Source organism: Oratosquilla oratoria, chromosome 29 (genome assembly GCF_046742065.1).
Source record: "Oratosquilla oratoria isolate Oo_2021 chromosome 29, ASM4674206v1, whole genome shotgun sequence".
In the NCBI taxonomy this organism is placed as follows: Eukaryota; Metazoa; Arthropoda; class Malacostraca; order Stomatopoda; family Squillidae; genus Oratosquilla; species Oratosquilla oratoria.
The window spans coordinates 23,090,205-23,227,704 of NC_134805.1; the positions used below are offsets into that span (position 1 = coordinate 23,090,205).

The 137,500-nt window shown below is 42.5% G+C and overlaps 4 protein-coding genes across 7 annotated transcripts; 2 read left to right on the forward strand and 2 right to left on the reverse strand.

Moving 5' to 3' along the window:
* Nucleotides 1-1,971: 1,971 nt before the first annotated feature.
* Nucleotides 1,972-20,325, forward strand: por (Protein-serine O-palmitoleoyltransferase por). Its single transcript, XM_076211883.1, has 9 exons — nucleotides 1,972-2,071; nucleotides 6,862-6,954; nucleotides 7,517-7,694; nucleotides 12,086-12,287; nucleotides 13,923-14,148; nucleotides 15,069-15,175; nucleotides 16,174-16,370; nucleotides 17,921-18,148; nucleotides 19,699-20,325. Exons 2-9 carry the CDS (start codon nucleotides 6,886-6,888, stop codon nucleotides 19,905-19,907), a joined length of 1,416 nt encoding a protein of 471 aa, XP_076067998.1. The 5' UTR covers nucleotides 1,972-2,071; nucleotides 6,862-6,885; the 3' UTR covers nucleotides 19,908-20,325.
* A 16,092-nt stretch (nucleotides 20,326-36,417) lies between these two features.
* LOC143040658 (peptidyl-tRNA hydrolase 2, mitochondrial-like) lies at nucleotides 36,418-54,386 on the reverse strand. Of its 3 annotated transcripts, none has more exons than XM_076211886.1 (5): nucleotides 54,214-54,386; nucleotides 49,678-49,734; nucleotides 41,679-41,771; nucleotides 40,057-40,146; nucleotides 36,418-37,210 (listed from the first exon to the last, which is right to left on the reverse strand). In XM_076211886.1, exons 1-5 carry the CDS (start codon nucleotides 54,238-54,240, stop codon nucleotides 37,016-37,018), a joined length of 462 nt encoding a protein of 153 aa, XP_076068001.1. In that variant the 5' UTR covers nucleotides 54,241-54,386; the 3' UTR covers nucleotides 36,418-37,015. The 3 variants fall into 3 exon arrangements, with proteins under 3 accessions (XP_076068001.1, XP_076067999.1, XP_076068000.1); XM_076211884.1 differs by lacking the exon at nucleotides 54,214-54,386 and adding an exon at nucleotides 53,570-53,936; XM_076211885.1 differs by lacking the exons at nucleotides 49,678-49,734; nucleotides 54,214-54,386 and adding an exon at nucleotides 53,570-53,920.
* A 1,376-nt stretch (nucleotides 54,387-55,762) lies between these two features.
* On the reverse strand, nucleotides 55,763-93,122 carry LOC143040659 (solute carrier family 49 member 4 homolog). Of its 2 annotated transcripts, none has more exons than XM_076211889.1 (10): nucleotides 92,928-93,122; nucleotides 73,261-73,589; nucleotides 71,511-71,755; nucleotides 68,673-68,785; nucleotides 68,211-68,339; nucleotides 63,947-64,076; nucleotides 61,715-61,823; nucleotides 59,506-59,692; nucleotides 59,217-59,399; nucleotides 55,763-58,845 (listed from the first exon to the last, which is right to left on the reverse strand). In XM_076211889.1, the coding sequence occupies exons 1-10, from the start codon at nucleotides 92,935-92,937 to the stop codon at nucleotides 58,691-58,693; spliced, it is 1,590 nt and encodes a 529-aa protein (XP_076068004.1). In that variant the 5' UTR covers nucleotides 92,938-93,122; the 3' UTR covers nucleotides 55,763-58,690. The 2 variants fall into 2 exon arrangements, with proteins under 2 accessions (XP_076068004.1, XP_076068002.1); XM_076211887.1 differs by lacking the exon at nucleotides 92,928-93,122 and adding an exon at nucleotides 74,514-74,645.
* A 202-nt stretch (nucleotides 93,123-93,324) lies between these two features.
* On the forward strand, nucleotides 93,325-101,007 carry Kua (Plasmanylethanolamine desaturase Kua). Its single transcript, XM_076212343.1, has 2 exons — nucleotides 93,325-93,508; nucleotides 100,723-101,007. The coding sequence occupies exons 1-2, from the start codon at nucleotides 93,337-93,339 to the stop codon at nucleotides 100,758-100,760; spliced, it is 210 nt and encodes a 69-aa protein (XP_076068458.1). The 5' UTR covers nucleotides 93,325-93,336; the 3' UTR covers nucleotides 100,761-101,007.
* The last annotated feature ends 36,493 nt before the right edge of the window (nucleotides 101,008-137,500 follow it).

The following is a 137,500-nucleotide window of genomic DNA, read 5'->3' on the forward strand; positions in this document are numbered from 1 at the left end:
CTTCTAGCCGTCCCATCGAGCCTCGCCGTCATCATCTGCTACCGCCTCGCTGACGTTAGGCTCCACGTCCAACTACAACCATAAGCTCCACTAAGCTGTGGCCTTAGTCCGAGCTTCACCTACATTTTTCATTGTGACCCTTCTAGTGTCGCACCTTGTGGCTAATTACCAAAAGAGATTAGATATTTTGTTTTTCATTTGTCCTGCCGTTGTTCCGGACTAAGACTACTACAAAGTCTTCTCTTTGCGTTCCTTAACAGACATTTATTTCTCATGACACCTCATACTCTTACTTGGTAATCCTCCTCCTCGGCAATTTGCAATTATTATTTCGAACTATGTGTTCTTGTCATTATCTGCACTTCATGTATATTGATTCTTTGCCAAATAAATTTATTATTATTATTGTTATTATTATTATTACTATTATTATTATTATTATTATTAATAATATCACTATTATTATCATTATTATTATTATTATCATTGCTTCATTCCCTATTGAACTTGTGACCCAAAAAGCTCACCCAAGGCCTCTCCCCCTTGAAAATCGCCTTCAACCTATCACCCTTTGTGCATCTCACTATTTTGCCCACTTCTTCAGTTCCAGTTATTTCCTCTTGCGTACCCTTCTCCCAGACTCTGCCAGCAACTGTTCCAGTCCATCTTTCAACTCACCTTTATGCGCAGTGTCATCTGCAAACAACAACTGGCTCATCTCACACTTCCTTCCACTCACACAAGCTGACTTCAACCCCCCTGCCTCCCGCCTTCACGTTTGCCTCCATTACCGCTCCGTCCATACGCACGCAGAACAACCATGGCGGCACTACAGAGCCCTGATCATCGCAGCAATTTCAACCAAGACCCTCACATGGGGGGTAATATTCCCGGGGGCGGCAATTCTAGTCTAGACTTGCTGCCCGTAAGGCTGACAAAATAAAAACAATAAAAAAGAGGTCAAACAAGCCTTAAATATCTTATTTCTACGTTAGAATAAACAAAACATTAAATATTTCCCCTTATCACAACCACATTGCAGTCTGAGGAATGCTTTTTCTATTAGTTATGAAAAGAATACTCTTTAATTTCCACATAATTATACGGCATAAACAATATATGCATATCTTATCATATACACCAGTATCCTATAATTACTTTGCACAAATTAGGGTCATAGGCGGTAAGAGATGATGGAGGTGGGATGCGGTGATGGGGTGTGGGGACTGAAAAATTTGACTCGGGGTTGGCACTTGGGTATGTAAAGACTGGTCTTACCTTTTCCTCAAATCGATCTCTCCATTCTTTATCCTCACACAATTTGTACTACTCACGTTGAAATTTTTGACTGCCTTCAATCAATGATAAATACACATTTCAAACACTTAAACAAATACATAGAGACTAACGGTATATAACCATGCTACTAACAACCTTGATCACTAATCTGTTAAATTCCTATTTGAAGAAAATAAAAGTAAAACAAAATAATAATCAAGACTAGTACGATGAAGAGTTTGTGAAGTGAACAAGTCATGTGGCCATAATGTGAATATAAACTCAAAGTTCTGAACTTTTGGCGGAAACACCTGATGATTCTTGTTTGTGCTTACAGAATATTTTATTGTTCAGAGGTATTTGTCACTTTAGTAAGATTTTTCTTAGTGTCTTACAATGATTAGTATTTTTCATAGCCTTGTCCTTATATCATATTTTTGCCAATTGACATAAGATAAGCTGTGTCAACATTAAACCCGGCGTTTGTATCATCGATGAAAGGCGGTTGCCTTTTGCTGTACAATAGTTGTCAAGTCAATTACAGAAAAGGACTGTTGTAATATGTGTATTAGAACGTGGATGATATTTTTAAAATAGATCTAGAGTGAAATATGCATAATAAAACATATATGTGCATTAGTTATTATAGAATAAGTTTATTCATATTGCCATTAGTGCCAAATTTCATTTAGTGATTTCTACTTGTACGAAAACAGTGGACGCCACTCGGAACGAGCATACAATAAACATTGTCGCAGAGATATAGCGACTAGTGGGAGCACAATTGACCGCTGTAAATATATTTGATTAAATGTCTGTTAGTTATATATCGTAACTCGAGTGTAATATTTAATAGCCAGTGGTAGTTCAACATAACAAATTAAAATAAGTCCTGAAATACAAGTTACACTGATGTTTTGCAATCGTGGCAAAATAGGAACACGTCACCCGCACAAGTGTGATAGGATGTGAAATTCTTAGTATTTGTGCGACAGCATCGACCTGTTTAATTTGGTATTGGATAAAGATTTCTACACATTCAACTGTTGTTACATTTTCACCTAATAAGAGACAGGAGGAATTTGATATATGGTGCTAACTGGTAGTTTAGATTAGTGGTTGTAATTTTGTATGTTCGGTCCTAGTCCTAGAAGTGAAGTTCAATTCCACCGAGCTAGGATTAACCACTTATTGATTAGTCAGTGTCATGTATCTGGTTTACTTTGAATGGATTTTACCTTGAGTACAGAGTATATTTATGCACTGCTACCCCTTCCATAAAGGGGTTACTTATCCCATTTCCTGTATCCTATCAGACTGCAAAGCCAAAGATGAAAGAAGGTTGAATCCTGTTAGCTAGTCCCTTCCAAAGCAGAGGGATGCTTGTTGTAGGTGGCACTATTTTTACTGTATAATAATTATCATTGTAGCTGGCCCATTGTCACAGATTAACACTGCATGCAGCCAACACCCTATAAGAAATCAGGCTGCCACACTGGAGTCACAGCCACAGGCCTCATAAGGCCTCTTCCAGTAAACATCAACTGTAATTGTTCTCACCAGATAGTGGTAATGACCTGTCAGATGATCTTGGTAACATTATGTAGATACGGGCGCATCCACTTGTGGTGCCACTATCGCACGTGTACTGTTTACAATGCAATCTTTTGCGGGCCGTTTAAATAAGTATGTCTCAGTTTGAATGCTTGTATCATTCAGCGCATGCACAGGATATTCAAATTATTTTGTGCAAGTGTATGCCCAATTCTTGAAGTACAAACAAATTTTCACCGATTTAAACGGAAGTTTGGTTATCAACCTCGTCAAAATAGTTTTTCGAGTAAAAATATTAAGGTAAAGCCTCAATAACAAATATTGTAAATTAAAGAACCATGTTTTTTAACCTATTTCCTCTCGGAAATGAGAAGCTTAAGATCGTTGGTTAATCGACATTTGAGATATATTGCAACACATGTAGGCATATAGTCACGCGTGAAACCATGCGCAGCGCCGCTATCACCATCTTTTGCGCCCCGTTGGATTTTTATTTTTCTATGGCTTAGTTTGAATGCTTGGAGCGTTTAGCACATTCGCAGGGTATTAAAATTATCTTATTGTTAAACAAGTGTATGCCCAGTTCTTCAAAACTTTACTAATTCTTACCGATTTCAATGCAATTTTTGATATTAGCCTTGGCAAATTAGTTTTCCGAGTAAAAATGTAAAGGCAAGAAACTAAATTATATAATATTTAATGTAATAATGTTGTTTATTAGCCTCTATTCTACCGGATATGAGCAACTTTGAAATCGTTGGTAATAGTGCAGCTGTGCAATCTAAGAATCTTGAAGCTTAGATGCCTATTCAACATATCGTTGCCATGGCAACGTAATAGGTGTTGGTAAGAACAGTGTAAGAGGAAAGTCCTGCATTGTTTTTGACATGCTCAGGAGATTTGTTGACCCATAAAACCTTCACATATGATAGATGTTTGTAAGAACAGTATAAAAGGAAGGTCCTGCATTGACCATTGTTTTTTATATGCTCAGGTGATCTGTTGACCCATAAAACCTTCACATGCCAAGTTGCATGTCAGTTGTGCCAGGGGTTTGGATTTTATTGATTATTTCTAAATTGACAACAGTTGCCATGGGAACATGATAGATGTTAGTACGAACAGTATAAAAGGAAGGTCCTGCATTGTTTTTGACATGCTCAGGAGATTTGTTGACCCATAAAACCTTCACATGTCAAGTTGCATGTCAGTTGTGCTAGTGGTTTGTATTTTATTGATTATTTCTAAATTGACAACAGTTGCTATGGGAACATGATAGATGTTAGTAAGAATGGTATAAAAAGAAAGTTCTGCAATGTTAATGACATGCTTAGGTGATTTGATGACCCATAAAACCTTCACATGTCAAGTTGCATGTCAGTTGGGCCAGTGGTTTGTATTTTATTGATTATTTCTAAATTGACAACAGTTGCCATGGGAACATGATAGGTGTTAGTAAGAATGGTATAAGAAGAAGGTCCTGCAATGTTAATGACATGCTCAGGAGATTTGTTGACCCATAAAACCTTCACATGCCAAGTTGCATGTCAATTGGGCCAGTGGTTTGGATTTTATTGATTATTTCTAAATTGACAACAGTTGCCATGGGAACATGATAGATGTTAGTAAGAATGGTATAAGAAGAAGGTCCTGCAATGTTAATACAGTCGTACCTCGGTACTCGACCGCCTCTATACTCGACCAAATCGGTGCTCGACCAAAAAATTCGAGTAGAAAATGCATCGGACCTCGAACAGATTTTCGGTACTCGACTAGCTCGAACAGCGGGTAAGCGTCAGTTCGACTCAGACCGCCAGCGGAGTAAGACGTACGCAGTTTGTTCGAGTATTTCTTCCCAGATTTAAACTTTTTCGTGTTGCTCTAGCCCTTAATAATGGGTCCAAAGAAAGACAGTGATAAGGGGAAAATTGGTTTCGGTGTTCGAACAAATCGGTGCTCGACCACCACCTCAGAACGGATTATGGTCGAGTACCGAGGTACGACTGTAACATGCTCAGGAGATTTGTTGACCCATAAAACCTTCACATGCCAAGTTGCATGTCAATTGGGCCAGTGGTTTGGATTTTATTGATTATTTCTAAATTGACAACAGTTGCCAAGGGAACATGATAGATGTTAGTAAGAATGGTATAAGAAGAAGGTCCTGCAATGTTAATAACATGCTCAGGAGATTTGTTGACCCATAAAACCTTCACATGCCAAGTTGCATGTCAATTGGGCCAGTGGTTTGGATTTTATTGATGATAATCTGAAAATTGAAAACTTAATAGTTGCCATGAAAAGGCAAATACGGTATGATGGAGATGTCACACATTGTTTTTAACATGCTCATGTGATTTGTTGATCCATAAAACACTAGTATTCAAAATTTCAATAAAATTGGACCAGTGGTTTGGAGTTTGTGTGTATTTCTTTACCAAAAATCTTTACAAATTACCACCCTTAATTCTAACATTTTGTTATGGTAAGTCTAGCCAAAAATGAGGAATTAAAAAATAATTTAAAAAATCATATCTCCTTTATTTTTGAAGCCATTTCAAAAATTTAAAAAGCATTTTGTTTCTAATAAAATTGCCTTTCATATGCAACAATAATGTCAGGATTAAAAAAGAAATTGAATATTTTGTGCCCGTATCTACATTATGTTACCTAAGATCATCTGACAGGTCATTTCCACTATCTGGAAAACATTCTCTCAGTTTTAATTTATTGGGCAGTAGCTTTTTCTTTTTCATGAAGTGTTTTTATGGGTATGATTCTTTATAGTAACAAGTTACTAGTACTTGGCTCAACAAGGCATAGGGTAAAAGCAATGACTTCACTTGCATCTACATACCTCCTGGTGTAGTTTCCTTACTTTCACTTTCTTCTGGCTAAAACCTTAATCATTCAGATTAAAGTTTCAGCCAGAAGAAAGTGAAAGTAAGGAAATTACACTAGGAGGTATGTAGACGCAACTGAAGTTATTGCTCTTACCCTATGCCTTGTTGAGGCAAGTACTAGTAACTTGTTACTGTAAAGAATCAGAGAGGAATAGGATTTGAATTTGCATAAGAGAATGTAAGGCCTGTCTCCAGTACACATGACAGCCAGAACTCGATAATGATAGTACCATCGCTGGTGGTTTGTGGTGAGAAATAAGGAAGATTTAGAAACTGTATTCCATAATTTTTCCTTCAAAGTGATAGCCTAATGCCAATGCTATTAGTATCAGTGCTTGTAAAAAATGCAAGAATTTTGGAAATCCCAGCCATTATTTGGCAGAACCTATTCTAACCAAACTTTACCGAACCCAGATTTGAACAAAATGAAATACTTCCCAGCCTCTTTTCTGGCAAAAATATAGCCATTTAGTGAAAATAGGATATCACTGTAGTCACTGTACAGTAAAAAATAGTATTGTATATTGGAAATAGGTGAATCTTTCATTCATGAGAAATAAGTATTTCTGTGGTAGTTCTCGTTGTCGTTGTTACCAAGACTGTGGCTGAGGAGTCCCATTTCCCTGAGGAATGCCATGGCTGGAACAGGGTTTTGTATCAAATCCCTTATAGAGTGTATATTGTATTGTTGGCGTGCATGACTGAGGTCCTTGTTTGACGGTATCTATGTTGTGGGACCATTTCCCAGCTGCCAGCATATAGCATGGGACCAGACCACCACAATGGAAATAAGCGTACATGCTTTTTTGTGTTATCCTTGGCAATTTGCAATTATTATTTCGAACTATGTGTTCTTGTCATTATCTGCACTTCATGTATATTGATTCTTTGCCAAATAAATTTATTATTATTTATTATTATTATTATGTGATTGGCACAGATCCGTAGTAGTGATACACTTTAGTATCTGCCATACTGTATCACATGAACACAGCCCAATAGTCCCCCCACCCCCAAGGTTTCCTACCTAGGTGCGGACTATGCAGTGTGATGGGCAGCAATAAATAAAGTACCAAGTATGAGCAAAATGTAGTTGTGATTGATATATATTGATATGTTCTTTCAGGATCTTCGTCTTGTAAGATCAGAGATGGAGTATACCTTATACGGTGATTATGACTATGAACCAGAAGGAGAATATGCAGACTATTATGATGATGTAAGTGATCTAGTGTTATAGGACCATCATATTTACAAAGCATATAAACAAAATGCACAGTTGTGAATATTATGAAGGTTTGTTGGTATATATGTGAGTCACCTTAAGGGCATAGGAACTGGATGGTAAATGAAAAGTATGAGTGACCCAGTTTGGTAGATGTTAGTGTAGAAGGGCTGGTAATGCATGTTTTCTTTTTTTGGGTGCATTAAATTGTTAGATGATAAAACAGGGTTATGTTCTTCAATGCTCCAAAATATTAGAATTGTCCCATCTCCTCATTTAAAGATTTTAATTTTATTTTATTTAATCTAATTTTATTTTGATTTAATAGAATTGATTACTAATCTACTTGGTAATCATGTTACTATAAAGTTTCAATCATTTCATCAATGTTGTACTCTTACACAGAGAAATCTTGGGATCATATGAGGCCAGGTACTAAATGAGTAGGCCTACTTAAAGGAATTGTGTAAACAAACATAGAAATCATCTAGAATTGTCTGATTCATTGATTATTATTATTATTTTTTAATTTGATCATTATATTATGCTTTTACAGGAATACTATGAAATACCGGAAAATGGCAGAGAAGAGGATATTGAGGAAGCTCCACCTGTGGTGTTCACCTTGAAGGAGATTTTGGAATATTGTGTTGCACCCACACTGGCAGACTCCTCCACTCATTTGACCAGTGTTTTAGTGTGGTCAGCAGTATTTACCCTGACATCACGAATTGGTAAGTTTAGAGAGTGAGGTGGACAAGGAGTGGATATTAAAACAGACTTGAGGATCTGTGTAATGTATATATATATACAGGTAGTCGTCGACTTACGACCGAGTTCGGTTCCGACAGACAGGTCGTAAGTCGATCTGGACGCAAGTCGGATTTTATATATATACAGTATATATTACCCTTTATATATTATTTTTGTTACTGTATATATGTTTTGTATATTATATTTAGCATACTAAAATAATCTTAGCATCTTTGAACTATGTTGTATAGCATTTTTAACCTTTTTATAATTTTTATCTGATTTTCTTTGGGAAACGTAGCTTAGGCGTAAGCATACTGAATAAAAACCTATCATCTTTGACCTATGATATTAGATACTGTATTTTTCAACATTTTTTTTACAAAGGATTACAAAGGCGGAGCATGCCGACAGGAGACCTTTTGATTCATATCTAGGTCGGATGCAAAAAAAAAAAAAAAAAAGCTATAATAATGTAAATAACAAATAAAATACATAAATAAATGCATAGGTATAGTTGAATAACAAACAAACAGGTAAATACTAAATGATGATAAATTAACATATAACTAATAATAAATGAAAATCACAGACAAATTATAACAAAACAAAAACAAATAATATAACATAAATTATAATCATTACAGCATCTTACTTAGGTATTTATCTAAATGATTCTTAAAGCTTCGAACTGAACTACATTGCACTACCTGTGCAGGAAGTTTATTCCATTCATTAACTACACGGTTGGCAAAGTTGTTTCTACCTACTTCCAAATTGAATCTATTTCCGGACAGTTTGAGACCATTGTTTCTTGTCTGATTCTCATTCAATGTGAAAATGTTGTCACTTTTGATGTTGTCAATTCCCTTTAAAATCTTAAAGACCTGTATCAAGTCACCTCTGAGTCTACGCTTTTTTAGGGAAAACAGATTCATGTGCTTAAGTCGATTTTCTTTAGGAAACGTATGCATACTGAATAAAATCGTATTATCTTTGAGCTACGTTCTTTAATATTCATTAACTTTTTATAATTTTCGTTAGGAAACACAGCCGAGGCCTACGCATATTGAATGAAGTCCTGTCATCTTTGACCTACAAATACTTTTTTGTTTGTTAAATTAAAATCATTGCAAGGCACAATTAGGAAAATTTCTATTTCAAAACACATTCTTTTCGTTTACGTACTATACCGAAAATATCGACAACAGAGCATAAACAAAGTTTACTGTTACATTTTATAATCGCAAAACATAAAAATACAAAATGCTGTACCGAACATATTGTTATCGACAACAGACTAAGCATAAAAAAGTTTTACTGTTACATTTTATTAATTGCAAAACATATAAAAATACAAAATGTAAGGTAACATTTTATTTCAAAACACATTCTTTTCCTTTACATACTGTACCGAACATATTGTTATCGACAACAAACTAACCTAGGCATAAAAAGAAATTTTACTGTTACATTTTATTAATTACAAAATATATAAAAATACAAAATGCAATGCAAAATTAGGAAACATTTTACTTCAAACAAACAAAATGAAAGAATATTTAGCTGGCTGAAATGCTGACGCTGCCCGCAGCCTGCTAAAATTGTCGTACTTGCGTCTCGTGGCGTGCAAAGTAATTGTACTGCACTGCCAGGCATAACATTGCAATTCTATTACTCTATTAAATGTTAAATATTATTGCACTATCTTGTGGTCGTAAAGTCGATCAGTCGTAAGTCGCATAGGTCGTAAGTCGACGACTACCTGTATATAGAACAGCCCGAAGGGACTTCTTCCTGTCTTCAATGTTTCTGCATGATGAAACAGAGGGGGGTGGGGAGTCACCAATTAAATCCAGCAGCCTTGCTGTGGATGTGCTGTGTCTTACTGCATTGCTTCTGACTCAGGACAATGGCAGGATGCAGGGATGACCCATCATCCAGGAGGAGTCAAGGTGAGAGGGAGGGAGGGAGGTGGTGGTGGATGGGAGTGGAATGGGTGAAGATAAAATGGGCTGAAGTGGAGTTATGGTATATATAATATATATGTACATATATATATATATATATATATATATAATTTATTTTTTCTCACTCCTTTCTTGTTCTATTTCTTTAATGGAACAAAGTTGAATGCCATGAAACCATTTAATGGACCTAAGAATATATTTAAATATTGGTGATTGAGCATTTTTTCATGTCTGGCTTGATTTTCAGTTTTGATAGATTATTATGATTTTTTTAAATAGAGGAGACTGTAATTGAGGGAACACTGTATTTAGGATTGAAGCATCACTATTTGAGTGGTGGTTAGGAATTTAGGCAGTTTGAGTTTTGCCTGGTGGGCAAGCAACTTTTGCAGGAAGGGCAAGCATACTGCTCTAGATTACCTTCCTCAAAAAGTCTGCCATAAGGAAGCATCCTCCTCATCCTCTCTGGGAGGGAAGTGCTTAATGTTAGACCAAATAGGGCTGATCAGAAAATGCTGGGATGGTGTGGGCATGTGGAAAGAATGAGTGAAGATGAAGAAAGACTAGCAAAGACTATGGAAAGTGGAAGTGGATGGAGGGAATTTAAGGGGAAGACGAGGAATGAGGTGGATGGATCAGATGAAGGGAATATTGAGGAATGTGCGTTGAAGAGGGAAAGGAAAGGGTAAGAGGTAGTCGTGAATGGACGAGGAAACGAGAGACCGAGGGGCTCTCTTCTTGCTTGCTTTGTGTCTATTTCTTGAGTGAATGGGGAGAGGGGTAGCTATGCAACAGAGTGGTAGTGCTGTGTCTCCCTGCATTTTCTCTGACTGGAGCAAGTGTAGTGAAAGAGAAGAATGAAAGTTTGTCAATGAAGTGCTAAGATGGGAGGGGAAGTGAATGGATTATTTGGGTGGGTGAGGGGTAGGTGTAGGATGGGTGTATGGTTTGCCATGGTCACCCATATCACACAACAAACTCGTCCAACTCAACATGCCAACCCCTTCCCTGCGACATCAGTCCAGCAAAAATCCCTTTCAGGGGAAGTTAAAATGATTAGTGAAGAAAGATTAGGAAAAGAGTTGTGGAAGGCAGAGGTGGAGGAAGTGAACATAAGGGGGTGACCCAGGATGAGATAGATGGATGGGGTAAAAGGGGCTTTGGGAAAGAGGGGAATGTCTGTTCAGGGAGAAGATAAGATAGGGATGAGTGGAGGATGGTTGTGTATGGATGATGCTGTGATGCATGGAAGAGAGTGGGTGGAGGATGTGGGGGTGAGGGAGTATGTGTGAATGACATTTTGATATAGTCCGAAGGGATTTCTCCCAATCTTCTTTTTTCTGCATGAGGGGATGGAGAGTAGGAGTCATCAATTACATAAAGCGGCCTCGCTGTGGATGTGCTGTGTCTTGCTACATTGCTTCTGACCCAGGGCAGTGGGCAAGACGAAGGGATGACCCGTCATCCAGGAGGAGCCAAGATAAGAGGGATGAATGGGAGTGGAGTATGTGGGGGGGAAAAGCCTTTGGTATATGTATGTATAATGATTGAAGATAATGAGACAGGACCCCATGAGTGTAGCTCCCTTCTTGTACTGTACAATTATATAAGTACTACTTGGTATCATCAGTGAATATTTACTGTGAATAAAAGTGACCCTAGAAGAACGAGGAACTATGCTTGTAAAATTTTTCCAGATAGAATTTTTACCATTCAACACAATGAGCTGTCTATAATTGTTCAGCCAGTCTCTAATTAAGTTTAGCAAAGTAAGTTTAGTGATAATAGGATATGGCAGACTTACCTTCTCCCTGCTCTTTTCCCATCAAAATATCTAGCGGATACTGTATCTGTGAATTTTTCTTACCGTAAATAGAATCGAGGGTAGTAATTAACAGATACCGTAACTGTGAATTTACCGGATAAAGAATTACCGCATAAGGAGGACTCACTGTAGCAGTCCATGCAGCAGTTGCAATAATCTTGTGTGCGGTTTGCTTACGTGTTGCCTTCCGCACAAGAACATTAAGTCCAAGTACAATAATCATGTCAGATCCTTGGGGAAGTGTGACTTGAATGTAACAGTTATTAATCCTGCTCAGTTGGGTAGCTGGTATTCATTATAGATGCTGTCATTCCCTACGTTTTGGGTCACCAGTACACTTGGGTTGCTTTGGTAAATGACATGAATTTGTAATCTTGCTATATTTTAGATGTGATTTCATTTTATGTTTAGTTAGTATTTTTTTAACACTTGATTTGGTAAGTTTTATGAAAAAGATAAGATGTTGTTGGTCATTGTAACATATGGAAAAGATATGTAGATAAATAGGAATACAACCGCAAAGCTGTTTATATCATCTTTTCTGTTTTAATCAGTTTTCTTTTGTATTTTCTTGCAGTAAAACTACCATCACTGTTCATTCACTTAGCATCAGTGGGATGTGGTGCCGCAGTGACGTGGTTCATGTTCAATGACAGAAGCAGTTTCATGATAGCTCATGCTGGAATTGGTCTTATCATCTTGATCTTTACACACTATGTGCTTGGAAGATTGCGGGGACCCGTCTCCTGTTTTGTGTGTGTAGCATTTTTAATTGTCTGGTGAGTGAGTTGTTTCAGGGTAGATATTTACTCTGTAATTTATGTCTGTTGCTATGAGAGTAGGGTCTGATGCTTAGGATTCTGTAATAGGGCTTTGGAATTCCAATTGAGTTGTCAGAACTGCTCATCCATTTTTCACTGTTCATATACATGGAGAATGATAATTATTGCCTCAAGTTTCACTGGGTAGAAACCCGTAGCTACACAATGGCTGGCAATAGTCCTCAGCTCCTTCCATAGATCCCTCTGAGAAGAAACTTTAGACAGTTGTCTGTGTTGTATTAGTATGAGGTTTCTATGTCACATGTTTATTATAGGAGAGGAGATGAGGGTAAGAGGAGAAGAACAGCCTCCAATTGTCAGCTCTCTATACATGAAATAGTGGAGGAAATACAGTTGAAGATGAAAGAAATCTTAGGACTGGTCCAGAGACCATGGGTCAGCCAGGATCAAAGGACTCGTTTACGAAAAATAATGGTAAAGATGAGTTTCACTGATTGGAAACTCGCAGCCCTTCAGTGGTCAAGCCCTCCCATAAATCTCCCCAAGACTGTTTTCTGTTTTGTTTTAGTGTAGATCTGCTTGTGTGAGGAATAGGAGGGGAGCAGCTGTCAGTTCTCTACTTTCCTTTTGTGAAGGAAAGCTTTTCAAAGTCTATAATGTGAAAGAGTATTGGAGAGTCTTAAGCTGATAGAGATCCTGAGTCCAGTCCAGGGACTATGTACCAACCCCTTGAGGTAGAGGTAACAGTACTAATTGGATACGAAAATGAACAGCAAAGAAATTATTCTCCCAGACATTTTTCTTGCAGGACCATCTTGTGTAGGCTCTTGTTATTGGTCCCTCATGGAGAATAGCATTGTGAGAACGTGGAAAGGGATTGGGAGAGGCAGAAGCACAAAGGATGTGATTTCTTAAATGTGGATGTAAATAACATAGCTGGAAGAGGATAAGGAGGATCAAAAGATGTGTAAAAGAAATTGTGTAAGACATACATGGAAATAAGTAGATAAATGAAAGTATGTAGAGGAAAGAGTGGGGGATGTGAAGAGTGATAAAGTAGACAAGAAAAGCAATAAGTGTAATTTGAAGAAAAGAGAGTAAAGGAAATGAGTAACATGATGTCTGGAGAGGTATAAAAGTAGTACTGCTTTGTTTCTGTATAATAATGATAATAATTACTACCCATAATTTCAATGACTGGAAACCCACAGTAGCTGACAACAGTTCCTGACCCCTCCCATAGATCTCTCTGGAAAGAAACTTTGGAATGTTGTCTTTTGTGTTGTATTCAAGTGGTATTGTTTCCATGTCACCAGAGAAAGAGTAGTTGTCACTTGTTAGTTCTTGTGTGGGAAGGGGAAGGAAATGCAGTTAAGTTGATGGAGATTGATCTCAGGCCTGGTCTGGGAGTATTGACAATCTTGGAGATGAGCAGCAGGGAGATGGTTCTATCTGATGTCCATCATACAGGACCACCATTTGCAGATGTTCGTCATTGGTCCCTGCTTCTACATGTAAAGTATTATGTATGTATCAATACAAAATCATTTTTAGTGGTATTTTTTATTTATTTTATATTTATGTATTTGTTATTTTATTTTATTTATTTATTTTTATTTTTATTTTTTTCAGTGAATTACACCTCGCTAAAGCAGCAGACTGGCACAGTATACGTGGAGCACAAATGATTATTCTCATGAAGATTGTGTCCATCGGGTATGATGTGGATTCTGCCATCATACCATCCCTACCCAACCCCATTGAGTATGCTGGCTACATCTTCAACCCTGGGACTGTTATATTTGGACCATGGATATCAATTACAGCCTACAGACATGTGTGTGAACCCATGACATGGGTAAGCTATTAATACATATACCAAAGGCCTTTTCCCCCTTACAAGGGAGGTAGCCAAAAACATACATACATATACCAAGGCTTTTTCCCCCTTACAAGGGAGGTAGCCAAAAAGGAAAAGGCATTAAATCATTCCCATCCATTCCATCCCTGAATACACTCCACACCCCTCCACCCTCCCTCTTATCTTAGCACCTCCTGGATGACGGGTCATCCCTGCACCTTGTCCACTGCCCTGGGTCAGAAGCAGTGTCGCCAGACACAGCACATCCACAGCAAGGCCGCTTCATTAAATCGGCGACCCCCCCATCTCCGTCCCCCCATGCATAAAAGGAGAAGATGGGGAGAAATCCCTTCGGGCTGTGTCAAATTTTGCTCACACATACTACCTTACCCCCCATCCCCCCACCCATTCCACCTCATGCATCAAAAACACAGGCATAAAATCCACTCCCACCCATTCCATCCCCATATACTCCACTCCCATCCACCACCCCTCCCTCCCTCCCTCTTTTCTTTGCTTCTCCTGGATGATGGGTCATCCCTGCACCTCGCCTACTGCCCCGGGTCAGAAGCAATGCAGCAAGACTAAAATGACCTACAATGTAATTATAATGTCTTTGTTAATTATGTGAATGTATTTCATGTTTTTAGGTATCTAATCCGGGTCAGAAGCAATGCAGCAAGACTAAAATGACCTACAATGTAATAATGATGTCTTTGTTAATTATGTGAATTTATTTCATGTTTTTAGGGATCTAAGAATTTCAAGACGTCTGGTATATAATTTGAATTATTTTTAACCCACTGCTATTTGAATTGTAAGATTTGTACTGTATTTGTCTTCTGAGGTTGGTGTTTGTTATGATTGATTCCTCAACATATGGTGTCACTTTTTTCAGTAATATTGTTTCTTTTCAGAGTTTTATGTGGATTGGTCACATAGTAAGATCTCTGTTTTGGAGCCTCTTCTTCCTCTTGAACTCTACTTGCATGACCATGTGGCTGATTCCCGACACTGCTTTCAGGTTAGTCAAGACCAGAAGAAAATAATTCATTCCATCAGCCCAGAATTGGATGTTGTATCATTGAGTAATCTATTAGCACCAAGAAGGCCCCTCAAAATTAGCTTAAATTGTCTGATAGCTAAAACAAAATCTCTTAAAAGGGTACTAGGCTGTAATTGATTAACCTCTTCACTCCGGGGCACATCGGACGTCTGGCAGCATTAGCTGCCGGACGTGCGATGTTGCGTCATAATAATCGCATTATAAAAAATAAAGTCAGTGCTCAATCGTTCGTTCTCTTTCACCCGTGTATTTTGATAACCATAGAAAATTGATGAAGCCAGTTTAGAGAGAATGGAAATTATGTAGGTACGACTACAATAAATATAATCAAGATGGCGACGTCGGCATCATCGAGTACCCACTTGCTCCTCATGCCGCCTACGTAGGCGTCACCGTATGGAAGTGGTTAATCAGGCCACAGGTCTTCTGCAGAAAAGACCAGGGGCAATAGATTGATTGATTGCATTAATCAGTTAAGAGCTGTTCTTAACCCATTAGGATCCAAAGAGTCTCTAGTCTCGTTAGAATCATCAGACATGAGCTAGAACAAGATATCTGAAGAAAACCCTGGGATTTAATGGGTTAAGATTATGAGGTAAGCATTGTACAATGGGTTATCAGCTCAAAGTTTCTGTGTTGTGATTCATGCTCATTGGTGCTACATAGAAGCCCAGTAAATAAGTTATGGCTGATGATACTGTTGCACTGGTAGTCTGGCACAATTTAAGACCCAATTTAATGTGACAGGTAGCTAATAGGCAAATGTCAGGTCAGTTAGGCTTGATATAAATAGGAGTTAGTTCCATCAAGACTGCAAAGCAAACTAAGTATTTGTTGAAAATTCCAGTTTTAACTATTCAAGTGAGAATCGGTTCCTGACCACAATACCGTGTCAATCACTCAAGACCGTACTGGCCATAATAATGATAACAATTTCCGTTTTGATTTGTTGACAGATGGGCCAGGGCTTACCGTGATGCACTGTCCTATCGCAGCAGCCACTACTTCGTTTCTTACCTGAGTGAGGCCTCGGCTAACATAGGAGGTCTTCAATTGAATGGGGTCGCTCAGCCACAGCATGTCGAGGTTCCCCGATCATTGGTTGAAGTTGTGATATATTGGAATATGCCCATGCACCACTGGCTCAAAACATGTAAGCATACATACATACATATACCAAAGGCTTTTTCCCCCTTACAAGGGAGGTAGAAGAAAAAAAAAAAAAAAAAAGCATAAAAACCATTGCCACCCACTCCATCCCCAATACACTCCACTCCCCTCCACCTTCCTCATCCCCCCGGCACCTCCTAGATGACGGGTCATCCCTGCATCTTGTCCTCTGCCCTGGGTCAGAGGCAGTGTCGCAAGACACAGCACATCCACAGCAAAGCCACTTCATGTGGTGGGGGGAAAAGAATACTGCCACCAAGTATTTCCACTTGGATCGTAAGAGGTGAGAAAAACGGGACAGGGATTGGGACCAGGCATCCTTCTCCCTGTAGCCCCACAGGGGACATTCCTAAAAAAAGTAAAGGTAAGCATACATACATATACCAAGGCTTTTTCTGCCTTACAAGGGAGGTAGCCAAAAAGAAAAAGGCATAAAATCATTCCCACCCATTCCATCCCTAAATACACTCCTCTTCCCTCCACCCTCCCTCTTATCTTAGCACCTCCTGGATGACAGGTCATCCCTGCACCCTGTCCACTGCCCTGGGTCAGAGGCAGTGTCGCAAGGCACAGCACATCCACAGCAAGGCCGTTTCATACATACATACATATATACATACATACATACATACATATATATCAAAGGCCCATTCCCCCTTATTTGGGGGTGACCAAGTCAAAGCATGTAAGCAAATGAGAATAAACAAAGGGAGAAGAGTTCCTTCATTACAGTGATACACTGCTGTTGTAGCAGATATCAAGTACTTATCATAATTCTTTGGCTACTTAGGGGTTGCCACAGAAATGAATAATATAGCCCTGGGTATCTCTTGCAGAATACCCATGGCTCCCAGGTAACTGGCAGCGACCATTGGCCCATAAGTCACTCAAGAAAGAGTGTGTTGTTATCTGAATAAGGTCATAGTAGAGCAATGTCTCTCCATATGTATACCAAGGTGCTTCTTTCCCCCTTATAAGGGAGGTAGCCAAGTCAAAATCATGCGTACCCACTCTCACCCAATCCAGTGCCATCTGCCACCCTTTCCTCCCTCTCCTCTTAGCTCCTCGTGGATGAAGGATCATCCCTGTCTCCTGCCCACTGCCCGGGTCAGAAACAATGCAGCAAGACACAGTACATCCCCCTCTCTATCTCCTCATGCAGAAAATAGAGAAAATGGGGAGAAATCCCTTAGGATTTCATTCAGATATTAACCATACACTACCACCTTCACCCCGACCCCATCCCCTTCCCCCTACCTTCCTTGCTCAACATAAAAAAAGAGAGAGAATTAAGGCAACGTAGGTTGAAATATTGTGTATACTCTATGTGGTGACTACATCTGGGGAAATTTGATTCTGTGATCGGGCCTATTCTTTGTTGGTGACTTGAATAGTCTCATCATTATTTTATTTGTGTATTTTCTTCTTCCTCTTCTTCATTGATAAGATTTTTGTACAGAAAAATAGGCCATAATTGAAGGCAGTGCTGTGATGTATAACTAACAACTACGTGCAACACCCTTTCTTTTTCAGACGTCTTCCGCAAAGCCAAAGGACATCTGGGAGCATTCTGGGCAATCCTCTTAACCTACGCCATGTCAGCCCTCTTCCACGGTCTTAACTTCCAACTAGCAGCTGTTTTGCTGTCCCTTGGTTTCTACACTTTTGTGGAGTTCTCATTCCGTCAAAAGTTTGGAGACCTTCTCGATGCCTGTGTCCTTTCAAGACCATGTCAAGAAAACTGTGGACATAAATACAAAAGTAAGATGATTCAGGAGAATTGAAATTATTTTGATTGACAAGAATTTTTGTCTCTGTTTCACCAACTGGAAATGTGCACCTCTACCATGGCCAGCAGCAATCCTTGGACCCTACTATAGATCTTTCTAGAAACATTAGATTATCAATGTAGGACTTCCAATGTCACTGGCTTGTAGTAGTAGTAGGCAGGTAGTAGTCACCATTTGTCAGCTCTATGCATGTGAAAAGATACATACATATACCAAGGCCTTTTCCCCCTTTCAAGGGAGGTAGCCAAAAAGAAAAAGGCATAAAATCATTCCCACCCATCCCATCCCTAAATACACTCCACTCCCCTCCACACTCCCTCTTATCTTAGCACCTCCTGGATTACGGGTCATCCCTGCACCTTGTCCACTGCCCTGGGTCAGAGGCAGTGTCACAAGTCACAGCACATCCACAGCAAGACCGCTTCATTAAATCGGCAACCCCCCCTCTACATCCCCCCATGCAGAAAAGGAGAAGATGGGGAAAATCCCTTTTGGCTGCATCAAATTTTGCTCACACATACTACCTCACCCCCCATTCCACCTCATGCATCACATCATCATCCATATACAACCATTCTCCATTCATCCCTGTCTTCTGTTCTCTCCTGTCCTTCCTCAACAGACATTCCCCTCTTCCCCAAAGCCCCCTTCACCCCATCCATCCATCTCATCCTAGGATGTCCCCTCATGTTCACTCCCTCCACATCTGCCTTCCATACCTCTTTTACCAGTCTTTCTTCACTCATTCTTTCCATGTGTCCAAACCATCCCAATGCTCTTTCATCAACCCTATTTCCCAATGCCCTTTCCACCCACATTCTCCTCCTCACCTCTTCATTTCTCACTCTATCTAGCCTAGTAACCACTTCTCAGACACCTCATCTCAAACACATTCAAACTACTCTCTTCCTCTCTTATGTTCCATGTTTCTGCCCCATACAGTGCTGTTGGCACAATCACTCCTTCATACAATCTCCTCTTAGCATCCATTCCCATTCAGTCAGAGTTTATAGAGATCTTAGGCTTCTCCTCTAGATGGAGCCAAAGATGGGTTTTGAAGACAGGTGGCAAGGATATTATTCATGAGTGAAAAAAGACTGTGGAAAGAAGGAGATGGAGTGAACTGGAGAATAAGAACAAGATTGAGCTAGATGGGATAAGTAGGGTCTTAAATGCATGAAGAAATTGAATCAAGTAAGGAAGAGTGTGCAAAAAATTAGGGTTGCTTCTCACTGAGGCTGACGAGTTTAAAGATGAGCAGCAGGGAGGTGATTTTCTCACATCCATCTTCCAGGTACTGTATGCATCATTGGTCCTTATAGAAAGGGTTAATCAAATAAAGCAAAGTACTCATGAGTACATGCTAGAAATCTGGCAGTGTTTTTAAAACAACCTTGAAGAACTGTTAATTTAAGAAAATCTAGGTATTAAGGAAAAAATGGTCACATACAAATTCAATTTAACATAAACATGAATGGCTAAGTGTTTGATTTTGAACTTTTTTGTCTTTCTTCTTGACAGGTGGCAGGTGGTTCATAAGGCTGCTCAATATTGCCTTTGGTGCTTTGGCAGTAATGCATCTGGCATATCTTGGCGTCATGTTCGATTCATCACCACAGGAACAAGAGAAAGGTTACAGCATGGAACATACACTTCTGAAGTGGTCCACCCTCAATTTTGTCAGTCATTGGATTGTGTTGGCATTCTATATTGTCTATTCTGTTTTATAATGTGAAGCAGGAAACACAGGTCTACCTTTTTCTTCTCTATAAAACTTGTAAACACAAGAGTCCATTTTGTTTAAACTGTGTGGTTTCTATATTGCTAATTTAGAGGGAAAAAAGAGGTAAGGCAAAACAGTTTTACGATTATACACTGGAGTCTTGCAATTGACAGGGTTTGGGCGGTTTTCAAGGCGTTGAAACGCAGTTTGTTGAAACACGAATCATCTCCATCTTAGCAGACAAACTAAGAAATTTGTGCTTTTTTGTGTGGATTGAATGTCAAATTTGCGAGTTTAGGTGTTGGATTAAGGTTTAGGGGTATTGAGGTCAAATCTGTGAGTTTTCAAAACAAGGGCCATCAAATTGCGCAACCCCAGTGTATTGGAAATCTTGTAACTTGACCATTTGATTTTTTATATTATGATTGATTGAATTATTTTCCTCAACTGAATGAATTTATGAAGCAGCATTGCTGTGGATGTGCTGTGTCTTGCGACACTGCTTCTGACCCAGGGCAGTGGACAGGATGCGGGGATGACCTGTCATCCAGGAGGTGCCAAGATAAGAGCGAGGGAGGAGGGTGGAGGGGAGTGGGATATGTAGCGAATGGAATGGCTGGGAGTGGTTTCTATGCCTTTCTCCTTTTGACTACCCCCTGTGTAAGGGGTAAAAAGTCTTTGGTATATGTATGTATGTAACTGAATGAATTTGACAGTTGTTAAGAAAAATACATAGAGGATTTCTGGTACACATGGGTTAATCTAGGCATGTTTTGATGACCCTTACAAACTGGGTTTTCTCATAACTGATGATCTGGCAGGAACCAGAAAAGATAAAACCTAAAAATATTAATAACTAGCCTTAAGTGGAGGGAACAGAAACTGCAGTGATTTTAAGACAATAATACTTGTTTTTATTTTTCATAGTCAAAGAAAAATGTAAAGACATGTTTTATAGCTTCAGCTGGCAGATCAGAATGAGAATTTTTTCATTCTTTAACTTAATGTGAGTATTATGGCATCAGAAGTCTAATATCCTTATTAGATCTCTTAACTTGTTGATGTCAAAAGATTGTACATAAAAAAAATCCCTTGAAGATGATATTTTCATACAAAGCTGTTATTATTTATTTTGTGTAAAGTTTAATTACATTAATATACAAAATTATAGATTTTTTTTATATATATATATGAAGATAGTATCTGTGGTTAATTGTAATCTTCCACAGTGTATGTGGATGGTAGCCCTTAGCCGGGAACATTAGATTAGACCCAATGGCCATTGATGTGTTCTCTTCTGCCACACAGTATGGATAAACAGAAGGCTTTTAGTGTAAGGGTAGAATATGCATATAGTAAGAATTATTTGAAAATGCTTTATGTATGTATTGTCTGAACAAGGCATCTGGTAAACCTGACATGTTGCAAACATTTGTACATATGAAGCCTTACTATCAGCACTCATTTTTGTGTCCACCTGTGGATTGGAACTTGGGTCACTTGTGCAGGGAGCGAGTGTGTTACCATCAAACAATCCAGGTCTCCAGCATTGTAGGGTGTCTAGGAAACAGGTCATGATGACCCCCCCCCCCTCATTTTCATGATACCAATTTTTCTGTTTTGTTGTGTATGACAGTTGGAGTGTTTAATTGAATCTCATAACTTTGATGTATAATTGAAAACCATATTTTTATTGTAGTATGATGAATGTAATGATATAAGTAAATCATACATGAAAGTGTGACTGCATTATAAGAAACTGGACATACACATATGTGTATAAATGGAATTACCTGCTAGGCTGTTCATAGTAGGCGATTTCAATTGGAAGGAGGTTGATTGGGAGAGAATGGATGTAGGCACAAAATACTAGACAATCCTGTTATTTTCAGTTTCTCAAAGTCTTGCTTGTTGAGTCTTTTCACAAGTTCTCAAGATGAGGCAGATACATTCAACCCAACTATCTCCAGAAACAACCACTACCTTGCTATTATAGTTCAAAAGATTCCTCACGCACAACATTTATCTGTCTAAACTCGTATAGTATATTTTCCCCCAAGTATTTCATCCATCTTATCCTCACAATTTTACTGCACAGTTTATCAATCATGAAAAGATTTCCTATGGTTTGGATACTCCTTGTCTAAGGTATTCACATGGTAGAGACTGCCAGCCAATGTTACAGTAATCACAGAGTCAGGGCTTGACCAGTATATTGCTCTCCTTCCACATATGTAGTCGTAGTAAACCTTACACTTGTTATTTTCAGGTTCCCAAAGTCTTGCTTGTTGAGTCTTTTCACAAGTTTTCCTCAAGATGAGGCAAATACATTCAATCCAACTATCTCCTGAAACAACCACTACCTTGCTATTATAGTTCAAAAGATTCCTCACGCACAACATTTATCTGTCTAAACTCATATAGTATATTTTCCCCCAAGTATTTCATCCATCTTATCCTCACAATTTTACTGGACTGTTTATCAATCATGAAAAGACTTGTCTATGGTTTGGATACTCCATGTCTAAGGTATTCAGATGGTAGAGACTGCCAGCCAGTGTTACAGTAATCACAGAGTCAGGGCTTGACCAGTATATTGCTCTCCTTTCACATATGTGGTCATAGTAAACCTTACACATGCCAGGCTTTTATATAGGCTTTGCAAAGGTGAAAATACAAGTCCTTTCATCATACTTGACAAAGCACAGATCTCTGCTTGTAAACAAGACACATTTGTTGTTAATGGCCATGTTTTCACTGGTAATGCCTTATATAATTAATCATTTTGTAGGATGTATTTGTATAGGCTTGAGAAGCCATAATACCTCAGTTAATTAAGTTTTGCAGTTATTCTTCGTCCGTCACTAGTGTTAGAGCTTCTGTCACTTCTGTGCCATTCTCCTCATTGATTGTCTGACATTTCCAATTCCTCACTTCCCCAAAATCTTAACTTTTTTCAGTTCTTTCCTTCACCATTATTAGCATCACTATGTGTCTATCAACATAGAGGTATTGATCAGTGCATTGGAGAAAGATATACTTATTATATGTGTAGATGTACAGTTGGGAAAGCAAGTTCCTCAACACTTTCTGGGGTGCAGTGTTGGGGTAGGGTAGAAATTGTATATAACAATGGTCTTTTTCTTCTTGTAAGGGAGTAGCTGAGTCAACTTATGCATTGACCCTTCACGAGAGAAAAAATACAGAAAGGTGATATCCCAAGTCTCCTTATTCAGCCCAATTTAGTAAGAAGTAGAAAACTGTGTTCAGCAAAAATAGATGGAGTGAACTAGAGAAGAACATCAAGAATAAGAAGGAAGAATGGGTTAAAGGGGACCTTGCATGTGTGAGGAGTTTCTGGAACAGGGAGGAGTTTTTACTAGAGTAGTAGAGCCTGTCAGAATTAGAAATGGAGAGAACAAGTGGTTTGAGGTAAAGGTGGGACTTCACCAGGGATGTGTCATGTCACCATGGCTTTTCCATGTGTACATGGATGGGGCAGTGCAGGAGGTAAATGCAAGGGTAATGGGCTGGGGATTGGTGATGGTTAAAGGAAATGGAGAAAAATGGGAGATGAGCCAGTTGTTGTTTGCTGATGACACTGTGCTTGTAGCAGGATCAGAGGAGGGATTAAGGAAGTTAGTGATAGAGTTTGGGAAGGTGTGTGAAAGAAGTTGAAGATAAATGTGAGTAAGAGTATGTGATGAGATGCACAAGGGGAGAGGATGGCAGCAAATTGGAAGTGAGTATTAAAGGAAAGAGGCCAGAGGAAGTGGATGACTTTAGATACTTGGGTGCGCATGTGGCAGGAAAGGGAGGAATAGAGGTGGAGGTAGAATGTAGATTGGGAAAACCAAGTAAATGTCTTAGTAGATTAAAAAATGTAATGAGAAATATACCTTTAGGAATGGATGTTAAGAGAAGATTGTATGGCTGGATGATCGTGCCAACAGCAATATATGGGGCAGAAACATGGAACATAAGAAAGGAAGAGTTTAAAAGTATTTGAGATGAAATATCTGAAAAGAATGGTAGGGGTTACTAGGCTGGATAGAGTGAAAAATGAGGAAGAGAGCAGGGGTGGAAAAGGAGTTGGGAGATAGGGTTGACAAAAGAGTATTGTGATGGTTTTGACACATGGAAAGAATGAGCAAAGAAAGATTAGTTAAAGAATTGTGGAAGGCAGAGGTGGGGGGAGTGAACATGAGGGGGTGACCAAGGATGAGATAGATGGATGGAGTAAAAGGGACGTTGAGAAAGAGAGGAATATCTGTTGAGGAAGGGAAAAGGCAGGAGATAGGGGTGAATGGAGAATTTACCTAGTTGTATTTACCTAGTTGTATTTTGCGGGAAGGGGAGCTATGCTCGTGTTGTCCCGCCTTTGTATCTTGCAGTGTCTAGTTTGTTTTTAAACTCATGAATGGTTTTTGCGCATACTATTTCATTGTCCAGTTTGTTCCAAGTGTCCAAAACTCTATGAGGAAAACTGTTTTTCTTCAGTTCTCTTCTATAGCTATGTTTTTTTATTTTCTTTCCATGTCCTCTTGTGTTTCTTTTGTCCCAGTTAAGTAAGTTCTCACTATCGAGTACCTCTGTGCCTTTCATGATTCTGTAGATGGTCAATAGGTCACCTCTCTCTCTTCTTTGCTCCAGTGTCGGTAACTCCAGTTTAGCCAATCTCTCTTCGTATGATAGGTTTGCAAGTGCAGGTGCCATTTTTGTAGCTGCTCTTTGGATTCTTTCTATTTTCTTTATATTCTTTTTGGTACTGGGGGACCACAATGTCGCTGCATACTCTAATCTAGGCCTTATCAATGTAACCAATATTTTTTTCATCATGTCTTCGTCCAAGTATGTAAACGCCACTTTTATTGATCTTAGCAAATTGTAAGTCTCCCCGACAATTTTGTTAATCTGTATATCATAGGACAAGTCGTTCGTGATAATTACTCCCAAATCTTTTTCGGATCCTACTTTCTTTACTTCTTTGGTTCCAATTGTATATTTTCCTGATATTCTGTTTTTGCTTTTTCCAAACTCCATTATGCTACACTTCTTAGTATTAAAGTCCACTTCCCATTTCTGACTCCAGTTCCATACCCTATTTAGGTCTTCTTGCAGTGCTTCACAGTCCTCATCAGTTTCTATTTTCCTTAGCAGTTTGGCGTCATCGGCAAAGAAGCTCATGTAGCAGTTCACGTCCTCATCCATGTCATTCATATAGATAGCAAACATTATTGGTGCCAGCACAGATCCTTGCGGTACTCCACTGATCACCTCTTTCCAGTCTGAATATTTTTCTCTGAGCACTACTCTCATCTTTCTACCAGTCAGAAAGTCCTCTATCCATTTTAGTAGGTTTCCCTGTATTCCTCCTATGTGTTCCAGTTTTTTTAGTAGTTTTCTGTGTGGTACTTTGTCAAAGGCTTTTTGCAAGTCTAGGAATGCACAATCAGCCCATCCATTTCTTTCTTGCACTATGTCTATTAGTCTTGAGTAAAAGCATATTAAGTTTGTGGAGCATGATCTTCCTTGTCTGAATCCGAATTGTCTTGGGTTTAATATGTCATTGTCTTCCAGATGTTTTACCCATCTATTCTTGATTATTTTCTCACAAATTTTGGCAATGGTGCTTGTTAGTGATACTGGCCTATAGTTGGTGGGTTCTTCTTTGTTTCCTCCTTTGTGTATTGGTACAATGTTAGCGTTTTTCCAGTCCTCGGGTATCTTTCCTTCTTTGAGTGAGCTGTTTATTAAGATGTGTATTTTGTCTGTTAGTTCTTCTTTGCACTCCTTTAGAATCCAATTTGCAATACCGTCCGGGCCATGTGATTTTCTGACATCCAGCCTTGATAAATGTTCTGATATTTCCTTTAGTGATGCTGTAAACTCATTCATGAGGGGAGATTTCTTGTTTTTGTCTATGTCACAATTCGGTATTTTCTCTCTGGTGAAAACAGATTTAAAGTGATTGTTCATGACTTCGGCCATCTCTAAATCTTCTGTGTATTCTATGTTTCCTTGGCATAGTTTCACCAATTCCTGTTTGTTTTTAAGTTTACCATTCACATACCGATAGAATAGTTTGGGTTGCTCTTTGCATTTGTCTATAATATCCTTCTCATGGTTCCTTTTCTCCTCTCTTCTCACATTAACATACTCATTTCTATAGTTAACATAAATTTGCCATTTGCTTTGTTTTTTGTCTTTTCTCCACTTTTTCCAAGCTTTGTCCCTTCTGTCTTTTGCCTCACTGCATCTTTTGTTGAACCAACATTTAATGTACTCTCTCTCTCGCTTTTGTCTTGGTACATGCCTGTTTACCCCTTCATTGTAGTTTTCCATCAATATATTCCATTTCTCTTCCACTGCTGTTTCTTCCCTGTAAAATATTTCCCAGTTTGCATTCCAGAAGAATGTCTTTAGTTTTGTAAAGTCTGTTTTGTTGTACCTCAGTCTTCCTTTCCTATGCTTTTCGTTCCTCTCTATGTCTATTTCTTCCTTTAGTATAGTTTCGATGAGTACATGGTCACTCTTTCCAATTGGTGTCTCATACTGGACTTTATGCACTATTTCAGGCTCTGTTGTAAATATTAGATCTAGTTTCGATGGCTCTTCATTATTTCTGTACCTTGTGTTTTCATGGACCCATTGGGTCATTGTGTACTCCATGGTCATATCTAGCAGTACATTGCCCCACGAGTCATCTCCTCCTTGCACTGTCATGCTGTCCCAACAAATTTCTTTGCAATTGAAGTCCCCCATAACTACCAGATTACCCTTACCCATTAGTATCTCATTGAGTGATTTTCTTGTGTCATCTAGCATTTTTTTATGTTCAATTTCTTTCCAAGCGCTTGTTTTCGGAGGCACATAAGTCACCACAAACTTTCTACTTTTCATATTCTTGCCTTCGACTTTTATCATGATCAATTCAGCATTACCTTTGCCCTCTGCAATTTTTGTCACCTTTAGGTCTTTCTTGGCCAAGAACATGATTCCCCCTCCCTGTTTCTTGTCCCTGTTTTTTATCCAGTAGTTGTATAAACCTTGTCCGATAACAGTGGATGGTATTTCACCTCTTAGTTTAGTCTCTACAATTCCCATTATGTCTGGTTTTGCTTCTAACAGATAATCATTGAGTTCGTTCAGTCCCGAAATTAGTCCGTCAATGTTGGTATAGGCCACTTTTAATTTTCTTCCTTCTCCCTGGTTTCTTCTTTTGTTTTGTTCGTTTTGAAGCGCCATTGTCTTAATCTCAAGTCTATTACTCTCCACTGGAATTCTTTGCATTCTGTCTCCGATCTTTTCAAGTTTTTTTCCTTTGCTTCTTCTCTTAGCGCCCTTTCTTTTTCTAATTCCTCAGTACTCATTTCTCTTTTTATCCATATCTTATTGTATTTTTCACTCTTTGCCAAGTTACCTACTTTTTCAAATATGTCTTCTACTACCACTTGTGACCTTAGTTTTATCTTTAGAGGTCGATTCCTATCCTTAGTATAGCGACCAATTCTGTAAGTCTCTTCTAAGTCTGTGCCTGAATCACTATCTCCCCCCTGAATTTCATTAAGGATTTCTACTGCTGTCTCTTTTTCTTCTTTTTCTCTCATGTACCTCGCCAATCCTTGTTTTTCTTTAAGCCCATAAACCACAATACATTTCTTCCTATCTACTGTGTCCCTGACCCAATTTGCTTTTTCGTTAATCACTTGAATGATTGTGTCTTTTGCATTATCTTGCATTTGCTGCTTGACTATTTCTTTGAAAGCAATTTCTTTATTTTCAATATTTTCTTTCCACTTCTTAATTTCCTGGATACTGTCCCCACCTAAGTTTTCTTCGATCTTTTGTGTCAATTCTTGGAATTTGTTGTTCACTTCTTGCTTTAGATTTTCGCTATTATTATCATTAGTTTTCTTCTTTTCATTTTCATTCTTCAGTTCATTTATGTCTCTTTTCATTTCTTTAATTTCGTTTGTAAGATCCAAGTTAGCTTTTTTCAGGTCAGAAATTTCGTGGTTAGTCTTAGATAAACAATCAATTAAACCAATGACCTCTTTTCTTAAGTCCATGATTTCATTTTCCCACCGAGTCCTATTTTTGCTCATCTCTCTCTCTATCTCTAATAATCTAATGGTCGTATATGGATGACAACGTGATGCATGGGAGTGTATGGAGGATGGAGGGGAGGGTCATTAACTCCTCTTACATCCAATGCTCCCTTTACCTCATCCATCCATCTCAATCTTAGTCTTCCCCTCAAGTTTGCTCCAGCCGTTTCTGTTTTCCACACTCTTTTTATTAGTTTTTACTTATTCTTTCTACATGCTCAAAACATCTCTATATTCTTTGATCAACTGTATCTGCTCATTTCATTTCCATCCGTACTCTCCACCTCACCACTGCATTTCTCACTACCCATTCTTCTAACACCCGCCATATTTCTTAAACATCTCATCTCAAACATGGTAAGGCTCTACCTTGTCTCCTTCTGATTTTAAGTCTGCTTCATAGTGCTGTGGGCACATTCACTCCTTTGAATAATCTTCTCTCTGTGTTCATCTCCATACACCTACTTTTTAGAACACTATTCAGTCCACAAAGACATTTTCTTGCTTCCTTTACTCTATAATTTTCTTTATTTTTCTCCTGTGAAAAGTCAAGGCAAAAATACACGTAGCTCACATAAGTAGAGGATGTGAACATCTGGTTTCACTGACTACCTTTTACAATAGTAAAAGAAATTTACCTTGGAGCCAAGATAGGGAGGGAGGGGTGATGAATGGGAGTGGAATGCATGGGTATGAAATAGGTGGGAGTGGAATTGTCTTTTGATTTTGGCTACCTCCATTGTATGTACTTAGTGCTTTATGAGAACCCACTTGTAAAAAACATTTGGTAGGGTTGCAAATTTAATTACAATGCTTTTTTTAACATTCCTGTTGCTTGCTGGATTGGCAGCAAATAAATGGTGCTAGCATTTTTATGTACAAGATTGCTGTTGTGGTGATGCAGTTCTGTAGAAAAATTAAATCTTCAAAGGGGAAATCATAGTCAAAGGTAAAATACTAGCAATTTGTAGTTTGTATGCTCAGTAGTTTAATAGTAACTTGAAAGAATTGTGTGTTGCTGACATACAAGAGTAGCTCTGGTCTAAGTTTTCTAGGAACATAAAACAAAATGCACATGAACAGCTTTTTTCCTGTAATGTAATTTGTTTTTATCATGTATATTCAATCATTCAAGACAGTTATATGATGGTTTTAGATGCAAGGGAGAGGAAAATATTTGTGGTTAGATATACAGATGTTACAATGGCATGATCTATTTAGCTCTAGTATTGGGCAATTTTTATATATTCTGATCATACCAAAAATGAGTGAAGAAAGATTAGTAAAAGAGGTGTGGAAGGCAGAGGTGGAGAGTGAACATGAGTGGGCGACCAAGGATAAAATGGATAGATGGGGTAAAGGCGGCATTGGGAAAGAGGGAAATGTCTGTTGAGGAAGGAAAGGTGAAGACAGAAGATAGGGGTGAGTGGAAAATGGTTGTATAGGGATGATACTGTGGGAAGTGGGTGAGGGAGTATGTGTGAATGACATTTTAATGAAGCCCGAAGGAGCTTCTCCCTGTCTTCTCTTTTTCTGCATGAGGGGACAGAGAGGGGTGTCACTGATTAAATGAAGTGGTCTTGCTGTGGATGTGCTGTGTGTTGCTTCAGACCCAGGGCATTGGGCAAGATGCAGGGATGACCTGTCATCCAACAGGAGCCAAGAAAAGAGGGAGGGAGGGGTGGTGAATGGGAGTGGAGTATGTGGGGATGAAATGGGTGGGAGTGGAGTTATGCCTTTGACTTTGACTACCTCCCTTGTAAGGGGGAAAAAGCCCTTGGTATATGTATGTACCAAGATCAATAGATCTAGTGTAATGATCTTGATCATTATGTGTATAAGTATAAGAGAAGTATATTTTTTGCAGCTATTAAGTTTTCATTGTTCATGTGCTTGCACCTAATTTTTTCCTTCAAAAATTGATTAAAATTTTCCCAGAAAAATGGCAGGAAACTTGAAAAATAGAATTTGTAAGCCCACTGCATTTGATGTGATGTGATGTTGAAGGCTTGATTGATGGTTTTTGTTATTCCAATAAAAGAAGAATTTGGCATATTCAGTCAGATAATTTGAGATTGTTGTATAGATTCAGAACTTGTAGATCAGTTAAGTCAGTCAGGTCATCTATAACTGATTGACACCCCAAGGGTTGACTTGTGAACTGTTAACTATAAGTCATAGTCATTTTTAGAGTACAGTAATCCCCCCACATCTGAATTAACCACTTCGGTATGATGACGCCTATGTAGGTGTCATATGGCATGGGTGAGTACACAAGGATACCAGCATCAGCATCTTGATTATATATATTTTTCTGTGATTATAAATGAGTTACCCCCAGATTCTGTGGACTGGTTTGATCATGTTTTCTGTGTTTATTATTGCTCAGAGTAAAAGAGAACAATACAACAGTGACTATATTTTATAATGTGAGTAGTGTTATGCATCGTACATATGGCAGCCGATGCTGTGCACGAGAATTTGACCCGTACTGAAGTGGTGAATTGGCCCACTAAGGGTTTGTATTTGGAGAGTATTGGGATACATGAGGTAAAGTTATCCCCCATGCCCCACCCTGCTACTTTTGTGCTAAATCCCAATTCAGAAGGAATAATAGTAGCATATAATACACATAGATCATCTTCAGATAATGGTGGTTCAGATATGGGAGGTTTTACTGTGCACATTATTGAGTAATTTGGCTCAGTAATAGTTACCTTGCATGTGTAAGATCTCGAGTTTGCATCCAAGTTGCACCCATTTGTTAACTCATCTGCGATTGAGTACCAACGTCTGATGGGGCATAAAAGTGGGGCAGAAAGGAGCCGACCAAGTTATTGTATTATCCCAAGGCCAAGTATACACGTCTTTCTGCAAGACACGACTGTACCCTATCAAGCATGGATCTGACTCTGACTTAATGCATAAATGAAATGTGTTATTACTTATTCTGTAGTAAAATTAGAATTTGGATGCTCGCAGGCCAAGGAGTTTAGTGTTGCCACTTGGGTACAAGGTCTGGAATGGGTGCAGTTTGAAGTTGTCTAGATGCAAAGTAAATTTGTAGTAAAGGCATACTGCATTAAATTCCCTGCTTCAAAACGTCTTTCCTAAGGAAGCACCATCCTAACCCTCTCAAAAAGTAGGATTTTATGACTGAACTTAGTAGAAATTTTAGTATTTTGGAAAAGAGTGAAATTGTAGGGAAGTAGAAAATTAGTATTTTGGAAAAGGGTGAAATTGTAGGGAAGGTTAGTGAGACACAGTTGTAAATGAAGGTTGAAAGCCATTATATATTATGTTTTCATGAGGACTAATTCTCAAGATTTAGATTAAGAATGAAGGTAATGAGAGGATGATATACAGATATGTTTAATATGTTCAGAATGTTGATATAAAACTTTAAGAAATTCATTGTAAAGGTTCAGTAGTTCCAAGAGAAATTATATTTATGATTCCATTGTTAGTAAGAAAGTATTGTATGAAAAAAATCATATACTATTTTGTTAAAAAGAAAATGACATCATTATATATTTGAATTGTATGTGAGATTTTTTTTTTCTTCTTTTCTTTTTTCCTATACCTGTTGGAAAATAATCTGGTTATGATATGGTTGAGAGTTACATAGTTTTTAGGTATAGCAGTAATGTATGTTTTGATACTGACAAAAAAGACTACTTTTGCAGGTGTACTTACAAACCAATGTTTATATGATAATGTATTCATGACTTCCTGCCACAATGCATTTATTTTAAACAATATAAGTAAGATAGGCCAATGTATATATATATATACATATATATACATTTGTGTGTGTGTGTATACATATTTCACTTGTATGTTTTCAGGAGATGCAATATAGTATAGGAATACCCATTTCTATTTTCAGATTCAGATGTTTATGTAACTGATTTTTCCATCAGTTATTTATTTTTGGATTATGAAGGTCTGTATAAGAGAATTATGTTCTTGTGGTTTTATAATGATGATGTAAAGCACAATTTTGAGATTTCACTAGTGCATTGACTGCAGTCTAGTTTAATATGTATGTGGTCATAAAAATAATGAATATATATGACCAAGTATTGTATGTAGACACATTGTAATAGTCATAAATATATACATGTGTATGTATATATGATACCTATTGTGAAATCTTGTACTTTGGTTTTTAGAAAATAATAAAGAAAAAAAGATAAATTTCTGATCATTTCAACCTAAATCTAAAGATCATTCTTTACATTGTCATTGTTCACAAGTTGATGGTGTCCGTCAGTTTTTATTGTAGTAGTCATGCCTCAGTTTTCCTACATCCTATTTTTCTAACGATTCAGTTTTCTGTATATTTAAACTCCAATGACTATGTTGTCTTAGAAAACTCTCCCTTTGAGGGGGTACCTGGGGACTCTCCCCGTGGGGTATTATATCCCCATGGTGTAAATATCTCCTCACCACAATAAATCAAGAAAGCCTGAAAAGGCTTTACATTCCCTCCCACAGTTGCAGCCATTAACCAGTTACATGACTGGTGGCAGCGGCCCCTGTGCCACCCTGAAGTGTAGCCATTAACTGGTTACATGACTGGTGGCAGTCTGCTGTGCCTCCGAAGAGAGACCACCCATCCACAACTACCCACGCTCACCCGAGTAGCCATTGAATGGTTACATGACCAAAACCGCCAGTGTAGCCCCTACGTGGTAACACAACTGGCGGCAGGCGGTGGTGCTCGACACCTCCAAAGAGAGAACACCCATCCATGACTACCCGTGCCCACCTGTGTAGCCATCAAAAGCCTACACAGCCTCCAGAGGAAGCCGGTAGTACACGACTAGAATTGTCACCCCAGAGCAGTGATTCCCAGCAACGCAGTCTCAAGACCAAACTCAATGCATCACCACATAAAACTCCAATCAAGTCACCAGAACACCCAGTGCAACGCATTGGAGCCCAGTATCCTTTAAGCCCAGCACATCAGCTTCAAGACTTCAATCATGCCCTCGGAATCCAACCCAGACTCAGAAAAATCAAGGCAACTGCCTACAAGACCTCATTCAACCCTGCACACCTACTATGAGTTCAGCAATAATCACAACAAACAGACAACAAGCAAACTCACTCATACGTCATTTTGCACAGACAAGCCATCTCACTTCTCACCCTGACGACCGACGCACCATTCGACGTAAGAAAGACTTCCCCACAGACTCAGACTATACACCCTTCATAGACAGTCAGACAAAACTCATAATACATAATCTCAAGCACTCATCTGCCTGTGGCCCTGATAACATAAGCAACATCCACCTAAAACACATTGGACCACAAGGTATACACGCACTCACAAACATTGCAAACTACAGCTATTCACACAACACTATACCCGACATCTGGAAGCATGGTAAAATAATCACCATTCCAAAACCGAACAAAGACCCAACAATCCCAACATCACACCGCCCAATCACACTTCTCTGCACCCCCTCTAAAATCATTGAATGCCTAATACTTAAACTTGTCACACCACATATTCCCCTTGCAGACTCACAACACGGTTTTAGGCCACTACACTCCACAAGCACTCTTCTGATAAACCTCACACAAAGAATTTTAGATGGCATCAATTCAGATAGGCCCCACCACAGAACACTTCTCATAACATTAGACATTAGTAAAGCTTTTGATGCTATCCCCCGCCACAACCTAACAAATGAAATATATAACTCAGACATGCACAATAACACCAAAAGATGGCTGGCCAATTATCTGGCAGGTAGGAATGCTTACATGTCATATAATGGCCAATCATCGGACATCAGAAACTTTAAGAATGGAGTACCACAGGGCTCAGTTCTATCCCCCACACTATTTAATCTATACATGCATGACTTACCCACACCAGACACCTCAGAAATACAAATCTCTTCCTACGCAGACAACATAACAATCACATGCACACATCGTAACACAGACAAAGCTGCAGAAATAATCCAGCCATACCTTGATACACTCAACACATGGTTCATCACAAACAGACTCAAAATAGCTCCAACCAAATCTACAGCAACACTTCTCACCAACTGGACAATAGAACACAAATACATACCTCATCTCTACATCAACAACACTCTAATACCACACACAAACACACCGAAAATTCTTGGTGTAACATACGATACATCCATGTCTTTCAAACAACACATCACAAACATAAAAAACAAATGCACACCTAGACTTAACGCACTTAAGTCAATCACTGGAACGACATTTGGACAAAACAAAGAAACTAATATAACAATATACAAACAATGCATACGCTCAGTGATGAATTATGCGAGTCCTGCTTGGGCTCCTAATCTCAGTGAGACACACCACAACACCCTTCAAATCATACAAAACAAAGCCCTAAAAACAATTACAGGCTGCACAAATACAACACCTACAGACCATTTACACCATGAAACAAAAGTCCTCAAAGTCAAGGACCACCTCGACATGAGAGGCACACAAACACTTGCCGCAGCCACCACAAACACATTACACCCGCTACACTACATAGCAGAACACCCACACACACCAAGAAACATTAAAACAACACCCAAAGACCTTTATTACGCACAAATACTCTCTTCTCTTCCTCCACAACCACCAAATACCAGCCTCCGGAAACATATTCATAATCATATCACTCACCGCTCCATTAACACACTTTTAACACACTGAAAGACAACACACTGCTGCATGCCAGACCCCCTGATATCCACCCTTCTGAATCCTCTCTCCCACGAAAGGACAGAGTCCACTTGGCCAGACTGCGGTGCGGCCACCACCCAGCACTTCTAAGCTACCAGAAGAGGCTGGATGACCGCATTGTGAACAGCTGCCCAGGATGTAACACTTCACCCCATACCATACAACACATAATGGAAGACTGCATTATACACAATCATGCATGCAAACAACACAACATACACTCTATAAAGGATTTGTGGGAAAACCCAGTTTCGGCTGTGGCATTCCTTGGGGAGACGGGACTGCTCGGACAGACAGTCTAGGGAACGACAACAACAACAACAACAACTATGAGTTCACCAACCACCTTCCCATGAGCCCATGTAGCATTTGCTCAAGGCAGCCATCCTGCACACAACCTCAATAAATGCATCACAAGGCATTCTTTCGCACCCACTTTGTAATACTACTCAAAAGCTTGCTGGTTCCCCTCCTAGAACAAAGCCATGCAACTACAACAGGTCATGAGGGACCCAGCCCAGTGCACTGACTTCAGGGTCAGCAGCTCCAAGTAACTTCATTCAGCACACCTCTGAGCAAACAACACGTCCTACACTCTACACACCACCCCTCTGGAACTGTCCTCTCCAAGCAACGATTGCACCTCTACCCATTCCAGCGCTACTACACTTGACCTCGACAGCCAATGGAAGTACCAACTAACATACACCTACTAATTTCCTTTAATTTTTCTAGCTCTTCATGTACAGACCCTGATGAGAACTGACCCTCCACTGCTGTGACCCATGGCAAGGACCAGTAACTTAACATCGGTTGAGCATAGCCAACAGGAATGGCTGGCAGTAAGCCTCTACCCAACTCTGCACCTCCACCACCCCCCCCTTCCACTGTTGTGAACCACAGCAAGGACCAGGTACTTCATGTTGGTTGAACATGGCCACCAGGAAATTGCATTACTTCCATTAATGTCCGTTTACACCCTTCACCTTTTCCTCTACTTGATACACACTCCTTTCTCTCTTCATTTCCTCCCAAAACATCTTTTAATTTACTTTTTTCAAAATTCTGTCAGACTACCCTACTTCACGTCTACTCTTCTTTTTGCTTCTTTCTATATCTTTCACATGCTTCCCCAGTTCTACTTTGCAACTAAGCCTTATATGCTTGCTTCTCTTCCAACACCACCTTCACCTCTTTACTCCAGCTTTCATCGGCTATCCTTTGTTCTCTCCCATCCTCATTGTCCCACATACCATCTTATGCATTTTATCACTTCCTCTTTGAAACCTACCCATTCTTCTACAGTAAGTCCTCATTATACTGTACATTTGCATTTCTGAAAACCTTACAGCAAATTGAAATTACTGTATACCAAACCCATTATAACATGTGATAATGGGATATGGCAAATGTACCTTCTCCCTGCTCTTTCCTCATCAAAACATGAGCAGATACCGTATCTGTGAATTTTTCTTACCGTAAATAGAATCAAGGGTAGTAATTACCAAATACCATAACTGAATTTACCGTATAAGGAGGACTCACTGTTCTCCTGTTTCACCCCGTATCTCTCACCACCTCACACTGTTCTTTCAGCTTCCCCTGGTATTCTTTCTTTTTATCCTTTTCATTACTGGTGGGTAATAAAACAGCTCGTAAAATATCACATCTTTATTTACTAATTATGCTAATGCTACAAAGTCCTCTGTAAGGGGCACCGTCCTAGCCTCCTGATAAGGGGAGTTCATGACATAAAACTGAATCATCAACCCGAATTATTTTCACATTGCTTTCAGGGGTCCTACCCAAAGATACCCAAAATATGATAATTAGAATGAATTTTGGTTTACTGCCATTCTGATTACTGGAATTTCACTATAATACATGAATACTGAAGGCCTTCCCCAAATTGCCGAGGATAGGAGTACAAAAGCACAAGATGAATTATGTCCTACAAGTAGTACAGGAGATTTAGGAAGAGCAAAAGTTAAGAAATGATTCAGCATTATTCTGACTGGATACTTGTCTCCAAATAGACATAAAATAATGTTGTGCAACTCTGGTCCATAGGGGTGTCACCTAAGTCCATAAAGTATTGAATGCAGATAAGATGGGAAAAAAAAAAAATAATAATAATAATAAATAAATAAATAAATAATTATATATATATATATATATCCAGTCAATACCCCAGTATGGAGTTTGAAAAGAGGAAACATCTTTATAACAAATTAAATAAATAACAGTCTAGGGGTCAATACAGCTTCAGGTGGCCTGTGACTTGGTCTACAAGGTCTGAAGGGCCAGGTCCTACACCAAGGACAGTTCGAGATCCTGGGGCAATTTGGGTTCTTCCGGCATCTTGGATCAAACTTGTGGTTAGTCCTACAGTTCTAGCAGTTGCAGTGAGTTCTATTAGGTCTTCTTCATTATCTATTTTCACCACAACCTGTAAATTCAAGAAATACAATATTGAATAATGAAATTATAACTATTTGTATAACTCAGCACAGTTGCATCTTCATTACACATTACTACTATTTTCCTACACGAGAACCTGTGCAATGGACTAGTACTATTCTGCCCAGTAAGGATTCACTGTGTTCATAATGAATACTAGCCACCTCACAGCTGTAGATTCAAGTCAATTCCTCAGGGATTTAACATTTACAATTTTCCTGCAGAATGCTACAGAAAATTTAATTCTTCCCTCCGCTCTCATTGATCCTTTCAGGATTTGTGCATGTAAGGCGCGTCCTGGCCCGTCCCATGACATCGGACCTCCAAGGCCTCCCAAGGGAAGCTCATGGGGCCAGCCAGGTCGTCTGCTGACTGGCAGTTCGACTCCCTATACCCAGAGGACCACGACATAAATGCTAGTCTCTGCATCAGACCCTGTTGACACAGTTTTTGGACCTCCAAGGCCTACCAAGGGAAGCTCATGGGGCCAGCCAGGTCGTCTGCTGACTGGCAGTTCGACTCCCTATACCCAGAGGACCACGACATAAATGCTAGTCTCTGCATCAGACCCTGTTGACACAGTTTTTGCTACCACTGCCCTGGCATGGGAAGCCCCCAGGGAAGAAGGAGACTTGCGAGACTAAGAAATCCCTTCTCATCAAACCCAGACCTGGGAAGATTGCCACATCTTCCCAAAACTCTCTGCACATCAACAGTCTGTCCTTCAGGAGCTCCTGAAGGAGAATGCCAATATGTTCTCTGATTTACCTGGATGCACGCCCACCATCAAACATTGCGTGGAGCTACTCAACCCACAAGAGTTCAAACTCCACCACACCTACCCTCTTCCTTTAGCCCTAGAGCCACAGCTCCATAAGGACCTCCAACAACAGATCAAGATGGGAACTGTCGAGCCATCTTCCTCCCCTTACTGCTCACCTCTACTGGCTGTAAGAAAGAAGAATGGCATGCACCGCTTCTGCCTAGACTGCCGCCAGCTCAACATCCAGACCAAGTTTGATGCCAACTGGTAGGTGATGCATTAGCCATATTTTCTGGGCTCTTGGGAGCCTGTTACCTTTCCAAAATATCCAAAATAGATCTAACCATGAGTTATTGGTAGATACCTCTTGCTCTGGACACTAATCCCCTAACGGCTTTCAAGACTTGCTGCAGTTTGTTCCACTTTGCGGTCATGCCTTTTGGTATGGTCAACGCCCCAGGATGCTTCTCCCATCTGATGAGAACCGTTCTTTGAGATGTACTGCACACCTATGCCTACCTTGATGACTTGTTGGTGCCCACTCCGACATGGGAAGAACACTTGTAATCTCTAAGGGTCCTGTTAGCTTCTTTACAACACCAGAGACTCTGCCAAGGCTTCGAAATGTGAGTTTGGGTCCCCTGAGCTCCAATACCTAGGCCATACAGTAGGGAAGGGAAGGTTCTGCACAATGTCAGACTGGGTTGACTACCTTGCCCAAGGATAAGACACAACTCTGCTCTTTTATGGGCTCAATAAATTACTATTCCCACTTCATTCCTGCTTTTTCAGACCAAGCCAATACCCTCCATGGCCTCTTGAAGAAAAAATTCCCAGAGATCATCCCTTAGACAGATGCTACCATAGTTGTGTTCCACCACCTAAAGGATTCTCTGAAGTCTACCCCTGTTCTCCAACTCCCCCGACTCATCCATGCCTTTTGTTCTCAGAACCGATGCTAGCAGCACCAGACTGGTAGTGGTCCTCCTGCACCCAAATCTCCTGGACCCCAGATGTCTGATCCCAGTCACCTATGCCTCCCAGAGAGTGACTACTATGTGGTTGAACAAGAAGCATTATCCATCTACTGGGCCCTTCAGAAGTTCGAGATCTACCCGTACGTCCAAGAGTTCGAGCTACAGACAGACCACCATTCATTCCTGTACTTACAGTCTGCAGACTGATTTAACTGTGAATGTAGCGGGAAAGGGAGGAGTGGAGGTAGAATGTAGATGGAGAGGAACAAATAAATGCCTTGGGGGATTAAAGTGTAATGAGAATAGACAATTGGGAATGGATACTAAGAGGAGATTTTATGAAGGAGTGATTGTGCTGACAGCACTGTATGGGGCAGAAACATGGAGCATAAGAGAGGAGTTTAAATGTGTTGGAGATGAAATGCCTGAGAAGTATGGTACAGGTTACTAGGCTGGATAGAGTGAGATATGAGGTGAGGAGGAGAGCGGGGGTGGAAAAGGGGTTGGAGGATATGGTTGATGAGAGTACTGGGATGGTTTGGACACATGGAAAGGGTGAGTGAAGAAAGGCTAGTAAAAGAGATGTGGAAGGAGTGAACATGAGGGTGTGACCAAGGATGAGATGGATGGATCGGGTAAAAGGAGCATTTGGGAAAGAGGGGAATGTCTGTTGAGAAAGGAAAGGAGAAGGCATATAGGAGTGATTGGAGAATGTATGATGATGCTGTGATGCATGAAAAGGAGTGGGTGTGGGATGGGGGGGGTGAGAGAGTATGTCAATATTTTGACACAACCCAAAGGGATTTCTCCCCATCTTCTCTTTTTCTGCATGGGAGAACAGAGAGGGAGGTCACCAATTAAATGAAGTGGCCTTGCTGTGGTGTCCTGTGTCTTGCTACACTGCTTATAACCCTGGGCAGTGAGTGAGATGCAGGGATGACCTGTCATCAAGGAGCCAAGAAAAGAGAGTGGGAAGGGTGGTAAATGGGAGTGGAGTATGTGGGGATGAAATTGGTGGGAGTGGATTTATGCCTTTGACTGGCTACCTCTCTTATAAGGGGGAAAGTGCCATTGGTGTATGTATGTATATATTACCTTTGGTTGTCCGTTCATTTCCCATGTCCGAAGAATACCAGGCTGGTTCTGTTTAACTTGTTTGTATGCCTTCAAGGTTGCATGAGAACACTGTTAAGAACAAGAAACAAAGAAATAAGCCTTCGATAAAAAAAATATATAAATTTTATATTTACATATATATATATATATATATATATATACATATAATATATATATATATATATATATATATATATATACATATATATATATATATATATATATATACATATAATATATAAAATAAATAAAATTAATTTAGTCTGGTCATTGTAACCTACAGATGCAGCTACAGTAAAACCATTTGCCAAAGCAAGTCTAAATAAAATTCAATCAAAACAGCCCACCTATTCTACAAAAAATTATATGTAAAGTATAAATTTACTTTACTCTTAGTCAGGAACTGAATGCTCCACTTCTCAAACCTATTACTATTAAGAAATACGCTCAGACCACCACTGAACATATTTCAGAGACAACAGACAAAATCCAGTGACTCAATAAATTCCTGAATCTCCCCCAACTAGGATATCATGGCTAACTGAGAACCCATCCTTACAATCCTTAGAAAGTTTGACATAAAATCACACTAAATATGTTGAATTTATATCTATCAGATTGATGCCCCCCCCGCCATTTTTTCTGTTAAATTGAAGGATGTATATTCTTTTATACAAATAATATAATTCTGCCTGCATATGCATACAGTTACTGACTGTTGCCAGCTGCTACAGGGCTGTGGATTTCTAGTCTGTGACACTTGAGGCAACAATTATCACACACACACACATGCAGAGGAAAAAGTGACCTCATAACAATTTAATTTCAGCTGTAGGATGAGGAAATGGAGCCAAGGTATGAATCACACAGCCAAGGGACTCGATATTAGGGTAGCCAATTACTTAGGGTTGAAAAAAATTCTTTGAAGCATACTGGGAGGAATTCATTAATACCACAGGAATAAGTAGGAAATGGGAAATCTTTCCTGACATTTACAACTGGGGAGTGAACGAACATGTGCCAAAGACTAGTGGGAAGGGGAACCGGAGACAAGACTGGTTTAACAAAAAATGTGAAATGACAAAAAAGTCCACTACTCCAACTCTCATGGGAGGGGAGTTAGGTGTGAGTGTGTGTAAAGTCACAGCATTACTCATAGATCATTTATATATGAGCTCTGAGCTCTCATCCAGGATGGCAATAGGTGTTGATCACAAGTCCAACATGTGATCCAAGACCATGGTCAATCACACACGATCTATTGCTCCAGGTCTCTTGCATGAACCTCTTCAATACGAGTCAAATATTTGTACGCACATCGGGTTGCCTGATGTACAATAATCCATTATAATAGGTGCATTACAAAACATAAAATTACTGCTGTTATACTAGTTCTCTTTTCACCCTGAATAAACATAACATCACAGAAAATGTGATCAGGCCTGTTCACAGAATACAGGATCACTCAGCTACAACTACAAAATAAATATAATCAGGAAGCCAACGCCGGCGTCTTCGTATCCCCCGCTCATGGCTCATGATGCATACATAGGTGTTATTGTACTCAAGAGGTTAACAACAAGACCAATGATAATAATTACCTGAGCCGCAACCTTGCCTTTCCCCATCTTTAGATCTGATCGAACTACAAGTACTAATTTGTGCTGTCCAGAACCTGCTGATAAAAATCCATCCTGAAAAAAAATAAAGTAGATTAAACATCTTGTTTTCAAGAGCATCCAAGTTTCATAAACAACTTTATATGTAGATGTCACCAAATTGGCTTTGCAAAATATTACTGATATATGAACATAATTCCTTACATGACAAAGACAAAATTCACCATCCCTAACAGGTGGGGTGGTGCAGCCCTTAAGTCTAGCACTCAGTCTAACCTGGCCAATAAATCTAAAATTTTCAAGATGCACTTCCTTCCTGATTATCCAAAGAACAGTAGACAAATGCCATCTGCTTCCCACACTTTCACCAGTAAAATCAAAGCAAATTCATAACATAACACATCCATTCAATGCAATACATTCATATAGATACACATCAATGTAATTCACAAGAAAGGGGGGAAAATCTGCATCCAACAGCTATCAATGACTTCTGCTTACACTTTCAACTCCAAAAACATAGGGCATTGATGACAACGTCAGCCATTGTTACGGGCCTTTTGACACAAGCTCTTTACCTTCACTTTAATTTACTTATTTATGCATTTATCTACTTAACCGATTTTTGAAACTAAATTCCAACTCTTTGATCTTTTACCAAAATAAATCCAAAATACCTGTGCATGAATTATACAATGCCTGATCAAAACTTATACAAATATATATCAGCACCATAAGAAACAAAAAAAAAACAGGTCTTAGTGTGGCAGCATCTATTTTGTGGGATTACCCCCTAACCCCAAGAGTTGGGGGCTAAACAGCCAAAAGAAATCCCCTGCCACCTGCCCTTACACATTAGTGTTCAATAAACCTATTCAAATATTTAATGATACAGAATCTGTAGTTAATGTTATAACTAGTCAAGTTTTAAACCAATTGAAACCAGGAGTGAAAATCTTGGAACCAATCCATTACTCATTGCAAGGAGTAACTGGAAGTCAGTTAAAAATATTAGGTAAGGTTGAATTAGAGGTCATATATAAAAATGAGCATTTGCACATTCCAGTGATAGTTGTAGAAGAATCTGTTTTTTCTGGAGATTTATTGATAGGATTTGCAAGTATGAGAAAAGAGAGCATGGTCATACATCCTGCTGAGTTAGGGATCTTAGTGAAATCACAATTAATCCCATTTTTAAATCAACCAGACTTAGAGCCAGTAACAGTAATCAGAGAATCTCTTGAAATAAATAGGGAAGATAATAATGATAGGTTGGATAGTGGGGTAGAATGGTCCAGACCAACAGAAAATAGTCTCTTATAGTGAACCCAACTCAGATGTTCAAGAAATCCCAGAAATTACTAATTAATCAACTACAAACGAATCTGGTAATTGTGGAAGGTGGCATAATAAAGTCAATGTTATACTCCTGAGCAATTAACAGGGTAGAGTGCAGTTGAAAGGAGTCACTGTAGACTGAAATTTTAACCATCCCAGAATCAATTAGATTAAAAGGTTTAAAATTGGACTCAGGGATTTATAAGACAAACAAGAACATGGTAGAAATATTAGTGATTAGTACTTTGAATAAAGACATAGGCTTAAGAAAAGGTACACAAATAGGATGTTTTCAAGTTTGTACAAAACCCATTAAGATTTTAAATGAGTAATGAGGAGGTAGAATCACCAATTTCATCAACCCGTTCAGTTCAGGAAGAAACAGATTTGGGAGAGAAATACAAGAATCAACTAGAACCTACTAGTTGTCCTGAGTTGGATGAAAGCTTAGTTGCTTTGCTCTTGAAGTACAATAAAGCAATTGCTTTGCCTTGGGCAAAACAACTGTTTTAAAACATGAGATCAAATTAAAATCAGGGACTCAACCTATCTATATACCTGCCTACAGATTACTACATTCCAAACTAGGCATTGTAGATAAATTCATCACTGAAATGTTATTGCAGGATATTATTGAACATAGTAAAAGTGGAACTTCCCTCTGCTTCTGGTGCCAAAATCAGATTGTACCATGCGTCCAGTTATTGATTATAGGGAATTGAATAAATAGACCATACCTGACCAATTACCATTACCAGTAATAGGTGAAATTTTTAGAAGTTTGGGAATTGTGAATAGGTACTTAAGCACTATAGATATCAAGTCTGCTTTTTGGTAGATTGAGTTGCATGAAGACTCACAAGAATTCACACTCAAACAGGACACTGAGTTCAAACAAATCCCATTTGGGTTATGTAATAGTCCATTAACTTACATGAGATTAATGAATACAGTTCTAGGTGTATTTCTAGATGATATTTTAATAGGTTACAAACAGCCGTTGGGGACTTGATTTCATTGCTGTATTATACTGATGTAACAGTATGCTAAGTCAGTAGTGCATTGATTTTGCGATTGCTTGAGTAAGCTGTATTGTTTATGGGGTTTGTAACAGCCTTTATGATTGGAGAAAGGGTGGAGGAAAATTCAATTGGTTTACAAAAGTAAAGTTATGACCTTATGGGAAGTATTTAGATGTAAAAGTAAAGATCATTGGACTAAAGAAATCATGACATCAATGCGAGCTAACCTAGTGAACAAATTGAGGATTCCAGATGGGAGTCCCTTGGTGTAACTAGATGAACCAAGTGTATTACTATTCAGGAAAAAACAAAAGAAAATTTAAGCTCTGTTTAATTCCCCTCTCTTATACAGAGGAATGAAACTGGACTAAGTCAGATGATCAGGGGCAAAGGGGCTTCCTACAGAAGAATATTGTGAATGACTATCATACATGGTGATAAAAAAGTAAAAAGTGAGAGACAAAATACAAAACTATACAGAAAAGAAAGTTGGCCCATAGCAACAACAGAGTGGTGAAAGGGGACCAGAGAAGGTAAGAGTAGACAGAGTTACACAATTTGAGACACTGAACAGTACACCAACCACAGACATAGACACTGCTGTGCACACCTTCAATACAACCATGCAAAATGCAGACAATACATCCACAGAGGGAACAGAAAATCACACAACCCAAACTTTACATCAGAAATCCAAAGCCTCATCAGACTATGTGACACACTTATAAACAATACCCCCACACCTATCCCTCAGAACATAACAGGCCAAATACAAGCACACACTGAGATCACCAACAAAATACATAAACAAAAAACACTAAATTGGCAAACAATTGTCAACACATCTGATCATGAAAAAAAAACAGCACAAGACACTCAATATGCTCTCACACAGCAGTAACCATAACAGCAGTCAACTTATCCTCAGACAACAAGCAAACACACTCATAAACAATTTTGCACAGACAAGCCATCTCATCCCTCACCCTGACAATCAACACATCACTCCATGTAAGAAAGACTTCTCTACCAACCTAGACTACACACCCTTCACAGACAGCCAGACAAAGCATATAATCCATAACCTCAAGTACTCATCTGCCTGTGGCCCTGACAACACAAGTAACATCCACCTAAGGCACCTTGGTCCACAGTGCATACATGCGCTCACCAATATTGCAAACTACAACTATTCACACAGCATTACCCAACATCTGGTAGCATGGGAAAATCATTACAATCCCCAAACCCAACAGTTCCAGCATCACACTTCTCTGCACCCCTCTAAGTCACAGAACACCTCATACTACAACTTATTATGCCTTATACCCCCTTTGCTGAATCACAACCGTTTTAAACCACTACACTCCTCAAACACTCTGCTGATAAACCTCCCACAAGTTTTCAATGGCATCAATTCAGATAAACCCCCATACAGAACACTTCTCAATCTGACATAGAAAATATACAACATAGATATACCAAAAAAGGCTGTTCAATTATCTGGCACATAGAAATGCCTATGAGGTATACAATGCCCAATTATCACATACCAGATACTTTAGGGAACGGAGTACCACAGGGTTCAGTTCTATCCCCCACACTCTTTAATCTATACATACACAATATACCCACACCCCACACCTCAAAAATACAAATCTCTTTCTATGCAGATGACATGACATTTACATGCACATACTGTAATATCTGAAGACGCAGAAATACTACAACCATACCTGGACACACTCAACACCGGTGGCCAGGGGTAGTTGCTGCCTTTTGGCCCCCAACTCTTGGAGTTGGGGGGTGGTCCCACGACGTAGACGCTGCAGCTCCAGGACCTTAATGTCCAATTAAGGACATTAAAACAACACCCAAAGACCTTTATCACGCACAGATACTCTCTTCTCTTCCTCAACAACCACCAAATACCAGCCTCCGGAAACATATTCATAATCATATCACTCACCGCTCCATTAACACACTGAAAGACAACTCACTGCTGCATGCCAGACCCCCTGATATCCACCCTTCTGAATCCTCTCTCCCACGAAAGGACAGAGTCCACTTGGCCAGACTGCGGTGCGGTCACCACCCAGCACTTCTAAGCTACCAGAAGAGGCTGGATGACCGCGTTGTGAACAGCTGCCCAAGATGTAACACTTCACCCCATACCATACAACACATAATGGAAGACTGCATTATACACAATCATGTATGCAAACAACACAACATACGCTCTATAAAGGATTTGTGGGAAAACCCAGTTTCGGCTATGGCATTCCTTGGGGAGACGGGACTGCTCGGACAGACAGTCTAGGGAATGACAACAACAACAACAACACTCAACACCTGGTTCACTGCTGACTTAAAATAGCCCCAACCAAATCTACAGCCACATTTCTCACCAATTGGACAGTAGAACACAAATACATACTATGCCTCTCTATTGAAAACACTCAGACTGCAGTGGGGACACCATCCAGCCCCACTAAGCTACCAGAAGAGGCTGGATGATTGCACCACAGATAACTGTCCAGGATGCATCACTTCATATTATACAACACATTATGGTAAACTGCATTGTACACAATCATGCATGCCATACACACAATATACACTCTACAAGGGTTTTGTGGAAACATCCCACTCCAGCTGTGGCATTCCTCAAGGAGATGGGACAGCTCAGTCAGTCTAGGGAATGACAACAAAACACCCATAACTACAAAACCTTCTTAATAACTACAGCAATCACAATCTCATACAAGAAACTAATCCAGTCTTACAAATAATATTCTACACATTAAATACCCACACACCAAAAATGGCATTACAATTGTGATCTATAGAATCACTTAAAAGTGAAGGATCATTTTTGCATAAGTATTTTGAATTACTATCAGACCTCGCCCAACACGACTTCACTGTGAATGAAATTTCATGTTTACACAAAGTTATATCCCAGCATTTGCCGAACACAATCATGATTCACAATAGCACTATTTGAATAGCCTGCCGGGTTGTGTTGTGTGCCAGTGTCTGGAAAGGGTCTGGGAACCTAACCTATTTTTTCACATAAGACCTGCTATTTGCCAAACACAAATGTTGTCTGTCACAATGGGCTAAGGAACGTAACACTCATGCTGGGTAAGGTCTGACTGTACACCCATATAGGGTACTAGTTGCTCTTACATTTTTTAGTTTATCAGACATCCCTGAATCTTCCCTCCCTCACTTTGAATACTTGATCTAACTTTGAAAGGAGACTACACTATGACCCTGCTTCTACCAAAATGTCACACAGCTGGAAAGTTTATGACATCAGCAGAATGAATGATTTATGATGACAGGTGTGGTGTCAGTCTATAAGTGAGGCCCTTGAGATTGACTGATGGATGACATTCAGGCTCTCCAAAGCTCATGCTGTCTTTCACAACAGAAAGAGAAAAAGAAAGAGAGGGACAAAGGGAGGGAGAAAGGGGGAGAGTGAGAGAGAGAGAGAGACAGAGAGAGAAAGAGAGAGAGAAAGAGGATAAATTATAAATTATAAAAAAAAAGAAAAAAAAAAAGAGGGGATATACAAAGGCTATAAAGTGAATGGTGAAAAAATGAAATGCTGCTTGTCCAATCTAAAATCATTAACAAATTTAAACCTATGATCAATGAAGAAAATTTACAGGATCCTATGAGCATGTTGCATCTTTCCCGTACATTACAATTAGGTAAACACAGCACTTGGCTATAGAAGCAAACAAATTCATTCCCTCTCAAGTGCTTGGAGACATCCCAGACACTCTCGTTATGGAAAGTCAATGTGATGGTTGTGTGTAGTGGTTACAGACAGAAGCTACAGGTACATCCCAACCCAAAGTTTTCTCAATTTTAATAAGAAAAGGACCTGGGGTTGAGACCTACAATATTCTGACCAAGGGTCTGCAAGGCAAAGCTTGTCATATTTGCCCTCAGAGCTTCATATGAACAACTCTGGCAAGTTTTCCTTGATGTTAGGTTCCTCTGATTACTAACTCGTTTCTATCCTTTGCCTCAAATGCATCAATTCTGTGCGGTGAGACCTTTCATTAACAGACGTTAATTAGCTGTGTTTTCGCTGTGTTTTTGGTGCTGTTGTTTAGTGCGTGCAATCACTATGCCACCCAAAAACTACTCCAAAACACTGAAAACACAGCAAAAACACCGCAAACACAGCTAATTAACGTCCGTTAATAAGAGGTCTCACTGTACAGTAGCCGCGAAAAGTTTGGGCGCAAAATTATAGGCGCCCCAACTTTCCCCTAAACTCAAAACATGCGAAAAATACAACTTTCCACCCAAACTTTTCGCTATTTTTCAATGCTAGCGTTTGTACCCGTATTTAGCCGAGACAATACACACTATTTGGCAACTCTGTTTAGGAGCACTCGATGTCACATGGAGTCACTTTCTAAACATCTCTCACGGAGAGTAGTCTTTTTTTTGCGGTGGTCTCTGTTTTTGTGCCTTGATATCTCCGTAATGGGAAGTGGTAAAGAGCTAGAAAGAGACACAGTTGTTACAATCATAACCCTCTATAAGGAGGGTTATAAGTGTAAAGATATTGCTACTCGTGTGGGAATTGGAGTGCGTCAAGTGCAAAAGTGGACCAAGAAATTTCGAGACGAAGGAAGTGACATCATTCATACTCCAAAGCATCGCTCTGGTCGGCCAAGGAAGATATCAAATCGTACTTCTACGGTTCTAACTGCCTCCTACGGTTATTAGGAGGCAGTTAGAACCGTAGAAGTACGATTTGATATCTTCCTTGGCCGACCAGAGCGATGCTTTGGAGTACGAATGATGTCACTTCCTTCTTCTCGAAATTTCTTGGTCCACTTTTGCACTTGACGCACTCCAATTCCCACACGAGTAGCAATATCTTTACACTTATAACCCTCCTTATAGAGGGTTATGATTGTAACAACTGTGTCTCTTTCCAGCTCTTTACCACTTCCCATTACGGAGATATCAAGGCACAAAAACAGAGACCACCGCAAAAAAAAGACTACTCTCCGTGAGAGATGTTTAGAAAGTGACTCCATGTGACATCGAGTGCGCCTAAACAGAGTTGCCAAATAGTGTGTATTGTCTCGGCTAAATACGGGTACAAACGCTAGCATTGAAAAATAGCGAAAAGTTTGGGTGGAAAGTTGTATTTTTCGCATGTTTTGAGTTTAGGGGAAAGTTGGGGCGCCTATAATTTTGCACCCAAACTTTTTGCGGCCACTGTATATGCCATTAGTGGCAATTGTATACCTGTGGTACCACTGCTGTCTAAGAGCTTGAGACACAGACCTCTCCTCACCCCACTTCAAGGTACAATCTTGTAGGCTAGCAATCCATCCCCAGACCGAGCCTGGGAATTTAACTAAGAGATATACGAGTATAGATAAAGATTGTCAGTTTTCTAGATGGTCAAGGTCCTTGAATAGATCTTAAGAACTCAAATTAACCCCACAACCCTAAACCATGCCTTAAGGAGTTTCTAATACTCATTCCCTATCAAAATATAACTGTTCTAAGCAAAAAGTGGATGTTCATCACTACTACCATCAACAGTATGTATAAATGAATATTCTTTAAATTACCTTGGCTTCTCCCTTCCTTTCCCATGTATGAAGTAGACCAGGTTGGCTCTTGTTACCCTGTTTGCAGGTCACCAGGGTTGCAGAACACCATTAAAAAACGTGAAATAGGATACATTAGACACACAAACCTGTATTACTCACATAAAAAGAAAAGAAAATGGCACTAACTTGTTCTATTTAGTGTAACCCATACACTCAACATTACAAGTTCTAAAGAGCAGCTACCTTCCAAACCACATCCAATGAAAGTTTCTGTGCTTCTCTGAATCCTATTTAACAATACATGCTACCTTAGAGGAGAGAAGCTAGATGGAACACATAATTTTATGTATTTGGGGTTGCATGTGGCAGGAAATGGAGGAGTGTAAGCGAAGGTAAATTGGGGGACTGAAAAGTGCCATAAGAAATGGGCATCTGGGAATGGATGGAAAGAGAAGATTGTATGAAAGGGTGATTGTACCTACAACTCTGTATGGAGTGAAGACTACAAGCAAAACCGATCAGAAGTAAACTCGGAATGAGACCCGTGACTATCTTTTTCCACCTTTTTCAACTTGTCACAATGTCTCAACAAGAAAATAAATAAATACAATAAAACCAATATAAAGCTAAACACTGAGGCTACCATACCCATACAATAAAAGCCATCAAGAAACAGATGAAATCACATTTGGATGACCCAGACAACATATCAAACTACCACTTGAAACAACATCTGAGCCCAGGAACAACAAAAGCCCTCACAGCTATATTCAAACATTCTTGGTTGCACACTAATACCGCAACACAGTGGCCTTTGACTACATGGACGAGGAAATGGTGAAGAAAATCCTAGTTATACTGACAAGACCAAAATTAGAGTATGCAGTGTCACTATGGACACCCAGTACAAAAAAAAAAAAGCATAAAGAAACTAGAAGGAATTCAAAAAGCACTAACAAAGATGGCACCAACACTCAGCATGTTGACATACGAACAAAGATTGGACAAACTAAACTTATTAACTCTGGAGCAAAGAAGAGAAAGAGGCGATTTGATATCCATATCTAGAATTATGAAAGGAATGGAAATCCTTGATATGGATGACCTACTTAAATGGGACAGAAGAAATACAAGGGGACACAAGAAGAAACTTAAGAAGGACAGTTACAGAAGATCTGAAAAATAATAGCTTTCCACATAGTGATTGATACATGGACTAAATTGAAAGAGAAAACAGTGAGCGCTAAAACTATACGCAACTTTAAGAAAGAACTGGATGCAGAAAGATACAACTGCAGGTCCCTACGAGCATAGCTCTTCTCCCGCAAAATACAACTAGGTAAATACAGAAAAGAGCATGCATAATCCGTATCCCAAAACCCAACAAACATCCTACATATGTAACTCTCTTCTCTATTATATTCAGCCATTTAGGTCTCATCAATCCATGTTAAAAATCATATCAGGACAGATCATGACTATGATTGATGATTCAGTTTAGTCACAAATTTACCCCTTTACGGAGGATTTTGTAGTGTAGAATCTAATAAACCAAGCCCTTGGTCCAACTTGCTAGTGGCAAGGTTCAAACTGCTGCCACCTTGACCTCCACCACAAGTAGCAATGCTCTAATCCAGTCTGCCAGTGAACATACTAACCTACATCCAGTATCTATGTAATGTAACACAACATATATTGAAACTGAACAAAAGGTTGATCCTTGACAGAAGCAGAATATACAGACCTGCCTCATCAAACCAACATGTGTATGAACACACTGACCACAAAACCTGGTATTTATGGTTTCAGATGGTAATCATTTTGGTAATAATTCAAGTCATCATACATGCAATGTGTTGATTCTTATTTGATTTGATTTTTTTTTTTTTTCAAATAGTTTTCTTATTGTTGTGATGGGATCCATCACTCATTTCCATTGAAAAACACTTACTTTCTATTCACTTTCCTTACCCTTGCCCCAACAATCTTGGGAACTATACTGGGAAATCAGCATATACATGATCCTCTGTTAAAAATATTGTCGGTAAAAAAAATTCCCAATAGTTTTATTGCTGTCATGAAGGAATCTGACACTCATTTCTACTGGCAATCACCTGTTTTATATTCACTTCCTCATTATATGTACAGATGAATATGGCTGTACTGGTCTAAATATGACATATGTTAATAAAGGAATATTATACAATGTGTATGGTCACATTATCTTATACATCAGTCTCACCTTTTTTATCTATTGCTTTTTAAGGAAGTAATTTTCATCAGTAAATCATTGGAAATAAATAATAATGCTATTAAACTTTCAAATCAATCAAATTCATGCATCACTTGCCATATATCTATAGATGCTAATCACTTTGGCCTATTTTTCTTCTTTGCCCTTATGATATTTATTCATTCTACAATAACAGTTTTTAAGAAACATCCATCAAAAACAAACAATAGTATTATTACTATGTGGCAAGGACAAGGACATGGATTATTATTATTCTACTCATTACACCCACCCTTTCTACTCTTTCATGGAGATGGAGAGCAAGGGATAAGACATTGGCACTCCTTGGTATGTCTTAAACTAAGTTAGTTCATGTTTGCAAGTTGATCATCATCTCAGTTAGAATAGATCACTTTCATAAATTTAAAAATTAGATTACACCATTATTATTTGCTCCTGACCACATTATTAGAACTATCATTAGAAAGTACTCTCTTACTAACAAAATTGAGTAACTGTGAGCCTAATTACCATGCAAAACCTTACATTTACCCAAACTTTCAAAATACACCCTTTCTCTTGTAAGTAGAGTGACAATCACTTCATACACGTTAACATCTACCCAATATCCCTCCCATTTCAGCACCCCACACTTGTAAAGTAATCTTCATCTTCAACCATATTGCTCAGGCAAGGCACTAATACTCATCATTTTCATGGCAAGGCCAAAAAGCTCAGGCTATTATCACAAAAAATTGTTGGACTCTACACAAACGAGTTCTACGTAAATCTCCGGAAGTGCACACCTAAGCAATATATCAATAGAAAATTAAATATGAATTTTGTATATTATAATACATTAATGTAATGTATGTTTTTAGTGGCAGAAATCAATGACAAATAAAGTTGCTAAATGTAATACATTAGCTAGGACTCGGATGTCAGCAAGTGTTGAGACACCACATTTGTTTTTGTCTGTTGTCAAAGATAAACTAATGGGAGTTTAATAAACTCAGGTCTAGTCTAACCTAACCTCCAATGACCAATGGGATAAATATTTAGCATCCCTATTATAGGTCATCAGACTAGACTAGACCAATTTATTAGACTCTTGTTATTTCATCATTGACAACAAACTAAACAATCATGGCATCTCTAATCTTACCGATGTCCAAGTTTCGTCTAGTGTATTGCTTTTGGCAACATTTTAATTTTTTATTAGTATATTGCTTAGTTGTGCACTTCTGAAGTAACTGAGTTCTATTCCAATACCGCACAAACACATTTTTTGCTTTTTGCTTTTTGGCACTTCAAATAGCTATTTTTTCTATGGAATGATTACGTTAGGTTATGTATGTTAGGTTAGGAGCTATTAGATAATTAGTCTATTAGACACCATTCCCATATGTTTTGTAATTGCAGGATTCTAGAATTTTACCCAAGGAAGTGCTACCCAACAGAATGGTAATGGTACCTGTGGGAGAGCAGACATTAAGTTCAAAGACAAGAGACTAAAGTCTGAAACATTAAGTTCAAAGACAAAAGACTAAAGTTAAAAGTCTGAAGAAAGAATTCGCTTGAATCATCATCATTCATGAGCTCAGCCTTATGTAAACACACCTTAAGGGTAGTCTTCAACCCATTCACCTAAATATATTGGTTTGTCTATGTACTTACCTCATCCCACTCTTCTTTTTCACTTTCCCCGATGTTCTTTTTATACTCTCCAGGAATAGAGCCTCGAACTACGAATCCTATACATACACCTACACCCATGCCTACTAAGACACCGGGTTGTGTCAATAAATTTGTTAAGATGGGAATCATTTTGGGTTATTCCTGTACACGCCTTCACACTGTATTCAGTTACTGAAATCTGACAGCTGTTATTACTTGCTGCTTAAATACTTTGAATCCCTGTGTCACATTGCACCACCTGGAGACATATATTGATGTTTACAATATAAGAACAGGCGAGATGTCAAATTAAGTACTATCGTTATATAAAATCATATTTTCCATTGATGACTTAAATTTTGTTCGTAGCTACGAGTATAACAAAATTCAAGAATAATCTATAGGTTGAAATAATCATGGCAAAACACGTGCATTTTACTTTCGTTTATACAATGAATACTTCATTGTGTACTCGTTTCTAGTCCAAGTGTGTCACGGATACTGCCAGGACTTCAGATTGAGAACGCTGTTTTTTTTATTTTTGTGTACAGAATGTTACTTTTTCTTTCACAACATGATTTTCTTTATATTTTATCTTATAAATCAGGACACTTTAAAGATGAACTAATGTTTAAAGTACATACCTTTATACGGGTTTTCCCGTGTGCCATTTTCCTCGTAAAACTAAGCAGTGTAATTTATTAATTAAACAACTTTAGCAGATTTTTACTCTTATCTCCAGAAATTATCCTAATTTGTCGACTTTAACTTTAGCTAGCTTTGCACGGTATCGATAAGAGCTAAAGAACATCTAGTTTTATAGCTGGCCATCTGGCTTTATCATTTTTATGAATTGACATTTCGTCATACTACGTCATAGGTGACGTCATGGCAACACATTTGAGCAAAGTGAGAACATTAAATATAAAGAAATATATATTGATTCATGTAATGACATTTACATTCCGTTGAACTAGAAAATGTGCATGGGTATTAGGAAAGTACTCCACATTTTATGATCTAGCATTATGTAATTCTATTTAATTAAAAGATAATGTTATTTCCTTTGCTTTTCCCAGTTTGTAATAATAAAAAAAGAATATTTGTTCTACTATTCTCTTCCATAAATCAGGATTCTTAGAAATAAGTTGTTTCGTTAATTGAGTCTATAATTTAATTTCACGTGGCAATTTCATCACACCGATCAAGTCATTATTGAAAACATTTGTACAAGTTGGTCCATTTCCAGGAATGATTACAATTCGTCAGAAATGTCTGACAAAAAGCTGCTATAGTTGAATTAATACGCTATTCATTAAAACTAATAAATATCATATTAGGAATTGGTATTTCGTCATATGACAAAAAGTGACGTCATGGAAGTACAGTTGAGGTAGTATAACGCATTTAACCCTAGATTGGTAGAGGTGTGCCAATTGGATGAAACATATTATTCATTGGTGACATCTATATTTCGAAGAATTAGAAGATATATTTAGATACTGGAAATGCCTCCCATAATCTATTGCTTAGCCTTATGCAACTACGTTTAAGAGAAAAACTATTTTTTGGGTCCCCTCCCCCACACACACCTATTTTTCTTGTTTACACTGAACCTCTCTCACCGAACTACATGTTCCCCACGATTCCCCTCTCCCTGCATTTTATGTAATTGTATCAGGTTCATAGTGTGTTCTATGAGAATTTTCCACCAAATCCTGCTAACCAGTACCCCAAAAATACCATTGGTGGATCATCCAAATCTCCACTTGGGTACAACACTGAACATACATACATACCAAGGGCGTTTTCCCCTTACAAGGGAGGTAGCCATAGTCAAAGGCCTAAGTCCACTTCGTTCTCCACACACTCCACTCCCACTCACCCTCCTTGCTCCACCTGGATGATGGGTCATCCCTGCATGTCACCAGTCAGAAGCAATGCAGCAAGCCACAGCACATCCACAGCAAGGCCACTTCATTTAATTGGAGAATCCCCCCTCCATCATGCAGAAAAAGAGATGACGGGGAGAAATTCCTTTGGGCTGCATCAAAATATCAGCTCTGAACAAACCACCTAAAAACAATTAAACCCCACATATATCCATATCTGCCCTCACATTAACATGACATTATCATTATGAAGCAGCTTTTCAAGGTATCAATAACCATCTTGGACAATAAGCAAACTAAAATCAATATTATATATTTATTACAATGAATACATAACAATTATACTGGTATGGCCAAGTTGTATATGCCGAAGTTTACAATTTTAGTACAAATGTATATAACGAAAATAAATATATCACCCGAGAGCTCTGTGTTAATTGCACTATGGCTATATCATCTTTGGACGGTTTGACTAGTGATGATTCTATGGTATGAATGCCAGTTCCTGTTGGTGACAGATAACACAGACTCCATCATATGGAAATGTCCAGTACCTAAAACCTTATACTTTTTTGCTCTTCTGAATTCTATCCTGTCAGCACTCCACCTCACCTATTTTTCCTGACTCATTCTCTACACATACATGGGGGGAAAAAATCAAACATTCTTATACACTACTACTACTTTGGAATATCCTTAGAGATGGTTTTCAAAACCTTTGTTTAATTTTATGTCCAAACTTTGAACTACTAGAACTTTATTTTACAATGGAATTATAAGTAAACTAGTCGTGTGACAATAAACTCCGTATATGAAAAATAATAACAATATGGCATCCTTAACATAGTTCAAAACTAACACACACTAATTTTTGCAGCTCTTCACAAAAATAACCTTGAAAAAGTCACAATATGTATACTTAGTATAATTAACAACAGTGCTCATTATAACAAACCATTTTCTATAAAGAAGTACAAAGATAAAACAATATATACAATCTAACAATTTGCTACCCCAGTTCTCTCTTAAAGACCTGTGGCCACCAGGAAATCAGCTACCTATATAGTCATCCGTTCAACCCGAAGCCACTCAGTGAGGTGAGTTTTGTGTTGTCATCTAGGGTGTGTGAGTGAAAGACAGTTTAATATTAAGTGCTCTGTGTGGTGGCTGTATCTTAACCAACTGATATGTTACCTGGCCAATTAGGTTAGTGCTGTTTTAGTTTGAAGTGGTGACTTTAATGAAGGTGCACTACTCTTGTCTGTCTTGGGAGTGATTTATTTGTTCAGTTCATTTGTGGGGGAATTTACATATATACATATACCAAGGCTTTTTCCCCCTTACAAGGGGGGTAGCCAAAAAGAAAAAGGCATAAAATCATTCCCACCCATTCCATCCCTGAATCTGTTAAGGAGTGCTTATTTTATGGGTTATTTTATAAATATGTTGGTACTGATGGACTGTGATATGCTGGGAGTAAGTTATCTTTATGTTCAAGTAGAATACTGTTGGAGTTGTTTTTATATTACATGTGGAGGGCTGTATTTGTGTGATGTGAAAGGTGAGTGGGTTTGAGAGTTCTTGCATAGAACTGTGTCAGTCATTCTCATGTTTTGCTCCATGGGAAGAATTTTGGTTCTACTGATTATTTTGTTGCAGGCTATTGTTATTCTAAAAACTTTATTTTGAGTTGTTTTTAGGCTCTCTTTATTGCCTTAACCACTTCAGTAGAAGTCAAATTCTTGCATGCAGCATTAGCTGCCATATGTACAATTCATCACCCTACTCGCATTATAAAAGATAAAAACGCTGCTGTATTTCTCATTCTCAGAAAACATAATCAAACCAGTTCACAGAATCCAGGGGCAACTCGTATACAACTACCCGGTACAAAAAATATATATATAATCACGCCTCATGACACCTAAGTAGGCATCTTCATACCAAAGTGGTTAATTGTTGGGTACTACACTGGGTTTATGAGACAATCCCTCAAGAGGAGACACCAAGGCAATGGGCAGAAGACAGCCTCACAGAGATTGAACACTTCAAATATGGAACTACCACCATCCAATACCCAGTGTCAACTCCCCCCCCTCCTTCCACCTGGAGGCGTAACCCTGAGGAATGAAACAGGCTCAAAACTTGATAAATAAAAACACTTAAGTAACACAAACTCTAGTGTTTTATCTTTCTTCCTTAAACTCAGATGGGGTGCTATATTCTCCTCTCTTATACTTCAAACTATAACATAAACAAAATATTGGAAACAGAAATGCATCTACTCTATATTTTAAATATAGAGGGAGAAAATACTGACCTGCAGGCCAGAACCTGTTAATGGGTTGTGAAAGACAGTTGGGTCAAATATCTTGAAAAGGAGCATTTGTCAAGCAATCACTTCCTTTTCAGAAATGGAAGATTATGTATATCAAACCTGTTAAACTTTCATTCTAGAGTGATGTGCTACAAGAGAAGGCTGGTTGGAATGTGTTTACTTGGATCTGGAAGAAGCATTTGATAAGGTATCTCATACAAAAATAATATGGAAACTGGATGGTTGATAGATTATCTGTGACCACTTGGTTCCTGTTGTAAATTGTGCGAGTGAATCTTCTGGTGTGTATGTACTTACCCAACTATAACATACATGAAAGGAATTTTGCTTCAGCCAACCCTGTTAGAAAGTAGACTGACACTTTTGTACATGTATAAACCCTGAGACCTTACTCTATTCCTACAATGGCATCATTCAAATATACATACATATACCAAAGGCTTTTTCACCCAAACAAGGGAGGTAGCCAAAAAAAACAAAGGCATAAAGACCATTCCCACCCATTCCATCCCTAATACCTCAACTCCCCTCCACCCTCCCTCTTATCTTGGCACCTGGATGATCATTCAAAAATAAAAATGAAAATGGTTCTATCACTGCCATCTCAGGAACCCCATTTCATATATATTTCCAGCTTGATTTTGCCCCTTCTTATCACCACTCCTTGCTTCTTTTCCTCATCCAGCTTTATCTTTATTAAAGCAGACCCCAATACTTCATGTATTTTTAATTTACTTCCTCACCCTCTGTGTGGTACCTTATTCAAAGCTTTGTTAACATCCATGTAAATTGGATTTATGGTCCTTCATCTAGCTAATCTATAACATATCCTACACCATCAGTCACAAGTTTATCACAATGATTCCAGTTGTGGCCAACCTATGAGCACATTTAAACAGTAAGTGAATCTGCATATTGAGATGATGAATCTGTTAAAGTATTCCTTCTATCAAGGGCAGACCTTGTCCTGATATCCTTCAAGAACAACATTGGTATCAGGGATGCACTATAAGTTCCAAGTAACACATATGTCATCCACTTGAAGCCTGTAAAGGATGAAATAGTGAACATCGTTATCATTAGTTCTTGTCTGTAGGTAACAAAAGCAAAATTATAGGTATGATGATGTGTCCTTTTCACAATAAGCCTAACCATGAATTGTGTATCAAGAAATAACCTTAAACCTATCCTACATCCTCCTTATTGAGCTTCATCATCTACTGGCAGTAGAAGAAAATCCAGATGAAATATTTATACAAGTAAAGTAACTTGTAGAAGGCAATAATTAATCTTATTATTTTTTTTTATATGCTACCAGGTGATTTTATTCAGCTAAAAGACACCTCCCCCCCATATTTATGAGTTAAGAAATTAAACTCGTGTCCAAATTAGTAATAATATAATAATCTGAACTTACCAATATTTGGGATGAAGAAAATGAGAAGAAAGAAGACACCAACCAAATGGCATGTTGCACTCATGAAACCTCCCACCAAGACTTCAGGACAAGGATAAACTATCTCTACAGCCAGTTCAAAGAAGAGAGGAACACTTGCAAAACTAGAAGTCATGCCAATTGTGACTGAGGTGTATATTTCCCCTGTAAAAGACCATAACATTTAGAATTTCAGAAATTAAATGAAAATGGTTCATAAAAGCATACATCAGAAATACATTTCAAAAATATGTAAGGAAAAAAAGCTTACATTTGTGTGCTGTGATATTTGGGCTTTGCAGTAGATAGAACCAGTAGTAGGATCCCATTGCCATTACCAATAATATCATGACCATTTCTTTGATAAAACCATACATCCAGTCAGTCAGTCTAGCAGCTACAAGTGTGCCAACAGTTGAAACCAAGGTAGCCACTATAACAATCCACATAGCCTCATGCTTTGGGGAAAATAAGAACAATAATATAGTTTATAGTCAATAGTGAATCTACATAATATATGAAACAAATGGAGCAGCACACCTAACATCTGCTGTAACCCTAGTTGGCCACTACATATATTTCATACTAAACCCCATATTGAGTGAACTTATTAGATATACATATATATACCTAGGGCTTGGTCCCCCTTACAAGGAAGGTAGCCAAAGTCAAAAGACATAATTCCACTCCCACCATCTCCATTCTCATTCACCACCCCTCCCTCCCTCTTTTCTTGGTTCCTCCTGGATGATGGGTCATCCCTGCATCTCGACCACTGCCCTGGGTCAGAAGCAATGCAGCAAGACACAGAACATCCACAGCAAGGCCACTTCATTTAATCGGTGACCCTCCCCCACCCTCTCTGTCCCCTCATGCAAAAAAAAGAGAAGACGGGGAGAAATCCCTTTGGGCTGCATCAAAATATCATTCACACATAACCACTCCCTAACCTCCTCCATCCCTCACCCACTCTCATGCATCACAGCATCATCCATACACAACCATTTTCTGCTCACCTCTATCTTTTATTGTCTCCTTTCCTCAACAGACATCACTTTCTTTCTCAATGCTTCTTTTATCCCATCCATTCACCTCATCCTTGGTCACCCCCTCATATTCATCCCATCTACCTCTGCCTTCCATACTTCTTTTACTAATCTTTCTTCACTCATTCTTTCCATGTGACCAAACCATCCCAATACTCTTTCATCAACCCTGTCTCCTGACTCCCTTTCCACCCCCTGCTCTCCTCCTCACCTCATTGATTCTCACTCTACCCAGCCTATTAACCCCTACCATACTTCTCAGACATTTCATCTCAAACACATTTAAACTCTTCCTCTCTTATGTTCCATATTTCTGCCCCATACAGTGCTGTCGGCACACTCGTTCCTTCATAAGATCTCCTCTTAGCATCCATTCCCAAATGTCTATTTCTCATTATACTTTTTAATCCCCCAAGGCATTTACTTGCTTCTCTCAATCTACATTCTACCTCCACCTCTACTTCTCCCTTTTCTGCCACATTTGCCCCCAAGTATCTAAAGCTATCCATTTCCCTTAATAGTCACTTCCAATTTGCTGCCATCCTCTCCCCTTGTTCATCTCATCACCTTATACCTTACTTTTATTATTTTACTTTTATTACAAGGGAGGTAGCAAAAAAGATAAGAGCATGAAAAAACCATTCCCACCCATTCCATCCCTAAATACACTCCACTCCCCTCCACCCTCCCTCTTATCTTGGCACCTCCTGGATGACAGGTCATCCCTGCACCTTGTCCACTGCCCTGGGTCAGAGGCAGTGTTGCAAGACACAGCACATCCACAGCAAGGCTGCTTCATTAAATTGGTGACCCCCTCTCTCCATCCCCTCATGCAGAAAAGGAGAAGACAGGGAGAAATCCCTTCTGGCTGCATCAAATTTTTCTCACACATACTACCTCACCCCCATCCCCCCACCTATTCCACCTCATGCATCACATCATCACCCATATACAACCACTCTCCATTCACCCCTGTCTTCTGTCCTCTCCCGTCCTTCCTCAACAAACATTACCCTCTTCCCCAAAGCCCCTTTCACCTCATCCATCCATCTCATCCTAGGTCGCCCCCTCATGTTCATTCCCTCCACATCTGCCTTCCATACTCTTTTACTAGTCTTTCTTCACTCATTCTTTCCATGTGTCCAAACCATCCCAATACTCTTTCATCCACCCTATCTCCCAACTCCCTTACCACCCCTGTTCTCCTCCTCACCTCCTCATTTCTCACGCTATCCAGCCTAGTAACCCCCATCATACTTCTCAGACACCTCATCTTAAACACAATCAAACTCCTTCTCTCTTCCTCTCTTATGTTCCATGTTTCTGCCCCATACAGTGCCGTTGGCACAATCACTCCTTCATACAATCTCCTCTTAGCATCCATTCCCAAATGTCTATTACTAATTATTAAAATCCTTATTACATTTTACAAACCTGATAGATTCCAAACTCCTGGAGGGAAAAGTCAAGGACTGAGGCCCAGGTACTGGGGACACCCACACTCACACTGTATGGCACAGCAACCAACCACAAGTATCCATTCCTTGACAAGCAAATCACAGTAAATGTAAACAAAAAATGCAAATTTCACATCAAATATGATAAGTAATTTACTAAATCATCATGGTGAACAACTGCACACAAAATAATTTCATTTACTTGGGTTTCCATGCAAAAATAATGAGCATAATTACTAGAGCACATTATTTAGATTTATTAGAAAAAAGCTTATCAAGATGGACTGACAAACAGTGACATGACATCACAGAAAAATCAACACATGCAATTAGAAATTAATACAAATAATGATCCAGTTCTTACAACTAATTTGGTAAACACCTGAAATTATTTTCCTATGGCAAAGGCTGTAATAATGGGCTAACCTTTTACTCATAGTATGCTGCTGCGAGAAAGGAACTCAAGCAGTTACAGTTTATTTATAAGCTTGCTACTTAATAATTTTTAGAGAAATTAGTTAAAATATTGGAGCTAACATAACTAGGAAAACAAATGGGCATTGGAAATATGTAGAATGGATAAAGGGTGGGTGAATACCTAAGCTGGCTACCTTCCTTATAGGCAAGGAGGCAGTGCCAATTTTATAGGTGCCAGAGCTTTGGAGGCTTGACAAAAGCCTCCTATACTTAGCATGTTTCTATATCTAGAAGGCACACTGTATGTCACACAATGATTAAGTATTTCATATTTGCATACATACATATACCAAGGCTTTTTCCCCCTTCCAAGGGAGGTAGCCAAAAAGGGAAAGGCATAAAAACACTCCCACCCATTTCATCCCTAAATACACTCCACACCCCTCCCACCCTTCCTCTCATCTGAGCACCTCCTGGATGACGGGTCATCCCTGCACCCTGCCCACCGCCCTGGGTCAGAAGCAGTGTCGCAAGACACAGTACATCCACAGCGAGGCCGCTTCATTTAATCGGCGACCCCCCCTCTCTGTCCCCCTTTGCATATAAGGCGAGGACGGGGAGAAATCCCTTCGGGCTGCGTCAAAATTTACTCACACATACTACCCCACCCCCCACTTCCCCGCCCATTCCTCCTCATGCAGTCACAACATCATCCATATACAACCATTCTCCACTCACCTCTGTCTTCCGTCCTCTCCCTTCCTTCCTCAACAGACATTCCCCTCTTCCCCAAAGCCCCCTTCACCCCATCCATCCACCTCATCCTAGGACGTCCCCTCATGTTCACTCCCTCCACATCTGCCTTCCATACCTCTTTTACTAGTCTTTCTTCACTCATTCTTTCCATGTGTCCAAACCATCCTAATATTCTTTCATCAACCCTATCTCCCAAATCCTTTTTCACCCCTGTTCTCCTCCTCACCTCCTCATTTCTCACATATTTGCACTCGCTAATTATAATAAAATAGATATGATTATCAAGCAAATACACAAAAAAGAGCCACGTGCTGGAGCAGCACTGCACTCCTGCTTGTAAGGGGGAAGAGACCTTTTGGTATATACATATAGATAAAACTATGTTGATCTGACCTATGTAGCAAAGCCTCTTCATGAGAAATGAATTACCCGACATATTTCCTCCTAAACGGAATAAACTTTGTCATTGCAAATGTTATCATTTCACCTTCATTTCATCCCCGAGTAGAATGACTTTAGCTATGTCATTAACATTTTTACCCCAAATGACTATTTAATTCACATGCAAGAAGAACTACATTGATCTAATGTATAGAATGGGCACTGTTCTCACTATCTTTTAAAGAGGAGCTACAATCTATTGGTAGTTATCCAAGGCTCCAGTGGACCTCTTCCCCCAAATGCACCTATAACTGACTGGCTCCCCTAAGATAAACGACATCACATCTATGGGAGAAATTACCGGAACACATTTATGAAGCTGTGATGAACTACAAACTATCAAGGTTTAGAAAGTAATTTCAGTCAATTGCAAAGGATGTGACAGTGTTGAAAGAGGATAGGCTTCTGTGCCAACTTCAACAGTTCATGAGCAGATCAGTAATCCAAGAAAAGCTATGGTAAACAAATTAACACAAACTGTTCTTTTCAATTGGTATTCTCCTGCACGAACAAGAATATGTCATACTGAACTGCTTATATAATGGTAAACTGCTTATTTCAATAAAAGAAATGGTCCAATAAAAAATTGTCTTACGTGGTAATCTCCTTGATACCAGAGGAGAACTGGAGACGTTCTACTGTTGAGGAAACTGATGGTGGGTGATGTGGTTTGGCAGGAAAGTAGATGAAGACAACAAGGAAAATACCAGCTCCAAAGCCAGCACCTGCAAATAATCACAGACCCTAAAAATCAAAGTTTCATAGAGCTTCTTAAACTTTTATATATCCTGTATGTATATATATGTGTATATATACATATGTACACCACAAGCATAGCTCCCCTTCCCATAAGATACAACTAGTTAAATACACACTTCAAAATTGGAAACAAAGAAGTCAAAAAGTCAATTCAGAAAGGGACCTGGGAGTAATCATCTCAAGTGACTTGACACCTGATAAACATGTCAATAAATTATTTGGAGAGACATAACTTATTGAGGTCAATGAAAGTGGCCTTCGACTACATGGATGAGGAGATGGTTAAAAAAATAAGTTACACTGATAAGACCTAAACTAGAATATGCTGCAACACTGGGCACTAAGCACAAAGCACATAAGAAAGTTAGAAAGAATACAAAGAGCAACGACAAAGTTGGCACCTACACTGACAAACCTGACATATGAACAAAGATTGGAAAAATTACATCTCATCACTGGAACAGAAGAGAAAGAGGCGATTTGTTGACCATTTTCAGAATTATGAAAGGGATGGAAATTCTCAACAGAGACGACTTATTAAAGTGGGACAGAAGAGAAACAAGAGGACACGAAAAGAAACTAAAGAAAGACAGCTACAGAAGAGACCTGAAAAAGAATAGCTTCCCACATAGAGTGATTGATATGTGGAACAAACTGAACAAAAAAACCATACACAATTTTAAGAATAAACTGGATGTGGAGAGATACAAAAACGGGTCACTACAAGCATAGCTCTCGTCCCATAAAATACAATTAGGTACAGTACTACCTCTCATTAACGGACTAAATGGGGGGTAACGGTGTCTGTTGATGTGAATAATCCATTGATTTGGAGTGGTTTTTGGGTGGCATAGTGATTACACAGCACCAAAAACACAGCAAACACAGCTAATTAATGTCTGTTAATGAGAGGTAGTACTGTAAATACATGCTTACAGCTTAGAGGAAACATTGCCCATGACTCAACCTTTTCAGTGCTCTCTGCATGAAATGAAAGAAAAGATAGTTTAAAATCTATTTCTCATAAAAATTTTCATTACCCCCATATATTTGTCCCCTCCACTTTCATTCATTATACATACATACATATACCAAGGCCTTTTCCCCCTTTCAAGGGAGGTAGCCAAAAAGAAAAAGGCATAAAATCATTCCCACCCATTCCATCCCTAAATACACTCCACTCCCCTCCACCCTCCCTTCCATCTTAGCACCTTCTGGATGATGGGTCATCCCTGCACCTTGTCCACTGCCCTGGGTCAGAGGCAGTGTCACAAGTCACAGCACATCCACAGCAAGGCTGCTTCATTAAATCGGTGACCCCCATCTCCGTCCCCCCAAGCGGAAAAGGAGAAGACGGGGAAAAAATCCCTTTGGGCTGTGTCAAATTTTGCTCACACATACTACCTCACCCCCCATCCCCCCACCCATTCCACCTCATGCATCACATCATCATCCATATACAACCATTCTCCATTCACCCCTGTCTCCTGTCCTCTCCCGTCCTTCCTCAACAGACATTCCCCTCTTCCCAAAGCCCCCTTCACCCCATCCATCCATCTCATCCTAGGACATCCCCTCATGTTCATTCCCTCCACATCTGCCTTCCATACCTCTTTTACTAGTCTTTCTTCACTCATTCTTTCCATGTGTCCAAACCATCCTAATACTCTTTCATCAACCCTATCTCCCAACTCCCTTTCCACCCCTGTTCTCCTCCTCACCTCCTCATTTCTCACTCTATCTAGCCTAGTAACCCCTATCATACTTCTCAGACACCTCATCTCAAACATATTCAAACTCCTTCTCTCTTCCTCTCTTATGTTCCATGTTTCTGCTCCATACAGTGCTGTTGGCACAATCACTCCTTCATACAATCTCCTCTTAGCATCCATTCCCAAATGTCTATTCCTCATTACACTTTTTAATCCACCAAAGCATTTACTCGCTTCTCTCAGTCTACATTCTACCTCCACCTCCACTCCACTTTTTCCTGCCACATTTGCACCCAAGTATCTAAAACTATCCACTTCCTCCACTCGCTCTCCCTTAATGCTCACTTCCAGTCTGCTGCCACTTTCACCCCTTGTACATCTCATCACCATACTTTTACCCACATCTATCTTCAGCTTTCTTCTTTCAAACACTCTCCCAAACTCTGTCACCAACTTCCTCAATCCCTCCTCCGATCCTGCCACAAGCGCAGTTTCGTTCGCAAACAACAGCTGGCTCACCTCCTACTTTTCTCCATTTTTTAACCATCTCCAATCCCTGACCCACCACCCTTGCATTTACCTCTCGCACCACCCCATCCATGTACTAGTTGAACAGCCAGGGCGACATAACGCATCCCTGACGAAGTCCCACCTTTACCTTGAACCACTCACTCTCTCCATTTCTAATCCTGACACATGCTCTACTCATCATCATCATATACCAAGGCTTTTTCCCCCTTACAAGGGAGGTAGCCAAAAAGGGAAAGGCATAAAAACACTCCCACCCATTTCATCCCTACATACACTCCACACCCCTCCCACCCTCCCTCTCATCTGAGCACCTCCTGGATGACGGGTCATCCCTGCACCCTGCCCAACGCCCTGGGTCAGAAGCAGTGTCGCAAGACACAGCACATCCACAGCAAGGCCGCTTCATTTAATCGGCGACCCCCCCCTCTCCGTCCCCCCTTGCATATAAGGAGAGGACGGGGAGAAAATCCCTTCGGGCTGCGTCAAAATTTACTCACACATACTACCCCACCCCCCACCCCCCTGCCCATTCCTCCTCATGCAATCACATCATCATCCATATACAACCATTCTCCACTCACCTCTGTCTTCCGTCCTCTCCCTTCCTTCCTCAACAGACATTCCCCTCTTCCCCAAAGCCCCCTTCACCCCATCCATCCACCTCATCCTAGGACGTCCCCTCATGTTCACTCCCTCCACATCTGCCTTCCATACCTCTTTTACTAGTCTTTCTTCACTCATTCTTTCCATGTGTCCAAACCATCCTAATATTCTTTCATCAACCCTATCTCCCAAATCCTTTTTCACCCCTGTTCTCCTCCTCACCTCCTCATTTCTCACTCTATCCAGCCTAGTAGCCCCCACCATACTTCTCAGACACCTCATCTCAAACACATTCAAACTCCTTCTCTCTTCTTCTCTTATGTTCCACGTTTCTGCCCCATACAGTGCTGTTGGCACAATCACTCCTTCATACAGTCTCCTCTTCGCATCCATTCCCAAATGTCTATTCCTCATTACACTCTTTAATCCACCAAGGCATTTACTCGCTTCTCTCAATCTACATTCTACCTCCACCTTCACTCCACCTTTTCCTGCTACACATGCTCTACTACTCTCATAAAAACTCTTGACAGCTCCTAGAAGCTTTCCTCCTATCCCGTATATCCGCAAAACCTCCCATAGTGCCTTCCTGTCTACCCTGTCGTAAGCCTTTTCCAGATCCATAAAAGCCCAAAAAAATCCTTCCCCTTTCCTATACCTTTCTCACATATCTGTCTTACCACAAAAATCTGATCTGATCTACACCTGTCCTAAATCCACACTGTTTCTTACCAATTACTCCCTCTGTTCCTCTCCTAATCCTCTCAATCAAGATCCTCCCATAAGCCTTCCCAACTACACTTAACAAGCTAATCCCTTTGAAACTACTACACTCACACTTGTCCCCTTTTCCCTTGTAAAGTGGAACTATACAGGCACTCCTCCAGTCCTTCGGCACTCTACCCTCTCTCCAGCAAACATTAAATAACCTCACCAGCCAGTCCACCATCACTGTACCTCCTATTTTTTAGACATTCTGCATGGCATCCATCCAGACCAGATGCCTTACCATTATATGTAACCCAAGTAAATCTAAATTCTCCATTTCCTCCAGCCTCTAACCCTTTAAACTCAGCTCCAACCAGCTACTGTCATCACTCCTTGTATATCTCATCACCTTCCTCTTTCTCAAATTTACTTTCAGACTTCTCTCACACACCATCTCAGACTCCACCACCAACTACTTCAGTCTGTCCTCAGAATCAGCCAGAACATACAAGTGTCAAAAAATGAAAAACTGTAACTGTGCCATACCAATGTACATAAGGTTAATGATGTCCGTTTTCACATCAGTAGGGTTGACATCTTTTCCTGGAGGTTGTACAAGGAGTGGCTCTAAATATGATGTCACTATACCTAATTGGTTGGCAACAACTGTGAAAGCTGTTAAAAGATAAAAAGATAAGAAAGCACATGAGAACAAATCCTTTACAGTAGAAATTTATGTTTATATAGAACATTATATTTCAAAGCTCCTTTCCCCCTTTTAAGGGGGTGACTGAGTCAAACCACACCCACAACATAAGCCAATAAAACCCATTCAACCACTCCTTTCATAATAGTATAGTAGTAGTAATGTTCTAATTTATTACAGTTTTCTGAGCCTATCAATTCTCCTGTCGTGAGATTCCATCTACATCACAAGTTTCTTGTAAAGCACCCACTCTCCTTTACCAAGAATAACTTCCTACACACTCTGACAATTGACACACCTACCCAAGGCTGTTGTTCTCTCCCCTGGAGGAAACCAAGTTGCTGTTAGCATTGGGGGTGCTGCCATGAGGATTGTTCTGGAGGTGCCCACTAATATGGCACAAATGTGGCTCATTCTGAAATGCATCAAATATGTTTCATCCTCAAGGTGCTAAGATGGGACAAGTGATGCAAGTGGGACTTCTGATGTGTATTTACCTAGTTGTATTATACAGGAAGGGAGCTATACTCGTGGTGACCTGTCTTTATATCTTTCAGCATGAAGTTCTTTCTTAAAATCTTGAATTGTGTTTGCACACACTGTATGTGTATTCACCATGGTCTTTTGGATCACGTGTTGGACTCATGATTGACAGCTATTTCCCTCCTGGAAGAGAGCTCAGAGCTCATATGACCAATCTACAGGTAATGCTGTGACCTTACACACACACACACGCACCCAACTCCCCACCCACGAGAGTTGGAGTAACGACTCGAAGCACAGCAATACTGAAATTATTTCAGCCCTGGGTAGGATTCGAACCCAGACCACTGTAGTGACAGTCAGAGACTCTACCAACCACGCTGAGTCGTGTGTGTGTGTGTCTTACAAGGGGGATTGTAGCCCTAATATACAGTATAATACAATAACTGTGATGAAAATATTTTAGTCAAACTTTCAACATCACAACTGCTCCCTGTCTTGCTGTATGGCTGTGAGACAGGGACATTAAATGCTGACTTGAAGAGGCATCTCAATGTCTTTGGTACTAAGTGCCTTCAGAGAATCATGGGATATTGCTGGAATGAAGAGACTATACTATGAGACTCAATGTAGGCCAGTCACCAGCATAAGTCATGGATGGCAACTCCGGCTATGTTGGCATGTGGCATGTTTCCCTGATGTTTATCCTATTTACAGGTTTGTCTCCACAAGAGACAACCTTCTCAGTGAAGGAGACATGACTAGGGCAAGTTGATCAAACATGGTGAGAGTTGTTTGGAGTGGGAAGGAAGGGTGGATGCATGGAAGCTTGCTCAGAGAGACCATGGGAACTGATGCCGGCGTGTGAGTCCCCCCAATTGATAATGATATCAACACCATGTTAGCCAGAATAAAATCTTTACAGGGAGTAAACCTATACCCTTATATATGTATTTATATAAAATCCAGATTTTGATGGATAAAACTCTAAAACAGTTATGATAATAAGATATTGAAGAATTTGAAAGGGAAGAAGTGGAAAGCTTACATGGAGTAAACCAATTTCAATTTAAACTGTGAAAAAACTTTGCTTGAGGAGTTGGTCAGAATTTACGGTACATCCCCTTTTATGTCTTCAGCAGTTAAAACTCCCTGTAAACATGTAAGAGACTGATGTTGAAGAATAATCTATATAGATCAAATACTACATCGCCTCCCCCACGTGTTCCATATGAGAGAGTTCTTTAACCTCATAATGCCAAGAGGTCCCACCTCAGCTGAGGTAAAATTCTAGAATCATGCAAGAATGTTTATTCAACATGAAATTTACATTGTCCAATAGCTCCTAACATAATATATCCTAACCTAACCATTCCATAAAAAAAATAGGTCTTTGAAATGAAAAAAAAAAAGTGAAAAACGTGTTTGTGTAATACTGTACTGGAATAATACCCAGATAGGATTTTATGGCCCATCCTGTACATGGTATTTTTATTCTAGCATTTGATTCATATGTATACTGCATTTGGAACTTTGACTACAGCATTTGAAATTAGCCCATCGTTTTTATCATACTCTTGTTTTGATCCCAGCCTTTGCATTAGGATTATGGGCTGTCATTATACAAGTTGAGTTTAATTTTCATTCTACAAGTATTTAAATTACATGTACTGATATAATTTTGTACATAATATTTTGATTCAAAAACTCTGAATGAAGAGTTTGCAACAACTAGATACCTAGAATGAGAACAGATACTTCAAACTCACTTTGATGTAATTTCAAGTTCATATTGCACTTTTAGATGAGTCATGTAGGAATTCCCTACTTTGTTGTTTCTGTGCTCTATTTAAGCATTCTTTACATACTCAAATTTGTTCTTAGTTTAGAAACATCATGAGAAGTCCACACAAGTCAGTTGTGAATGTGTATTTAGTAAGTTGAAAATCGTGGAAACTCCATTGATCTCCTCACTGTTAAACGAGCTATTTGAACCTTTTATATTGAAGAGCATCGAAAAAATTACTTTCTGAGATTTCTGTGGCTGTCTAGGTGATTTATGCTTTGTAAATTACTGAATTTTGACTGTTGCAGTGGTATGTACACACATTTAAAAATGCATACATTCCAATCTTAATAATACTTTGAAAATAATTTCAAATTATGTAACTCAGATGGGTTCTTCTATGATTGAGATTTTCATATTTATTATAGGATTAATGACTTGTAGTTTTTGTATTATGCACACATTAACATAAGTAAATGCAACTATATTGAATAGAAGCATTTAATTTGCCTCAAATCCTCAATTATTATTCGGGATTAAGTGGGCCCTTTTACAAGTTTTCCAGACAGAAAATTTAAACCCTGTCTGTCACTGCACATGGACCACCAACATGAAATGCTCACAAAATAATAATAATTGCCTGATAACCAGTGTCTGCTCCCCTTCTCATATTATTTTCAGTTGATGACACACACACGCAACAGACACCAGTCCAAATTTCTTCCTAGAGATCTATGGGAGGGCCATTGCCAGACACTGTTGCCTTCTAGCCAGTAAAACTCAAGCCAACAATGATGATGATGATGACTATTATCATTATAAACACATACATACATATATACATTTATTTTTATACACAGTATATACTTACATGGTGAAACCCTCTTCCTGAAGTGGTAGGCACCGAAGTGCTGTTCCAAAGGCCAAGAGCCCCGCACAGCCAAGGGTGCCTGCCCGGAGCCCGAAACGCTGGTTCGCCCAGCACATGGGCACCACCATCAGGACAAACATGATGGTCCCCCAGTTGGCCATCATGGCCACTGTTGAGGGAGTCCAGTTCGGAAAGGCTGCTTGCACAGACTCACTGATGGGGCCCCATGTATTCCATTGAAGGCACTGTGTCCAGAGAAAATGTTGGAGGATTGGAAGAATGAGCAGAATTTGAAAAAACAAAAAAACAAAAACAGAATTAGAATTAGAAGAATAAAACTCTATAGGAATTATGATAAAATATTGAAGAATTTGAAAAGGAATAAGAGCCTGCATGGAGTAAACCTATTTCGATCTAAAATGTGAAGAAAACAAAATTGCATATGAAGTTGGTTAGAACTTGCATTCCCTTTCATGTGATCAGCAACTAAAACTCCCTTTCAAGATGGAAGAGACCGATGTTGAAAAATAATCTATATAAATCAAATGGTAATGTATCTCCTGAAAGGCCACTGTGTATATTGAAACTTTAGGTGATGGAAGGAAGAGTGGAGGGCAGACGACCAGTAGGGAGACCCAGGTACAGATGGATGGATGGAGTAAAGAAGGACGTGGAGAGGGTGGCACCAAGAGAGGACTGGAAGGAATTGACAGAGGATAGAACCATCTGGAGAGGCATAGTGAAAGCAGTGAAGGGCCGTCCGGCCTAACAACCAACAGAGTAAGTAATGTATCTCCTACCCATACTGATACAGTCAATACCTTAGTGACACCTCTATGGACCAGAGTAATGCAGCATACATGTATTAATGAAGACTCATCTACATTCAAAGGGGACTGTTGGTTAATATTCTTCCATTCTGCTATCTTCTTCCTTGAATATCTCCTTGACCAATTACCCCAGTGGTTGCTCCCCATCTCTTCGAGGGCGATATTGTCCCCCTAAGAATAGAAGCGTTGGCGACGAAAGAGGAGAAATACGAATCCACTGCTTCTACAGGTGGTATCGAGTCATACATTACAGGTCCTGCTTCTCCACAGGTGGCAAAAGTCAGGTACCAACAGGTGGTGAGGTGCCGCACCGCACCAGATGGTGCCCCAACAGGTGGTGAAGAACCATGAGACCATAGGGACCATATCTCCAAGGTTCGTCCATTATCCCATGGTCGATATATGGAGCCTTCGGGGCTGGAGAACTAGGGCAAGATGGTTGCATGGCGCGCCATGACGTCATTGAGTATTTCCGAAGGTTCTGGAATGTTTTTTAAAGGCGAAATTTCCCGTCTTCGACTTACAATAGGAAGAACTTGTTGTAAACAGATCAGTAAATTCATACTTGAAAAATAGACCAGGAGAATATTTTCTAACCAGTTCAAAAGTGATTAATAATATAAATTGTTACACAGTAAAAAAAAAAAAAAGCTTTCTGCTCCAAACTTCTAAAGTTACAATTACTAGTTATTTCCGCTTCGAAAATAAACCTAACAATACCAACGACATGAGGAACTTTTGGTCTTCAGTCTTCAACAAAACTCTGGTTGAGTCGCGCTACGGTGCCCCCCCCCCCCACACACACGTAATCTAACTTTGTTCTAAATGTTGTCAGATGACCTTGTTCACCCGAGAGGCGGACCCGGGATTGAACGGGACTCTCGAACGGCCGAGACCACGTCTTGTCCCCGGAAACTCACCTGGAAGTATCCGGTGACGGAGAACCAGAAGAGAACCCAGAACCGAACGAGGCTCGTCTCCGTCGCGACAACCTCGGGATCTCCCGCAGCAGTCTCTTGGCCCTGGTGGGCACCCTCCCGTCGAGAGCCCTCGCTGCTCCCGGAGGAAAGTAGCGAGGTCACAGTCGCCAGGTCACCCGAGGGCGGAGGCGGTGAGCCGGTCCCCTCGCTGCTCGAGCAGGTCTCGTCGGAGAAGGAGGATGTGGACGAGGAAGAAGAAGAAGAAGACACCACGAATTCGGATTGGGTCGTCCCGATGTTGGCCGGGACTTTGCCTTCCGAGACGACATCTAGTTTGGGTTTAGAAACATGAGTGGTTAGAAATCATAATATCGTACAAGTAGCAAGATACGAAAATAGAACGAGACTTGGAATTGAAGCAATGGTGTTCCAAGCAGTATGTGTACACATACAGGAGTGTGTGCGTAAACACACACGCAAGCGCGCGCACATGAAGGAATGGCTTTATCCAGAGATAGTGACATCCCAATCTTCAAGTCAAGTGTGGCCTGTGTTGCTGTATGGGTGTGAGACATGAACAAGACCATATCGTTGCTGCATACTCTCGTCCAAGACGGATCAAGTCTCTTCCGATTTACACCTTTCTTTTCATCTCGTTTATTTAGTGAAGACACATTTTCATGTTTGTCAACAGTTTGTACGCCTCTTTCTCTCTCTTCTTACCTACTTTCCATTTCCTTTGTTCAATAAAAAATAACATAATTTGTTTTGACTTTTCCAAGTGTTTTGGGGATTCGATCAACTAACTAATGCACCTCGTCCATCCCAAAATCTAGAGATCTATCAAGTTTGTCCACTCCCTTCAGTGGCATGACCACAACAATCAAATCCCACATTTCCCTTTATTCAAATGTCGGCAATTCTAGACGAGCCTCTGATCCCTCATTATGGTTGACTGGGTAGGACCCAATTTGTTCTGCTCTTGGTAATATAATTGCACAACAAGTCTCAATGCCGCAGGCAGGGGAATAACATTATCGTACCTATTTTATTAATAATACGCCCAGTATGAATTAAACATTACAATTATTATTCTTATTTATCAAAACTCCCAGAGTAAGCTTGGAGTCCTAGCGGTGGAGTACATACAAAGCCAGAAGTTCCAATGTCAATAAAATATACTTCTGGCAGTTGATGGCAACCCAACTACATGCAACGTAGCCATGTAAACAACAATAAAAACAGATACTCACGGTCTTGCAACACCGCTGAAGGTGAGTTTTTCATTGTAACTTATGAATAATAAATCCTTACGGGTCAGCAACCCCGCAGTGTGCCGGGCGGTCGTGGTGATAATAATTACCTGTCTATCTTATCGACAATCGTCGCTGGGATACTGCCGCCTCATCGTCGCGACAAACTACACCACTCCTAAATACGTCGACTCTGCTATGCACACGGAGGTGGTCGATCACCATCGCAGAAAGTATAAAAAAGTAAATAGATACGAAATGAGCGACAGATAAATAATTAAATACGAAATGAGCAATGGGTAAGCAAATTTACGAATAAATTATAGATTACTGATAAAAAATAAGCATGTGCATAGATAAATGGATAACTGACAAATACATGAATATATAGTAAAACAAAGAATATATATACACAAATAAATAATTTAGTTACTCGTTAAAAATATCATATTTGGAAAACTTGCAGCAATATTGTACATAATTTACTGAGTTACCCAACTTGTTTGATTGACGAGTGTGAAAAATGAATGTGCCATTTCTATATCGTATCTTATATCTGCTGGAGGGAAAATATGCCGCATGACAACGTCATTTCCCTTACGAACATAAAATAAGAAGAAGAAGGAGGAGAAAGGAAGAAAGAAAGAGAGAAATAAAGAAAGAACATACTATAAAACTCTTTATATCGCTGTTGGTCTCCAACTTTTGAGATCCATCGGCGCCAGGCTGCCTCTGGTCCACCCTACACTTTATTTTATCTTATTTTATTTAAACATCTGTTTTTCTGACTTGTAATCTATTTTTGTGTTGTGCCACCCTCAGCCGTTATGAGGAATGTTATATACCGGTAATATATTATATATATATATATATATATATATATGATATATATATATATATGTATCATATATATGTATATATATATATATATATATATGATGTATATATATATATGATGTATATATATATATATGTATATATATGTATACATATATGTATATATATGTGTATATATATATGTATACATATATGTATATGTGTATATATATATGTAGACATATGTATGTGTATATATATATATGTATATATATTATATATATATATATATATACAGTATATATATATATATATGGGTTTGCGTGATTCACCATGGTCTTGGATCACGTGTTGGACTCATGATCGACAGTTATTAACCTTCCGGTTGAGAGCTCAGAGCTGTATGTGTGTGTTTATTCCCCCGTCTGCCCTGCAGGCTAAGTGTGTTTGATACCTTTTGCAAGGGAACACGCTGATTTCCCACTAGACAAATCGATTTGAGGTCTTGGCGTCAGGTTAGGACACACTTGGAGTGGGACCCGAGTCGTGGTAGGCGCGCATGCACACAAAGGAAAGCAAATTGGACCAATTCTGTGAAATAAAGTTCCAGCATCCAAAGAAATATTAAGTGCGTCCTTTCTGTGTGTGTGTGTGTGTATTCACCTTGGTCTTTGGATCACGTGTTGGATTCGTGATCGACAGCTATTTCCCTCCCGGAAGAGAGCTCAGAGCTCGTATTACCGATCTATGGGTAATGCTATGACCTTACACACACACACACACACACACACAACTCCCCGCCCACGAGAATCGGAGTAACGACCCGAAGCGCAGCGATACCGAAATAATTTCGGCCCTGGGCAGGATTCGAACCAGGTACTGCCGGCACCATCGTACTGGCAGTCCAGTAATCTATCAACCGCGCCACCGAGAGAGAGAGAGAGAGAGTGAGTGCGTGTGTATGTGTGTGTGTGTGTGTGTGTTTTTCATACGTTCACATATTTCATTTGCAAACTGAAACGGGTTTTCAGACCCAACACTGCATCAAAAATACAACCCCTCTCCAAGCGCCCCCAACCCCCCCATTGTATTGAGAGGGGGGGGGCATATTAACAGGGTCGCGTGTCCCGTTGTTGACGTGTCTGTCCCCCACCCCACCCCCACCCCCTTTCTGGCGCCGGAGGAGGAGGAGGAGAGGAAACGACGCGACTCGTACTACTACTACTACCACTGATGGCGCCAGGGGCGGCCACATTACTTGTGAGCGACCGAAGAGGAAGAGGGGAAAGCAGAGGAAGAAGAAAAAGAAGAATAGGAAGCGGGAGAAGAGGAAGAAGAAGAAAAAGAATAGGAAGAGGGAGAAGAAGAAGAGGAAGAGGCCTGTGTACACATACTCTTAAGTACACTTGGCCGTGGGGTCCCTCACTTCCTCCCTCTCTCCTTGCCACCAAGATCCTTTGGGATGTGCAGACACTACACGTGCGTGCAGTACACTGTGCATATGCATGTACACACACACACACACACACACACACACACACACACACACACACATGATATGAAGACGGGACTCCACGAGCATAGCTCCCCTTCCCGTAAAATACAACTAGGTAAATACAACTAGGTAAATACACACACACACACTCGGCTCGGTGGCGGATTGGTAAAGCACTGGCCTCACAAGCCAGAGAACCGGGGTTCGATTCCCCGGTCGGGCGGAGATAAGTTGGGTTTGTCTCCTTTCACGTGTAACCCCTGTTCACCTAGCAGTGAGTAGGTACGGGATGTTAGTCAAGGAGTTGTGGCCTTGCTGTCCCGGTGTGTGGTGTGTGAGTGGTCTCAGACCTACCCAGAGATCGGCAAATAATGAGCTCTGAGCTCACTGCCGTAGGGTGGTGTCTGGCTGTCTCGACAGAGACTGCAGCAGATCCGAGGTGAATACACACACATGGGAATGCACAAGTTCGTCTACGCGCACGTACACACACACGCATTGGTAAATGGGTGGACTACATTTGTCTTGCCCCCAAAGATTTTGATCAAGCATCTCGCTAAAATTGTAGTGTAGCAGTTGAACAGAAAAGGGCTGTGTGTCTACATTTATACACACGCACGCATACAGTAAGAGAGAGAGAGAGAGAGAGATTATTATGAGGAAGCTCTCTCTAATCGGCTGACAAGAAAAAGAGACACTGTGTTGCCGTTAGGTGACTGACTAGGTACACTAACATGAACTGGACCTAGAAACAGGGGAGCATTAAACGGTCTTGTAATGGTCAAATTTCGTTTACATATTTTTTTTTAAGTATTTGTTGTTTTATTTTGTTTTCCAACGAATGTTGTTGACGTCAATTAAACCAAACAAATCCGAGGATTGCACCATCCATTATGTATATTTCATCATTAATGCAGACGTGAATTACAAAACAAAAAATAAATGTATCGTTTTGGCGTTATTAGGAAGAAGTCCTTCCCCTTATTTAGATGAGAGTTGAACGAGTGTAGTAGTTGTTACAGGATGTGTGCAATAGTCTACAGCAACACACCTAAAATCACGAAACAGACAGAATTTCATATTTCACAATGGAAATATTTAGTCAAGAAATACAAGAGAACTTCGAAATATGGGCAACCCCCAAAAATACTAATAAAAATAATTTAATAAACAAACAAGTTAATTAGGAAATTGATAAACAAGATTAAATAGAAAAAAAATATATCACGGAAGTATTTCAATGTGCCATGCCAATTTACCAGCTGGGGGTTTAAATGACTGTGTTATAATCCCCACTTGGCAGTGTTTGTGTTAATTTCAGCATAACACACATTGCAATGGATTTCTTGCCTTCTTTTTATCGTGTCCAGACAGGCAGGTATTGATCGCTGGAGAGGGGGTGGGGGGGATCCCAGCACCCCAACCCCCAAATTCACTTTTTGGGGGAAATGACAAGTCGAAAAGAGAGAGAGAGAACGAGACAGGGGAGAGGAAGAGAGAGAGGGGGCAAAAGGGAGAGAGAGAGACTGGGGAGGATGAGAGAGAGAGAGAGAGAAAGAAAGGGGTAAGGGGGAGAGAGAAAAAGATAAGGGGAGGGAGAGGTGGGCAGAGAGAGAGAGAGACAGGAGAGCTGTAAATTCGTCTCAGCGCTGAAGGGAAGTTACTTGGGACGTCACAACTCCTTTGATACGGTGACGACGCTATCTCCCGACCCGGCCCGATTTGACCCGTCCTGACCTGACCCTCCCGCAGCTGAAACAAATCACCAGGCGACAATTAAATGGCTGGTCCAGGTAATGGGGCTCCTAGCAATCTTTATTTATTTATTTATTTACTATTTCTTTCTTGTTTATTTATTTTTTCTATTTATTCGTTCTGTTATGTATTTTAGTTATATATATATTTTTTTAATTTTACGCTTCTTCCTTCACATTTCTTTCACATATTTTTATTTAATCAAATTTCAGTGATTTTCCTCTCCTTAACTTAAAATCAAGACCAGTATCCGACGACTGTCGTGAAGAGGAAAAACGGAAATTAGAATTGATTAGAAAACTTGCTAAGTTCACTAGTCACTAACTAATCGGGGGTGGGGAGTGGGGGGTTTGGGTCGGCCGCCCGTGTGCACTCATTCCACGGGAGGCCGCATCGGCCGCCCTTGGGAGAAGAGCAAGGAGTCGTCAACTTATGCATATATATTGCATCATTTGTTTCAATGCATATCATTAAGAATAAGGGAACAAGCGAATACATAAATAGACAAATAAATAAATAAATAAACTTCTATTATATATATATATATATATATAATATATAGAATATATACATATTATACATATATATATTTATATATATAATATATAATATATACATATATATATATACAATACATATAATATATATATATATATATATATATATATATATATATATATAGATAATGGAATAAATATATAAATGAATATATTAGATCATTTGTTTCAATGCAAAGGTTAAGAATATATGAATATATAAATAATTGAATATATGTATAAATAAATATATAAAGTAATTTTATTCAGAACATATAGTTACGGATAAATGAATAAATGAATAAATAAATGAATAAAGATTAAATTAATTTTAAATACATATTTACATAATGGATTAAATATATAAATGAATATATTAGTTTATTTCAATACATGTAATTAAGAATAAATGAACAAGTGAATGAATAATTTACTAAATATATAATTATCAAATTTATAAATAAATAATTTAATATATATATATATAAATAAATAAATGAAATAAATAAATAAACGAATAAATTAATATTAATAATAATAAAATAAGATAATTCATCGCAACCAATCAATTGTCCTTCTCTCCTCGACAGGACAACATCCCCCACCCCCCACCCCCTCTCCCCCGGAACTGAGGCTGCACCGATTCGGCCCCGAAGTGCGTAACGGAACGCGCCCACGCATTCCCCCCTCCCCCCCCCATAGGGCCTCGTGTGTACGCTCCTACGGTTACCATGAAGTAATACAACGTTGTAATTTGTCACCCAAAAGACGGATGTGTGTGTGTGTGTGTGTGTGTGTGTGTGTGTGTGTGTGTGTGTGTGTGTGTGTGTGTGTGTGTGTGTGTGTGTGTGTGTGTGTGTTAATGTTGGTGAGGGGGGGAGGTTTGAGGTTGTTCCCTGATATATTGTGGGTTCCCCTCTAGTACACAAACACGTTCCGGCCTTGTCCGGAGACGCCGGAATGCGTCAGGGGTCGATATTTAATTAAACAAGAGGCTAGGGTCGTAAGCGTAGTGTACAGTCGCCACATAAAGTTCCGTCGTTCGAGATTTTTCTGAAAGGGACGTCGTCGCCGCCTACAACCGCTCTCTTCTTTCGGATCAACAAGTTCCAAATCGTCACCTCCGAAACAACCCTCATGTTTGTTTGTTTGTTTTTTACATTTATATATTTCTCCTTTCTGGCCACAGAAGGTTGAGAGAGAGAGAGAGAGAGAGAGAGAGAGAGAGAGAGAGAGAGAGAGAGAGAGAGAGAGAGAGAGAGAGAGAGAGAGAGAGAGAGAGAGAGGAGAGGAGAGGAGAGGAGAGGAGAGGAGAGGAGAGGAGAGGAGAGGAGAGAGAGAGAGAGAGAGAGAGAGAGAGAGAGAGAGAGAGAGAGAGAGAGAGAGAGAGAGGGAGAGGAGAGAGAGAGAGAGAGAGAGAGAGAGAGAGAGAGAGAGAGAGAGAGAGAGAGAGAGAGAGAGAGAGAGAGAGAGAGAGAGAGAGAGAGAGAGAGAGAGAGAGAGAGAGAGAGAGAGAGAGAGAGAGAGAGAGAGAGAGAGAGAGAGAGAGAGAGAGAGAGAGAGAGAGAGAGAGAGAGAGAGAGTTACAAAGAATCTCAGTACCTTAGAAGGTTTTACAGTCCATATCGAGGATGTACCGTTAAAAGGTTACCGGGGATTCACACAAGAACTATTCACGTGTGCAGCACCTGGTCTAATCGACTTTTGAACTGCTCAACAGAGGAACTGTTTACCACGTCCTTTGGCAGTCCTTTCCAAGTGTTGCAGATTTTATATGTGAAAAACTCACCCACCTTGTCACGAGAGTAACGAGTGTGATTGAGCTTCCACCCTCGACTGCGAGCAAGTGGCATTCACGTTCGAGCTGAAGAGATGTCGACAGGCAATGTTATCGAATCCTTCAAGTATTTCGAGAACCTCTATTAGCTCGCAGCTTCTAGAGAGAGAGAGAAAAAGAGACCCAAATGTTTCTTGAGACGCCTCTGGTAGCCCAGGGGGTCTAATGGCGGGAACAAGTTTCGTTGCTCGTGACTGAACTCGTTCTAGCCTCTTGCTCTCTGAGAGAGAGAGAGAGAGAGAGAGAGAGAGAGAGAGAGAGAGAGAGAGAGAGAGAGAGAGAGAGAGAGAGAGAGAGAGAGAGAGAGAGAGAGAGAGAGAGAGAGAGAGAGAGAGAAAGAGAGGAGAGAGGAAGGAGAGAGAGAGGAAGGAGAGAGAGAGGAAGGAGAGAGAGAGGAAGGAGAGAGAGAGAGGAAGGGGAGAGAGAGAGGAAGGGGAGAGAGAGAGGAAGGGGAGAGAGAGAGGAAGGAGAGAAAGAGGAAGGAGAGAAAGAGGAAGGAGAGAAAGAGGAAGGAGAGAGAGAGAGGAAGGAGAGTGGGGGGGGAACGTCGTCTGGTTTAGTGGGTGTACTTCTCGTACCATGCATAGCATACCTGTATTATACCTGTATTAACCTTCCCCCCCCCCCGCCTGTCCCCTTGGGCTGGCATAACGACAGGAAAGCACGCAAACATATATACACACTTCCCCCTCCTCCTCCTCCTCCTACCCCCTTCCCCGCTCTCCCCCCCTCCTCCTCTTCCTCTTCCCCCTTCTTCCTCCCTCTCCCCTCCCCTTCCTCCTACTCCTTTTTTTCTCTCTCCCCTTTCACCCCATCTCCCCTCCTCACCCCTTCTCCTTCTTCTCCCCCCTACCTCTCCTTCCTCTCTTCCCCCTTCTCCCTTTACTCATTCCCTTCCCCCTCCCCCCGGCCTCTGCCCCTCCCCCCTCCCCCCACCGAGGAGGTCCATTAGTGCATTCCTGGCACCCACCCACCAGGTGGGGAAGCTGGAGGAGGAGGACGAAGACGAGGAGGAGGAGGAGGAGGAAGAGGAGGAGGAAGTGGGGGAAGAGGAAGAGGAGGATCAAGTGGAGGAAGAGGAGGCTCAAGTTGAGGAGGAGGAGGAGAAGAAGGTGGAGGAAAAAGAGTAGGAGGAAGAGGAGTAAGTGGAGGAGGACGAGGAGGAGAAGTGGAGGGGGACGAGGAGGAGAAGTGGAGGAGGACGAGGAGGAGAAGTGGAAAAAGAGTTGGAGAATAATAATGATGAAAGGGAGGAGGAGGAGAAATAAAGAGAGGAGGAGGAGGAGGAGGAAAGAGAGGAGGAGGAGGAGGAGGAAAGAGAGGAAGGAGGAGGAGGAGGAGGAGGGGGAGGAGGAAGAAGAGGAGGAAGAGGGGGAAGAGTAAGAGGAAGATGAAGAGGAGTAAGAAGAGGAAGAGGAGAAGGAGGAGAAGAGAGAGGAGGAGGAGGAGGGGAAGCAAAGGCCCCGCCCCATGACTAGGGAACACAAGATTCAATGCGTAACGTGACGCGTGAGGTGGACCTATTGCGGCATAAGTGACGTGTCACGTATTACGCTGTATGTGTTATGCGTGCCGCGTTACAATGTATTTATGACGTGTTACCGTGTGGGTAACGTGTTACGACGTGACGTTACGGTGTGTGTGTGTGTGTGACGTGAGGGGTGGAAGTGTGAGATATCTAAGTGAAGCATCACGTGATTCGTGACGTGTCAGGGCTGTCACGTAGTGTGTGACGTGTCAAAGCTGTGTCATGTGATGAGTCAGAATGCAGTGTCACATGGTGTGTGACGTGTCAATGCTGTCACGTGATGTGCTGTCACGTGATGTGCTGTCACGTGATGTGCTGTCACGTGATGTGCTGTGTCACGTGATGTGGTGTGTCAGTGTTGTGTCACGTGTCAGAATGCAGTGTCACATGCTGTGTGACTTGTCAGAATGAGGTGTCACGTGACGTGACCTAACGTGCCACGTGACACCGTGACGTCACGTCAGGGCGATCCGGAATGGCGTGTGTCACGCCCGCACGAGGGAGAGAGGGAGAGAACGAAACGTCAATCCCTGTCCCTTCATCATTTCCTCCCCAACACGTGCCCCCTCCCCCCCTTCCCCCCGGTACTGGGGGGAAGGGGGAGTCTACCGGACCCACCGGAACACTTGTGCGTGACCCTAACCCCCCCTTCTCTTCCCCCCCTCCGGAATGCGTGGCGGGGGAGGAATGTCGAACAAATGGGGGGATGGGGAGACGGGGGGAGGGGGGCCTGGGTGTCTGACACTCTCAATGCGGTGGACCCCCTCCCCCCGAACCCTCCAAAAAGTATAGATCGATGGTGTCCTGGGCCCTTTGAAAATTTCCATACTCAAAAATAAATAAATGAAATAAACACATGAAAAAATAATGATGATGATGATGATGATGATGATGATGATGATGATGATGATGATGATGATGATGATGATGATGATGATGATGATGATGATGATGATGATGATGATGATGATGATGATGATGATGATAGCTAAATACAGATAAATAAATGAAAAATTAATATTTGAAATTAAAAGACAGAATTAACAAATGAAAAAAATAAAATAAAATAATAATAATAATAATAATAATAATAGTAATAATAATAATAATAGCTAAATATAGATGAATAAATGAAAACATAAATATTTGAAATTAATAAACAGAAATAACAAATAAAAATAAACAAAAAATAAACAAATGAATAGTTCAACTGAAAAGTTTCATGAACTTGTTGTGTCGCCATGCCCAGGCAGCTTAAACGGCACAACAATGGCGGCCTTGTGACACCGGAATGGTTACATCATTTATTGCAGAAATAGCTGCCTGCCATCCTCCATTTTGCTCGCTCGATCATTTTTTTTTTTTCATCCACAGGTGAGAATATGGCTGGAAAGGGGAAAATAAATCAATGAAATAATAATATAGTAATGTTAACAATGATAATGAAATGATACAATACACAAAGGAGGTAATGATCATGCTATGGTAGTCACCAGATTGGTTTATTCAGATGAGGGGACCCGTGCGCGTGCGCACGCACACACACACACACACACACACACACACACACACACACACACACACGCACGCACGCACAAACACACACAAAACTCAGAATCTCTCTTCACTTGATTGTGTTGTAGTCTGAACTTGGGACTACAACATGCGGTGGCATACGAACCCACTGCCTCACACCAGTCTCTTCGGAAGCGTAACTGAACTGATGGCCGTGGGCGGTTTCCTAGGGGTCTTGGACATCCTAAAAGAGAAAGCCATGGCCACGGCTCCACTCGAACGCGAATAAAATCAACTGACGGCACTAGAATAAGTGCCTCCAGGGAGGGAAGGTGGGCGGGGCTCCGAAGCAACATCGAGAACGCCCTCCTCCCCTCTCCCACGCCAAAAATAGGATGTTAATAGGAAGATACTGATGGCATTCCCCTACCCTCCCCTCCCCCTTCCACTCCATCCCTCCCACTTACCCTTCCCCACTACTACTTCACTCCCTACTCCCTCAACTCCCTCCCTTCACCCCATTCTTCCTTCCCTTACTACTTTTACAACTCCCTCCCCCTTCCTCTCACTAGTCCTTTCCCGCTCCCTCCATCCCTAATCCCCCTACTGCTCCCTTTCCACTCCCTCCCTCCCAATAGTTCTTCCCCACTCCCTCCCTCCCACCCTTCTCCTTCCCTGCACTCCCTCCCTGACGAGGCGTGGTGAATCCGCGGCCGCCGCCGCCGCCCTCCCCTCCTCGACAACACGGGAGGGAGGGTTGCCTACTCACTCTGCCGAATAGAATCGCTCGGCGCCAACCAGAAAATATATATACATTGATGGCGCCTACAGGGTAAAAGAAGTGACGCTTTGATTGAAACTAAACGATTCCTGGCGTAAGCTCGCGATATATATATATATATATATATATATTTATACATATATAGAGACATTTCATATATATATATATATATATATATATATATATATATATATGTATATGAGTGGAAGGGTGGTTAGTTAAACACAGAGAACAGTTGGAGTTTTATTCACTGACGTAAGGACGAAACGTCAGTGAATAAAACTCCAACTGTTCTCTGTGTTTAACTCACCACCCTTCCACTCATTTGTCTTCCATACTTCAATATATATATATATATATATATATATATATATATATATATATATATATATATATATATATATATATATATATATATTGAATCACGTGAAGAATTGTCACCCTAGAACGCCCACATGAAGAATCATCACCCCATGAGATCCCACCTGAAGAATTGTCACCCCAGTACGCCTTTAAATATCAACAGTGGAATAAAAATTAGGTTGGGTTAGGTTGAATGAGAATTATGCTTATTGTCATCAACTGATACAACCGAAGAATCGTAAACCCAGAATTGCCCACATGAAGAATTGTCACTGGGGTGACGATTCTTCACGTGATCTCACCCCCCCTCCCGTTTTTTTTTTTTTTTCCCACAGATGGGCGTGGCATGTGATAAGAATGATACCCTTGGCGAGGAAGAGTTAACGCTGACACCTGAGAGAGGAAACTAGACCGGGTATCCACGAACAGCCCCCAAGCTCCAGCCTGCCAGCCTCACCACCAGACGCGGCCACGTCAGTGCAGGCGTGGCCCGGGTCGGGCCAGGAACCCCATGAGGTTCTGCTGAAGGCGGCCTGCACGAGCTTCAGCTCCTCCTCCTCCTCTTCCTCCTGCTCTTCCTGTCCGAGGTTGTTCGCTCGGTACCCTATGGTCGAATGACGGGGTTCATATTGATCGCGTTATTAGAGAGTGACACACACACACACACACACACACACACACACACACACACACACACACACACACACACACACGAGGGCACTATACATGACTTCATAGTGAGTCATATTCTAGATTTGTCCTTGTGTGTTCTAAGTTAGACACCAGGATTGCTTTGTATCCCAGTGACGTCACTCCTCTCCATAAGAGAATGACATAACAGCGACATCACATGACGTCACACGACACTATTTCTATCTCCCCGAAGGTCGACCTTAGGGTGGAGGGGGCGAGGGGGGAGGCTCACCCTCACCAACCTCCTCCTGTCGCAGCTCCTCCGTCTGGTCCTCCTGGATCGCACGCACGCACGCACGCACGCACTGCAGGGGCGGAGGAGGAGGACAATCAAGTTTACTTAACCAGGCAAGTGATGTCACCAAGGGAGTGAGTGGGTGAGTGAGTGAGTGAGAGTATGAGTGAGTGAGTGAGTGAGTGAGAGTGTGAGTGGGTGAGTGAGAGTGAGTGGGTGAGTGAGAGTGTGAGTGGGTGAGTGAGAGAATGAGTGGGTGAGAGAGTGAATGAGTGAGAGAGTAAGTGTGAGTGAAGAAGAGAGTGGGTGAATGAGGAAGAGAGTGGGTGAATGAGGAAGGGAGTGAGGCAAAAGAGGGAGTGGGGGAGGGGGGAGGCAAAAGAGGGAGTGGGGGAGGGAGGGGACAAGGGAAAGTGGGAGGATGGGAAGTAGTGAATAAGCGTTGGGGGATGAGTGAGTGAGTGAGTGAATCACTGAGTAAATGACGACTGAGTGCGCAAATAAGGAAGAGAGTGAGTGAGTGATTGCGTGAGTGGGTAAGAGTGAGAAAGGGAGAGAGGGAGGGAGGGAGTGAGGGAAATGGGAGGTAAGGAGAGATGTCTGTAGGAATGGCGAAGGCGAGAGCTAGGAATAGCATATAGGCAGGCATCAAGGGGAGCGAGCACGTGGGGACAGGGGAGGGGGAAGGGGGGCGAGGGAAGGAGGGAGGGAGGGAAAGAGGGAGGAGGAAGGGGGAAGGGAGGGGGACGGGGGAAGGGAGGGGAACGGGGGAAGGGAGAGAAAGAGGGAGGGTGAAGGGGGAAGGGAGGGAGGAAAATAGGGAGAGTGCAAGGGGAAGGCAGGAGGGAGGGGGAAGGGGGAGGGAGGGAAGGGGAAGGGAGAGGGAGGGAAGGGGGAGGGGGGAAAGGGGGAGGGAGGGAGAGAAAAGGGGGAGGGAAGGAGGAAAGGGATAGGGAGGGAGGAATGGGGAGGGAGTGAGGGAAGGAGTGAGGGAGGGAGTGAGGGAGGGAGGGAGGGAGGGAAGGGGGAAGAAGAAGAAGAAGAAGAAGAAGAAGAAGAAGAAGAAGAAGAAGAAGAAGAAGAAGAAGAAGAAGAAGAAGAAGAAGAAGAAGAAGAAGAAGAAGAAGAAGAAGAAGGAGGAGGAGGAGGAGGAGGAGGAGGAGGTTGGGGATTGTTGAGAAGGGAATGGAATGGAAGGAGAGGGGATGGAAAAAAATCTTAGCTCCAGTAAGGGAACCGAATGCCAGCTCTCCAGGGTTGCACTGAAACACATAGGCACGGGTGTTGGTAGGATTTGGAGACGAGCATTGGGGGAGAGGACTCTCACCGACGTCCCTCCCAAGAACGTAAGGCGAAGCATGATCCGAGTTCGATACTCATACACACGTACACACGCGCGCGAACATACACATGCGAACACGAACACACGCACCAGACGATTTTATGCAACACTAGGTCGACTTCGGGTCCAAAAAGGAGCGAACTACCTTTAAAAGGCCAAATGATAGACTATAATGAAATATAGTATATTAGCACCGTGATGTTCGACACAGTTTGAAAAAAGAAAATAAACACATACATGAATAAATGAAATAAATGAATAAACGAGTGACTAAACAAATAATATAGAAAAATAAATAAACGAATAAGATAATGTTGCAATCAACACAGACTGCAAGAGAGACGTCACAGCACGTTACTCTCCCAGAAGACGAGGTTAACCTTCGCTCCAGCACCATGCACGTGAAAGCGCGCACACCTTTTAGGAGTAACGTGGCATTGGACCACCAGAAAGAACGTGACCCTCCCACGATAATGGAGGAGGCCGACCTCACAACTTGGTCAACGCCCGTTCGGTCAGCTCTACGGGTCAACTTCCACAAGGCGACCGTTAAAGACTACCATACGAACGATATTTCTTGTATATATTTTTCCTCTGTTCCTTTTCATTTATGCTATGTTTTCCTGTTGTTCTAGGTCAGGTATATTTATTGTAACTAGTCTCACGCCAATTTTGGCCTCTTGTATATAAATATTATCTGTAAATTAATGAAGTGTCAACCGGAACCAAACCCTTCTTCGCCACGGCTCAATGTTCGGTGGACAGATTCACCACGGGCTTTAAGCGGCTACTTGTCTCCTCTCTCCTATCCACGCAGAATAAAGTCCATAAAATTCGTATCACTGTTTACATTCTAAAACCCGCTACTCGCTGGTCGCCTGGTCTCCCAACTCTCTACCTCTTAGGCTCCGAGGAACTTATCAACAGTGTGGATAGGAACACAATCCTGCCACAATAAACAACCAAAATAAATAAACAAGATAAAATAAATAAACAAATAAATAAAAACACTGTTACCGTATTGAAGTGGGTAAACCTCAATCAGGTCGAGAATATTTTCTCAGACGCATTGCTTGATTGAATTACCAACGGCGCGGCGAGTTACCACCTGCCAAATCGCGCCACTTTATACATTTTATTCTGGCTACACCCAGGCGATGTTATTCAGGTGAGCGAGAATATTTATTATTTATTAATAATGTCTGTTTGTACAAGGAGTTTCAGTTATGAATACTATAGCGTGGATGGTCCCATCTTCGGGTCGTAGGTGTGCAACATGGGCGAGTCTTTTACGACCACCTCGCAATTTTACGAGTATCGTAAGTCTTCGAAATAATAACAATAATAATAATAATAACAATAATAATAATAATAATAATAATAATAATAACAATAATAACATACATAAATACATATACCAAGGGCTTTTCCCCCTCACAAGGGAAGTAACCAAAATCAATGGCATAAATCCACTCTCACCCATTTCATCCCCGTACACTCCATTCCCACTCATCACCCCTCCCTCCTCCTTTTCTTGGCTCCTCCTGGATCCATCTCGCCTACTCCCCTGGGTCAGAAGCAATGCAGCAAGACACAGCACATCCACAGCGAGGCCGCTTCATTTAATTGCCGACCCCCTCCTCTCCGTCCCCCCATGCAGAAAAAGAGAAGACGGGAAGAAATCCCTTCGGGCTGCGTCACAATATAATTCACACATACTCCCTCACCTCCCCCATCTCCCACCCACTCCCTTCCATGCATCACAGCATTGTCCATACATAACCATTCTCCATTCACCCCTATCTTCTATCTTCTCTCTTCCTTCCTCAACAGACATTCCCCTCCTTCCCAATGGCCCTTTTACCCCATCCATCCACCTCATCCTTGGTCGCCCCCTCGCGTTCACTTCATAGGAAACATCGGCCAGTCACTTTAGCGACTTCACAAGTGATGCTAACTGTAGTATTTACAAGTGACGCAGATCGTAATACTTATAGGTGAGGCCTGTTACAGTCTTTATAAGTGAAGCCAACCATATAACTTTGTAAGTGAAACAGAACGTGGTGCTTACAAATGAAGCCAACTGTAGTACTTACAAGTGAAATCATCTGTAGTACTTTCAAGTGAAACCGTCTATAGTACACACAAATACTAGTAAAGACAACTGCAGTACTTGTAAATATAAGATAAATAAAATAAATAAAACAATATAAAATGAAATACATAAACACATTTGCCAGACGTAAGGGCAAACTAGACACTGCCCTCTTCTGTCAATGCAGCAGACTGGACCCGTGCAACCACTGCAATGTACGTCACTTAAGACCCTGTCTCAGGGGGGGGGGCAGCCCCCTAATCCCCTACCCCACTCACATCCAACCCCTAATGAGTCAATAATGGCTTCTGGACACGATTATTCCAGTTACAAATAATAACAATAAAAATAACAATAATAATAATAATATTATTATTATTAATAATAATGAAAATAATAGCAATAACAGCAACAATAATGATAATGATTATAATAATAATAACAATAATAATAATAATAATAATAATAATAATAATAATAATAATAATAAAAATAAAAATAAAAATAATAATAGTGATAGAAAAATCTGACTAATATTACAAAATTGTACTGATTTTTTTCCGGTTCTTCTTCTTTGTATTATTTGTTCTTTAACTTAAATGACTGACTTGAATTATAAATTACTTTTTTCAGTTAGCTGATATCTACAAAGCCAAGGATAAAAGTCAAATATATATAAATTTCTTTTCTCATTGGATCTGTGATGACTGCTTGAGGGAAAACGTGCACAAAAACAACGAATAAATATAAAAATATACAAATAAACAAGAATATGGATAAACATAAATAGATAAATAAATATTACATAAATCTATAGCATTACAAATATAATTGAAGTAATTCAAGCGGGTATTGGGGTATTTCAAGTTGACTTTATCATGTAACGTTCAGCTAGATGAATACAATTATGTGTTGTACACACGAACAACAGACAGACAGACAGACAGACATACATTCCCGCCCAGGGCTGAGATAATTTCAGTATCGCTGCACTGCGAGACGGCACTCCAACGTTGATCGGCAAATTGTATGTGCGTGTGCGCACGTGTGTGTGTGCGCGTATGTGTGTGTGTATGTGTGCGTGCGTGTATTCACTTGGTCTTTGGTCTTTGGATCACGTGTTGGACTCATGATCGACAGCTATTTCCCTCCTGGAAGAGAGCTCAGAGCTCGTAGGTCCGATCTATGGGTAATGCTATGACCTTGCACACACACACAACCCCAACTCCCCGCCCACGAGAGTCAGAGTAACGACCCGAGGCACAGCGATACCGAAATAATTTCGGCCCTGGGCAGGATTCGAACTGGGTACTGGGAGCACTTCTACTTCCCAGTTCAGCGCTCTACCAACTGTGCCACCGAGTCTGTGTGTGTGTGTGTGTGTGTGTGTGTGTGTGTGTGTGTGTGTGTGTGTGTGTGTGTGTGTGTGTGTGTGTGTGTGTGTGCGTGTGTGTGTGTGTGCGTGCGTGTGTGTGTGCATGTAAGGTCACAGCATTACCAATAGATCGGACAATTCTGAGCTCTCATCCGGAAGGGTAATAGTTGTCGACCACGAGTTCAACACATGATCCAAGACAATTATGAATCACACACACGCGCGCGCGCTAACCGAGAGAGAGAAGGGGGATATGGGAGGGAGGTAAGGACAACTGCCACATGGTACGAAAAGGGTGAAGGGGGGGGGGAAAGTCACCCATCATGGCCGTCAAGGTAAAAGGTCTACGTTTAGAAACGAGTTTTTTTGTTATAATATACGGGGCTGGCTGGCATCTTGGCGCTCTGCCAAGGCTTACGTACTGCGTCGTCGTCGTCCTGTGGCCCTTAATCTTGGAAATGTTTATCCAACTCCATTTCTAGTTTAAACTAGTTATCATAAGATCGTGTCTTCACGAGAGAAAGAGAGAGTGAGAGTGAGAGATGGGGGAGGGAGAGAGGGAAGAAGGGAGGGAGAGAGGGAAGAAGGGAGGGAGGGAGGGAGTGAGAGTGAGAGAGAAGGAGAGAGAGAGAGAGAGAGAGAGAGAGAGAGAGAGAGAGAGAGAGAGAGAGAGAGAGAGAGAGAGAGAGAGAGAGAGAGAGAGAGAGAGAGAGAGAGAGAGAGAGAGAGAGAGAGAGAGAGAGAGAGAGAGAGAGAGAGAGAGAGAGAGAGACCCGTAGAAAAAATAAAGTAATCTCACACAACCCCCTTCTTTCGCTATAACGACACACTTTAAATATTTTATCCTGGTTAACGCCAAATCATTTCTAAACGCGTGACAGCAGGACCTATATAGGTCAAGAAAAGGGTGGACGTAAGATTGCAAAAGTAGCCCCAGAACCGAGCTTGTGATTACAAATCGTCGCAACAGTGACGATCATTTAATTGTGGGTACATCAATAACAAGGCATAACTTAACCTAACCTTTAAACAGGCTCGCAAGGATCAGCCGTCCTCAAAATGAGCTTGTTCAGATGAGCCAGAACCCCAAATATTAAAACATTTGGTCTTGTACCAGAGCCCAAGAACTACGACATTTGTACCTAAATCGATCTGGCGAAATGTGTATTGCACTAATAACCCAGAGAGTGTTGAGTGCATGCCCACACGCAAAACTGTTAAAATAATTATGATGCCTGGGAGACATTAACTGCTGGTTAAATTGTCACTACGTGGAATTAGTGCACTGTGGCACGTATAAATGACTGCAACCATTTTTCTAAGCTACACAACCTATTTACGGAAGTAGTGGCTCAACGGCTTCCAGGACCTGTTGCTATCACTTGGACTTGGACTGCTACTTCCAAACAACAGGTCTTTGCTAAGCTCTCCTTCGTAGGACATGGTATCCTGTCTCTTATAAATCTACTGATTTTAGATACTTCTTGTCTTGGTTGTACCGTGATCGATGGGGGAAAAGTCCAACAATAATAACATAGCGTGACTGGGGCTTTCTGTTATCGATTCCTACTCTGCAGACGATAAAACTCGGCGGGAGTAACAATGACGGTCATAGTGACGCGTGAATGTATTGTTCGTTTATGTCATTTGGCTTTGGCTCGTATCTTAACATTGTTGTTATTCTCCGACAAAAATTAAGCCAAGTACAACTAAGATCAAAGATATTATAACAATATTTAAAATTATTAAATTTAGGGCTATATCTATGGGTCAAGGTAGCAAATAATACTTTAGTAAAAGATGGTAATACACTCGAACACTACATTAGTCACCAATCAACGCTGGCATAGGAGTCAGCTGATTGCTGAGGACAAAGGATAAAAAAACTTACCAGTCCTCCTGGTAAAGCATATATAACAACAAATGTTATTTCAACTAACTCATTGATGATATCTAAGGACAAATTTTATGAAAAAATGTACACACATTACTGTAAAATTTACATTTTATCGTGTAAACATTGTAACTTTCCCTGTTTTCCTTCTTACCTTGTATCATGGCGTTAAACAAACTATCTTCTAAGGCGTATCATGGAAGCCTCTTCAGTATTTAGTCATTCTAGAGTAACAGTGAAACCATGCTTGTTAGCTATGTAATGATAACAGTGAATTTTCGTACTCAGTTTCAAAGAAACAACCTTTACTTCCATTTGATTGTTTTCGAATGCAGACGAAAGGGCGTTGACAGACGTTTATACTGTCGACATTTTCTGCCCCTAAATATATTCTATAAGAGTACTTACTAGAAATAAATTATGGAAACTTAGATACTTATGTAATACAAAACTAATATTAATCCTTATCTGATAAGAAAATCAAATATACTAGTTTAATCAATCTATCTAATGATACAGAATGTCGACTATAAGCTTCAGTTTAGGACAGGCCCTGAGCGAAGATGGCGGCTTCAGTCCTGTCGCCAGTGAAAACGGAGGAAGAAATCCTCAATCACTCCATGTTAGAGGATGATCCTAACGATAATTCAGCCACGAATGAAGAAGAGAAGACGAAACCGAGATGGGGACCCAACCACAAAGGTGCAATGGAGCTGGCTAGCCTATATAGCAAAAGTGAGTAAAGATATGTAACCTAGCAGCCGCTCCTAACCCAACATACAGAGAGCCCAAGGAATTGTTTACATGGCAGAAAGTAAAATTTGTCACGCAAAATTTACTTGTTGAAATCTCGATACCAGGGTGATAAAACAGTATTTTGTGCTTAAATGGACCGCAAGCCAAGTAGAATGTGTGATAGGTGGTGTGAGGGAAGATTTGGAAATGGTTGTAAAGGGCGTAGGGAAGTCAAGGCTACTTAAAAGTAACTACCTTTGACATACACCTGTCACAAGATCACTGAAGGGCAAATGGTAGTGACGTATGTTTTGTCACAATTAGAAGTGGCCATTACTCATGAACACGACGTAGTCATGGACATTTTTATGCAACATCAGTAAATGTCAGGCATGATGATAAGATGAAAAGTGAAAGCAAATGTATCTGGAAGTACAACCCATATTAGATGTGTTTAAGTGGAATATAAGATATATTTACTGAAATTGATTTTTTGTGACCAGTCTATGAAGTTGAAGTATCGTAAGATGTAGACAAGTTTGAGGTGGAATTTATCTTCTTTTTTTTTCCACAAGTGCATAGTGACTCATCACCCCTTTCATTTTTAACAAAATTCACCATTAAAGCTTATACTTAAAGAAGCCAAAGGAATAAGTTAAGGTTGGATCAGTAAATTGATTCGGCTTGTGGATATATAAGAACATTTGTGAGAGGTTACATTAATCATTATTAGAATCAGAATTTGCATACTGAAACTGTAGGCATAGCCCATCCATTTTATAGTCCTTTATTTTTTCTTTAAAGGCCCAAGTTACATAATGAACGATGCATTAATTCATGTTCACATTGTAGTATAAGGGCTGAATTCAAAGGAGTTGGGGTTATGATTTTCAAGCATAGAGGGCACTGGTACCAGACATTTTGATTTTAATCACCTTTTAAAATTGTAGGACCATAGTGATGTAAAATGGTGTTAGTGATTATTTTATTCCGTTTTCATTGCCTATGTACGTACTACTGGCAGAAGAATTAAAAGCAGAGGCGATACATAAAAATTTGTTGGGATATTTTAGTTGATTATGATTTGGTAGAGAGCAATGAATAGGACTGGAATTGGAGGCAAACGCAAAACTGACAGTCGTTCCTAATCAAACCTTGTTAGTTTAGGTTAATCTGTGTTAGAAAGAATTATTTTAGGTCAGGAATTTCTACTGCACTGATTATCACTTCTATTGTTTTGCTTGTAAAGTCTATTTTCCTAAGGATTTTTTTAATCTATTTTATTTATTATTAACAAATAATTGTTTAATTTTCAAAATATAATTAACATTATTTGTTTTGTACTTTGCTTTTAGATTCTGTAGATTAATACAGAATCACAAATTGATGAAACTATTCAAGGACACTATTCACCCATCATATAACTATATTCTTGGCAAGTTCTTTCTGATGTCAGATGTAGCAAACATGTCATTGCCTTCCATCCTTCAGACTCCTGTACTCTGCCCTTTGTAGCAAATGCTTTGTATTTTGGTACCAAGCAATAGGACTTCTTTGTTTACAGTGACTTTTTTCTTAGAAAAAACATATCTCGGAAGAGAAAAGGGAAAGTGAAAATCTTTGCATACTGGAAAGTAAAAGTTGCGTTTGCATTTCGTCTTGGACAGCCAGCGTGCTTTTACCTTTGGGGACAGTGTTGTGTTGAAGTCATGATGTGAAAGGTCAGAGATCTTGGACCACCAGGTCTGGAGACCTGGAGACTGCAGGTGGAGATGAGGGAGTTTCTGGGGCTTGGAGAGAGGCAGTGAGGAGATGGTAATTCCCTTCAACATCTGTCTTGTGCTAAATTGAAATGGTAGACAAAGTGGAAATGTGCACAAACAATCCAATGTTAGGTAGTAGGATAAAAAATGTGTTTATCCAAACTACTGTTTAATCATCTTTCACATATTAGTCCATATTATGTCATGCGAGTGAAAAAAAGTGAAAGTGTAGCTTTTGTGTCCACTGCAGGACCAACGACTAATCTCCTTAGTGACAAAACAGCCTCAGCACCTTGCCATGGTAGCTTAATCCAATTAGGAAAGGTTGCATAGATGGTGTGAATTGCATGTGAAGTGTTGAGAGTGTAGGAATGGCTGTGATTGTAAATGGAACCTGGAACCAATGTAATCAATTCAATCAAACTGATTAGGTGCTATTACTGGTATTACTGGTTACTCAGATCTTCGTTATTGTGTAGGTTGGGAACCCACAGAAATGGGATTTGAACAATTGCCGTGTACTTCCTGGAGACCGAACCCAAGTTTTCCTTGTTTGAGGGAGGGATGTTATCCACTGCTCCACTACATTGTAAAATGTGAAATTTAGTCCACTTAATATAGACTTCTTGAACAATATGATGTTTGAGAAGGTCTGGAGACTAGAAGGCACCACGTGAAGAAGAGGGTGTTTGTGACACTTGGAGATAGGTAACAGGGTGGTATCATCTGTCTCATGCTGAGATGGAATGACTAAGCAGGAGTGTATGTGGGTCCGCTGATGTTAGGCGGTAGAGTGGAAGATGTTTACCCAAATTGCTCAATCATCATTCATACTTAAGCCTGATTCATTGTGTAGGAACATATGTTGTGCTTGAGATTCTAATGGGATAAAGTTCTAGAATATCTACACTATTGTAGTAGCAGACAGTAAAACGTGAATCTTTGTCCACCTAGTTGGAAGTGGGAGTAGGGACTTGGTGTCATTTCCCTTTTGGAGAAGACCTTCAAGCTCAGGGTATCTGGGGATGGCCTCTCAGTTTGGCTGATTATTAACTTGAAGATGAAATTTTTACTTTTGTCTGTACTACTCAGTATTAAGTAATTCCACAGAAAAATGTTTGGTTTGTATTTTTCTGGTGTCATTTCCCTTTTGGAGAAGACCTGCAAGCTCAGGGTATCTGGGGATGGCCTCTCAGTTTGGCTGATTATTAACTTGAAGATGAAATTTTTACTTTTGTCTGTACTACTCAATATTAAGTAATTCCACAGAAAAATGTTTGGTTTGTATTTTTCTGGTGATTCTATGGGATTTAAGTGATTCTGACCTGTATTTGCTTAGGAAATTCAATAATTTAAGATGATAATATCACCATGTTAATTGTGGGAGGATGGAAATTAGTATTGTTTTCTGTTAATGAAATAGGTTTTGTTAGTAGTCATATGGGATTAAATTGCTAGAATACCTTTTTGTAGCCATAAAAAAGTAGGACATGTCAAAATTTGATCAGGGATACTTTGCGTAACATTGATAATTATCCTCTTAGCATTGTCTTTTATATCCCATTGTTGCTGTGGAACAGGGTCTTTAGTGCTTAGTGTTATCAGTTCCTTTGCTTACTAATGGCATTATGAGCTCAAGGTGTTGTAAGTAGTTTGTGAAAGGCTTCTTAGCAGCCGCCTTTATCAGGCTTCTGTGGAGCTCGTTTCGAGTAACAAGTTGGAAAGTAAATGCCACCTGTTGTTACCATAGGTCCCCATTTGAGCATGACATATAGAGAATTTGAATTAGAATAGTAATCACTTTTTTTTCTCTCTCTCTCTCTCTCTCTCTCTCCAAATGTTAGTTTTTGTTATTAGTGTTCTGTTCATTGCTTTCAATGCCCCAGATACAACTACTACACAGAGGTCTCGGAAATTCTCGTACTTCAATGCTCCACACTAACAATCTCTAGACAACAGTACAATATATCTTTCCTAAGTGACATATGGTCCTGCACAGTGGCTGTTGCTGGTTACCTGAAGGCTGTAGGTTTCCTCCCAAAGAGACCAGCGGTAGTGGATTGATTGATTTTAATTGTGTGACCAATCAGTCTGGTTCCCATATCTCCCTTACATGAGACTCATGGCCCTGGGAATCTTGGCAGTGACTGTCAGATAAGTCCATAGGTCACTCAGTGAAGAGATACTGTAGAGTTGTGTGGAGTAATTGTATGAGAAGTGATGAACATAATATCAATAGGGGCAAGATTACCTTGGAGTCTAACCAAGGGTCTATTGGGGATGGGGGGGGGGTTGTTTGTTTGATTGTCTGAACAGCTGTGATGTTGAAAATGAGTGAAGTAGATCAGAAAAGGACATTTTTAGTTAATAGTCCCGTAAGCAAGTGGCTAAGGACTACAGTGACCTAATGCCGATAATGGTACTGTAATGCTGTAAGGGAGTATTACAGCATGCCATTAAAATATCAGTTGCCCATTAGAGTAATGTGAATGGGTATATACACAAGTATATGGTGATGGCTATCAGTCGGTGAACCCATTGCTTGAGTTCTGTCATGATGGAGACCTATGGCCTTTAGAAACATGGCTGCAGTTTTAACCTGTAGTTTACTCGGTGAAAAGGTTTTGTTTTGCTGTCGGGGAAACATAAGTGTAAGATTGTGTAATATAAGGTATGTTTTGCTTTCAGTGTTGTGGTTGCATCTCATACACTTTGTATCTTTTGCTAAGCTGGTTTTGTGTTGATACTATTTTAATGCAGAAAAAGTTGGCGGATGCAGGGGTGACCTGTCATCCATGAAGAGCTGAGATGGGAGGGGTGGAAAGGGGGCTGGAGGGAAGTGAAATGGTTAGGAATAGCCAATAGGTACATGCGTCTGACTTGGCTACCACCCTTACAAGGGGGAAAAAGCTCTTGGTATATAAATAGCTTATTTTAATGCAGGTGATGACCTGAATGTAGTTTTTATAGCGTAATTCTTGGTTGATCGATGGGGGAGTTTGATGAAGTATAGAATTTGACAGTTGGGGAGTTTTATGAATGTGTGCATTTTTCTGTAGACATTGTTGGTGTACTGAGGAGTAGGTTATTGTAGATCTATGAGTAGAATACTACTGGGGATATTTTTATGCTTTATTTAATGATCTGTGTAAATGTGATATTAGGGGAGGGTAGGTTAGAGGGCTTTTGCATCATAGAACAGTGTGACCATTCTCATGTGCTACTCTGTGGGAAGGATTTTAATTTCTGAGTGTAGATGATCTGTTGACATTTTTGTGCAACGTATTATTAGTGTTTCATTTTATGTTGTTCGTATAATGTTTCAATTGTTGAATATCAAATGGATACATAGTGCAGTTCTTGTAGTTTATATATAGTAACATTTCCAAACCCTATCCAGGCCGCTGTTCCAAGTATGTTTCTTATTAGTCTTCACAGTATGTGAGATGAGGGTCATGTATATCAAGTGCAAGGCCATATATATATATATATATATATATATATATGTATGTATATATATATTATATATATATATATATATATATATATATATATATATATATTTATATATATATATACTTTTTTCTCAGTGAGAGAAGTTGGCCATTTGAAATGATCATTGTGGTTGAGTAAACAGCATCACTGTGGGCTTCTGATGAGATGAAGAAATTCTGTCTTGTGTTAGATGTAGTTCTAATGTGTTGGACTAGGTTTGTGTGTTTTTACTGATGTATTTTTTAGTTGTATTGCTAGGCCATTATTTTTAGGTCATCTGCCATCCAGCGTGGATACAAGGGGGGGGGGCAATGCCCCGAGTATGGTACACATTCATAATCAGTCAGTACTTGTATGTGATGGGGTATGTCATTTTCATCAAACATTTGATTCATTTGTGAAGGCAGCCGTGTAGGTTTTTCTGTTTGTATCTGCTTGTAGAATTTGAAGGTGTCAACTTTTCATTTGGCATCATTGTCATGGGGTTAAAATATCGGAGTGTTTCAAGTATCGGTTATTGGTTCACCCCCCCCCCATAACATTCCTGGATCTGCGCCTGTCTGTCATAACTGTATAAAATGATCAAAGTTTAAGTGAACTTAGATTACTGCTGAGGACTGTACTTGTGATGCTGAAGACAGCATTTATATATTGTTTATTGCTGAGATCAATATTTGAATGTTTCCATTTACTTATTATATATATATATATATATATATTTTTTTTTTTTTTTTTTTTTTTTTTTTTCCTGAAAGATGAGATGCTCTCATATAAATTGTCTGTCAGCAACCAAAAATGTATACTGATACATCAAAGTGATTGTTGTCATGTAGGGACCATCTCCCTGCTGCCCATTTTCAAAACTCATCAAGACCCTCACCCTCACATCTGCCTGGAAGTGCACTCCCAAGGGGCTGACACACTAGCTAGACTGGGCCTTCTGTCAACTTTGACTGTATTTCCTCCATTTTTTCACATAGAGCTGACAACTGACAAATATTCCATTTTTCATAAAACTATAAGCCAGTGACATAGTACCATCCAACAGTAGACAACCTTCCTACATTTATAAATAGAAATACAGAGAGAAGGGAGCAAGTTAATCTTGTCTGTGATGTTTTAGTCTCTGTCAACAACTGATAGGAGGGAATGAGTCACTAGTTATCAGCTCTTCTTACATGAAAAAATTAGAAGGGAGGTAGTCACTGTTGATAAGAGAGAGACCTTGGATTCGGCTTGGAGACAGTGCCAGCTCCTTTGGGCTCGTCCTCCAGATGAAGCCAAGGGTATTGACGGATTTAAAGATAAGTGGCAGGGAGATGGTGGTTCTTTCAAATGTCAATTCTGTTTAACCACCATAAACAGTTATCCATTGTTTGTCCTGAGCCTGGTAATAGATTCCTTAACCTAGCACTCTCCACATAGGATACACAGATCATGTTGTTGTATACAGCCAAACATTGGATGCTTTCTGACAACAATAGTTTCTTCCTTGTGTAATACGTTGGCCACCCTAGTGGCCGTGGCAAGATTCCTGGGAGCTACAAGTCCCCCGCATGAAACATCTGACATAACAGATTGATAAACCAATATTTAGGAAGTGGATTACAGATAAGACATGAGACTGCAACATTTCATAATGATAACCCAAAGGTCAATAGGTTGCTTAAATTTTTCCTCTATTTATCTATCTCTTCATACCAGTAGGTTTCAACCCCCATGTACAGAAGTGGCCAGCCAAGGCAAACACCCATCTGTCGCCTATTTCCATTTCATCTTGGCTTCCCATCCTTTTTTATTTATACATGTATGTGTGTGTGTGTGTATAAATATATGTGTGTGTGTGTGTGCATTTCCTATTTATGGATTTGTTTATTATTTATTTTAGTTATTTAGTTATTTATTATTATTATTATTTTTTTTATTTTTTTATTTTTTATTTTTTTTCTACTCTAGGAATAATGTCAGCAAGTTGTGACATTGAAGACCACTAACAAAAATCTATGATAGGACTTCCGGTGGTTATTGGGCAGTTGAGGCAACAGGTTTCTAAACATTTTCTAGTGCAGTCTTGGTATCAGTTGTTTTATGATTTTTAAAGTACTTTTCCTTGTTTGTGAGGGCTTGGTAGCTTCATAGTTGTAGGTTCAAGTCCCATGCTCCTCTGGCTCCCAGTAGTGACTGTTACCAACCCCAACATTCCAAACACAGCAAAGATGATTATTTGGCTACAGTTACATGCCTTCTTGGGGCTTATCATCTCTCTGGTTGGTTAGAGAAACAATTTGTGTTTAATACTGATTATATTGTAAATCTCTGAATATTTTTTATAGGCCTGTTGGATAGTTGTCAACAATGTTTTGTCGTTAGGTGGAAACTAAGTCAGGGTGAAGTCACGGAGGTTTTCCCTTTTTTAGGTACTTGCTTATTTATAGTTTGTACAAGCTTTTATGTAAGTTAGACTTGAGTTTATTGTGTGTTGTACCACATATATGCAACCAAAACTGAGTGGGTTATTTATGTGAATGATACAGTGGCTGAGTGACCTAGGGCTCCATAGTAAGAGGAGGAACGGTTTGAGTCCAGCTGTTCAATGTGGGATGGTAATAAAGGTATACAGTTTTAGATTCCTAAGCTCCAATAAAGATATAAATGCCTGAACATCATGCAGAGTGGATAGTGGCTGAAAGATTGAAATAAAAATAAAAGTTAAATAAAAATCTAACACAGAGTGCCTTCCTGACATTAAATTCCTTGTTCATTCCAACAGCATTCACTTGATATTTCCCATTCTACTGTGCTTCCATGTGAAATCGTTGGGTATTTTATCAGAGATCTTCTTTAAGTCTGCATAGTATGCCTCTCCATTTCTTCCTTGTAAAATACTACATATTGTTATAGAAGCATGGAAGACAACTTACTTGATTGTTGTGGTTTTTAGGGAACTGTTTTTTGTTGTCCTTTGTATTTCACTTGTTGTTTGAAATTGTATCCCAGTACTTCCTATGCTGATAACATAATTGTTTATGTATGGACTTTCTGGCTCTATTCTTCCAATACTGGTATATGGTTGCATCTGGGTAGCTTTTAGCATAACCTTCTCACCTTTTGTGATGAAATGTATGCTTTTCTTTTCCTTCATTTACACTATAAATGCATCTTATATGTCTACAAAAAGAGGACTTGTTTATTTTTGTAGATATCTCTAGACATATTTAAATCTTTCTGTATGTTGCAAGTCATCACAGTGTGCTTCATCGAGAAACTTTTGAACCCTTTAATTAAATTGCTTGAATGGCATACAACAAGATTGCAAAGGTTGAAGACAACCTTGTATGCTGATGGGTGTGCCATGGTATGATGATGGTTACCTGAACATAACATAAGAATAAAGGAGACTGCAAGAGACCATAAGGCCTACACTAGGCAGCTCCATATCCATCACCTCCTGTCATCCCCATCCATAAAGTTGTCTAATCGATTTTTAAAACCACTGATAGTTTCAGCGCTTACTACATGGTTACTAAGTTTATTCTATTCATCGACCACCCTATTAGTAAACCAATTCTTGCCTATTTCCTTCTTAAATCTAAATTTGTCTAGTTTATACCCATTACCGCGAGCCCTGCCCTGTTGTTTTATTATGATGACCTTGTTTGCATCACCCTTGTTATAGCCTGTAGGGGGTGGTCTTGCTAAACTGACAACAGAGAGAATAACCTACCTGCTTCCCATCTTTTGAACCCATCAACTTAAATCCTGAATTCTCATTTTTGACTAGTGTCCTCAGAAATGTTTGAGATATTTGCTCTTGTCTGTGTGTGTGTGTGTGTGTGTATTATTGTTTCCAATGTGTAACAACACAGTCTACAAACAGATTCCAGTCTTCAGCCACATGATTGTGTTCTAGTTCCTGCATGAGGCCAATGGTGTCAAAGAAGAATCCAGCATTATTTTCTTGTTTGACAAAAATCTTTATGGCAAGAATGAAAAGGGAATTTTTGTGCCCTTCCATAGAAGATTCCGTTGCTTTAGTCTGGACCCCAAAACTTCGTCTTCCTTTGATATTGCTGAGTTTCTCACTGAATCATTCAAATCTTTTTATTTAGGAAGTGCGGCTCTTTTTCACTTGATTCAGCCACATACATCATCCAGTGGCGGATCCAGGGGAGGGATTGAGGGAACTGAAGTGCCCCCCCATCCCCCAATTTGTTCTTTCATTACCTCAATGCAGACGTAGAGAAACCTGCTTTGTGTACACCGGTACATGACAGAAAGCAGTAATGTAGTGGCAATTTTTTTCCCCGCCATTAAAAAAACATTTCAGTGAGAATAATTGGAAGGATATTCAACACATGATTGAGGGTAAATCTTTAAAAATGTATAATTACATATTACTTTTGCCCAATATTTTGAAAAAACTAAATCAGGTAAGAGCATACTTCAATTTTTATTCAAAATTATGGTATTAGTGCAACAGAGTATATCTTTAAATGCATCATCTGTATTCACAAAATTCAGGTTAGCCTCCCCCCCCCCAAAAAAAAAATCATAAGATAAAAATAAACATTTATCCTGGATCCGTCACTGCTATCATCCCTAGGGCAAATAGAAGGGACATCATCAGATACTGCCTGGTTTTCAAATGAATTAGACTGAAGAAAATGGGACAGGAAACTTGGAACAATACAGAACTAGTTTTAAGGTTGAGATACAATCTGTATGTGTGTGTATATATATATATATATATATATATATATATATATATTTTTTTTTTCTCCTGTTTTCCTCTGAGAAATCAGTTGTTGGTTATATGAAAATAACATTAAGAAATATGAGTACCGTAGTTGCCTCTTACAGTCTTACTAGACCACTGGTACAGCAAAAGAACTTTTTGTTTAGCTACTGGACATAACTCAAAATGTTGGACAGTTTTTACTCTGGTAGAAAAATCTTTGCTCACCAGTTATTGACAACCAATAGGCCTAGATCCTTGTCTTTTGTAATAGTTTCACTATTTATTTCTATTCATTTACTTGTTTATCTCATTTTACTTTATATAATTCTTTTCATTTGGCACCAGTCATATATTTTGTTTAGATATTTTGGTAATAGTATAGATATTTTTTGATTGGGAGGAAGACTTTGGAAATCTCCTGTGATCAGAATGAAGTGTTCCAACATTAAGAAAATTATGAATACAGGAACTACTAACGTTATGGTACATTTCCACTGTTGATTTTGCAATTGAACAAGCCATGCTAGAAGTCCTCGATATACTCCAGTTTTGGATATAAGCCAGTAATGTAGGAAGACATAGTTAAGGTTTATTCAACAAAATAAAAATGCAATTGAATTTATACATACTTCAGAAATATACTTGGCAGATAGTTAAGTACTTTGAGTGTGTAGTTCACACAGCATGCAGGCTGTATACCACAAATGATTGTATCATTAGAACCACAAGAATTACTATTAGATCAAGATATAGGGGATTGTGAGAATATAACCGATTATAAGGTGTATGACCAGTATCTTCCATACAACACATTTGTATGGCCATACTGTGTATATACACTTTAATCCATTGTGAATACCCAGCCAAAAAAAACACACACACACACACACAGAAGGGAGGGGCAGGGCTTCAGGAGAGAGAGAGAGAGCCACTGGACCTACAAGAACACACACAGAGGCACTCCTGAGCATGCATGTAACATGGCGGACATGCACGTGTGCCCTGGTTCACATGTCGATTTTTTTCCTTTCTTTTTTGAACCTCCGACAAGAAAGTATCCGTAAATGTAAAAATTTTCATCGGGAAACAAAGTGGCGGGGTTCAATGGACAAATAAAAATCGTCGCGCGCCAAAAAAAAAAAAAAAAAAAGAATTACGAAGAGCGCCATTGAACGCCAGCGGGCTTTCAAAGCAGCGCCAAATTAGAATCGCCTAAGCTCTCTTTTTTCTGCTGAAAAAAATCGCCTTTTATCGCCAGATTAGAAGGTGATTCTTTTCCACTTGGGTTCTTCATTCCCGTTATCTGAATAAAATCGTTTATTGTTAGCTAGAATAGAAGCCTTAGAGAATGGTGCAATGCTGCTGACTGAATTAAGATGTCGTCTCTACAGTGATCCTACCCTCCTCCCCAGGAGGGTAAAAACTACCAGCATCTACCATAATTAAACCATTAAACGATTTATTATTATTATGTGTGTGTATATATATATATATATATATATATATATATATATATATATATTTATATATATATATATATATATATATATATATATATATATATATATATATTCAACAAGAACCCACTGTGTTGGATAAGAAGAAAATTAATGAAGTAGATGATATCCATATATTTCGATCACGGACTGTGATCCTCTTCGGACATTTCTTCTTATCCAACACAGTGGGTTCTTGTTGAATTTTACGAATGTTACTTTACTTTGTATATATATATATATATATATATATATATATATATATATATATGTGTGTGTGTGTGTGTGTGTGTGCGTGTGTGTAAGATGCTGTAATGACTGCCATTTATTTTATATTTATTCGTTTGTTATTATTTGTTTGTTTATTATTTGCTTGATTTTCATTTATTATTAGTTATGTCAATTTATTATTGTTTACTTTTTACCTGTTTATTATTTAACTATAGCTATGCATTTATTTTATTTATATTATAATTTTTATTTGTTTTTCTTTTATTTATCATTGTATTTTTTCCGCATCCGACCTAGTTAAGCTCCATCTTTGTAATCCTTTGTAATATATATATATATATGTATATATATATATATATAATATATATATATATATATATAATATAATTTTTTTTCCAAGGCAATGCCCTCCTTAGGAGATTGAAATACTCGTTATTTATCCAGAATACAGTCTTTATATTGTTACTGAACCCAATTAGTTTGAGGGAAATAACCAGTTCAACACAGAAACTCCGCCCCACCTCATCTTACGGGCCAAATCAAATCTGTTTGCTTTGCTTGATTGATGATTGAGTGATCAATTTGGCCTCACCCCCCCCCCCTTATCAGGAGGCTAGGGCAGTGCCCCTTACAGAGGTCTTTGTGGCGTGGAATTTAATGCACCATGCCCTTGGCTGAACTTCACCGGTGGCATGGTTCGAACCGCTATCCCCTCGACCTTAACTCAGCTTTAGCCAGAGAGACGCATGGTCGTCGGTAATCTTGTAACCCTTTATTTAGCTGTAACCTGAAGGAAAGCTATGACAGGTGATTGTGCTGGGGGTAATGGATTACTGGTAATTGATGGGATCGGGGTGGGGGTGGGGGACGCGGTAACAAAACGTTAGGTATTTGCGCAGTTGTACTTGGATGGATGTATTTGTTTACATCAACCTTCTGATGATTGTGGCTTCAGATCTTTCTCGGAATAGTCACTTGATGATTCTCCGTTTTATCCTCCTTTCTATGTTTTCTCTTGGGCAAATACATGTTCTTTTTTAATCTAATTTGTTTGTGTGTGTGAGGGAGGGAGGGAGAGAATATTTGCCTGTGCGTTTCAGTGTGCACGTGCGCATACATCTTATTTTTGTGTGCACATGTTTGTGGATGTGTGCGTGTACTTGTCGATACTCATTCCAGTGTGTGAGAGAGAAGATAAGAGAGGGAGAGAGATAGAAGATAAGAGGGAGAGAGTTAGAAGATAAGAGAGAGAGAGAGAGAAAGAAGAGAGAGGTATCATCTGACTGTGTAATCTCAGACTGTTGCCCCGACTCGTGTGAGGAGTGAGAATGGACGAAAAAAAAAATCAAAAGCCAACAAGGGTGTCTGTCTGTCTGTCTGTGTCAGGTGAGACATGAGAATGCACAACTTAATGACGTAGCATCGTAACAGATTAACACTTGTGTTCGTACAAATGTGTGTACAATACTCGTTTTGGTTTTTGATAGTACAACACATAGAAATGAATCCTTAACGGCGGTTTTGTATGTATTAACTCGATAATTGTTTGTTTATCCGTTCACTTGTTATTGGTTGTTTTTTATATATTTAATTGTTCATTCATTTGTATAATTGTGATATTGTGGAGTCAGGCGAATAATATCGCCTGACGGTAACCACATTGTGCATGAACGCACATTCACACACGTATACATGATTGGTTCCTATGTATGTGCGATCGTGCACATTCGTACACACACACACACGCACATAGAATACACACACACACACGCACATAGAATACACACACACACGCACATAGAATACACACACACACGCACATAGAATACACACACACACACACACGCACATAGAATACACACACACACATCCATACACGCACATACACAGAATGCACTCACACACACACACACACACACACACACACGCACACACATCCTGCTTGAAAGATGTTAGGAAGCATATTTTCCACGCAGATACATCAATTTGCGGAACAAAGCAGAAGAAACGAATCAGACGGGCAACGCAAATTAATTTAGGGTAAAGTTTGATAAACGTAGATAAGAGGCGGGAATCCCTTGCAAACAAATACACACACACGCACGCGCGCGCGCACACATGGTAGCAAATTAAGAAAGACCACACATCTGAAGGATGTGAAGAAATGCAATTATCATATAAATACATAAATACGTGGAATAGCCTAGGAAGTATAGCTATTAATACACGAGTTCAAATCTAGATATGATATTGGAAATCAAGGATGTAGATAAAAGTTGAACCGTATATGATTTTGAGTCTATGAATAATTAGGGAATAGGAGACGGGACCCGGCGAGCGTTGCCCATTCTCCTGTATACTACAATCGGATAAATGCAATTGGGGGAATACAGACAAACGCATAAGTAGAAGGTCCTCGAACCTCGCACTTCGGCTTGTCCGCCTCTGGGCTGAAAATTCCCTTCGGGCCCCCCTTCCCCCCCGTAAAGAAAAATAGTTGAAATAAAACTCGTTTTCATAGGAAATTGCGTCATGTTTCACTCCTTTGTCGTGGAACAGAGTTTATGTAAATCTGAGTAAAATAGATAATAATCCGTTTTGTTCGTCATTCTTTTATAAAGGTTATACAGGTTATATATATATATTATCGCGCTTGTAATCAGACATATGGCTGGGTGCAGGCAAGCCTTGGATCCGACATGATGTCATCAGTGCGTCATAGTTTGCAGCTGACAGGTCCTTTTGGATCATGCAGCGTTTATCTCAGCGATATTGATGACATCATTATCTCGGCAGTGACGTCAGGGATGATGTCAGGTGAACAGCATACATATAGGGTATATATGTATATATATATATATATATATATATATATATATATATGTGTGTGTGTGTGTGTGTGTGTGTGCGTATACAGTACATATATACTGGGTTTCAGGTTAATATCCGCCCCCTCCCTTTTCTCCCCACTCTCCCCCTCTCCTTTCTCTCTCTCCCTCACCCCTCTCTCGCCTCATCTCTCTCCCCCCCCTCTATGTATCCTTGTTCACCCCTGCAGATAAAATCTGTTGGCGTTGGCTGGAATGAAATGTGTAAAGTGTGCCGCTGTGGGTTGTGTCGGATGTGGGTTCGGGTGGTGCGTCAGGAGGGAGGGTGGGAGGGGGGCTGGCTGCGGGCGTGGTCAGCCTCTACCTGGTTCCTCTCTTCTGTCGGCGATGATGTCATTCTCAAGATGCCGCTGAGGGGCCAGCAGGAGGAGGAAGTGGGAAGGGAGGAGGAGGAGGAGGGAGAGAAAAAAGAGGAGACGGGAAGGCGGAAGAGAGAGAAAGGGAAAATGAAGAGGAACTGGGAATCTTAGGCGATAGTGGTGGTTGAGGAGGAGGAGGAGTTGATGTGGCGATTGAGGGACAGGTGGCTGAGACGGGGCGGGAGGGGTCTTCGGCATTTCCAGCCAGTTGATAAGATGTTGTGCTGATATCACTGATTGTAGGGACGCCGTCCGATCAATAAGGTGCAGGAAGAGGAGGAGGAGAAGCCAGATTCCTGTGTGCTCAGGGAAAGGGGGGTGGGGGGGAGACCAGGTGTCAGGGTAATCAACGGGGAGGGCTCTCTCTCTCTCTCTCTCTCTCTCTCGTATCATCCTGCTGGTTTTGCTCACCCTTTGTTTCTCTTTGTATGGAGAAGGGGGGGGGGGCTAGCTGAAGGACGTATACCTCAAACCGATATATAATTTGACCCTGGGTGACGTACTCCCGCCCTCATGGTTCTCAGTATGACGTCACCATGCCCCCATGGCTGTTGAAATAGTTCGTGGTTGACTCGCTAGCATGCGGGGTACCTGCTTTGCTCAACGGAATCGTGTGGAGACTTGCCAGAATAAAGTATGTTAAGTTCGACGTAACTTTAGAGGGGGAGAGAGGGTGGGGGTGTTCTCGTTCATACGTTTTCTTAATTTATTTATTTTTCATTCAATTGTTGGTGGCATTTGAGTTCGGATTTTCGATTTTTCATTGACTGCAAAATTTTTTTTTTTATATTATAATTTTTTTAGTGTGTGCATTTCATCCAGGTTGTTTGCACCGGCGACTTGATGGTTTTGTTGTTTCATTAAATATTCGCCAAATTAAAATGAGGACAGCCTGGCCCTCCTGCAGGGGTATCTTCAACAAAGAGGTGTAGTTAGATTTTATTTAATTAATATTTATCAAATTTATTTATTTTTTACTGTGAAGGACCCAGGGGCGAATTCCTCCTCCTCCTCCTCGGCCTACTTCTCCTCTTCCTCTTCTTCATTTTCTTCTTCGTCTTCTTGGTCTTCTTCATTTGCGTTGACTGTCGTCAGACCGTTCTTCATCTCAGCCGATCGGGCTGACCTACTTTCATGGAAAATACCCCCTCTTTGTTTTTGTCTTCTTCAGAAACCTCACTGACCTTGGTCAAGGCAATTTGCCCAAGGCCCAGGTGTTTTATACTTGTATCATATATATATATATATATATATATATATATATATATATATATATGTGAAAAGGTGGTAGAGAAATACGGGTTAGAGCGAGAACACTGTATTACTGACGTTTCGACTACAAGTCTTCTTCAGAAGACTTGTAGTCGAAACGTCAGTAATACAGTGTTCTCGCTCTAACCCGTATTTCTCTACCACCTTTTCACTCATCTGTCCAACCTTCACAACAACATATATATATATGTATATATGTGTATATATATAATGTATGTATATATATATATATATATATATATGTATATATGTGTATATATATATATATGTATATATGTGTATATATATATATATGTATATATGTATATATATGTATATATATATATATATGTGTGTGTATATATATGTATATATATATATGTGTGTGTGTGTATATATGTATATATGTATATATGTGTGTATGTATATATGTGTATATATATATATGTATATATGTATATATATATGTATATATATGTGTGTATGTATATATGTGTATATATATGTGTATATATAATATATATATATATATATATATATATATATATATATATATACACACACACACACATACAGAGAGTAACGTTGGTTGATGACCTTTCCACTGGAATAATTTTGCCGACGACCCTTCCACCGCAAGGCTCTCCTCCTACCTAGCACGTGACCCAGGCGTCACGTGTTCCACTAACCTCTGGCTGGAAGGCAGGCAGGAAGGCACTGTTGCCCCTCCGGTGGCAGTCGTCGCCCTTTATCTCTTGCCCTTTGCCCCCTCCCCCCCACCCCCGCCGCCCAGGATCTTTCGCCCTCTGGTGACGGAGCTTATCTCCCGTCACCGTCTACCTCTTACCTCCCCCCCTCTCCCTCTTACCTCCCCCCTCTCCCCCCTTACCTCCCCCCTCTCCCCCCTACCCTCTCCCTCTCCCCCTTACTTCCTCCCTCTCCCCCTTACCTCCCCCCTCTCCCCCTTACCTCCCCCCTCTCCCCCTTACCTCCCCCCTCTCCCCCTTACCTCCCCCCTCTCCCCCTTACCTCCCCCCTCTCCCCCTTACCTCCCCCCTCTCCCCCTTACCTCCTTTCCTGTCCTTGCTCCTTGCCCCCTCTTTCTCCTCCTTGCCCCTCCCCCTTCTCCTTCCGTCTTTCTTGTCCACGTCTCTTGTCTCTCCCCTTCCTCTCCCCTTCATCTTCCTCTCTTGTTACCCTTCCCCCTACCTCCCACTTCCTTTACATGCCCCCCCCCGGCTCTTATTTCACACTCTTAACCCCTTTCCTCCCCTCCCCTCCCCTCCCTTCCCACTCCTCTCCTTTCCCACTCCTTCGGCGTACTTGAAAGTTTTTGTTCAGGCAAGAAATAGTTTGTCTTTAGCCAGAAGAAATGTCAAGTCACTCACTTTGTGAATGTGTGGTCCTTCTTCCCCCTGTAGGCTTGTCGAGGCCAGGGAGAAGGGTGAGTGTGGCTGTGCGTCGATCCTGCGAATCGACGACGACGACGACGCTTTCGACACGAGACGGGGTCGAAGTCGAATGCGCTCTTGTGGGTGTTCGAGTCCCGTAAATGGTCATTGACGTTTGTCAGAAAAGAAAATTTAGAAATGAACGTATTTGTGTTTGTATGCACGCTCGCGCGCGCACACGCACACTATATAAAGTATGCACACACGCACATACATCCCCCTTTATGCACATCCAGGGCGAGTTGGTGTGTGTATGTGTGTGTGTGTTTCACCATGGTCTTGGATTACGTGTTGGACTCGTGATCGACAGCTATTTCCATCCCGGAAGAAAGCTCATACAGTATATAACCTATCTATGGGTAATGCTGTGACCTTACACGCGCGCGCACACACACACACACACACACCAAACTCCCCCACCCACGAGAATTGGAGTAACGACCAGCAGCGCAGCGATACTGAAATTACTTCGGACCCGGACCGCCGTAGTGGCAGCCAGGAATTCTACCACTGCACCACGAGTCATGTGTGTGTATTTGTGTGTGTGTGTGTGTGTGCAACTCAGCTCCCTTCAGCCCGAGACCTTTGTCGCTTCAAAGACATTCCTGTAAATACTGTATTGATTCGCTTCTCTCATTCAGCTGAAACCTGAAGGGCTGAAGAGGCGGTGGAGGGAGCGGAGGGGAGGGGGAGGGGGTCTTGTCCTGCTTAGGAAATGTGTATTATTTAAGCCTGGTATCTCCTTGTCTCAGCCTCTCGTAGGAAAGACCTACTATGGGAATAAAATCGTCAGGTGTTTGGTAGAAGAAAGGTATTTATCGCCGTAGGTCACTATAATTTTGCAATATATATATATATACATGTAAAGCCGTCGCTGATTGCGATGGAGGTCGAGGTAGTGGCGGTTCGAACCCTGTCACCGGCGAGTTGAAGCAAGGGCATGGTTCATTAAATTCCACGCTGCAAATTTCTCTGTAAGGGGCACAGCCCTAGCCTCCTGATAGTGGGGAATTTCGCTACGTTAAGCCAAATCAATCATTATATATATATATATATGTATGTATGTATATATATATATAGGTCAGTTCATTTTATCGTGAGAGAGTGAAAGAGATAATTATTTCAAAGTACCACCCCACTGTATTGAGAGGGTCGCAGAAGAGGCCGAGTATCGGGTACGTTTGTTTGATTATTTATTCCTATCTGATCTCAGTGTGGACCCAAATGTCAGTCTCTCTCTCTCTCTCTCTCTCTCTTTCTTTCTTTCTTTCTCTTTCTTCTCTCCCTCTCCTCTCTCTTTCTCTCCTCCTCCCTTCGTCTCCCTCTCCCTCCGTCTGAAACCTTGTGCTCTATTATGACCAGGTTATAATGAAAGTTGTGGGAACCACGCCGGGAGGCACTTGGCTGCAACTAGATCCCTCACCTGTGCCCTGTGTGTACGGTCACCTAGGGCAAGTGGGGTGGTCACTGGGAACAGAAGGGAGCGACTCGAACTTGGGCCTTCGTGGTCACGAGTCGATTTTGAAGCTCAGTGCTTGTTTGTGTGTGTGTGTGCGTGTGTGTATGTATGTGTTTACCTAAGTGTACAGAAAAATAGCTACGATTGCAGTTTGTCTTCATCGGTCAAACTGTGTGTGTGTGTGTGCGTGCGTGCATGAGTGCGCGCGCGTGCCCATGTCTGCAATATAACCCCGGAACCAGAAGAGAGAGAGAGAGAGGCAGACCCCGGAATGCAGCCATCCGGACGATGGATCCGGGATATAATCACGTCACGGCACATTGACCGAATTGCGTCACGGGCGGGAGTGCCTTCCTTGGCACTGGGGCCAACACCTTGTCAACTCGTTTGCGATGCGAATGCCACGAGTGCCACCGTGTCCGCGTCATTAGCATCGAACCCCCCGCCCCCTCGCCCCACTGGGCCGACCGTGTAGGTTTCGTTCACAATGACCCCTGCGCTGCGGACACGGACGGACCGGGGGTGTGGTGTTGATCTTGGAGTTGATTTGGTATCAAGGTTACGTTTAAAACGGCTGCTCGGTGACTGCGGTGGCCTCAGGATAGAAGCGCTGGTGAAGGTACAGCTGTGACATTCCCTCGTCTAACGGTAGCCAGAATTGAATTAGTAAGGTGCGTCGGAGTGGTTGGTGGAAACACGTGGCAGGCACTGGAGAGAGGAAGACTTGTACCGGTTAAAAAAAAAAATAGGTGGAGTCAATTTTATTTATTTTATTTTGTCTTAATATTTTTCTGTGGCGTTTTATTACGTTTTTAATTTATCTTGTTTAAATTTTGTTTTATTTTGTTAATTTTTACGCTCTGAAATGTGTAGATAATAGAACGAGGTTCGGTGTGGCGGGGTGGGGTGGGGTGGGGATGGGGAGGGCGGTGTTGTGGGGGGCTCGTGTCCCCTTTGAGTGTCAATTTTCCGAGAGTTTATGAAACGGCGCCGCTTCCACGGAAATTTCCTCTTCGGGGAAGGACGCCGCGGTTTGTGGAGGGACATCGCTTACCTGGAGGACGGGGAGGTGGAGTGGAGTGGGGGGCAGCGCGCCCCTCCCTTGCCGAGAAATGCCCCGACTCCCCGACCCCCGATACATTTGCTGCCAAAGTTACCTGTGTGTGTGTTTATTTCATGTATTTATTTGTTATTTGGTTGGTCATTTGTTTGGTTTTACTTGTTTACTTAGGTAATGTTAGTCCTGTTTTTTTTTTGTTTTTGTTTTTTTGTATCGTCGTCTTCGTCATTTTTGTTTTCGTGTTTGTGTGTGTGTGCCTTAGGCCGGCCACACACGTGCAGTTTAAATTGACAGTTACAACTGTTCAGTTATAACTGTCAGTTGAAACTGCACGTGTGTGGGTATCTCAGTGATACTGAGATACCCACACACGTGCAGTTTCAACTGACAGTTATAACTGAACAGTTGTAACTGTCAGCTTAAACTGCACGTGTGTGGCCGACCTTAGACTGAGATCACGATCAGGACTTAACAATTTTGAGTGGATTTCTCTCTCACTCTCCCCTCACTCTCCCCTCACTCTCCTCTCACTCTCTCCCCCCTCTCTCTTTCCCCCCTCTCTCTCCCCTCTCTCTCTCCCCTCTTCCCCCCTCTCTCTCCCCCCTCTCTCTTTCCCCCCTCTCTCTCTCCCCCCTCTCTCTCTCTCTCCCCTCTCTCTCTCTCCCCTCCCTCTCTCTCTCTCTCTCTCCCCTCCCTCTCTCTCTCTCTCTCCCCTCCCTCTCTCTCTCTCTCAGTCTAACGAAATGACTCTCTGGCTGCCACGAAGTATTACAGGAGAAGAGAGACTTGCGCGATTGGCGAAGCAGATCAGTCTGTTGGAGGAAGACTGAGTGAGTGGCCTTTCTTCACTAACCCTCTGGCAGGTTGAGGTCTCTTGCCAGTTGATTAGAATCGCCTGGAGCAGGTTCGAACACTGAACCCTTGCGGCAGGACTTGTAGGGATGTTATGGCTGTCGCCAGACGATTTTATCCAGCTGAGGAGCCACCTTATCGTGTAGGCGAGGCGCTCTGGAGGCGGTCGAAGACGCTGGAAGCAGCTGTGGAAAGAACTCGAGCTTGGTTGTTTGTTTTTTCTTATTTTTTTTTTATTTGTTGACGTTGCTTTTTTCTGTATTTGTTTGTTTATTTGCGGTGCTAGTTTTGTTTCGTTTGATTCTGTTTCATTTTGTTTTAGTTGTTGTTCAGGTAGAACCATCCTGTAATGTGCATTTTGCGTCCAGAGGTTGTGGTCCCAGACGACACCCCACCCAACCCACCCACCCACCCCGGGGGGGGGGGGGCACCGGGGTTGAGGTCGGCTGTCGGTTATGGCGCTCCGGGTTCCCGGAACTGTGCCGGACCTGCCGCCGCGTTGCCGGAATTCGTAGAGAGACTCCCGGAAGGGAACTTGGTCGCGTCCGTGTCATGGGTTCTCTCTAACCTCCCTCCCTCCTCCCTCCCGCGCTCGCGTGAATTACATACACGTGCTCTCTTTTGCTCTTTTTCTTGCTTTCGCTCTCTTCATTTCCATGCGTCTCCTCGCTCTCTTTCACTCTGTAGCTCTCTTTCATTTCCATGTGTCCTTTCTCTCACACACATTCATCATTTCCATACGTCTGCTCTCTTTCTCTCTTTCGCTCTCTTCATTTACATATGTCTCTGTACACAGAGTTGTTCATTATTTGAGTGGAGTATTCCTTTGCCTTCATCGTGTTTCGCTTGTTTCTTTTCCTCTCCCTCTCTTTCTCTCCTTTATTTCCTCCTCTCGTCCACTTGCGTCTTCTTTATTTTATTCTTTATTTCGTTATTCTCGTTTCGGCCTTATCCTTTCGCTCTTCGTCTCTCTCTCGTTCCTTCTCTTTCTCGTTCTTTCTCTCGTTCGTCTCTTTATCGTTCCTTCTCTCGTTCGGTTTCCCTTCGTTATTTTCGTCTTTTTTTTCTCCTATTTGCACGCACGCACTCACTCGCATATTGTACACCCAAACACACACGTATATATACACATTAAACACTCATGCACACAGCACATACATACATGTACACGTATGTACACAGCACATGCATACATGTGCACGCATGTACACACATAATTAAACAGGCGTGCATACAGCACATGCATACATGTACACGCATGTACACACACACACATTTATATATATATATATATATATATAAATATATATATATATATATATATATATAAATATACGCGCACACATGCATACAAACACACACACACACACACACACGTACACACGAGCTGCGCAGCATACAAACCAGGTAGCTGCTTATTGCGTTCCGTCTAGGGGGGTCGCCAGCCCGCTTTCATATCGACGTGTCACGCACGGGCGTACGTACTCGCCCCCCCCCACGCCGCCGCTTTTATTCCTCTGTCTCGTACGCCGGGAGGCTCTTCACGGCTTCGCAATGGGGGGGGTACCTTTGCCCGTGTGCACACATGACCCGGGGGTTTATTGGGGCCGTGTGGAGTCGATCTCGGGTTCATTTTCTCGTTTTTTTTTTCGATAACCAGGGTTTCTCTCCCGAAAATGTGAATTTCGTTGTGGTGAAATACTGGGTGACGCCAGGAGGAGCTTAGCGTTGGCCGAACTTATCATCTACGTTATGTACGTGGAGGGCTGGAGCGATATATAGTAAAATATATAATAAAATATTTCATAAACTATACATTGTATACGTGTGTGTGTGTGCGTGTGTGTAAGCCATATGCTACTCCGCATTGACGTGTTAATTTATTCAAATGTCTTTGTTCTTAATGAACCATCACCCCCCCCGTATGTCAGCGTGGTGCATTATAATACACTGATCACCGCGCCGCTAGGACGTGTTCCTTTATGTTGAGTGGATCGGGCGGGTGGATCGGGCGTAGCTGGTCTTGTGTGTATCCACTACGTCCACACGCGACATCGCGAGTTTGGATCTTCCCAAACCGTGTTAGCCCGGACGGCCCTAACTGCATTAGTCCGGTCGTGTATACAGACTGCTCTCTCTCTCTCCCTCTCTCTCTCTCTCTCTCTCTCTCTCTCTCTCTCTCTCTCTCTCTCTCTCTCTCTCTCTCTCTCCCTCTCCCTCTCTGAGTTCGATTCCGGTTCGTGTACCTATACGCCACACCATCCGGCGGCTGGGACTGAGTTTCCGGAATGTAGCATTGATAGGGTTCACGAACTAGGAAGAGGGTTAAGTCGGGTCAGGTTAGGTTAAATCGGGTTAGGGTAAGTCGGGTTAGGTTAGGTTAAGTTGGGTAAGGTTAGGTTAAGTCGGGTAAGGTTAGGTTAAGTTGGGTAAGGTTAGGTTAAATTGGGTTACGTTAGGTTAAATCGGGTTGGGGTAAGTCGGGTTAGGTTAGGTTAAGTTGGGTAAGGTTAGGTTAAGTCGGGTTATGTTAGGTTAAATCGGGTTATGTTAGGTTAAATCGGGTTAGGTTAGGTTAAATCGGGTTATGTTAGGTTAAATCGGGTTATGTTAGGTTAAATCGGGTTATGTTAGGTTAAATCGGGTTAGGTTAGGTTAAGTTGGGTAAGGTTAGGTTAAGTCGGGTTATGTTAGGTTAAATCGGGTTATGTTAGGTTAAATCGGGTTAGGTTAGGGTAGGTTAAGTCGGGTTAGGCTAGGATTAGTCAGGTTTGGTTAGGCCAAGTTGGGTTAGGTTAAACTAGGTTGGCTGAGGTAAAACTGGGTTGGTATATGTTAGGTTGAGTCGACTTGGGTTGGGTTAGGTCGAGCAAGGAGGCTGTAATGAGGTAGATCCGCTTTAGGTTGTATTCCCTGAGGAATACAATGGGAGGAATGTTCAACTGTACTCACTGACCAGTTTTCCCGTAACTCACTAATGAACATCAGTTCATGTACGTAGTTTCCGGTTGGGTAAGGTTCAAACAGTGTCATTTTGAGAAAAACAAACAAACATAAGGAATGAAATGGAGACGATTCGAAACTTCGATTTTCGATCCAGTATTAGACAGAAGCAGGATACAGGAGGTCGGTCGCCATTCCAACAGCAGTTGGGAGGAAAACTGAGGTGTATTGCTTACGTAAAGCCTCCATTCCAACAACAGTTGGGCGAATACCTGTGCTCCGCCCAGCGCGAGGTGACTGGCCGGGCGCCGTGTTCGACGGCGCGTGCGCGGCGCCGACGGCGGCCCCGTACGTCTGGCACCCCCTCGGTCCTTCATTCATACGACGACGACGATGACGACGACGAAGGCAGAACGACCGGCGCCAAGACGTACGATTGTGCGCCGCACACTATTGGCGCCGACTCTGTCCGCAAGACTCCAAGCTTTTGTCCCTCTTGCTGTGGAATTCCGCTTTTCGTAGCAATTTTTTTCATGTGTTTGTTTTTATTGAAGGTGTATCTCTCTCTCTCTCTCTCTCTCTCTCTCTCTCTCTCTCTCTCTCTCTCTCTCTCTCTCTCTCTCTCTCTCTCATTTCCCCCAACCCCTACACTCTTTCACATTTGTCCACCACCACATCCATCTCCTCCTCCTCGTTCTCCCCTCCTCCCCGTCTTCCTCTTCCTCCCCTGTTTTCCTATTCCTCTGTTCCTTCTTCTTCCGTCCCCTCCCTCCACATCCACACCGCCCCTCCTCCTCCTCCTCCTCCTCCTCCTCCTCCTCCTCCTCCCTCTCATCACTTCTCTATCTTTCCATTTACCCTATTATTCTATTTTTTTCTATTCTCCCTTTCTCTATTTTTCTCACTTCCTAATTTCCTTCCATCTCATTTCACTTCGTCCTCTCTTCTCCCTCCTCCTCTCCTCCTTCCTCCTCTCTTCTTCCTCCTCTCCTCCACCCCTCAATCTTTCCTTCCTCTTTATTCTCTCTCGTACTATTTCTCTCCCTTTCTCTGCTTTCCTCCCTTTTCTGTCCCATCTCCCTCTCTCTCTCCCTTCCTCACTCCCTCGCTGCTTCTTCTTTCCTCCCTCTTTCCCTCCCTCTATCCCTCCCTCTATCCCTCCACTTCCAATCCAGCCCATTCCCTTTAATCGCCTCTCTTCTTTGACCTCAGTCGTTTTCTTCCCCCCTCGCCCCCCGCCCCTCGCTCCCGCCCACCTCTCCTCCCCCCTTCATCTCCCCGCTCCTCCCCATCTCCCCCTTCCCTCCATCTCCTCCTTCCATGTATCATTTATCCTCTTTCCATTTCTTTCGTCCTTCACCTCTTTCTCTCTCTCTCTCTCTCTCTCTCTCTCTCTCTCTCTCTCACTTCGTACAGAAGTAAGACATTTGACCCAGTTTTCATTAGGTCGCGAGCCAAACAAGCATTTTGGAAAAAAAATTAAAGCCCCTCCCCTCCTCCCTTCCCCCCTCCCCCTCCCACCTCCCCCTCCCACCTCCCCGTTCCCCCTCCTCCCGGGTATGTAAAGCTCTTTCTTGTGTGTGTTGTCCTTAGTCTTCCTGATGCGCCCTCCCCCTCCCCCCCCTCCTGCGTCTTCCCCTTCGTCATTGCCCTCCTCGCTTCGGCGGGGAAATCACTCGCGATCGCTCGCTTGGGTGGTGATTTGAACCTGGACACACTCCTCCTCCTGCTACCCCTCCTCCTCCTCCTACCCCTCCTCCTCCTCCTACCCCTCCTCCTCCTCCACCTACCCCGTCCTCCTCCTCCTCCTACCCCGTCCTCCTCCTCCTACCCCTCCTCCTCCTCCTCCTCTCCCTTGACTTTCTTTTCCTCGTTTGACTCCTCCTCCTCCTTCTTCTTCCTTTCCCTTGTCTTTCTTTTCCACGTTTAACTTTCTTTTCCTACCTCTCCTCCTCCTCTTCCTTTTCCTTCCCCTGCTCCCTCCTCATCCCCTCCTCTTCTCACTATTGTTTTTCTTGGAGAGAGGGAGAGAGAGTAAGAGAGATGAACGAGGAAAAACTAAGGGAGAGGAAAAATAGAACAAAAACGAAAGAGAGAGAGAAAGAGAAAAGAAAAGAGAGCGAGACCGAATGCCAGCCTACCGGGACCACCACCTTCCCCACTCGCTTCCCTTCCAATCGCTCTTTACCCCAATCGCTCCCCGTCCTCTCACCCTCTTCCCTTCCTCCCCACTCGCTCCCCTTTCTCCCCACTCGCTCCCCTTCCCCCCACTCGCTCCCCCTTCCCCCATTCGCTCCCTTCCCCCATTCGCTCCCTTCCCCCCACTCGCTCCCCTTGCCCCCTCTTGCTCCCCTTGCCCCCCACTCGCTCCCTACAAACTGTCGTCTTGAATTTCCTCGTCGTCGTCGTCTTTGTTGTCGTCGTTGATCTTGCCAAAAGCGACCCCAACCCCGCCCCGCCCCGCCCGAAGGTCTCCTCCTTGTCCTCCTCCTCCTCCTCCTCCTCCTCCTCCTCGACGTCTCTTGCCTCACCTCCTCATTGATCTGTTCTTGCCCCCCTCCCCTTCCTCCTCTTTGCTCTCCGCTCTTCCTCTCGATCCCCCCACCCCCCATGTTTCTCCTCCCATATCTTCCCCATTCTCTCTCTCTCTTCCCCATGTCCCTCTTCCCCATCTCCCTCCTCTCCTCCCTCCTCCCCATCTCCCTCTCTCCATCTCCCTCTCTCCATCTCCTTACCTTCGTTCCTTCCATCTCCCTCCCTGCTTCCCTCCCTCCTTCCCTCCCTCCTTCCCTCCCTCCTTCCCTCCTTCCATCCCTATTTCCATCCCTCCTCCCACCCCTCCTTCCACCCCCCTCGTTTCCCCTCTTTCCCCCCTCCTTGTCTTCCCTCTCTCCTTGGCTCCCTCTTTTCCTCTTCCTCCCTCCCCCCTCTCCCTTCCTCCTTCGCTCCCTCTTTTCCCCTTCCTCCCTTCCCCCTCTCCCTCCCTCCCGTCTCCCTCTTTCTCCCTCTCATCCCCACTTTCTTTCCCTTCTCCTCCTCCTCCTCCTCCCTCCATCTTCGTATGTAGCCGCAAGTTCTCCTCGTACCTGCTTTCCCTCCTCTCCTCCCCTCTCCTCCCCTCTCCTCTCCTCCCCTCTCCTCTCTTCCCCTCTCCTCTCTTCCCCTCTCCTCCCCTCTCCTCCCCTCTCCTCCCCTCTCCTCTCTTCCCCTCTCCTCTCCTCCCGAAGATCCGCCTTGGCCCGAGAGCTCATTTCACGCTCCGCCCTTCCTTCCTTCCTCCTCTTCCTTCGTCTCCTTTCTGTCCTCTCTTCCCTCATTTCCCCTCATTCATTTCGTCCCATTTCCCTCCCGTACCTTCCCCTTCCCACTTCAATTAATCCTTTCCTCACTTTCTATCTTCCCTTTCCCTTTCCCTCCCCTCGTTTCCTTTCTAATCCCGTTTCCTATCCCCTCCCTTCTCCCTTCGCCCTTCCCCTTTCTCCTCCCCTCTTTCCTCCCTCCCTTCCTTTTCACCCTTCCTCCCCAGTCTTTCTTCTTCCTTTCCTTGTTCCTTCCCTCCTCTCCCCTCTTTTCCCCTCTCTTCCCCTCTCTTCCCTGCCCCAGTTGCGTCATGCATGTGAAGAGAGAGAGAGAGCGAGAGAGAGCCGAAAGGAAACTTACCACCATAAGGAAAATGGCTTTCCTATTTGGTATAGGACTGTTAGACCCCACCCCTATCCCCCCCCGTCCCCGACACACCACCACCTCCCACCCAACTCTGTCACTGCTTGATGGCACTGCAGTGCTTTCGAACAGTGCCAAGATATAGGGAGAAAGTCTCCGATTCCTAGCAGTGATTGCCACCTCCCCCAGCAGTCCCTGAAGCGCATAAGAGGGCAGAGATGACCGCTTCGGTCACAACTGCTCAGCGCCTCATGGTGTCGGCTCCTCACTCTTGTCTTCTTTAGCCCATGAAATCACGAGCGTAGTCTTACCCTGGGTTGAGGTGACGTGTACCGCACCTCCAGAGGATGCCGGGGGGGGGGGGGGGGCTACGTAAGTGAGACTCCTCGTTATGGGTCCAAAAGAGTGTTAGGTTTCATTAGAGTGCAAAGATACTGTCACGTTTCGTTATAGTGCCAGGAGGAAGTTTCACGTCTCGTTGTAGTACCAAGTGTCAAGTTTAATTATAGTGCCAAGAAAGTGTCGCTTCTCGTTATAGTGCCAAGAGGATGTACACACACACACACACACACACATTATATATATATATATATATATACATATGATATATGTATATACATATATGTATATATATACATATATATATTGTGTTACCATTCAAAGCTGCAACACCTTACACTCCAACAGTGTCACATTATAGTGTTTATGCTGGTTGACTACCCTCAATGGCCATGAATGTAAGGGGGGGGGGGAATGCGTGTGTGGTCGGGGTCGGGGTCCCAGCCGGGGGAGGAACACCAATAGGTTTCGTTCACTTCTTCAGTGGAATTCAGGCCTTTTGTTTTATGTTTTTAGTTGTGGATACATACACGTACACACACACACACACACACACACACACACACACACACAAACACACACACACATACACACACACATACACACACACACACACACGGGCTTCCCATCCCCTGTTCTCCCTTCCCCTCCCACTCTTCCTCTTCTCTCCCCTCCCCCTTCCCTCTCTCTTTCCCCTACTCCTCCCCTCTCCTCATTCCCTTCCCTCTCCTCCTCCTCCCCTTTCTCCTCCTCCCTCTCCCCTTTCTCCTCCCGTCCCCCGTGCACGGAAGGTTCAATTCCGAAATGCCGGGGGGGGGGGGTTCGTATCGGACTTCGCATCGTTGTGTGTTGTCGGAGCCTGGGATGGGTGCTAAGGACTTGTCGTTGTTGCCCCCCCCCGGGGGTGGGTAGGGGAGGGGGGCTTACGTCATGTCGCACGGCCATTGATGACCGACCATCTTGGAAGACGAAGATCCCCCTTGCACCTCGAGGGACAGGAGGAGGTTCCGAGGACGAGCTTCCAGTCTCCCCCTCCCCTTCCCCCTTTCTACCCCTCCCTCCTCCCCTACTTCTCTCCTCCCCCCTCTCCCCCTCCCCCTTTCTCCCACTCCCCTCCTCTCTCTCCCCTTCCCCTTTCTCCCCCTCCCTCCTCCCCTTCCTCTCTCCTCCCCCTTCTCCCCCTCCCCCTTTCTCCCCCTCTCCCTCTTTCTCTCTATCCTCTTGGTGTGTTTTGGTGTCTGCGGCAGTTGTGAGGAGTCTTCCCCCCCACCCCTATCTTGTTGCGGGATGCTCACGAAGCAATGACTGGCACTGGCTGAGGTCCCGCGGGAGTTCGGGGGCTGGATACCAGTTTTCTAATGCGCCTCTCGCCCATCCTCCTTCACAATCCCTCCATTCCTCCCTCTTTCCCTCCCCCATTCCATCCTTCACTCCTCTCTCTCCAACCCAATTCTCTTTTCCCCCTCCTCCTTGTAGTCTCTTTACCTCCCCTTTCCTATCTTTCCTCCCTTTTTGCCTACCCGAATTCCTCCTCCTCCTGCCCCCCTTTCCACCTTGTTATGGCGCGCCCGTCTCTATTAATCCTCTTGGCGGTGCGCTGCGCTACGGTCTCTCTCTCTCTCTCTCTCTCTCTCTCTCTCTCTCTCTCTCTCTCTCTCTCTCTCTCTCTCCCTCTCTCTCCCTCTCTCTCCCTCTCTCCCCCGACGCCCGCCACCGGCGTTTCTGTCCACCCTGCCGACGGGCGATTTTGTTCGTCTTCAGCGGAAGCCTTGCTGCACGGGGGGTCATAGGGATCAGTGGTGGGGACGGTCTGGCCAGCTGATATCTCTCTCTCTCTCTCTCTCTCTCTCTCTCTCTCCCTCCCTCTCCCCCCCCCCGACGCCCGCCCTCCGGCGTTTCTGTCCACCCTGCCGACGGGCGATTTTGTTTGTCTTCAGCGGAAGCCTTGCTGCACGGGGGGGTCATAGGGATCAGTGGTGGGGACGGCCTGGGCAGCTGATGTCTCTCTCTCTCTCTCTTTCTCTCTTTCTCTTTCTCTCTCTCTCTCTCTCTCTCTTGTTTTGGTTCATTTTATTTATTTATTCATTTATTTACGGAAAAGGGTGTGTAGGGGAACCTCTGTCGTGGATTCATTTATTTTATCATTTTTATTTATATTTTGACTTTGTTAAAAAGGAACTACGAAGGCCCAGCCTTTACTCTCTAACCAAACAAACCCCCAGTTTAATAAAATCACCTGACGGTAGCCAGAATAAATTATGTAAATGCTCTCGTCATTGCTGACCCTTTGCCCTTCCGAGATTCCTATAGGCTTGTTTCACACGCATCGACTTATCGCCGTCCACCGTCCACGACACGACGTCGTGTTCTCAAATAACCACGGGTGTCTGTGGACGCTTTCACGCTTGGTCGTGACGAGTGAAAGTGTCCATAGGCACCCATGGCTATTTGAGAGCACGACGTCGTGTCGTGGACGGCGCCCGGCGAAAAGTCGATGCGTGTGGAAGCAGCCTTAGCGGTAGACAGATTGAAACGTGTAAATGGACGAACTGTGTAATCGATCTTTTTACTACCATTGGGTTGAATGAAATCGCCTGGCGCCTCACACAATCAAGCGTAGATTGAGCGAATTCGTTGATTCTCCGGAGCCACCCTTTTCCACCGTCGTCAACTCCCTCCCCCCCCCCAGCGTCCCCTCCTTCGCTTCCTATCCACCTTCTCCCACTTTCACCTTCTCCTCTTCCACCTTCTCCCACTTTCACCTCCTCTTCCACCTTCTCCCACTTTCACCTTCTCCTCTTCCACCTTCTCCCACTTTCACCTCCTCTTCCACCTTCTCCTCTTCCCCCTTCCCCCACTTTCACCTTCTCGTCTTCCACCTTCTCCCACTTTCACCTTCTCTTCCACCTTCCCCTCTTTCTCCCTTCTCCCTTCCCATTTTCCTTCTTCCCCTCTTTCTCCCTTCTCCCTTCCCATTTTCCACCTTCCCCTCTTCCACCTTCCCTTTTTCACCTTCCCCTATTTCCCCATCCCCGCCCTTCCTCTTCCATTTTCCCTCCCTCATTCTTCTCCATTTCTCCTTTCCCCTTCCTCCTTTCCTCTTCCCCTTTCCCTTTCTCCTTCCCCCTTCCCCTTTCTCCTTCCCCCTTCCCCTTTTTCCCTCCCCTTTCTCCTCCCCCTTTCTCCCTCCCCTTTTTCCCTCCCCTTTTTCCCTCCCCTTTCTCCCTCCCCTTTTTCCCTCCCCTTTTTCCCTCCCCTTTCTCCTTCCTCTTTCTCCCTCCCCCTTTCTCCTTCCCCTTTTCCTTCCCCCTTTCTCCTTCCCCCTTTCTCCTTCCCCTTTTCCTTCCCCTTTCTCCTTCCCCTTTCTCCTTCCCCTTTCTCCTTTCCCATTCTCCTTCCCCTTTCTCCTTTCCCATTCTCCTTCCCCTTTCTCCCTCTCCTTCCCCCTTTTCCCTCCCTTTTCTCCTTCCCCTTTTTCCCTCCCTTTTCTCCTTCCCCTTTTTCCCTCCCCTTTCTCCCTCCCCTTTCTCCCTCCCCTTTCTCCTTCCCCTCTTCGCCTCTTTCCCATTCCTTCTACCTTTCTTTCTCATCTTTCTCTTCACAGATTCTTCCTCCTCTTCCTCTCTCCCATTCCCATTTTTGAGAGTTAACGTCTCTTGCCACCCCTCCCCCCCGTTTCCTCTTTCTCCCTCACACTTCTCACCCTTACTCCCCCGTTCTCCCAGCGGTAGATATTGCCCCCCATATTCCTCTTCCATCCCATTCGGTCTTTCCAGCCTTTCATACCTTCCACCTTCGTCAGTTCTTGACCCGGGCCAACATGACCGTGGCGCTTTAGCTTGGTCGGTTTCCCTTCCTCCTCCTCCTCCTCCTCCTCCTCCTCCTTCCCTTTCCTCCTTCCTCCTCCCTCCTCTTCTTCGTTCATTTCCTCCCCCTTTCCCTTCTTCTTCCTCCTACGCTTCCTCCTCCCCCGACTTACCTCCCTCTTCTCTCCTCTTCCTCATTCATCTCCTTTTGCCCGTTCATCCTCCTCGTCTGCCTCTTCCTCTTCTTTCTTTCCTTCCTCCTCTCCCCCCACTCCCCCTCCCCTCCCTCTCTCCTCCCCCCGCTCTCCTCCCTCTCCCCCCACCCCCCTCCCCTTCCCCCTTTTCTGTGTAGCTATAAATATCCTTTGTGGCTTTACCTTGGCTATTCTTTCCTTGGCACCGCTTGGGCCTTCGTTCGCCGCCGCTGCCCTGACCCTGACGCTTCTCCCTCCCCCCACCCCCCACCGCTCCATCCCTGTATCTCTCACCCAATCACTTATCTACGAATCACAAGGAAATAATAATAATAAATTATCTCTACTCCCTTCACTTCCAGCACCCTTCCTCCTCCCTTCACTTACAACCCCCCTTCGTCCCCCTCCCCCCCTATCCCCTCCCTTTCCCCCCTATTCCCTTCAACTTCTTCCTCTTCCTTTCGCTCGCCTCCTCCTCCTCCTCCTCCTCCTCCCTTTCCATACACTTCCCAATTCTTTCAGTATATCTTCCCCTTCCTCTTCCCCCCCTCTCCCATCTACACCCTCCACCTTCTCTTCCACATCTCTCCCCATCCCTTCCACCCCATCGCTCTCTTTATCCCCCTCATTTCCCCCCCAGGTTTTCTACCCCCACACAATTTTGCTCCCCCATCATACTCCTCCATATCCCCATTCCTTCCATCCCGTTAGATTTTTGCCCATACAACCATAACCCTCCCCGCCATCATAGCTTTCTCCCCTCATAACGTCACACCCATACCCATCCTCACCCCCCATTGTTCCACTCTCCCCCCCACTCCCGTCCCATAACCTCCCATCGATTGTACTCCCTCTATCAGGTTTCCCTTCGCCCCCCCAATTTTCTTCTTCCCTTCCAACCTCATTTTCCTCCTCTCCCCTCCCCTCTGTCTTCTCTCCCGCTGCCCTTTCCTCCCCCTATCCCTCTTTCCTTCTTCCCCTTTCCCTCCCCCTATCCCTCTTTCCTTCTTCCCCTTTCCCTCCCCCACTTCCCCTTCCCTTTTCTTCCTTTTGCTTCTCTCTCTTCTTTTTTCTCCCTCACCCTCCACTTCCTTCGCCCTCCTCTCCCCTCTCCTTCCTCTCCCCTCTCCTTCCTCTCCCCTCTCCTTCCTCTCCCCTCTACTTCCCCCCTCTCCTTCCTCTCCCCTCTCCTTCCTCTCCCCTCTCCTTCCTCTCCCCTCTCCTTCCTCTCCCCTCTCCTTCCTCTCCCCTCTACTTCCCCCCTCTCCTTCCTCTCCCCTCGCCTTCCTCTCCCCTCGCCTTCCTCTCCCCTCGCCTTCCTCTCCCCTCGCCTTCCTCTCTCCTTTCTATTTCCTCTCCCCTCTCCTTCCTCCCCACTCTCCTTCCTCCTCTCTCTCCTTCCTCCTCTCCCCTTGCCCCAACCGCCCTCTCTCTCATCGCCCCGTCATCCCTCCCTCTTCCACCCACCCCCACTTCCCTTTTCTGTTGCTGTGCTGCCTGGTTAGGGTGCATCACATTCGGAATTGTGTTGCTTTGAGGGACGTACCATCCAGGCAGCGCCGGTCGTGTGTGTGTTTGTTTGTGTGTGTGTGTGTGTGTGTGTGTGTTGGGGGTGGGGTTAAGCTTGTGATTTGCGACTCCATCTCATCCTCCCCATTCCTCACCCTCCTCATTCCTCCCCTCCTCGTCTTGACCCTTTGTCCTCCTCGCCCGTGCCTTCCTCGTCTCCTCTTCATTCCTCTCTAATACTCGTATCTTCATCCCTCACCTCCACCTCCACCTCCACCTCCACCTCCACCTCCACCTGCTGTACCTCCTCTGCCTCCTCCTCTTAGTCTTCCTTTCCTTCTCCCCTCCTCCTCCCCCCCCCGAGTACCGTCTGGGACTTGTGTCTGGTATTGTTCTGTATCACATGTTTGTACCCTTCGATAGATGTTTGTATTCAGTGATAGGTGTTTGCATGATCAAACAAGTGGTTTTTATTTCTAGGGCATGTCTGTACATTCTGCAGTATTTGCTCTATGTTCGGAGATGTTGCAATCTAGTAGTTCCTCTAGGTTTGTTTGTTTGTTTGACCATTACAGAGGTTTGTAATCGCCATCAAAAGATGGCGTTCCCAATACTCCGTTCCCCTCGTCCTACTTCCCTTCGTCTCTCTTCCCTTCGTCTCTCTTCCCTTCGTCCCTCTTCCCCTCGTCCCTCTTCCCTTCGTGTCTCTTCCCCTCGTCCCTCTTCCCTTCGTGTCTCTTCCCCTCGTCCCTCTTCCCTTCGTGTCTCTTCCCCACGTCCGTTCTCCCTTCGTCCCTCTTCCCCTCGTCTCTTCCCCTCGTCCGTTCTCCCTTCGTCCCTATTCCCCTCGTCCCTCTTTCCCTTCGTCCCTCTTTCCCCTCGTCCGTTCTCCCCGGGTCCCTCTTTCCCCTCGTCCCTCTTCCCTTCGTCTCTTCCCCTCGTCCGTTCTCCCTTCGTCCCTATTCCCCTCGTCCCTCTTTCCCTTCGTCCCTCTTTCCCTTCGTCCCTCTTTCCCCTCGTCCCTCTTTCCCCTCGTCCCTCTTTCCCCTCGTCCCTCTTTCCCCTCGTCCCTCTTCCACTTGTCACTTTTCCCCTAAGTCACGCTTTCCTTCGTCCCTCATCTGTCCTCCTCTTTGTCCCTCCTCCCCTCTGTCTCCCCTCCCTTCTGTCCCCCTCCCCTCGTCATTTTTCCCCTCGTCCTTCTTCCCCTCGTTTCCCCATTTCCCTCTTCCCTACACCCTTCTCACTCAAATAGCTTTCTTTTATCTTTTCGTCTTCTTCCTCCCCATTCTTTCTCCTCCTCCTCCTCCTCGTATCATTTTACGCCCATTCTCTCCCTCTCCACTCTCTCTCTCTCCCTCTCCCTCTCCCTCCTCTCCCCCTCTCTTTATCTACTTTCTTCGCCCACTCTTCCCTCTCCTTCCCTCTCCCCTTCTCCCTCAATCCTTCTCTTCTTTCCCTACCCCTTCCTTTTTCTCTTCCCCTCACAGTTCCTTCCTCCCATCCTCCTTTCCTAAATCTCTCCTCCTCCCCCTCCTCCTCCTCCTCCTCCTCCTCCTCCTCCGCCTCCTTTTGGCCCTGCTCAGTATTATTGGCGTGTTGGTGTTTTTACTTCCTCTTGCATTCCTTCCCCACCCCCTCTCTCTCTCTCTCTCTCTCTGTCTCTCTCTCTCTCTCTCTGTCTCTCTCTCTCTTCTTCCTTCCTTCCTTCCTTCCTTCCTTCCTTCCCTCATTCCCTCATTCCCTCATTCCCTCCTTCCTTCCTTACCTCCTTCCTATCCTTCTTTTCCACTTCCTTCTTCTATTGGAATATAATACCGTACCTCGTTGTATACATAATATTGTGGGAGATTCCATGTGGTTTTATTGATCTAAGGGCCGGCCCCTGGGTTGAACAAGATCGCGACCCTCAAATGACCTCTCTATGGTCAATACAAGTGAAACAATATATTGACTACTTGGTATCCTCCACTACGTGCTTCCTTCAATACAAACCTTACATTGATAATAAGCAATATGGATTATTTTCTCAGTTTTGTGGGAAGGGGCCACATTTGCATGATTGAAATTGCTGGTCCATCGCCAGAATAAAATACTTTAAGTGTCTCACAGAATATTGGATGTGTTGACTTCTTCTGAGAATTTCATTTGGGCCTTTCCAACCCAGCTATCGCCCCCCTCCCCTCCCCACTCCCCTTGCCATCCCTCCCTCCCTCCCTCCCCCCTTTGTCTCTCCCCTTTCTCCCCTCCCCCCACCCGCCTATATTACCCTTCTCTTGCTTCCCCTCACTCCTCGTCTCCTTCCTCCCGCGTTCACTTTCTCCCTTCTCGTCCTCTACTTCCTCCCCCCCCCCACATCCCCTCTTCCCATGCCTCCTTCCCCCCACGCTTTCTCCCCACTCCCCCTCCCCCTTCCTCCCTCCTTCTTCCATGCCACATCGTCTCCTCAGCTACCCCTCGTACACTTCCTCCACCCCCTCCTCCACATACTCCCCTCCTCCACATCCTCCCCTCCTTCTCCCCCTCCCCGTCCTCCTCCCCTCCTTCTCCCCCTCCCCGTCCTCCTCCCCTCCTTCTCCCCCTCCCCGTCCTCCTCCCCTCCTTCTCCCCCTTCCCTCCTTCTCCCCCTCCCCGTCCTCCTCCTTCCCATCCTCCTTGTTTCCCTCCTCATCCCATCCCCCTCATCCTACTCGTCCTCTCCCCCCCTCCCCCTCCTCCCGTCTTCTTCAAGTTTTCCCCTTTAACCTGGCTCGGGAACACGGACTGAAATAGAGGTCGGTCTGCTTATTCCCTCCTTCTCTCCCCCCCCCCTCTCTCTCTCTCTCTCTCTCTCTCTCTCTCTCTCTCTCTCTCCCTCCCCCTCCCTCCCTCTCTCGCCTTATAGTATCACCTCTTCCTCGATCTTCCTCGCTCTTCCTCCTCCCTCCTCCCCTCTATGCTCCTCCCTTCCTGGCATTTCCTTCTGCCTATCTCCCTCCTCCATCCTCTCACCTTCCTCCAACCCCTTCCTCCCACCCCTTCCTCCCTCCTCCCTCCTCCTTCCTCTCACCACCTTCTCTCTCACCTCCTCCTCTCTCACCTCCTCCTTCCTCCCACCTCCTCCTTCCTCCCACCCCCTTCCTCCCTCCTCCTTCCTCCCTCCTCCTTCCTCTCACCTCCTCCTTCCTCTCACCTCCTTCCTCCCTCCTCCTTCCTCCCTCCCTCCTTCCTCCCTCCTTCCTCCCTCCCTCCTTCCTCCCTCCCTCCCTCCTTCCTTCCTCCCTCCCTCCTTCCTCCCTCCTTCCTCCCTCCCTCCCTCCTTCCTCCCTCCCTCCCTTCCTCCCTCCTTCCTCCCTCCCTCCCTCCCTCCTTCCTCCCTCCCTCCTTCCTCCCTCCCTCCTTCCTCCCTCCTCCTTCCCTTCCCCTTCCTCTTCCTTCTCCTCCCACCTCCTTCTTACTCCCGTTTCCTCCTCCGTCTTCCCTCCTTCCTTTTAGGCAGTCTTGATTATTTTTCTCTGTTGTTTTCTGTTCATTGTTTCCTCTTTTCATTCCCCGTTCATCTACAACTTCCTTCCCACTCCCCCCCCACATCTTTCCTCTATCTTCCTCCATCTTTCCTCCCTCTTCTTCCCTCCCTCTACTCTCCCCCCTCACCTTTTTCCTATTCTTCATCCTCTTCCTCGTCTTCTACCTCCTCTTCCTCCTCCCACACACTTTTTCATTCTCAGTGGATTTTCCCAGTGTGTGTGTGTGTGTGTGTGTGTGTGTGTATGTATGTATGTACACCAGTCCAAAGGTTAGGGAGTCCCTAGGTCAGCATTCTGCCTCCGGAACACCCCCTCCCTCCCACCCTTCTAACACACGCACACACACACACACACACACACACACACACACACACACACACACACACACACACACACACACACACACATCCATTGTCCGCACAATAAACTCATTATAAATTTTAGACTAAGCATATCACTCTTATAATTACCATATTACTCATAAAAGTACTCAATTGTATTATTGTCAGTGTATCACTGCTATCTCAATAAACCTATTATTATTATTATTATTATTATTATTATTATTTTTACACACACACGCACGCACACGTACGTTAAGTCTTGGCGACCAGGGTTCGATTCCCCAGGGAGTGTCGGTGACTGACAGCCACTCGCCACAGCTTCAGTTAGAGCTAAGCGCATCCTGGCGTGTAAACTGCTCTCCTCGGCGGCCTTGAGGGGATGGCACTACTGTGATGAAACATTTTTTATGACGTATGGCATAGCGTAGCATTAAACCTTTTCCCCTCACCCTTCCCCCCACCCTCCTTCCTTCCCTCCTTCCTTCCCTCCTTCCTTCCCTCCTCCCTTCCCTCCTCCCTTCCCTCTTTCCCTCCTTCCTTCCCTCCTCCCCTACTTTCTTCCTTCCTTCCCTCTTTCCTTTCTTCCCTCCTTCCTTCCTTTCCTCCTTCCCTCCTTCCTTTCTCTTACTCCTTCTTTCCCTCCTTCTCTCCCCCTCGCCTTCCAAATCCCCTTCCTTCCCTCCTTTCTTCTCTCCTTCCCTCCTTTCTTCCCTCCTTCCTATCTTCCCTCCTTCCTTTCCTCCTTCCCTCCTTCCTTTCTCTTACTCCTCCTTTCCCTCCCTCTCTCCCCCTCGCCTTCCAAATCCCCTTCCTTCCCTCCTTCCTTCCCTCCTTCCTTCCCTCCTTCCTTTCTCTTACTCCTTCTTTCCCTCCCTCTCTCCCCTTCGCCTTCCAAATCCCCTTCCTTTTCTCCTTTCTTCCCTCCTTCCTTTCTTATTCCTTCGCCTTCCAAATCCCCTTCATTTCTTCCCACCTTCCCTACTTCCTTCCTTCCCTCCTTCCTTCCTTCCCTCCTTCCTTTCTCTTACTCCTTCTTTCCCTCCCTCTCTCCCTTTCGCCTTCCAAATCCCCTTCCTTCCCTCCATCTATCTATCTATCTATCTTCCCATCCGCCCTTTTCTCTCTTCTGCTCTTCATTCCCTTCCTCTCTCCATTCCCTCTCTACCTCGTGGCTTTCCTCACCCACCTGCTCTCCTCATCCTCATCCTCCTCTTCTTCCTCCTCCTCTTCCTCCCCAACTCCGTTGATATTTGTGAGCACTTTATTTCCATTTGTTTTAATATTTATTACTCTCACTTACCGCTTTTCAGTCATCTCGCGCGCGCGCACACACACACACACACACACACACACACACACACACACACACACACACACACACACACACACACACACACACACCTACCTCTACATCAGGACGTTACCCCAACCCCGCCTCGTCTTGCCCAAATTATTTCTTTCCCTTTCCTTCGTATTCACTGCCCATCTCCTCTCACACGATCCCACCTCCTCCTCCCACTTCCTCCTCCTCCTCCTCCCACCTCCTTACCCTTCGTCGCCCTCCTTTCCAATCCCCATTTCCTTTTTCCCCTCTTCCCTTCATCCCCTCTTCCCTTCATCCCCTCTTCCCTTTTTCCTCTCGTTTCTTTCTCCCTCGTTATTCCCCTCTCCCTTTCATTCCCCTCTCCCTTTCATTCCCCTCTCCCTTTCATTCCCCTCTCCCTTTCATTCCCCTCTCCCTTTCATTCCCCTCTCCCTTTCATTCCCTTCTCCCTCTCATTCCCCTCTCCCCCTCGTTCCCCTCATACCCTCGTTCCTTTCTCCTCACATTCCCCTCTCCCTCTCATTCCCGTTTGTCCCCCACCCCCTCTGTTCTCTTCCTATCATTCCCCCGTCCCTTCCCTGCCCTCCCTCCCTCCCTCACTCCCTCCCGTTCTCCCCTCTCCCTCCTCCTCCTCTTCCGCCTCCGCCGTACCCGTTACCTATCCATCTTCGTCTCTTAACTTTTGACTTTACTCGACCCTTTTCTTCCTCCCTCCCCCTCCCCCCTCCCCCCTCACTCCCCTTGCCGCGGCACACTTCCTCCTCCTCCTCCTCCTCCTCCTCCTCCTCGCCGTCGTCGTCGCGGTGATCATTTGCCGTTTCTCTTTCCTCCTGTTGTAGTTCTTAATCTCGTCCACTCCCTCCCTCCTCCCTTCTTCCTCTACCCTCTCCCTTCATCCTCTCACGCCCCCCTCCTTCCTCTCCTCCTCCTCCCAACTCTTCTTCCCCTCCCTCCTCTCTCCTTCCGCTCCCTCCTCTCTTTCCCCTCTATTTTCTCTCTCCTCTTTCTTGCTCTGTTGTTCCCCTCCCTTCACTCTCCCTTTCGTTTCTTCCTCCCTCCTTCCTCCTCCCCCTCCCTCCCTCTCTCTGTTCCCTTCCTTCTTGCTAGTATCCTTTCATTTTCCGCACGATTCTCTTCATACTTCCCTCCCTTTAATCTCCCCTTTATTTCCCTTCCCCTTCCCTTTATTTCCCTTCCCCTTCCCTTTCTTTCCTTTCCCTTCCCTCCCCTTCCCTTCCCCTGTTCCTTCCCTTGTTCCTTCCCCCTTCCCTTCCCTTCCCCTTCCCTTTATTTCCCTTCCCCTTCCCTTCCCCTTCCCTTTATTTCCCTTCCCCTTCCCTTTCTTTCCTTTCCCTTCCCTCCCCTTCCCTTCCCCTGTTCCTTCCCCTGTTCCTTCCCTTGTTCCTTCCCCCTTCCCTTCCCTTCCCCTGTTCCTTCCCCCTCCCTTCCCTTCCCCTGTTCCTTCCCTTCCCTTCCCCTGTTCCTTCCCTTCCCTTCCCTTCCCCTGTTCCTTCCCCTTCCCTTCCCCTGTTCCTTCCCCTTCCCTTCCCCTGCTCCTTCCCCTTCCCTTCCCCTCCCTTCCCCTGTTCCTTCCCCTGTTCCTTCCCCTTCCCTCTTTCCTTTCCTTTCCTTCCCCTTCCCTTCCCTGTTCCTTCCCCTTCCCTTCCCTTCCCTTCCCCTCCCTTCCCCTGTTCCTTTTCCTTCCCTTCCTGCTCTTCCTTCCCTTCCCCTGTTCCTTGTTTCCCATCTGTCCCCTCTCCACCCTTCACTCCCCATTTCCCGGCCCCCTTCCTTTCTCCCCCTCCCCCCTCCGTACTCTCCGAGGGGAGATGCCTTTCAGCCGAATAAAAACGCCTGGAGTTAGCCAGAATTAAATGATTCAATTTATTATTAGTAATAATAATAATACAAAGGGAGCATAGAGTCGAGAAACTGGATGAAGAACGGTTCGAGTCCCGTTTAAGAGTCATCACGTGATGGCAGTAAGAACAAAGGGCCCAAAAATCCCCACGCACCGACAGGAAATCTCGCCTAGTCACCGCGCAGAGCGGGCAACGGTTTAGGTTTTACAAAAAGGAAGGGGAAGCGGTGGGTGAGATGCCAAGGTCCTCCCCCCTCCCTCGAGGCGAAGGAATAAAATCGTTTGGCGCCAGCAAGACCATAATCGCAAAAGTTGGACACCCGACCGTCGTAGCATCCCCCCCCCGCCCCCCGCCCTCGAGGCTGATGAAATCGTCTGGCGCCAACAGCCCAGCTGCTGCAGGACTTCCGCCGTCGAACTTTGGAATTTGGTGCGCGTGAGCCCGACATCCGCTCCCCCTGTCGCTCGTGTCCCAAAAATGTCTTCTGCAGCGGTCTTGAGTTCCATGGGCGGTGTCGTCGCCGCCGCCGCCGCGGGACCCATTGGCTTCGTCTGTCTTCGCTTGTGAGAGGACATGGCGATGTGGGGGTTCCCCACACCCGCTTCGGGTTTCACTAAATTGTCTTCGTCTACGTGTGTGTGTGTATGTATGTATGTGTATGTGTACATCACGGGGTCGCATGTGCGTGTGGGGTTGTCTATGTATCCGTTCCGGTATTTGCCTCTCATCTCTCTCTCTCTCTCTTTCTCTCTTTCTCTGTGTCTTTCTCCACCTATCTGTCTGTCTCTTTCTAACGCGCGCGCGCGTGCACACACACACACACACACACACACACACACACACACACACACAAACGTACACACACACACACACACACACAAACGTACACACACACACACACACACACACAAACGTACACACACACACACAAACGTACACACACACACACACACACACACACACACACACACACACACACACATTCGTATGTGTACAATCTGGTAGAATGAAACGACCTGAATGGCACAATGGATCAGTTAATCAAGACAGTGACTGCACTTCAGTCATAAGATATGTTAAATTGTAGAAAAAATATTTGAGTTATTTGGTACAATACGATGTTAAATACGCGAATATGGTGGTGGTTCAGAGGAGCTTAGGTTGACCTCTTGTGACCTTTTGTGTGTTGTCGGTTGACCTTGTTAGAGAGAGAGAGAGAGAGAGAGAGACTGAAAGTCCCTCGAGGTGGTGACCTGGCAGGCGGCAGTTTCGGGAATAACGATTTTATTCTTATTGTTATTATTATTATTATTGTTTAGTGTCATTGTTGTTAATGTTTTAGTATTATTGTTATTACTGTTATTGTTTTTATGGTAGTTATTATTTTGCTGTTGCTATTACGCTTTTGTGTGTGTGTGTGTGTGTGTGTGTGTGTGTGTGTGCCCCCACCCCTCTCTCTGGCTCTGCCCTCAGGCAGTCAGTCAATCAGTCAGTCAGTCAGTCAGTCAGTCAGTCAGGTGCTTTTACCACCGCCGCCGCAGGGCCCCCAGTCCGATCTATGGGAGCTCGCTCTCTCTCTCTCTCTCCTCTCTGTCTCTCTCGTCTCTTTCATCTCTCATCTCTCTCGTGTCTCTCGTCTCTTTCATCTCTCATCTCTCTCGTCTAATCTCTCTCGTCTCTCATCTCGTTTCTCTCTCGTCTCTCATCTCGTTTCTCTCTCATCTCATCTCGTCTCTCATCTCGTTTCTCTCATCTTTCTCTTGTCATCTCTCGTCTCTCATCTCTCTCGTCTCTCATCTCTATCTTTCTCCTCTCTCGCTTTGGCATTGACCTAATGTCCTCCCCGTTGACATGGACTTTGCTCCTCACTTGACGTCTCTCTCTCTCTCTCTCTCTCTCTGTGTGTGTGTGTGCGTGCGCGCCTGTGTGTTTTACATGCGCTCGTCATACACCTACACGTACACACGCACACTCTTAGCTACACACACACACACACACACACACACACACGCACGCACTCACACACGCACGCACTCACACACGCACATTCACACGCACACACGCTCATTCACACACACGCACAGACTCACGCGCATTCATACACGCGCGCGCGCACACACATACACACACGCACGCGCACACATTCACACGCGCACACACACACACACACACACCCACACACACACACGCACACGCACGCATGCATGCACCTGCATAGTTATGTAAAACTTTTATACGGTCTTCGTGTTGTATTGTGCAGAAGGAGGAGGGGGCGAGGGGGATGGGGGGACGATGCGCAGAGGAAGAACGAGGAGGAGGAGGAGGAGCAGCAGCAGCAGCAGCTATAGACGGGGAGACACTAGGGGGGAGGGAGGGGAGAATGAAAAGGAAATTGGGGTGCGGGTGGGGGGATGGGGAAGGAAGGGGGGGTGACGCGCGGTTGGGGGTGGGGGGGACATGTCCGCAGGAGTGGGGGGTCAGAGGAGGGTAATTGGTGGGGGGGAAAGGGTGGGGGGTGCTCAAGGTCAGGGGCTGGTCTGCTGGAGGTCAATGTATGTGCGAGGCGATGGTCAAGGGGAAGTGGGGATTGGGTCGTTATGGGTCATGGGGGGGAATGGGGGGGTCGCTGCCGATGATGACCTGGGATGGGCTCTCGGGTGAATAGAAATGACGTCCAGCACCAGAAGGGGGAGGAAGATTCTGTAATAACTGTCGTCGTCGTCGTCGTCGTTGTTGTTGTTGTTAGTTGGTGGTACCCTCTCTCCGCTCCGTGTGGATCACCACCGTTGTTTTGGATCACGTGCTAGGTTCCTGATTGCCAGTTGTTGCCCTTCCGGATAAGAGCTTATAGCCCGTACACACACACACACACACACACACACACACACACACACACACACACGTACAGAGATCGCGCATACATACACGTACACACACACCATCTTGCACAAGGTGAACAGGAACGGTTATGGCTGCCCAAAGGGGTTCAAACTAGCCCAAAGTGTTCCAAAGACCAGCAAGTCATGAGACTGTGTGTGTCTTTTTGGTCGGGTCCAGATGGGCCTGTTGACAATACAAACGCAGTGGAAGGGAACGGGGGGGGGGGACCATTTGGTCCGTGGCGAGGCGGGACTGGGAAAGAAAACAGGGAGTATCGCAATGTGTCACAAGTTGGGGGACAAGTCGGAAGAAACGAGGCAGCACCGGGCCTCCGGTGGTGAGAGAGAGAGAGAGAGAGAGGCGAAGACGAGTTGTGGAGGAGGAGGAGGAGGAGGAGGAGAAGGCGGCGGCGGCTCTTTAAGACTGTGCCAGGATAGCTTCTTGGCAGAAAGGAAGGGAGGAAGTAAAGAGTGAAGGGAGGAGGGAAGGAGTGAGGGAGGAAGAAGATGAATGAAGGGAGAAACGAAGGAAGAGAACAAAGAAATGAGAGAGAAGGGAGGAAGTAAGTAAGAGAGAGAG

Coding starts and splice junctions, on each gene's coding strand:
- por (XM_076211883.1), top strand. CDS start 6,886: ATGGAGTATACCTTATACGGTGATTATGACTATGAACCAGAAGGAGAA. Junction 15,176..16,173: donor ATTCCCGACACTGCTTTCAG/GTTAGTCAAGAC, acceptor ATTTGTTGACAG/ATGGGCCAGGGCTTACCGTG. Junction 16,371..17,920: donor GCACCACTGGCTCAAAACAT/GTAAGCATACAT, acceptor TTTCTTTTTCAG/ACGTCTTCCGCAAAGCCAAA.
- LOC143040658 (XM_076211884.1), bottom strand. CDS start 53,719: ATGATTCCCATCTTAACAAATTTATTGACACAACCCGGTGTCTTAGTA. Junction 49,735..53,569: donor AAAAAGAAGAGTGGGATGAG/GTAAGTACATAG, acceptor ACCTGCAAACAG/GGTAACAAGAGCCAACCTGG. Junction 40,147..41,678: donor AAGGCAAGGTTGCGGCTCAG/GTAATTATTATC, acceptor TGTTCTTAACAG/TGTTCTCATGCAACCTTGAA.
- LOC143040659 (XM_076211887.1), bottom strand. CDS start 74,547: ATGAAAAACTCACCTTCAGCGGTGTTGCAAGACC. Junction 59,400..59,505: donor AAATATCACAGCACACAAAT/GTAAGCTTTTTT, acceptor GGTCTTTTACAG/GGGAAATATACACCTCAGTC. Junction 58,846..59,216: donor TTTCTTCATCCCAAATATTG/GTAAGTTCAGAT, acceptor CATCCTTTACAG/GCTTCAAGTGGATGACATAT.
- Kua (XM_076212343.1), top strand. CDS start 93,337: ATGGCGGCTTCAGTCCTGTCGCCAGTGAAAACGGAGGAAGAAATCCTC. Junction 93,509..100,722: donor GGCTAGCCTATATAGCAAAA/GTGAGTAAAGAT, acceptor TTTCTACTCTAG/GAATAATGTCAGCAAGTTGT.